Source organism: Cupressus sempervirens, chromosome 4, assembly GCF_028749045.1.
Source record: "Cupressus sempervirens isolate cs-2001-9-10 chromosome 4, ASM2874904v1, whole genome shotgun sequence".
Taxonomy (NCBI): domain Eukaryota; kingdom Viridiplantae; phylum Streptophyta; class Pinopsida; order Cupressales; family Cupressaceae; genus Cupressus; species Cupressus sempervirens.
Window position 1 is genome coordinate 390447218 of NC_143121.1, and position 144179 is coordinate 390591396.

At 36.6% G+C, this 144179-nt stretch overlaps 1 protein-coding gene across 1 annotated transcript; it reads right to left on the reverse strand.

Annotated features, from left to right (window-relative positions):
* Nucleotides 1-7489: 7489 nt before the first annotated feature.
* LOC149561689 (TRAM, LAG1 and CLN8 (TLC) lipid-sensing domain containing protein) lies at nucleotides 7490-62225 on the reverse strand. The gene is made up of 3 exons (XM_089825237.1): nucleotides 61841-62225; nucleotides 36476-36753; nucleotides 7490-8118 (listed from the first exon to the last, which is right to left on the reverse strand). Exons 1-3 carry the CDS (start codon nucleotides 62094-62096, stop codon nucleotides 7825-7827), a joined length of 828 nt encoding a protein of 275 aa, XP_089681363.1. The 5' UTR covers nucleotides 62097-62225; the 3' UTR covers nucleotides 7490-7824.
* Between the last annotated feature and the right edge of the window lie 81954 nt (nucleotides 62226-144179).

A 144179-nucleotide genomic window follows, 5' to 3' on the forward strand; every position in this document is an offset into this window, starting at 1 on the left:
GTATATCTAGCAATAGGAGCAAAGGTTTCTTCATAATCAATCCCTTCTTTCTGAGAAAAACCTCTGGCTACAAATTTGGCTTTATATTTCTCAATACTCCCATCAATAGCATGCTTTATTTTGAATATCCATTTGGAAGAAACAACAAATTTTCCTTTTGGTCTTGGAACTATTTCCCAATCATCATTTTTCATAATTGATTGATATTCTTCTGTCGTAGCTTCTTTCCAGGCAGGATGTTTAATAGCATCAGAATGATTGGTTGGCTCTATTTTGGATAAATCAATCATATTTGTTGTATAACCAGAGAATCTTTTAGGTCTACTTTCTCTGACTGATCCTGAAGGTGCAGCAAAGTCTTGAGTTGTTTCAACTATTTTTATGGCCCAAAGTGGTCTTTTCTTTGAATTTTTCTCAAAGGTTCATATTTTCATTTTTGACCTCTTCTAGGTTCTCCCTTTGGGATTCAAATTCACTAATTCTTTCAGAACTTGATAAAGGAGAAGGTTCATTGGAACTTATGCCTCTTTTGAATGCAAGATCTTCCTCAAAGATTACATCTCTGCTAAGTTCAATAGTTTTTTGTCCAGGTATAAAAATTATATATGCTTTAGAAGTTTCACTATACCCTACAAGGATACCTTTCCCCCCAGATGGTTCTAATTTGGTTCTCCTCTCTTTTGGAACATGAATGTATACAAGACATCCAAAAAAATTGAGATGACTTATATTGGGTTTTACTTCAGTAAATACTTCTTCAAGGGTTTTATCTTTAAGATAGGAGTGAGGGCTTCTGTTTTGAATATATACACTAGTACAAGAGGCTTCTACCCAAAGATAGTATTCTAGATTTTGGTCAAAAATCATAGCCCTAGCAGCTTCTATAATTGTCCTATTCTTTCTTTTAGCTACCCCGTTTTGTTCTGGGTTATAAGGAACAGTGTACTCCCTCTTGATCCCTGATTCTTTACAAAACCTTTTAAACAAGTCTGAGGCATATTCTCCTTCATTATCTGTTCTAAAGGTTCTAATTTTATGTCCTGAAAAATTTTCAATTAATGCTTTGAATTCTTTAAATCTTTGTAGGATTTCTTCTGATTCCTTGCATTTTAAAAAATAAATCCATGTTTTCCTAGAGAAGTCATCTATGAACAAGATATAATACCAGAATCCTCCAAGAGAGGGAACGGACATAGGTCCACATAAATCTGAATGAATTAATTCTAGTACATTATTTGTTTTTCTAATACTATCATGAAAATGACTTCTAGTACTTTTACCTAGAGCACACCCTTTGCAAATACTAGGGTGATATTTATTTAATTTTGGTAATCCGACAACCATCTTTTCCATAGTTGATAAGGTTTTAAAGTTTAGATCCCTAATCTTCTATGCCATATTTCATTTATATCTACAGCTTCATGAACTAGGGCTTGAATAGATTGACTAGATTCTGTATTCAATTCATTAAAATATCCTTCTCTGACCAATTAACTTTGCTTTCTTGATGGAGGAGATCTTTGCCCAAGTTAATACTTTGCCATCCACGAATGCGACATTGTGTCCATCATCTTCAAGTGTTGTAATTGAGATTAAGTTTCTTTTAATCCCTGGTACATAGAGTACACCTTTAAGAAGAAGAGTATTTCCTATTTTTAGTTTCAAAGTGCGGCTTCCAATTCCTTCAACTGAGTGTGCAGAGTTATCACGAATAGTAACTTCACCGTTAACTTTCTCTGATAAGGAATCTAGAGTTTCTTTGTATTTCATTATATGTTTGGAAGATCCACTATCAATTACCCATGCCTTATTTGAGATTTCATTTGATAGAGAGGAATACAAAACGCGGTTCTCAGGATCATAAGTCTCTTCTTCTCTAATGACATTTGTGCAATTTGCTTGTCGTTTGGAATTTTCTGGACAATTAGATCTAGTGTCCAAATTTTTCAAATTTGAAACACTTTATTTTAGATAGATCTTTCTTGGGCTTTCCATTCTTCTGATTTCACCTTTTCTTCTTGAAGTGTTTTTTCTTGCCTTTATAGGAGTTTGCATTAAGGACGTGAAGTTCTTCATCTTCTACTTTTGGTTTTCCTCCTTTAGTTTTCTTGACTCTTCTTGAAGACAATCATTCTTGAGTCTGTTAAAGTCCGAAAGTTGATCTCTAGAACTTATTCCTTGTGTGATTTTTTCTCATGATTTTTGCAATCCATCTATGGCCATGAGCGTTAGTTCGATGTCATTAATGATGGTTCCTATGCTTGATAATTCATCTCTAATGCTGGCAACTCTTAGGAAATAAGAGTTTATCGATTCTCCTTTCTTTATCTGGATGTGATTCAATTGTCTTTTTAGTGCAAGAACCCTAGTTGCATTGTTTACTTCATATGCATTCATCATATCGTACGCAGTTTGGTGTTTCGTAAGCATAGGGACAATATCATTTTTAACTCCATCCAAGATTATTTGAATGGCTTTTCTATTTCCATTTGTCCATATGGATTTGTGAGGTTCAACTGGTGGCTATTTGGATGCTCCATCAACAAATTGTTTAACATTGTTCTCTTCAAAAATCATCAAGATTTTGAATTTCTAGGTTTCAAAGTGTTCCTTCCCATCAAATCTGTCATCAGGTCTGACTATATATGCCATTGAAAATGGGAGAAAACTACTTGAATATATATGAGGTCTATTTACTGAAATTTTGCAGAGCCCTAGATCTGATAACTTGGCTTTGATACCATGTAAAGTTTTGCAAATTCTTTTGTTCTTGAATCGAACTTATAGTTCAGTTTCGAGTTGCTGAGAATGATCTTTTAAACAATATGTATATTTAGATTTTATTGAGGCAGATATCACTAATGTTCACTACAAGTCCAATCCTCTATACTCAATCTTGGATGATTGAGAATATCTCCGTTGTCTATTCGAAGGAAGGAGAATGCTTGGAAGATCAAACTGTTGTGTGTATGTGTGTCCTCCAAACTACATTCACAACCTGTATATATATCCTTCTAGAAGGTACGTCCCTCAAGGGACATGACCCTTAGTTTTGGCATTAAAACATAATTATTCCTAAATCGACGACTCCAAGAATTATGATTAAAATTAACAAAACTAAGTATTAGTTTAGTTAAATACAAAACAAGAACATCTATTTGGAAATCGATGACACCTATACTAGGAGAGGCATAAATATGTATTACTTGCCAATCATTGGATATATTATCCATAAAAGAAGGTACAGTCTATACTATTAGACCTATAGAATTATCTAGGTTACATTCTTAACAGAAAGAAGTAATTGAGGACCTAGGGATCCTCAAGAGGTAATTGATCCAAATATGAATATGTCTTTAAGATTGGGGTTAGGATAGAGAGCAGATTAGTATAGTTGAATTTATTATTGTTTAAATTCTGACTTTGGTTTTGCAAATATTCTTGTTCAAGCTAGTGGGACATTACAGAAGTATCCAATTTGCACCCAAGACCTTGTTGTAGTCTTTCCCTAACCATCAAAAAAAGGAATGGTGACCTTATCAACTCTCCTTTGCAACTCTTGGTTATGAATTCCACTTGCACCTTCCCTATGTGATTTTTTCCTTCCTTTGAAGGTTATATATTCAGGGAATGGCATTTCAACCTAAAAAATATGCCCCAAAGCTTGCCAATCTGTCCAAACTTGTCAATGAAATTCTCGATCAATCTGTTCATTTTCAACTATTGGGTTGTTTGCATTGGCAAATGTAGGCATTAATGGTTTAGAATTCACTGTAAGCCTAGAAACACTGTGTTGCTCATTCTCATTAGTAGTTGATCCATGTCCTTGCATTCCATGATTCCCATTGTCCCCATTGTTAACTTGCCCTTGGTTTCCATTATTTCCCTAGTTGTCATTATGTTGCACCAATTGGGTAATCATTTGAGCTATTTGTTGGTGAGATTGAGTCAACATGTTCATCATCTCCCTCCAACTCCTTGATACCACTATTGTTGTGAGCATCTTTCTCCATTGTTTCTATATGAAAATTAGATCGTTCAACTTTTGTTTGTTGGTCTAAGTTGGAATTGATTTTTTCCTATGGAGGTAGTCATAGTGGGTTGATGGGCGCATAACAACCCCAGTCTACAAGAGCTTCTTAGAGCTTTGATACCACTATAATAAGTTGTCATACTTGCTGAAAAAATACCCACAAGAAATTAAATGCATCTTTCTTACCCAAATTATAGTTTAAAATAATGATATTAATTCCAAACTTATTAAAGGGAAATTTAAGCACAAACATCAATCAATTGCACATATTATTTCACCAAGTTGATAATTTTTAGATAACATTCACCCGCCTATCTCATAAAATTATTACAAACATTTTAATAGTGGTTTCTTTAAAGAAACAATCAACAATTGTCGCTACATCACTGATTCTAATTTTTCAATTAAATTCTAGAACACAAATTTATGATCTTGATCTCTTGTAACAAGTAGCTCGCTCGCTACTTGGAATCATTGGCTATCCACAAGGATCACCAACAGGTTTTCAAAACTCCACACATGCAAGTGTATCATGAGAAAGTTCTTGTACTTCTTGTGGCTTGACAAGTTCTTCCCCATGTTGAGTGCCTCCCTGTAGCAACTAAGATCAATGATGCAACACCAACTTGAAACTCTTGATAGCCATGTTATTCATCTGATAACCGGATTAGATTATTTTTGTAACACTCCTAGTCAAGACCTCCAATAAATACTATGCCACTTCATGATAACTCCCGTGAAATAAGAAACACTACACCCATTCTAAACACAGCCTTAAATCAATAACTTCATGCTTCGTGGTGTTTGCAACAATAACAATATCAATCTTTGAGGCATACTCACCAACCTCCATTTTCCCTTAGTACATTTATGCAATCTATCAACAAATTGTCTAAAGACCCTCTCGTTAAACAAACTCATCTTATGTATCTTCCCCAACCCAATGCTCCTATAGATTATAGTCCATGAATCTACTCCATGTGTCTTGTGTAGTATGTTTTTTTATAGACTCACTCATTTCTTCTGAGTGTGCTCATACTCTACCACCAGGTAGGCACTAACAATTATTTTACATTGCTTAACTGAGCAACGTTCTATTTCCCCCTCAGCATGTGTCTCAATGTTGAAGGCATATACTAAACCTTGGCTAGACTTTGTTGAGCCTGCAGTTCTTCATGCAAAGGTCCAATATCAGTTTTATGTCAATAATATTATCTATTTCCCCTAGTAGTCTACATGATTTCTCCTTATTCATCTCCCAACTATATAATCGTCCAAACACTTGGACTTCCTTCTCATTTCTCCATATACGCAACTTACTCCCAATTCTTGAATTTTGAGATCTAATGTTTTCTCTTCCCACTAAAGACAAAAACATCATTTTGTTTGCAAACAAAATGGCCACCTTATAGCAAGAATGACTCTCCCTTCTTGACTCTCAATGAAAGAGGGTGCATATTGTTTATCAATTTCTTCTGCACATTTTCTTATTATCGTAAATAACCTATTTCATTCCAACCTCTTCTAAAAAGAAAACAACATCAATTTTAAGATAAATATAAATACAACTTCAACCATATACCCTTGTTCACACTTTATGTTCTATCTTATTTTGTAGATAAAGTTGTGAGCAATTCAGAGGGCTCGCATGCAAAATAGCTTTTGTTACCATATATACCTTTGTCACACTTTATGTTCTATCTTATTGTGTAGATGAATTTATGAGCACTTCATAGTGCTCACATGCAAAATAGCTTTTGTTACTTCAAAAGGGCTGTCACAATTTTTCAGAGCCAATGGCATTCCGTGAAAGGAAAAATATAATTAAATTTACATATTTCAGTTTTTTAGACAAGTGAATAAATGAGTATTTTATGTGCTCCAATTGGCATAACTTGTAGGTACATCCTCATCACTCTAATTAGTTCCATCCATCATGCTTTCACAAGGTCAGGCCCATAATATATCTTAAGGGTGCAAACAATTCACCAATATCCAAAAATGCCAAAAAAGGGCTGTCACAAGTTTTCAAAGCCAATGGCATTCCGTGAAAGGAAAAATATAATTAAATTTACATATTTCAGTTTTTAAGATAAGTGAATAAATGAGCATTTTATGTGCTCCAATTGGCATAAGTTGTAGGTACATCCTCATCACTCTAATTAGTTCCATCCATCATGCTTTCACAAGGTCAGGCCCATAATATATCTTAAGGGTGCAAACAATTCACCAATATCCAAAAATGCAAAGGGGTAGTTCTATTCCTAGAGGAAAATTTAAACATCTTTAATAATCTTGTACGCAATGAACCGTTGCACAAAGGCTACTCAATGGAACAACCGTATCAATCATAAATTCCTTGTTTTTTGTCTTCTCAATCTCAGTATACAAATAAGAAATAAATGGATGCAAAATATATTGCATACCAAGGGAGAAGACAACAATAATGTATGCGATCCATAGCCAATGATGTTGACCACACCTGAAAAATGGTTAAGGATTAGATCATTTAAACATTAATCAGGAAATGACCTAAGGATTAAGGTAGAATATATTGCATCTAATTGTAAGGTCTAAACTCAATAAATACCAACTTTACCATCCATGGATGATGATGGCTTTCGTCCAAGGCCAAAAACAACAATAATGTACTTTATTGTCCATGGCCAATGATGTTGGCAATAACTGAACAATGAATTGAGAGCTCGAGGACCAAGATGGGTTTAAAAGTTTTCGATTACATGAAAAACAAGTTTTGAAGGGGAGAATATATATATATATATATATATATATATATATATATATATATATATATATATAGCAATGAAGCCCCCATAGACAAAACTAGAAACGGTAAGACCAACAGGCTGGCCCACAGATACAAAATACCAGCACAGAGACAGCAACCAGAACAGAGACAAGAAGTAGAAACCAAAAGACAGTCAAGCAGAGATATTCTCCAGGTCATTGTCATCCTCCACCTGCACAATCGCTTTCCCTTGGCCAGAACTTTCAAGCTTAGAAACCAAAATCCACAGATGCTCATCCGAGGCCTTTAAAATCTTGTAGCTCTGATGGGTTTAAAAGTATCGAAGGGATGAATGTATGTAAAATTCAAACTGACTGAAAGATTGGAATGTGAATATTTGTAGGCAAAAAGGAACATCTCCTAAAACTGATCATGCCAACACAGTTGCCCTAGCTGAGTTCATCCCACTACTGCAATATATGAGCAACAGGAAATGCAAGGAACCAACAAGTTTCTTGACAGAAGAAATCTTATTAAAGCATTATTAGATTGTATACAAACTTTTATAGAAATGGTGTTGCCTCGAAGATTTTGAGAGTTTTCATGCTAATTAATAATTACTTCATTTTCTTTCGAAACCTAATTTAAAAACTAGTAGCTACTGAGTAACAAACTCCTCCCAACAATAAGATAATTCACACAGCAGATTTACTTCACACATGGCAATATCATTTTCAATAGCTTATTTCTCTGACCTCACAAAATTCATCATATGAGGTTGTCGATACATGGACAATTCCAATCAAATATACATGTTTCCACCCTCTATCTCATTACATTTGTACACACAGTGACGAACAATACAATGCTGGAATTTACTGCTACAACAAAGCTGGAACTGACTTAAAATTAAAACAACATTTAGCTTAAGGATATAAAAAGCATTTGAAGTCAAATTTACAAGAGTGGCAATTTTAAGAGGGAAAAATATATAAAAATTATTTCTCATATACTCCAGCTGGCATAAGTTGTTACAATATCATCATGAAGGTTTAGTGAGTTCCTTCCGGCATGCTTTGACAAGGTCAAGTCCCAGAAAAACGTTGAGTATATTCATTCCAACCATACCCAAAAAAGCAAGGGGCAGTTCTATTCCAGGAGGAAATTTTGAACGATCTTTAACAAGCTTGTAAGTAATAAACCAGTGTAGCAAGGTTCTAGATGCAATAAAAGCTAACCAGTGGAGCCCCCATTCTATTCTTCTTGTTTGGCTATTCTCTTTTCTCAATCCTGCCATACGGAGAACTCTTCGTAGATGCAAAAATATTGAATGAAGCTGCGAGCAAGACATTTGGCAAGCATCAGATTGTAGAACTTCAAACTAGTATCTGATTCTGCATTTATGATTAATGCTCCAAGAAAGCGCTCACCCATATATATACATGAAAAAGAGAATATTAAAATAACATAGTACATGATCAAGATCTCTTGTCAACCTTCAAAATAGCCTAAATTCATTGAGTACAATTACCTTGTCCATTCTGCTTTTTATGCAGAAACTCAGTCACCTCAGGATTAAGATGTTCCTTAAGATCAGACAAACTAATTCCCCTGTTTGAATTGAAGGTGTGTAAACTGCATTCTTATCATTACACCTAAGAACAGAATCTACTCATTTTCTCGAAATATATCGTGTACAAACCTCCCTTTACTAACAGGATGAACATTTGATATCAATTGCAATTTATTCAATATGAATACAATATTTACTTTAGAAAAGAAATAATAATGGGATTTATTTGCATGGTTCCCAAACTGGTAGTGACTTATTCAATATGAATACAATATTTACTTTTAAAAAGAAGAAATAATGAGATTTATTTGCTTGGTTTCCAAACTAGTAGTGACAATTAACATCAAATGTCAATCCTGTTAGTAATGGGAGGTTTGTGCATGACATATAATTAAAAAATCAGTAGATTCTGTTTTTAGGTATAATGATAAGAACACATTTTACACACCTTCAAATCAAACAGCAGAATTAGTTCATATGATCTTAAGGATCGTCTTAATGCTGAGGCAACAGTGAGGTTGCACATAAAAAACAGAATGGAGAAGGTAATCACAATCAGTAGTCAGGCCAACAAAATCACCTCCATTATGTTCATCCAGAGGAATTCAGATTCATAATTATAAGGACATTAAAAGGGAAGTAGTACAGTTTTACAAGGATATTCTCTCCCCTCCACAATGCAAACTGATGTTTCTTCTTTAAATTCATTAGATAACATCCCAACTCTTATTTCTAAGAATCAGAATAAATACCTTGGCACATAATTTTCTTTAGAATAAGTAAAACTATAATCTTTTCAATGTCCCCCAACAAGGCCCCAGGTCCAGATGGGTATATTGCTCAGTTCTTTCAAAGATGTTGAGATTTTGTAGGCAGAGATGTGCATTTGGCTTTAGAAGATGCCAAAAGAAATAAAAGTATCCTTAAAGACTTCATCCATATTGCTGTTACTCCCAAGAAATGATCTCCTGCCTCTTTTACTAATTTCTGTCCTATTGCCTTATTACACCATTTACAAAATTATATCCAAGGCTATCACTCCAATATTGGCAAAATTAATTCCAATAGTGATCTCAGAAGAGCAAGGGGGATTAGTGCCAGGAAGGGAGACTCCAGAGGGTGCAATTTAGGCTCATGAAGTTACCACTCATCAAGAGAGGATCTCCGCAATGATTCTAAAAATAGATATGCACAAGACATGATAAAGTTAATTGGGAATTTTCTAATGAAGGTTTTAAATAAATTTGGCTTCTCGTATAGATGGTTTAAATGGGTCGTCTCTTGCATTTCTAGTGCTATATTTGTCAGTTTTAATAAATGACCCTCCATGCAGATTCTTCTCCTCGACACAAGGGGCTTGGCAAGGTGGCACCCTCTCACCCTTCCTGTTCATTCTTCTGGGAGAAGGCCTGAGAAGATCCATTAATGCAGCAAAGGAATGTACCCTTTGGATTGCATCAGTTCCCTTTTCCTTCACCCATTGTTGTTTTGTTGGTGACGCACTACTTAAGGGCGAGGTGACTTTGGAGGAAGCTATAATTATGAAGGAAGTCCTCTCAGATTATTTAAAAGCATCAGGCCAGTCGATCAACAACATAAAATCAAATTGGTTCCTTTTAAATGTTCCTAATCTGGTTCAAAGGAGGCTAATAAGTTTTTGGAAGTTCCAACATGTGGCTCTCCCTTAAAGTCCTGGGGTATTCCTTTCTTTGGAGGCATGGTTGATGGCAGTTTTTGAAAAAGCATTATTGAATCCATTGCTAATAAAATATCCTCATAGAAGATTACATAGCTATCATTACCAGGAAAAATCACTGTGATATGATCTGTTTTGAATTCAAGTGCCATTCCTATCTATTTAATGTCTGTTCTCAGCATGCCACAATCAAAACAAGACAAAATTTAAAATTCTCTGGAAAGATAATATTTCAGGTAAGAGTAGGATTGCTCTGCTTGCTTGCGATAAAGTTTGTACCCCTAAGGAATGTGGTGGTTCAGGTATTCGCCAATTGAAGTCTCAAAATAAAGCTCTACGAGCCAAAATAGTTTGAACGATTTACTACCATTATAACTCCAAATGGTGTAGACTTTTAAGACACAAATATTTGGACTCATGGAAAGAGAGAATCTTTAAGGGATCTGCATAAAGGTTCTTCATTTTGAAATTCCACATCTTCTTGTGAAAGGGCCATTCTCCTTCACTTATCATGGGCCGTTAATGATGGGGGGAGGCAACTTCTGCTATGACAAATGGAATGGTTTCCTCCACTAAATAGAACCCAGGATTGGAGACTTATAGAGATCATTTTGAAGGTTGAATTGGGAACTAAAGTTAAAGATCACTTCATAACGCATATACATCTTCCTTACCATACAATATTATTTAGAAACCTTTTATTTTCTAGCCTTAGCATACAACAATAAGAGATTCCTTAAAACAATAACTTCACAAGAGATGCAATCTTATTATCATTGGGTGGAACATTTGGCTTAAACTAAACTGTTGTAAATATAAGGAGGTAAAATCTGAGATGAATCAAATCTTAATCAAAATAAAACAGTCTATCTAGGAAATGGCAATGAACTTTCTTTGTATAACCCCACATAGAAACAAATCTTTTTCTCCATGGGATGATTACATTCTTAAGAATGTGGTCTTATTTTAAGCCTTCACCCTCCCGTGGCTCACACCAGCTATTAATGTCAACAGGTCAATTATTAGTTGGTCTCCTCCGCCCTTCATCAAGAGAAAATTCACTTTCAATGGCGCTTCTAAAGGTAATCCACGAGTGTCAGAAGTTGGTGCCGTATCGAGAGTATATGACAGTGGCGTCATCAGATCTGCCTGTAAGTATATACCACATGCTACCGACGATATTGCAGAAGCCTCAGCCCTTATCATGGGACTGTCTCTGGTTATTAAGTGTGGGATCAAGAATATATGCATCAAAGTAGAGTCGATGGTCATTATTAGAGCCCTTAGTCTTACTCTCCCACTTGGCACCTTAGTTACTTTTTACAGCTGGCTACAGAAATCTTAAAGAACTTTGAAGTTTACAAGATAGGACACTATAACAGAGAGGCAAATACTTTGTCAGGTGCACTAGATAACAAAACCATTAAAAGTAACATAAAATATAAAGAATGGGATTATCATCCAATCTGAAATCTTCGAATTGTTTGCTACAAGGTTCTCCTTATGGGAGATGTCCTGTTCAAGCCTGCCAATTCCAGATGACTTTATCAGCTTCAAGCCTCTGGCATCGGAACACAAGTAGGCTTGCAGAAATAGGCATATGGTTGATGCAATTGGAGGAGATCATCGGGAGATTGCGCATAGAATTTCCTAAGATCCCTGGGGATACAATAAGAACATACTCACGCATGATGTCCTGCACCCTCGGGTCAGGCATTTCAAGCAACATTGATGACATGTTTTCTCTTTGTCCTGATTTTGAAGACATGGATGGCAGCCGTTGTTACTCTAGCTGTAATATTGTAGGGTCCTATTTTTCTTCAAGAAGCGGAGTATAATGCAACAACAAAAACAAGATCATTAGCAACACTTTCTAGTTCACTCGGTCAATATTTTTTCCAGTTTCATACAGGTTTTCTGCACTCGGTTCTAAATGAATGTCATAGTACAAGGCTTATAGGGACTTTTAAGACACTTCCACTATTGATATCTGCTACTCCATTTATTCAGCTGCCTGACAATCTTCTTCCTAATATTATAGATTTTGTGGGAAAGAGAGCAAATAAACTCTTTGCATCATCATTGGATCAAAGTAGCATTGCGGCCATTGCAGTCAATTGCTTGGGTGCAACACTGAGTAAAACACCACCATCCCAACAAGTATAAGCATTGTGTGCAGAAAAGTTGACATAAGGGACAACGGACAATCAAATCTTGCTTTCCTAACTCTTTTTATTTTCACAATCAACTGCCTATCCAAGCACCACTTTTAGGCATTCCAGGCCCTTAGAGAAAAAAAACACAATTATCCATCCATTATGCCTGCATGTTGGAAAAGAATTTCGTCAACTGTTTTGGAAATAATTGAATCCCCATAGTTTGTAAATTCTGCTTATACATAATCTATGCTCTGTAAAAGAAGATCTGAACAAAATGCCAGACCAACGGATGACAAACCACTTTTGGTGCCAAAAAGGTATTAGATGAATTGCATAATGTTGTCTCTGGCTTTAGAGTTGTGAAAAACTCATTAGATGATGGATCCTTTAATTCCTCTTTACCATTAGTACTGCCAAGACCGGCTAGTTCATTGGCAACACAATCCACAAGTAGATATAAAGATAATAAACTGTGCCATAATGCTTCTGGCAAAGGATCTGGTAGCAGTGAGTGGAAAGAACTGGAGAGCATCTACGTCCAGGCCTGATAAATGTTACTCCAATGGCTCGAGCAGCTGCTATATCATGTTTTGCTGGCTCAACATCTTCTGCCTTCTTTGCTCTTCCTGATAACAAACTTTCATCATTTCTTCCATTGTAAGTGCACCGTCAAAGGATGAGGTACCTTCTATCAGGTCAACTGCATGCTGGACAGTTGGTGTGAAAAGAAGTTTTCCAGAGATATCTATGAGTAAATCAAGACTGGAAGAGCTTGTGAGTGTCATTGTATCTAATACACATGTTGCTTAAGTATTAGTCAGAATCACAACAGCATGGGCATTGGCAAATATATGTGATTCATGACCACATCACACAGAAAGCATGGATTCAGATACATGTTCAACCACCAATTCATTGCCTATATCCATGTTGACAGAATGTTCATTTCTGACTTTCAAAGGATGGTGATAAGGTCAAGGCGAATGCTGTGCGAGCATTGGTATTCGCTGTGAGAGCATTGGGTAAACATGCAGGATTTGTTAAGTTTCTTGATGGGAGTTCTGTTGATTCTCTTGGCGGTCTATTCAGCCTGTGATCACTACCATCTGAATTTAGGTTGGAGATAAAGAAAGAAATTAAACCATCTATAATTTTACTATTGTCAGAAAGAGTGGTGAAAGCATTTATTTCTTGTGTGACAATTGGAAATGTGAAGGTTCAGTTGAATGTGTGCCACGCTTTGAGGAACCTCTTTTTAAATGAGTCTATTCGCTCGCAGAGAGCAAGAGGTTTCTGTAATGTTCTTGCCCAGCAATGGAGTGACTTGCAGACTTGATTTACCAAAATGGATACGAATAAGCTCTTGCAAGAGGCCCATACGGATGAGGGAAACAATCTGGAGGTGCTGTACCATGGCTGAAGAGAGATGCAGAGGCCGTACGGTGGCAAGATGAGGACTGTAATGTGTTTAGAAGGCCGTACGGGATATGTGGGAGTCAGTACGGTGAAGAAGGCCGTACGTTGACAAGAGTCGTACAGTGGAACCAAGATGTCATACAGTGGAAACAGTATGGCAGAATAAATTAGTAAAGGCCGTACGGATGCAGGTGGAGGGAGGGCCGTACGGACATTATGTGAAGCTGTACGTGTATAGTGGGTGACCATACGTCTGCAAGGGGAATGCCATACAGTAGATGGAGGGAAATTTGGACTGAGTTCTGTACGGGTAGGTTGTGTAACAGTGTGATTTGCAAGTGGAGGATGGAGAGGGTTGTACACCATAAACCTTTAACTGATATTATTAATTAATAGCAAACAACAATGTAGATTTCGAACACCAAACAATGCCCGTACCAGTATGAAAGAACATTCACAGGTTGATAAGTATTTGCAAATAATGAGAGCACTCCAATTTTGCCAAATACAGACCGAGTTGAGCACTGACGGAATAGGGTGAGGATTGAATCCCACCAAAACCGCACGAGCCAAATAGAGATCTTTCACTTCCGAATTAACGAACAATTCTGAACTCCAACAGGAATCTGTAGTACAAAGAAATATAATCCAAAGCACACCTACAGATTCCCTACAAACCGTGCTTAAATACCCATCGGGAGAACCTTTCCGAGGGTGTACAAAGATAGCTGACAGCGACACAAACTACGAAAACAAAAAAAAAATGGGTCCGAGATAAAATAAATCAATCGGCCCATTACAAAGATTAATTTATTATTTGTTTTATAACGAGAACATTACAATCCTCCCATCCCAAAATTTGCTTGTCCTCAAGCAAGTGCAATGCCGGGTGTTGTAGGATGTGCTTGCCTTCCCACGTTACGTTGTCCAGCGGTAGGTGTCACCAGCATACCAAATATTCCTTCACAGTGCGGTTTCGTATGGTCTTTTCACGTACTTCAAGGATCTCAGCAGGTTCCAGAATGAGTTTTCCTTCTTCGTTGAGTGGCAAAAGGTCGGTAGCAACTGTGACGTTTTGCCTTATGGCTTTCTTCAGACACGAAACATGGAGGACTATGAATGCGGCTCCCATCTAGAAGTTCCAGTTCGTACGCTAACTCACCAATGTGGCGGACAACGCGATAGGGACCATAAAATCGTGGCTTCAATTTCTCCTTCTCTGTTCCCTTTAATGAAGGCTGTCGATATGGCTGGAGCCTGAGATAGACCAGATCCCCCACTTCAAAACTCCTCTATATCTGATGTCTGTCGGCGTATATCTTTTGTTGATTTTGTGCCTGCTATAGGTTTTCTTTCAAACTCCTTAGTATGTCCTACCCCTCCTGAAGCTAGTCCCTCACCCTTGGAGCGCGACTGTCACCCAGAACTATGTCGATGAAGGAGAGGGGTTCGTGCCCGTAGAGAGCTTTGAATGGCGCCATCCCAATAGACATGTGATACGTGGTATTGTAGCAATACTCTCCCAAATGGATCCATTTTACCCACGCTCGTTGTTGTGCTGAGACGTAGTTCCGAAGGTACCCTTCAAGCCACTTGTTAACAATCTCAATTTGACCGTCCTTCTGCAGGTGGTAACTCGTGCTTGGTGATAATTTTGTTCCTACCATCCGAAACAATTTTGTCCAAAAGATACTGACGAATCGTCCATCCCGATCACTAACAATGTTTCGGGGTAACCCGTGCAGACAAAAGACTTCTCTGAAAAACAGATCGACAACTTGTGCAGCCTGAAGGTCCGAGGGAATGGCAAAAAAATGTGCATACTTCGTCAATCTGTCAACCACCACGAAGATACAATCTTTTCCGTTCACCTTGGGAAGACCTGTTATGAAGTCCATTGATATACTTTCCCACTTATGTTCGGGAATTGGCAAAGGCTGTAGCACCCCGGCAAGCAGAGTGTGTTCAGACTTGTTCTGTTGGCAGACCGTACATTCTCTTGCATGCTGCAACACGTCCCCTTTTAGTCCCTTCCATGAAAACCTCTCTCGAATACTTCTGTAAGTTTTAAGGAAAGCGAGGTGTCTAGCCAGAGGTGAGTCGTGTACTTCCTTCAAGATCTACTTTAATTTGGATTCTGGCACCAGGTATATTCGGTCTTTATAGTAGATGATATCATCCACCACTCTGTACCGATCATCGTGGGTGTGGCCATCCATTATTTCACAGGCAAATGTATTCTTGGAATATTCCACTAACAATTGTGCCTTCCAATCAGATGAAATTTGCTCTAGTGAGCAAATGGTGGGTTTTCTGGACGAGGCATCTGCAACAACATTGTTCTTCCCTTTTACATATTCAATGTCAAAATCAAAAGACTGAACTTTACTTACCCATTTTTGTTGTCGTTTGTTCAAGTCCCGCTGCTCCAAAAAATATCTCAAACTGTTGTGATCCGTACGGACGACGAACTTGGCACCTACCAGATACTATCGGAACTTAGTTAGTGCATGTACGATGGCCAACATTTCTTTGTTGTAGATGGAAAACAGTCGTTCTGCTAGTATAAGCTTCCTGCTCTCATAGGCGATGGGATGTCTATCCTGCATCAGAACCGCTCCAATGCCTTCCCCGGACGTGTCGCACTCCAAAATGAACGGTCGGGTGAAATCAGGCAGTGCAAGTATGGGACAAGTGCTCATGGGCTTTTTTAGCTTATCAAAAGTGAGTTGTGCCTCTTCGCTCCACTGGAATGACCCTTCCTTCGTCAAATCCGTTAAAGGTGCACTAAGCTGAGAGAATCCTTTAACAAACCTCCTGTAGTAACTGCACAGTCCGAAGAATCCTCGCAAGTTCGTGAGTGATTTTGGGGTACGCTAGTCAAGGATAACCTGAATCTTCTCCTGATGCACTTGAACCCCATATTTACTGACAACATGCCCCCAAGTACAATATCTCTATCATACCAAACTCACATTTGGACTTCTTGGCGAACAAGGATTGTTCCTCCATGATACTCAGAACTTTATTCAAATGCTTTAGATGCTCCTTCCATGTCCTGCTATAAATAAGATCATCAAAGAATACCAATAGATACTTACACAATTGTTTGTTGAAGATGTGGTTCATGCATGATTGAAATTTGGTAGGTGCGTTGGTCAATCTGAACGGCATGACCAGGAACTTATAATGTTCGTAGTGGCAGTGGAAAGCCGTTTTCTCTATATCTTCATTCATTCGGATCTGATGGTATCCAGAACGGAGATCTATTTTTGAAAAATAGACCGCTCCATGCAGTTCATCCAGCAACTCATCTATCCTTGGGATGGGATACCTATTCTTTATTATTTTCTTGTTCAACGTGCGGTAGTCCACACACATGCGCATCGTCCCGTCCTTTTTGACCAACACTACAGATGATGCAAATGGGCTGGAATTGCAACGGATCCATCCTTTCTCTAACAATTCCTAAATCGTCCTTTCGATCTCATCTTTGAATTTCTTGGGCTGATGGTATGGTGTGGTTATGACAGGCTTTGCCCTTGATTCCAACTCGATAGAGTGTTCAAACCCTCGGTACGGTGGTATGCTGGGAGGAATATCCATGAAAACTTTTCATGTCTACTTAAAATATCTTGGAGCTTATCATCCTGTGGAGGTGTTCTTTGCCCTTTTATAGGTTTCGCCGAGATGAAACAATGCATGGCCCACACAATGTTCTCGTGCCAAAAGATTGCCTCCATTCGATGCGCAAAAACTTCCTTCGGACCTTCATTCGCCATTCCTCAGAGGACGACCTTCTTTCCGTCAACCACAAAAGTGAAGTCCATTCGTTTGAAACTCTGGGTGTATTCATCCAAGGTCTCCATCCATTGTATGCGAAGAATAACTTCCATGTCAGCCAGGTCCACTATGAAGAAGTCCTCAGTTACCGTGTGATTTGCCATTGTGATGCTTAGTTGAGGAATAAGGTGTGTGCAAGGCAGGAAAGTCCCTCCGACTACCTTGACCTGAAAGCCTGCGTGTGCTTCCGTAGGGAGATTTCTTTGCTTTACCAAGGATGAGTTTATGAAATTCAAAGTAGCTCCACTATCCAACATCACAGTAACCCTTTGTCCTTGAAGGGTACCCCGTATATGGAAAACTGTGCATCTCGGACTGCCAACCAATGCAATGAATTCTCCGTGTTGTACCAAGGCGGCAATTCTTTACATACAGTTTAAACTAGCCATGTTGGTGTCAATGTTAGGTTGGTTATCTTCGACCGGCATTTCTTCTTGTTCGTATTCATCCTCATCATCGAACACAACCTCGATGTAATGGATCTTCCCCTTCCCGAGGCATCAGTGGCTAGGCTCCCAAGGCCCCTTGCAATTGAAACACAATTTCTTCCTTTGGAGTTCCTATCGGGTGGCTTCATCCAACGACAGCTTCTTGGGCGAAGGTTTGTCCCTTGGAAAAGTTGGCAGTTTCAGATGTGAGTAACTTTGAGAGGATGAGGATGATGTCGACGAGGATGCCATACTTTGTGCCTTACTGATTGCTTCCGACAGTGTAGACGGATTGGATCCCTTCACCCAACCTTTCAACGGTTCTGCCCGTTCGTCCATCAAGAGCACGACCTACCTTCTTTCGAAAATGTCTATGACCAAAACAGAGAGTTTCTGAAACTCCGCAATGAACTGATCTACCGATCCAGTCTGCCTCAATTGCGCCAAATCTTTGAAATTGAGCTCAAGATCTTTCCTATCAAATCGTTCTATCAATCTCTCCGTGAATTCTGCATGTCTTTATTTGATCATGCCCTAATGTGATGGTGTCGTGGTGCCACCATTCATGCGCAACTCCCTCCAAGTGCAACACGACAAATTTGATTGCTTCTTCTGGCATAGGATTCAGTTGGAAGTAGGTATCGACATTCATCACCCACGCTTGCACTAATATAGAACTTGATCCATCAAATGGAGACAAATTCACCTTACTCAACTTTCTTCTGAGATCATCGTTAAAGTATCCTCCTCTGTTTCCGCCTCCCAAATATCTCATTCTCAGATCTACGTAATCTTTGTAGGAAATGTCTTCTTCAAGGTTTGCATTCTTCTAGTCTTCTCTCATCTCTTCGAAAGTTGGTTGTGTCTCCGTGATATGCCTCTGTTCATGGTGGGAAAGTTGGCATGGAAGGTCGAGAGCATGCTGGCTGAAGATGTGATTTACCCGTCACCAAGTCCGCACTGTGACCATTTTGTTCTCCAGATATTTTGTTCTCCGCCAACTTCTTGAGAGTTTCTTCCATGAGTCGCTGCATATCAGTGATCTATGCTTGATTCCTAGCAAATTCCCTCAGAAGAGCCACAAGTTCGACAGCGGTTGGTTCTCGTTCGTCCGCCATTCAACCAACGGAATGTGTCCTTTTTTGGCTATAAACTCTCATTCGCTATCCATAGGCTGGCAAAAAAGAAGCGCTCTGATACCATTGTAATGTTCTTGGCCAGCAATGGAGTGACTTGCAGACTTAATTTACCAAAATGGATACGAATAGGCTCTTGTAGGAGGTCCATACGGATGAGGGAAACAATCTGGAGGTGTCGTACGGTGGCTGAAGAGAGATGCAGAGGCCGTACGGTGGCAAGATGAGGACTGTAATGTGTTTAGAAGGCTGTACGGGCTATGTGGGAGGCAGTACGGTGAAGAAGGCCGTACGTTGGCAAGAACCATATGATGGAACCAAGATGACGTACGGTGGGAAAAGTATGCTAGAATAAATTAGTAAAGGCCGTACAGATGCAAGTGGAGGGAGGGCCATACGGACGTTATGTGAAGCCGTACGTGTATAGTGGGTGACCATACATCTACAAGGGGAATGTCGTACAGTAGATGGAGGGAAATTTGGAATGAGTTCTGTACGGGTAGGTTGTGTAACAGTGTGATTTGCAAGTGGAGGATGGAGAGGGCCGTACACCATAAACCATTAACTGATATTATTAATTAATAGCAAACAACAATGTAGATTTCGAACACCAAACAATGCTCGCACCAATATGAAAGAACATTCACAAGTTGATAAGTATTTGCAAATAATGAGAGCACTCCAATTTTGCCAGATGCAGACCGAGTTGAGCACCGACGAAATAGGGTGAGGGTTGAATCCCACCGAAACCGCATGAGCCAAATAGGAAAGATCTTTCACTTCCGAAATGGTGAACAATTCCGAACTCCAACAGGAATCCGCAATACAGAGAAATATAATCCAAAGCATACCTACAAACTCCCTACAAGTCGTGCTTAAATACCCATCAGGACAACCTTTCCGAGGGCGTACAAAGATAGCCAATGGCGACACAAACTACGAAAACAAAATAAAAATGGGTCCGAGATAAAATAAATCAATTAGCCCATTACAAAGATTAATGTATTAATTACAGTTTCACAGGGCTTCAGGGATGGTGGTGATAACATAAAAATCAGGTCTACCTGAACACTCAAAGCTTGAAAAGTCTTCTGGAAAAAATGGAAATAACATTGTTTAATTTGTTTCCTCATTAGAGTGTAAATTTATAAGCAGAATGAGAAGTAGGTGAGGAGACTGGGCTTTGATCTATATAAGCCAAATTGATCAGCAGCAACCTACAACAGTATATTAAGCAAATATCCCGCAGATTTGTACAGGAAAAATAAAAAGAGATAAATTATATTGATCTAGGGAGGACAGAAAAGTTCTGATAATTCTGTGGAGAATTGGGGGTGACTGAATCTTTTTGTTGGAGCAGAAGACAAACTCTGAATTGAAAACCAAAAGTCCTGGATCGATCATCCAGAACAACAACAAGAACGTGCAACTCTCCTTATTTTGTCCTGCTGATAGCAAACAAGGGAATGTACTATTGATGTTGTTGCTTCATATATATAGTTTCAATGGAACAGCACTAGGTGCAAGTTATCGCACACAGGATTTCGGAACCTTGCAATGTTCAATCCTTGGTTCTATGCTCTGGGATTGTTATATTGTTGCTTTGTATCCTGGTCTGATCAGAATATTGGCCTGTTTCACATGCCTTGCAGTAAATATTTGGATACCTTCACTTTAGAGCTAAGTTGCCAGTCTGGGTTCAGGGACGGATTCGGGTTTGAGTTCGGGTTCATGGGTTTGGGTCCAAAAAAATTCTCATTTGTGTTTGTGGGTGTTTGTGAATATATATATATATATATATATATATATATATAAGAGAAATGTGCATAATTGCATAACTAAGTCATTTCATAGTATGAATATATGTTGCTTGATCACTGATCAATGTGAAATGTCAAAGAGGAACATTAAATATTCGCTCATTAATCTATGTTCATGATTGTAAGAAAATCATACATTGAATTACTAAATTGCAAAATGAAATTTCAAAGCATAGACTAGTCCACCAAATAATAAAGTTTGAAACAAAATGATAAATAAAATTGAAAATAATAATGACAATTGTTTAATAGTTTATCAATAATCATAGTATCAATGCCCTGCAAGGGTCAAAAGGGTCATAAAAAAAAGAGGGATCAATGGCTTAATCGTCAGCTGCAACTATATCTAGATCCTCATCCTTGGAACCCAAATTGGTTCCACTAGCCCCAAATGCTGCTATGTCATCCCCCTCATCAACATGTAACAAGGTAATTCTAGCTAGATCTTGGAGAGTCATATCCAAGTCAGCAAACTTGGGTAATACATCCCACAACTACTCTTGCCCCTTCTTGTATTTTGGATCATCGCGTGACAGGAGGCGCAAGTTGTTGTGAATATATACCAAGTCCTCCTCTTTCTTGGAACCCAATCAGTTATGCTTCATTGAGTGGATAAAAGAGGATGTACTCCAATTCTGCTTAGCAACAGAAGAACTCGCAACCTAGAGAGACAACCAACAAAATTTTAAAGAATTAGAAACTGTAATACAATAGGAATTCAAGAGTGTTCATTCTACAAGTTAATTGCCCTTAAAAAAGGGCAAAAAAATAAAAACTTGTGATAGGATCTTAATGACAAGAGGTTGGAGGTACATATAATCTTGCCCATGTAGGTACCACCATCCAATGGCATCCATTCTACTTTGGTCATTGATTGCATCAGGGTCTGCATTTTTTCTTGAGACAAATTCTGCAAATTCTCTCCTAACATTTGATGTCACCTCAGGATCACAAAAGAGATGACTCAATACCTTCTTATACATACTAGCAACCTCAGGATCTTTGTATGGTGGCATTCTACCAGGAATTAGCAAGTATCTCACCGCTATGATACCTAGGAGAAAGTGCATATGCCAGGAGGTGTGAAGGTATAGTCATCTTGTTCCAACGAGGAAGAAAAATTGACTCCACCTTTTTGTACAAGGTGTCCTTGGGATCCTACGCTCTCCTATGAATGGCCTGGGATGTCAAATGATGCTCATGTAAGTTATCTTGATGTAGTATGAAATAAAATAAAAAATCAAAGTCTCTTAATAAACAAGGATAAAGTATTCTATAAAAATCTATACTTACCATTTTCACTCTCTCTAACATGGAGTTCATGGCGTCATAGATGTCCCCCAAACAAGGCTCATCGATGTCGGAAATCTAAAGCATAAACATGATGGGATTGGTGAATTCTAATACAAAATTTACCCGACTCCACCGATCATCATCTATGATTATTGCCTTTACCTTTTGAGCCCTTCTTGTATTCGATTACTTCCATACACTCCATTGGTTGCAAATAACCATCTGAGACAATGCATCTTTGACCCTCACAAGTCGTCTAAGGATGATGTGTGTGAAGCAAACCAAGTTTCAGCAACCTATTACCATTATAACTGTAAGTTAATAACATATTTCAAATATGTAAACAACACAAAAAGACATTTTATTCAATTATGTAAACTATGACACAAAATGATAAATGAAACTAAATAAAGTTTAAAATTTACCTTCAATAATTCCAAGCAGGAGAAGTTCTGAAAATTGCTTGTGACATATGGTGGTTTGTCATAGACATTTGGATCTCCTCACCCTCCTCATAACTTTTTTCACCCATTCAATTTGGGTGCCAATTGCTATCATTACCAAATTCAAGCAGTGCACAGTGCATGGTGTCCAAAAGATATGATTATATCGTACTTCTATCAAAGCACCTGTAGTCCTACAAACTTTAGCATTGATTGTTACTACTTGAACAACATTATGACTCCCACAAACTCTATGGATTTAATGGGAATACAAGCAATAAAATATGCATCCTTTACCTCCCCTCCACAATCAACCGCCTTCAAATATATTGCCCCCTTGGGGGAGACAACTATCGCATTTATTAATGGGTGGTTTTTGCAATAGTTCCATCCATCAGAGACAATAGTCACCCCCATTTGGATCCAAGGATCTCTTATTGGTTTGAGAAGGGTGTATACATTCTTTCTCTCACTGTGTAATAAGGTGGTTCTCACCTTTTCATATCCAGGACCTTAGTAACGATGAGGTGCTTCATTTATTGCTTCCACCATCTCTCTCCAATAAGGCAATCTCACTATATTGAATGGAAGACCATTCACAAAGAGGCAACGCCCAACCTTTACAACAGCAATTTTGTCACATCCCCTATTTTATTGATTTTGAAAATTCTAGTTAGTTGTTGATATTTCAAGCTAATCCTAAATGGTTGGTTAAATTTGTTACTCGTCCTTGATTTTGTATGAATGGAAATATTGGTTATCCGTTACGTTTCATGTGGAATTGTAGATAATAGTTAGTCGTTATGCTATTTACATGAAATGGAAATGGTTAGTTAATAGGGTTGTTAGTTATGATAGCTGAATTTCATTTGAATGATGTGGAAATATGCTTCCACCATGTTATTTCTTCTTGCAGGTGCGTGACAAGTTGGGGGGGGACATTGGCAAAGGGAATATGGCACGAGTGCACCAACCTACCACCGAGTTAAACAAGTGTGAATCTAAATCACCATGGTGAATGGAAAGCACACTGGGACAAAGTAGACAATACCAAGTGTCCACCATGAGCTAACTACGTCACCAAATGTTCATTCATATTTATATTTCACATAAACAAATAAAAGAGGAACAAAATTATTACCTTTAACATATAACTTGGGAATTTTGTACCATGTGACATGTTATAAATAATACCCATGGTGCCTAGGTATATTTATACATGTTTCATTGTATGTATATATACACACACACACATATACATGTACCTAGAAGTAACACACATGTGCATATGTATACTTTAAATGCGTATGTACATACATGTGTACTTATACTTCAACGTAATGAATATGTATATAAGTGTATAAGCAAACACCTATAAATATACATAGATAATATGAGTATTATCTATAATAGTTGGGAGTAGACCATTTGCAAAGAAATTAAATTATCTCATATTCAAGCGGCCTCTTATCTTCTTTTGATATTTCAGCCACCTTTGCTATTTATATATTATCAAGAAATTCAAGCTCATACTCGCCACCTTGCATATCTTTCATGCACGTAACTCCTTCTTGATCGAATTCAAGACTTGTGTAACCGAACACTATTCTATATAGTGGAAAATTGCAACCACTCGGGGGGCTTTCTCTCCATTCATGTTTGCAATTTTTTCCATTCCATTATAGTTCTTGCTCTCAAATCGCACTTGCAATCTACACTTCCTTTTGCCATAGTTCATATCAGTAAAATTCATCTCACTAGTGGCGCCAACAGCGGCCAGTAAATCTCGACATTGAAGCTCGCAGCTTGAAGCCACAAAATAAACATTGTATTGCATTGCAATTCTATAAAGTTTTATTCTGGAGATGTTCACGTTATTCCTTTTCGAACCTTGAACTTTAACTAGTATGGTTTCCAAGCGTATGAGACTTACGATTGTTGACAAGGTAGATATATATATATTTCTTGAAAATCGTTGCCTAGTCGATAACAAATCATTGTGTTTGAATATTTTATTGTTCTGAGATCCAATCGACCTAATAATTTATATCGGCTTTGAATGAGTGGATGAGAATGATCACACTAGCCTTGCACAGAACCGTGTCTTGCAGTATGTTATAGCTTGACATTTCAAATCAAACGAGGCTCACATACTGAAATAAAGAGGAAAAACTGAGCCAACTGTACACCCTTGTATAGAGGCATTAAAATTCATGTCTCTGAGACAAGGAGACGTACCCCTTGCAATGTAATGCTTGAATTCTCTTGAAAACCATGGTTTACTCTTATACTTCATTTGTGAAATCCTTGTAAGGCAAGGAACTTATTACTTTATATCATCCTACAAGTAGCATGAAGGATGAACAGTTACACCAAGGATCATCAAGGACGATTGAGCATAGCCAAGAATAATGGTGTAGTCTATGAATAATGGACTATGGGAACGACCTTAGAAATTAGAAGATTGTATCAATAATAAATTTAGAAAAGGAAAGGTAAACTAAAAATTTGTAACTATGAACCGAGTCAACTCATGGAGGGAAGTTGAGAAATATCTTGTTTGTCAAGTCGATCGGTGGGTGATTGAGCACACAATGTCCATTCAAATCCCTCGCTAGGGTAGGTTTAGTGGAAAATGATGCTTCTATTATCATTAGAGGTTGGGATAACTCGTAGTCGCACGGATAGGGTGTTAGGAGTGTTCCATGGTCTAGCCGGCTATGTAGTTGACACTCTGACACGAGGATGCTCAGGTGGCAAGACGAGATGGTGTACTCATGTGTAGGGTAGGGTCATTCTCAGTTGAGAATGAGTGGGGATACACTAGGTCCATGGTTGGGAGGTTAAGCCTCTAACAATGCTTCCCCTCTCCACCAATGCCAAGACTTGCACAAGTTAGAACAGGTCTACATTCTTACCCTGATATGATTTGATCTTAGTGGGTATTTGCATTTCTTTTCATGTTTTCATTTCAAGTTCAGCTATATGTATGTCTGTATGTATGTATGCAATGACATTTACTTCTTTCACTTATATGAAGTGCTAGTTAAATGTTTCAGTTAGTTAATGTTCACTCGCACGTGTAAATTATTTTTCTTAATTGTAATTAAATGAAGGAAGTAAATCTTCAATTGCTAGTCAAGGCATTTCATATAAAAATCAATTAATTTGTTATAACAATTAGTCCCATGAATGTGATTATGTAGATTGGTTGTTTTGATTTAAAAAATATAAGGAAATTAAGAGTTAGGAAAATTGGAACTTACAAATTTCTCTCAATTCATTTTGAAATGCACTATCTAATGGGCCTCTCTTACGGGTTTTGGTTTGGGGCGTTTCTAGTTCTTCATCCGTAGAAGGGATGATGTCTAGCGGTTGTTTGAGAGTGTGGAGTTGGTGGTTTGTGCTTTGATTTTTCTTGTTTCCCCCTTGACACTAACCTATCAGCATCTTGTTGTTCCTTTAACACAAAAAGCAGCCGGTAACCCCTTCTTATCTCCTGTTGAGCCCTCACACATGGTGATCCCTTTACACCCAAGGCCTATTAAATGATGTTTAACTCGGTAATAGGAGCTTCTACATTGAGTTTCGCAAAAATTGCATTTCCATATAACCCCCCCCCCGGCGCCTTCAAGCACATTGTTCAATTCTTGTTGTATACTTCGACTGAGGAGAACTTTTATCAATTTAAAATTTTTGGGATCCCTCCCCATCCATTGAGCTATGACTACTAATTCTTGCAACTTATAACAAAAATTAAAACAAAAACATATTTTAAACCTTATACAAAATCTTGATAAAATTTAGAACAATACAAAAACTTATAACAAACTATCAAAGAAGCAAATAGAAGCATCAAATGTATACCTGGAACACTCAACACTAATTATTGGAAGGATTTGAAACTCCACAAACAATCTCTACAACCTTCTCTTCAAACTTGCAAAGTAGACACACCAAAATGAGAGCAAATGAGAGATTAGAGGAGTGAAATGTTTTTTATTATGCTCCTTTTAGGGTTACACAAAAAATATTTTTAAAAACATTATTTTAAGTTGTTTTTTTCCACTTTTTGGACCCTACTATCGTGGGCCCTCCTAGGCTCATCATGGGTCGTCCGGGGTTCGCGACGGGTCCGGGCAGGGTCTTGATTCCGGACTGTGGCTCCGCCCGAGTCCACGCTGTTTGGACCCGCAGCAAACCTGGATGTGAATCCAAACCCGCAACGAACCTGGATGCAAATCCAAACCCGCACAAACCTGGACCGAATTTGGGTGGCAAGGTTTGAAGCCAGTAACCTAACTTTAGAGTCATCTAACTAGTGTGATTGAGTTTAGAAGCAAAATAAAATTGATGGTTTTAGATTTTTGTAGATATGGTTAATGAATAATGAGTCAAATTAAGTCAATTTGTTTCATCTATTCTTTCTATATCACTAAGAAAAGTCTTGTTTTCTAGCAAGAAGTTGTAGTTGAGTGGACTTATATGTGGGGCATTGGCAAATCATGTAATGTAACTAAAGTTGTTTTTATATGTAGTTTCAAAAATGTTCAATTTGATTGAGATAATCAGTGAGGCAAATATTCAAAGGTAGAAAAAGGGTTGGTATCATATTCAATAGTTTGAATGAAACAATTACTAGTTTTGTGTGCCTCCTTGATCTTCACATTCAACCTCCTGAGGAGCAAGATTCAGACTTGGAAGATATGCCTCATACAATAAATGGCGGAGATCCTCCTGTTATCAACTCGAGTTCTTCGTATTTTCGCACCTTCTGATTGCTTCTTGTATGATTTGGTTAGGTCATTTATAGTGTTTTTTGGTCAATAGGACCCGTGTCTGATTATTGGCAGTAGATATATTAGTGAATGACATCCTTTGTATTCATATCAATTTGCTCCATGACAAAATTTTGTATCTAGTCATTAGGCTTTTGGAATCATTGCTCTTCTGGAGATTGTTGCAAGGTTTTTACACCATCATCCCATTGCAAATGGGGACCCCCTCTTTTTGCTTTAGTATTAAGAATAGTTGTCTTAGGTGGTCTTGGTAGCAATTTTCAAGTCTCCAAGTCAAAGTGATGAGTTTGGGCAACTTTGGCTCACTAGATAGTCAAGTCAATCAAGGATGTGAGGGAGAGTTAGGCTAAGCTAGTCAAGGATATGAAGATGAAACCAACAGATTTGTGATGGAATGAATTAGAACCTTTTAAAAATTCCTATTCCAGTTCCAATTTCATCTTAGAAAGTTAAAATAAAGTTGTGGGAGATAACACTAACGGAGGTGTGCTAAAACCTGAAATTTGGTTGTCTGGATTTTTTTTGGAAAACTCCCAAAACCCAAAATCTTTATTTTAGCTTCTATGAAGCTAAAACCTATCTCAAACATCCTAATAGTATTTATACAAGATATAACTTACAGTATAAGAAAGGAAATATACTTAAACATTATATTTCATATAAATCATTTTGCCCTCCAAGCTAAAGAAAACCGAATTGAAGAATTGGAAATTAACTTGCAAAGATTGAAAACCTCAACGCTAGGTTAGAAATCGACCGTGTTTCAGGATTGATGATCTCGACAAACCCCAAAAATTCTGCCCAAGTCTAGATGGTTTCCAAGAGATTAAAAGGTGCTTTTCAAGTGTGAAATGATACAAGAACAAGGGAAGAGCAACAAAATGACGAAAGTCTACTTGCAAAAATAAAATAATCGTGAGAACAGGTTGGATTCCGACTTGATCTCAAGATTCAAAACCTTGACCACCCTTTGATCTCTACTGAAGTAAAAGGAAGAAAATTCTGACTAAGGGATGGATTATAACCACTTGTCAAGATTCATAATCCCAACATACATCAAATTGCCCCCCGCCCCCTACAAAAAGCAAGTTCATGAGAAAAGGGAGGTATAGATCAAATCCATAGCCTAGAATGTGAAATGATGCAATTGAGGATGAGTCTAAACCAACAACAATGAGTTTTACGAACTTCAAATCCATCATAAAATCGGACCAAGAAAAAGTAGAGTAATGGAGCTAGGAGTCTAAATTGAGCCCAAGATACATGTGAATTTTTAAAATAAAGACAATCCAATGGTGGGGAGGAATTTGACCTCCTTGGGATTCATGACATGTCAAATTTCTGCTGAACACTTGATGAAAATCCTGACTCCTATCAAATTTCTGCCCTAAATATAGTGATGTTTGACAGGAAATCCAAGCTCCCAATCACTCAAAATATTTCTGCCCTAAATATAGTGATGTTTGACAGGAAATCCAAGCTCCCAATCACTCAAAATTGGAGAAAATGAAGTCTAAGGCAGAAACGGTGGTGAAGTTTGATCAACAAGAATTAAACCTTGATAAAAATCAGATAAAAATTCAGAATAAAATGGCTTCTAAAATGCCTCAAATGGAGATTATGATCGATGAATTTCAGATAACAAAGAATGAGGTTTGAAGAAACGAAATGAGGGTAACCAACAATTTGAATTCAAGTAAATAGCAATGAGTTTATCCCAACTAAGGGGTCGAATCTGCCCCCCAGTCAGGATTCATAATCCTAAAAACACCTCAAATTCCACCCATGAATAAAACATGATAGCCATTGGGGATAGAAGGATTACATATCGCCTTTACCAAGGGGCATTACATAGAAAAGTTGGATGACTTTAAGCTCCCAACAGCCAAGATTAGAATCTCAACTAAGGGACAGGATCCAACCCCTTATCAAGATTGCTGATCTCGACTTACATGATATTTCTGCCCAATATTATTGGTGCAGGGGCACCTAAATGAAGAACCCTTCTTTGCATTTCACTTTCATATGAAAATAACTCCATCATGCATATTAGGATAGATTATTTCACGTGTTCAAGTCTTTTGATTTCATTTAGTTGTAATAAAGGCCTATTTTGCAAGGCATTGACATGATTTGGTACACCTATAAACCATCATGTTCAAATGGTCAAAGTGACCTATCAGCATGTTGTTAGTTCATTTAGTTCATTATTAGGGCCACTGAAATGTCTTAGAGGGGTCACACAAATAGGAATGCATATTAGTTTAATATTGCTTGCATATTGAAAATGTTGCACTTTTGCAACTATGCATTTTTTGGCAACAATGGAAGACTAAGAGTTTTTTGGCTTTACAAGATCATGAAAAGCCATGAGACACGTGTATTTGCGCCAAATATGGTTGAATGAGATGACAATGGAATTTTTTGGATTGTTTTGAAATTTTTTGGATCAGTGGTGCATGTGAACTATTGAAAAATACTGATTTTTGCACGTTGTTTTTGTTGTTTCCAGCCTTGGTACGGATTTGTACGGACTGGTAAAGGTCTGAAACCACCATGGACGTTTAGAGGATCGAACTAGCTTTCAAATGAACCTGGTTTGAGGTTCTGAAACAACAGGATATGTGAGAAAAGTGAAAATTATTGAACAGTGGTCTGTATTAAAATACTAATTTCTTCATGTTTTGTGCTATCCCCAGCCTTGGTACGGAAATATACATTAATTTAAAAATCTGAAACCACCATGAATGCATAGAGGATTGAGTTAGCTTTTTTTGCGACAGATTTGGTATTCTAAGGTATTAGGAAACATGAGAAAAGCTGAAACATTTGAAAGGAGGTTGGAATTTAATTAGAAATTGAGGGTTTTGAAAAGAAATCCATTTATCTCCACTTGTAACCAGCCAAATACAACGACCTTTTGGATTTTGGTTGCTAAGACGATCCCCTTACAGATTCTACAATCCATTTTTGTGTATTTGTTGGCGTTCAATTTTAACAGCAAGCCCTAGCAGGCTTTTTCTTCCATTTTTTTTTTTGGAGAACAGCACTAGAAGTCACCATATCTCTCATGTATGGTTGAACCAGAGGCTGAAACTCTGGATTTAGGATATTTTTAGGGAATCTGGTCCAATCGTTAATTTGACAAAACCAAACCATTTGTTAGTAGTTCCTTTGTAAAGTGGGCATAATCAAGCCTATTAGACCCACTGAGAAAGTCAAATTTTCCTTCAGAAGCAAATGAATCGATCCAAACCCTTTTGAGAAGTTAAATAACTTCCAACCAAAAGGGTACTCAGAACCCAAATTTGTTTGTAAAGTACTATGGAAATTCTGAGAGTTAAGCCTTGAAAACCTTTTTGGCAGTGCTTCTAGGCTAAACTGGCCTAATTGGGCAAACAGGTGGAATAAGAGTGATTGAATGAAATAAATGATTTTGACAAGTCATATTATGTTCCAATAGAAGGATTCTAGGCAAGAGAAGGGTGTGTAAGTTGTAGAGCAAATTTTGGAGGGTTGGGTAAAATCCAACATTCCTAAAGCTTGAGAAGCAAGGTATTAACATTATCTCTGCAGCAATTATGAGAGTGAAGATCAGATTTGTTTGAGTCAAGGAGAAGGCACATTGCACATGATTTGGTGAATTAAAAACTTGGGGTTCAGCCTTAAACAAGAAGGCCTACGTGGGAGAAAAAAAGATTAAATGGAAATAATTTTATTGGCCTAAATAAGGCAAATTGGCCCAGATTAGGGCCATGCCTCTTCACTTTTAGAATCGCCTATATAAAGGGAGAGAAGACAATTCATTTATCAACACAAGGCAACAAAATTAAGAGGGCAAGAATATATGTTAGTTCCTTGCCTTCGATTACGGTCCCTATACTTACAAGTTCGTCTCTTATACTAGCCACCCTAAGAAAGTAAGAGTTCATAGATTTTCCCTTCTTTATTTGTATATGATTTAGTTGCCTTTTTAGTGCAAGGGTTCTAGTTGTATTGTTAACCTCATATGCATTTAATAATGCATTCATCATATGAAATGTTGTTTGATGTTTCATAAGCATAAGCATTATTTCATTTTTCACTCCATCAAATATGATCTGCATGGTTTTCCTATTTCCTTTACTCTAGATAGTTTTATTAGGTTCAACATCAGGTTGCTTGGATGCTTTATCAACGAACTATTTCACATCATTGTCTTCAAGAATCATCATAATTCTGAATTTCCAAGCAACGAAGTATTCTTTCCCATCAAACCTGTCCTTGGGTCTGATTGTGCTTGCCAGTGAAGATAGAAGGATGTTGCTAGATATTTAAAGTCTGATCGTTTAATTTGCAAAGCCTAGGTTCGACTACCAGAGCTCTAATACCATTTAAAGTTTCTGCAAATTCTGATGCTTCATCAAACTGGTATAAAACCTTTGAAATGCTGGAGATGGTCTTGATCAATTACAGATGGAATATAAGTCCTTGCTGAGATAATAGTTCTGCAATAATATATATATTTTGCTCCTATTCGTATGAGGAAATGTATTCTAAAGGAGCAAACTTAGATTTTGTTGTGTACTTTATTCACAAACATAACCTACATAAATACGGCACCCAAGGGGCATGTCTCTAGAAGGGACATGTCCCTCTCTAGGTCAGCTAGAATTATTCTCTCCAAATCAGCGCCTATTAAAGAATAGGTTTAGTTAGTGATTAAACTAACTAATTTGTTCAAGATTAAACTTAAACAACATTACTCCAAGGGAGATGCCGATCATGATTGAAGACTAAAAAATTATATTTATAGGCCTTCATTACAAAGGCATTATTTATGCATAATCAGATCTGTACAATCTGTTCCATCAGACCAGTATGATTTCGAAGTTACAGAATTAACACATATGATGTCTACATGTAAAATGTGCATCTACAGTCAAAGGGCAGCTTCACAAAGACTTGGCATGCAATCTAATAAACCTATTTTCACAAACACTTGGCAGGTTACTCCAAACTTTAATTGAAAGAGATGCAAGTAATAACAATGTAACTACTTGCATATATAAAGAATTTAAAAACCGGAATGAGTTGTGGGTCTAAAAACTATTATAACAGCAAATTTTGGAACTGCAAACCGGCAATCAAAGTCCCATAAACATTCTCTAACAAATATGTAATCTGCAGTTGACAAGCTTTAACCATTGGTTGATATAAACCCCACTTGCCAAGAGGAAATTACTATAGCAGCTACCGTTCAAAATACTGTAGCATCATTGTTCACAGGTATTGTAGCAGCTACTAAATAGTTAAATCTGATGTAGAATGGCTGCCAAGAATGAATCTCCAGCTCTTCTGTAGATATACCTTCCAATCCTTCAAATCTTAGATGAAATACTTGATTTATATGCACAAATAGAACTTCTGAATGAATCTCATTTGAATGCCAAATTCACTGGATGTTTCACCAACTCAAATAGCTGCAATAACGTGGAAGAATTCTCAATTCTTCAAGCAAATGTTGAAGCCCTTGGAAACTTCAAGTCTTCACAAGAACACAAGCAAAATTCATCAATCATATAATGAAACTATTTCCATGAAGAGGCTTTATATATTTTTTTGCACTTGGTTCTGTTTCCTTCATGTGCACTTTAAAACATTTAAAATGATATAGATTCTTTTTTTCAACCTCATTGAATGCTTTGATAAATGGCCCTCAAAAGTAATGTTTTTAATAATCATTTAAAACATACTTTATTTTCTCTTTTGACTTTATAAAGTGTATCAATAAACGGTCTTCAAATATTAAAATCATTAATTGCACTTTAAGTCACTTAAATGAACAGTCACGGCTCCATTGAATATAAAGTGCACATAGAACTTCTTATTATGCCTTTGAAGATTAATTATTAATGAAATATTACTTTATTAATAATTAGGGTAGCATAACTCCACAAATACTCACTATTTTTCAATTCTGCCTGAACCAAGGAGTTAACCATTGAATCCTCTATTGGTATGACTACCTTACTAAAAATAGAAATGGCCCTTCTTGATCAACCCCATAATTACTATAAATAGTAAGCACATGAAACTGAGCTCAAACAAAGTCCAATCTAAGTCAAACGAAGACCAAACTGGAACATATAGAATTCTGGAGAAGATAAGAACCTCCATTTAAAAACTCTACCTTAGAAGACTCTCTATCCACAATAATTAGCCTATGAGGGACACAATAATAGGTTAATCCCTCAACTCTGATGCTCATGAAAATTGGGACATTACATTCAGTTTGCATATAGCATAGCCCTTGATGAAGGAAATCTCTATTCATTATCCATATTGCTCATACCTGATATTGATAATATCTTTGTTTAGTCAATCCAATGAGGGTATTTTTGAGATCGACTATAGGCTCCCTCCATCAACATGATCATCACTTGTCATTGTGACTATTATAATGCTCATATCCCAGTACTTTCCTGCCAAATTCTCTTAATTGGCTATATCCAATCATTTGATTTGAACATTGAGAGATTGAAGTCATTATCCGTGATTTCGACTAACTACAAAAATACAACTTTATCAGTGTTTCTTTCTGATCGATAGTTCGTCAAACTCGGATGTCATCTAACCTCAATTGAATATATTTATCTCTTGATCAGTTGCCCTCATATTGATATAAAAGGAATTACTCCTTTCTTGCCCACGATTCATTAATCTCCTTACTTTACTGTCTTTCACATGATGATGGATATGTTCAAGATAGTTGTTATACCTTTAATATCATCCTCCCTCAGTTTGGTCAATCCTTACAATGGTGATACCAATGATGATTGTAATATGTGCTTCCTCTTTGCTGATGTATATGTTGTGAGTGTCTCTGCAAATGTTGCCTAGATGACTTACACAATGGTGATCATAAAATTCATGACAATGTCTCGAAGGTAGTCATCTCTTCATATGGCATTCATTGTCTTGTGTTAGAGAACTGGTTGTGTTATCGATGCATATACTCTTCAAACTTAGTATGATGATTAATATTGATTGGGATCACCCTATTCCTCCTATTATAACTAGGAAACCGTCTTATTTATAAGATTTTGTGATTTCCTCATTTCTTATGCCCTTGCTAACATCTAAATATGGTTACTTTTAGCTAGTCCTAATAACCCCAACTTGCTATTGGTGTCCAAGGATTGCCATTTCTTGTCCACAAAAGTATCTTAATGCTGTAATGGGATTGGTTCAAGAATGGGGACATTACAGATTTTTATTATTATTAATTTTGTTTTATATAGATTTTGACTTGCATTCTTCAGGTTTCCTAATTGTTGACAAGTAGACAATTAAAATTTGATTCTGCTTCATAATAGATTTGTGTAGCCTTAATCTTGCTGCCGTTCAATATTTGTTGTTATGAGTGTTAATATATGTTTTATAATGGCACCCTGAACATTTTTAAGATAGCTGTTTATTCTTACCTACAAAAGAGTTCCATTTAAATTTGATGGAAATTCATTTTTAATTATACAAATATATTTTCGTATTTTCAACTTGTATAAATATTAAACTTTATATTTTTTTCTAATTCAACTTTCTGATTATTCTTCCTCTGTATTCCTGGTTTTTCATCCCTCACCTTCACCCTCTATCTAATGAGTTAAATTGGTCTGCAATCTACTATTTGTTTTCTAAATCTTGAAGATGGACATGGCGTATGATCTGACATGTTGATTTAAAACATATTGTAATATTCCATTCTAAAATTCCTTATTTTTGTATTCAATAAATACCCTAATGCACAATACTTCTTGCATAATTAGTTATAAATATTAATTCAACCTTAAAAGATTACAAACTTTTATTATCACATTCTTTGGATCTAAATCTTATAATATAACTCTTAAAATATAAAAACTTATTCTTTAGTCCCCACTGTAATACTTCCAATTCGCAGCTATCTCTCTTTGTACAAATGTCTTTTGAATGTTTCTAATATCAGCCAAAATAAATGGGTTTCCGTCCACTAACTTGGCAAGTGAAAAAATAAGGGATTTTGTCCCTTGATTTCTGATCTTCAGGGATCGTCCTTGGATTTCTGAATCCTTGATTCATATTTCACAAGGGGAATAAACAATATGTCTTCACCAAATATGATCATCCTCCCTCTTGATTTCACCTTCCTTTAAATACCTTTATTTAATCATGTCTTTCAACCCTTTCATTAACTTAAATAATTTTCACTTTTAATGATATTGCTTGTTTCTCCTTGATCACTCCTACTATCATACATAGCTGGCCGTGATTATTAAATTCCATGTTATGAGGACACTGACCTATTCCCTGTAGTTATCCTTGGTGTTTATGTTTTATTAGCAAACTGTCGATGATTTTTTTGACATGTGATGCATTTCTGGTTGGGGGAATCACAAAACTCTCAACCAGTTATATCCAAAAGCATTCCTGATTTTATCAACATATAAGTTGTTAACATTAAATAATTATTCAATAAAATGAGAAAAATGTATCCCTGCCTAACATGACCCGTAACACAGATTAATCCAAAAAAAATGTCATCTAAGTTAATGCCACTATAACTTTTCAACTCTATCATAAGTTAGCTATATGAATCAAATTGAACTCCAATAAATACTATACCGAAGTCCAAAGCTGATCATCCTGTGAAGTTTAGCAGAATCTTCAATATTCTATATGAATCAAAAAATTAAGTATACTCTAAAAAAATTAAATATGACAAACAATGAGATTTCAACCGGCTCAGTACATAGAAGAGGAAACTACTACATTGTCAATAAGCAAAGAGAAGACTACAATCAGTCATGTAATCATCAAACCTTTATCATAATGGCACTACTTGTCATTCTATTGAAAAATGCTAAAATGTGATGTTTCGTGTATTATAAAGACTGAACCTTAATTGATTTTCAAGCCATCAAATCAAAAACTTTATATGCTGGACAAACTACAAAGTAGCCTATACCTAGTTTTAATTTACAATGTTCTAACTCCTGACATGGCACCATTTCAACATTGATATTAAGCATATGAACAAAAGCATAAATAAATAATAGGTCATCTCACCTCACAAACAAGGGTGAGGATCAAGTAATTTATTGTGACATGCCGGTATAGTGCAAGTGTAAAACAGATCAAAAGGAGGATATGATGAACTAATATAGAAGGCGCCCAAGGATTATACAAATGATTCCCCAGCATGTCCCATTGGTCATAAGCAAAATATCCACAAGAGAAGCATAATGACTTGAATCCACCCAACCATACGCCACTAAACAACTCCTCATGATCAAACATCTTTCTTGCACCCTTATTCATCCACGCACATAATAGCACCAATATCACTGCACATACATTGAAAATGATGTAGAATCAAGACTAAAATGAATTTAAAAAAACATTAGAAACAATGGAAAATGATTTTTAATTTCAAATTTAAGTAATAAGTTAATATCTTAGATTACTATACACACCTTGAAACATTAGTCAAGATTCACCAGTTAGCTATATATTGATGATTGAGCGATTAATTATAAGAAAGGAGATCGACTCTTGCATTCCTTCTAGTCTTAAGTTCTTACACTACTCATGGTGTGTCATCAGTGCTGTGCTATTTAATTAACACTCTCAAGAAGCGTCATAATTGTTTCCCGGATAGTTCATTCTTGTTCAAATTTCTGTCTACCAGTGGATCAAATTCATAACACTGACAGAATCCATCATCCAGTTCATGGTGAAAGAAGACTCTATAAAATACAAGATGGGAGATGTCTCAAAAGGAAAAAATGCCTTAGGAAAAAGACCCACCTTTTAAGAACAGACTTTCAAATATGTCGTTTGCAGCCCAGTTTGCCAAAAGAACTCACTCAAAATAATAAAGAAAAAAGTTTAAGAGCTTTCTTCATGGGTTAAAAGACAAATTTTCCTTATAGCGTCCCAAACTCCTTTGAAGAAAACGAAGCACTGTTTTGTCTCTATTAGAGAATGCTAGCATATGTTGAAAGAAATATAAATATATGTATGTACAAAATTCAAAAGCACTACTCAGTGTTCCAAGGGCATCCACAAGGGTCTAGACAATGTTCCTAAAGCCTCAGATATCTGAGGAGATTGATGACTTAGCAGCAATCTCCTCTTTTCTCAGGACTGAAAAGCTTGCTCTATTATATGTATAAGATAAATTGTTTTTCTGAAGTAACTTTTTAAAGGCAAAAAGTGCAAAAAACTTCTAGAAGTAAAAACCAGGGGCAAGAATGTCACTGCAAGTGTGGCATATTTTATTTACTTTAAAAAATTTCTTCTGTTTTTTAATTTGTTTGACTTATTTTAAAAGCTGACTCCCTGCTGTCCCAAAAAATTTGGAATATTTTTGCCATCCCTAAAACCTTGTCCCTACATACCCCCATTTAGAAGGAAAAGAACCAATGAATTTCCTCATATACATAATTTACAGCTTAGTAAGAAAAATGCATATTACATAGCTCTGAATTAACTTGAAATTACTGCCAATTAGACTCTAATCCTAGGAAAAAAAAAAAATCCCCATGCAGAGTTAATGCAGCACCAACCACATAAACCATCTTCCCAAATGCCCAAGGATTTTTACTAAATTAATGGGGCCTCACAAATTCACAATACATAAGATTTGTTACCTCCCTTAATGAACTTTATGAAGTAATTGTTTTAACTTCTTAAGTGGAAATGTATATGTTTATTATGTATATTGATGTATATTGATGCATTTGAATGAATATTGAAGTATATTGATGAATTTTGGTGTATACATGTAATGTCCCCTTTCTACCGCATTTATTCATTATGTGTTGTTAGCCTATTTTGTCTTGGTCTCGTGGCCTGACCAGGACTTCACAGGGATTAGAGACAGAATTGGCCTAGGCAATTCCACTTTCTAGCCAATCAGAGTTTATTTAGCAAGGTTTCCAGACAATTGCTATTTTTAGTAAGTCATCAATGGGCTCAGTGATGTTGGTATTTTAGAGTTGGACTAGGAACATCTTGCTAAGATCTAGCCAACAAACTACCACACACTTAATTATCCAAGTCTAATTGATCAGTAATTCAATGCGTGAAGATTAAATAATTTAATTCTATTCAATTAAAGTGCATATTATAATGTCATTTTATTATTAAAAGATCACTTTATTCCCTCAAGTGGGAATTGATATTTTAAAGGGAAAATCAAGAGACAGAAAAAGGAAAATGAAGTCATCAGATCGTGCTTTAAAATAATAGTGAGAGCCTCATTCTCAACATGCTTGGTATATGATTTTTATTACATTTCTCTCTTGGAGAGTTCTAAACAGTTTAAGCTTTCAGCAGGTTTGAGTACGGAAACCCTTGAGCTTGGAGGCAGTGGATGGAAACCCATTGTTAGTTGGAGACATTGTGCAAGTGTTTCACATAGTATTTCAGATTCATATTTCTGGTATCCAATTTTGCTATAAGTTTTGTAACTAAGATTGGATTCTATGGTATTTCTTACTGAAGATTTAATTGCAGTATTTCAAAACTTTATTTCAGTTGGAAATTTTGTGTTTTTGCTGGATAAATTGAAATCTACTGCGTGCAAAATTATTTGTTGAATTTCTATGTGAAAATATGAAGTACAAACCCTAGTGAGATATTAGAATACTGTTGAAGATTGTTAAATGTAAATGAATATGGATGAATTATGCTAGCAATAAATATTAACATATTGATATCAAAAGGGTAAGAAAGTTATGGCTATCTCATGTGTCAGTGGATGCAAGAAAATGGTTGCCCTCAAAACAAAGGGAGAGAGGATGAAGAAGTGGAGAACGGTGAAAATCGCCATCCAAGTCGGAACCCATTGATAAGTAATCTTGGTCATTTGATCACCAAGTTGCAGGGATAGATATGGTCGTATGTAGCCAATTGTCAAGGATGGGGATTGGAGGTCCTTCCATTGTTCATCTTTAATTATAGTGATTTAATTTTCATCAATAGAATTTTATCAAGTTAATGAAGAAACGAATTAATCATTTGCATAACTCTTGTTAATCTATCAATTTTAAATGGAACAACCTCATGAACACATGCTAAGTACATAATACCATTTGCATATGTATGCAAATGGATAACAAAATATGTACATGCATATTTGTGAAATATTGTGAACAAATATATGTAAGCACTTACAGATAAGTATAGATATTTGTATACATGGGAATAAGGAATTATGCACTGACCTTAGATAACCATAGGTACAGATATTTATATATAAATATAAAGAAGAGTAATGTTCATATCTTATTAATAATTTTAAGTTACAATTTTATCGCATCTCTCATGAGTTGACTTAGAAAAAATATTCTCTTTAGGCGGCTTGGAGTAACTCCGTGCCACTGAGTTGAGGAGATACTACTTCCAATGTGAGGGAGCATGTAAAGAAATCGCAGAGGTTATTTTGTATGCATAGAAATCGCAGAGGTTATTTTCCTCTCTCGCAACAGCATAATTCTTTAAGCTATCCACTATCACTCCATACAGATTCATTCATCTTAGAGGCTTTTCATTCTGTAAGAACTTAGGAGTTATTTTTAAGATTTTCATATTCAATTGGGTCTTTTATGCTACAAGAAGATACAAGTTATTTTTTGCGATACCTCAATGTAATAGCAGTAGGCTTCTATACGAATTATGATCCTGAAGGATCTGCTATATTGATTAAGTTTATTCAATTTTAGCTAAGTTGCTAGTTCAGATTCTGGTACGGATGCAGGTTAGAGATTCGGGTTCGAAATTCATTAAAGTTTTTGGGGGGTTGTGCTCAGATTTGTTTTAGGTTCATCCGTACAAAAACATATGTTTTTTTAAAATATGTATGTGTGTATATATGTGCAATAACAAATAAGTCCATACATCACTATGCTAATAGTAAAGCAACATAGCAAAATACACCACCATTTCTATGTTTCAATTCAATAGGATATTAATTGCATCATTTAGCCATACATACAACATGATACACTTGCTTGGTTGCATGCACAAAACATATTTCCATGTCCAAGGGAATAGTTTAAGAATGAAAGGAATTGTCAAAAGATAAGTGCACTTATGTGAATTTTTATTTTGTATTGGTTAGTGGATTTCTAACCAGGCTAGATCGAAAGTTAAGATTCAAATTTTAAGCCCTGGATTCAAATATATCATATCTTTTTAAAAGAAGTTCCTCTATAATCATCAATTTGGAAATCACTATTGTCAATTTGGATTTCCTCTATAACCAAGTGTTCATTTTCATTCACAAATGCATAAATGACATTATAGGCCATCTTTTTTGGTCTTTTTAGTGGTCACTTTAGGGTTAAGAGGATCAAATAGACCAAATTAGGCACAAAAAACACTTCAAAACAGTCTAAAAAAATGTTTTGATACAAAATTCAGCCCAGGGTTGGCCGCTGGGCAGCAAATTCTTCAAAATTCACTTCAAGTTCTGCCTGGGTTCCTCTGAACTACGAATTTGCCACAAATTCGTAGTTCTGCAAGAGAATTTGAGGAGAATTTGACAAGAACCAGACTTTGTACAGAATCGAACCAGACTTTGAGGGATGCTGGAGAGAATCTGGTAACTTAGAATTACAGACTTAAGGCTTGGGTCGAACCAATGTAAGGATTGATAACAGAAACCGAATCTTATTCATGTGCACCAAGACCTTCATTGTCTGATATAATAGGCAAGCCAATCATTTTTTTCATTGATTCTAAAGAAAAATTATTTGCGTGAATTGAGAAAATGACCTTTAATCATTATGTATCTACTTTATCATTAGCAATCCATGTCTTTGATTATAAGAATGATGAGGAATAGAATCATTATCATGCGTTTTAGTCTATGAATCTGCATTGTAGAATGTAATGTTAGTCAATGATATTCATTAATAATTGCATAGCCATAAACATCCCATCTACTACCATCCATCCCAATCAATACTTGCATAGAAGTATGCAACCTCTATCATGTGATGAATTACCATTTACTTGTTCTACATAATGAAGGTTATGGTACTCATCCATAGTTGTTGTCATTCAATAAACCTGCATATCTGAACATAATATTTTCATTCATATGCTATAACCTAAGTTACTTTGTTCGCCCCCTTACCCTATGGACCAAGCTAGATTCTAACTGGTCCATTGTCCTGTTCCGGTCTGATTGTGGGTCAGAATAGGGTCCAATCAGATGGCTCCTGGTTCAAAGCAGGCCTGCCACCTTTCGGACCTGAGCAGACCCCAGCAAACTTCGTTAGACCTTGATTAAACCAAGGTGGGCTGGCAGTCAAAGTCTATATACAAGGCATTTTTTTGCAAATTTAATACTTTTTTGACATCCACAACCCTAAAAAGTGGGTTCTAAAGGACCTATATTGGCTTCTAACTTTCGTTTGGCGTGCAAATAGGTGGTTGACCAAGAGTTTGGTTGTGGAAAGAGTTGGAAGATTGATTTGTGGATGTTCATCAAGTATTTGTACCTCATTCATCAAATGAGAAGAAAAGGTAAGATTTTTTCATTTAATTTTGTTTTTGTACAACTATTTTTCATTATTCATCAGATCTACCAATCTTCTTTCATTTTTGAGTTTTTCATTCTCTTGTTTATATATTGAATATGTATAATTGTCATAGGAACTACAATGACTTTGTACAAAATACTAAACAAAGAATAGAACCAAATTTTGAATCTCCTTTGTGCATGCATGTTGATATTATATGAGCACCTTTTGTTGGAAATGCCAGGGTTGTGATGTAGAAAGGAATAGTTCATACTATTGGATCATAAGTGATTTCTGTGGATTCCCTGGAAGGAGTCACAAAATGCCCTAGAAAAAACAAATGTGCCTATACCAAATGAAGCGGTATTATATTATATTGTGGTGTGAAGCAACGAAAGAGAGAGAAGCGCGTAGACAAAATAGAACCATTGGCACTAAAAACAATTAAAGGGAATACAACCCCTCTCTACAAATATTGTAATAGAAGACCAACCCTTTTATACTACTGTAGCCAACACTGAAACTGCAACTCAGCACCCATTACACACAAAAGAAAGGGAAAACTAGAAACTGCATTTCAATATGAGAGTCGGGAAATTGTCGACATTGATGTAGTAAGATGCTTATATGAAAATGGGCTTCCTTTCAATTTTGTTCATTCCCCATACTAAGAAGATGTTGAAAAGTGTCAATGAAGCTCCAAGAGCATCTAAGGGGATCATAAGAAAGTATGAACCACCTTGTTGGATAAAGAGGTCAAGGGGGTTAAGGATGTACCGAATCCCATTAAGGGATTCATGGATTGAGACAAAAGTATCAATTATTTCAGATTGGTGGAAATATGCAATATATCACCGCTTGATCAATGTCATAACAGTGTCCCCTAAACGAGCAATGTTTCTGAAATCTGTGGATTGTGAGGAGCAAGTAAAGGATGGACCATTTATCGTTGATATTCTCATCTCTATCATTGAACAAGTGGGACCTAGAAACATTGTTCAAGTCATAACAGACAATGCAAAGACTTGTAGAGTTGTTGGTTTGTTGGTTAAAGAGCAATATCAACATCTTTTGGACACCTTGTGCGGTACAAAAGATTGGGAACAATATTGGATGGATCAAAGAGATGTATGAAGAGGTTAAGAACATCCAGATGTTCATCATAAACCACCACATAACTCAAGGAATTTTAAGATTATTCTCACACTTAGACTATTGAAGATATGTGAACTTTGACTTGAAGTAGTAATTTAGTTTATAAAAAAAATGGTATTTCACATGTTCTGATTTTTATAATCTGATTGTGTAATGTGTATTCTGTTTTGAAGTATGTCTGTAATAGTTGTATTTTTTTGCTCTAATTTCTGTTACAGGTTGTTGAGACCTGTTTTACATCAAACTTAATTGTCTTTAGACAACTTGTGCACGTGAAAGTGGCAAATGCAATATGGTGATCAGGAATAATTGGTCTACATGGAGGCAAAGCAACAATGGGAGGGCAACAAAAAATAAGCAAAGGACATTAGATGAGTCGTAGTGGGAACGTTTTATCTCTTTAAGTTTACCGAGCCCCTTATGAGCACACTTTGCTACACTGACATGGACAGGCCTTACCTTGGAGATGATGGCATAGACTCAATACTTGAGAAGATGAAGCAAGTTGTAAATAAAAAAGAGCAAGATCCCAAGGAGACTTTCTCCAAACAATTGCAAGCAATTGTGGTAGAATGATGGAACAAGATGACAACTCTACATTTGTTTGCCTATGCATTGACACCAAAATATTATAGCACCCAATATATTGATCTACCAGGAAGGGTGCCACCATATAGAGAATTAGAAGTGTCTAATGGGTGCAAGGCAGCATTTGAAAGACTCTTTCCTAATGATGATATAAAAGACTTGATTACAAATGAGTTTATTGACTCTGTGAATGCAAGAGGTCTAATAATGTTCTTTGTCAAAGGTTTAGAAGAATGTTTGTAGTTGGTGGTACCTCTATGGCCAAAGATTCCAAACAATGGAGCCCCATGTAATCAAAATTATATCACAAATTCTCTTTTAAAAATTTTGCCTACTTTGCCTTCATGAGTTGCTAGTAGTTTAATTAAATAAAATTTATAAATTTATCATAATTGTTTACTTTGTCTTGTCTTCATAGGTTGTTGGTTCATCTGCATCAGAAAGAAATTGGAGCACATATTCTTTCATCCGCTTAGTAAAGCGCAATGAGTTGCAATCAAAAAAGAGCACAGAACTTGGTATATGTGCATTGCAACTTGCATCTCATCCTATTGGCCTTAGCACTCTTTGTGAATCAATAAATGTCAATGAAGAAGATGATGATAATGATGATGATGATGATGAAGTTATTAATTCTTTTGTTGAACTCCAAACTTGAAAATGGGTTACAATAAAAAAGAGCACAAAACTTGGTATATGTGCATTGCAACTTGCATCTCATCCTATTGGCCTTAAAGCACTCTTTGTGAATCAACAAATGTCAATGAAGAAGAAGAAAAAGATGATGATGATGAAGTTATTAATCCTTTTGCTGAACTTCAAACTTGAAACAGCGATACTTGAAGTTGACGTTATGAATTATCATTTGACATTTTAATATTTTGATGTTTAACTTGAAATATATGATCATAATGCTAAGATTACAAGTTTATGCTGGTATTGTTGTTTATATGATATTACAAGAATATTACTTGTATGTCTATGAGCACTTTAACTTCAATTGTATTTGAAGGAAGGGTATAGTTTCCTACTCTTTATCTAAAACCGACCAATATTAGACTTATCCAATGTTCTTTCAGAAGACAAGAGTATGATTTCTTTCTTGAGCCTTTTTGATATTGACCACAACATGCCCATATCTCTCTATATGAATCTCAAAGATGCCATTATTAGTTTCCAAAGCCATTTGGGCAATGTATTGTGATAATGATATTGCTGCAATTTGCTCTACTTGGGCACTGGCAACTTGTTCAATCTAGCATTTCATGTGATTTGTGTTCAATAGTTTGACCTTTGTCCGGATGCTTCTAAAGATGCAAGCTTCCATTTAATGTTCCTTCTTGTTGCATCCTCCCCTCACATCCGTAGATTATGCAGCTAACATATGATTTTGTTCTGACTCTCTGCAAATTTGCTTGCCCAACTATTAGACACAATGTCATTTGTCACGACTCACCCTTGATTACACCTATTTTCTAGCATATTTCTATGACTATTTGACTGTTTGACTAGGCTGTTGGACTTTGACCTTAGTTCATGTTATTTTGAATGGGTTATATGTAAGTAGTTTAATGATATTGCGAAGTGCTGTAATTTACCTCTGATGGATGATGATGTTCGATCCAATGCTATGTTCCATACTATTCATGTTGTCGAACATTTTAAATAACATATTCAATGTATGAAATTTAAATTAAATTATGAGTTATGAGTTAATGTTTGATTATGGATTATTGGACACTAACCTACTGATGTGTCTTCAAGTGTGTTTGAGTGGTTGTAGGAAGAAGGCAAGAGTGTGGTCAAGGTAGAGGAGACTAGCTCCTCGGAAGGGTAGGTGTGGTTTGTCTCATAGCTGCACACACCACATAGTCGTTATTGCATATTAGATTAGTTGCTTTTTATTTCTATCCTTACCTCGCACTTTATCTCTACCTTATCAATTAATATAAACTAAATTGATATGCGTTCACAAGTGGTGAAAATGTTAAATTTTCCGTATTAGAAAGTGATGATTATAGAACACACAGCTTATATTGTCTTCATAATTGAAACATTATTTTAGTACGATGATATTTTAAATGAAAGAAATAAAATACGATAATCATAAATTGGGATCAAATATATCATTAATAGATGTATTTTCATTAAAAAGCCTTTTCTTTATATTTAAATATAACTGAAATAGTAAATCTGAATTAATTAATTTTAAAATTCTATTATCTTACCTCATTGTTTTTTTTAAAACTTAAATTGGAAAGAGTCTGATTTTAAACAATAGACTATAAAGGAAACTTACCGATTAAACAATTTTTGGGAAGAAAAAAAAAGGGCATGTTTGAGTAAAGAATGTTCTATATTTTTTTGAGGAAAGTATAATAAGAAGAGAAGCACATAAAACAAAGGGGCATAAAAAAGTCGGAAAGAAGAATAGAGAAAATCAGAGAATGTAGAGCACCAATTCAACCTTGCTTATTCGGAGAGAAATTGGTTGAAGTAGAGGGAGAATTTGAAGAAAGGGAATTGGGGGAATACTCTCAATCACAGAGTTGAAAGGGAGAGGCATCAAACAAATTCAATTTGCTTAAATCAGGCTCTAAATTGTTTTTTTTTTTTTTCAAGAAAACAATTGTGACTGTAGAGGAAAATCGCTATTTATTTCATTTTTGGAACTTATCTGTATTCTCCAAATGTGTTTTACTTCTTTCTCAAGCTGTCATTTCTTGGGTCTTTTATTAACATAAACTCTATTCTTGAGAACTGGAAATGTTGTTTATTTCCATACTTCTTAAATCTCTATGCAACTGATTCTTTGTAGATGTATTTTTCCTCATGCAGCCACTTATCAATGTGCAAATTTGGGAGTGATTTCTCATTAAAATTGGCTCCCCAAACCCTGCTGAAACTTCGCTTGAGTGCTTGGACGCCTAAGTATCAACACTTTCCAATACCAATTTCCTATGCTCCACGGAGTTTCTGGGAAGGGGGCGTTTTAGGGGACGGGGACATGTTTTCGGTATGAGGACGAGGCTTAGCCAAAGTTTTGGGGGCGGGACCTCAAGGGATGGTGATTAAAAATATAGGGGATGTTTTTATATATAGAGAGAAAATCCAAATTTGCATATCATAACATTGATAAACCATTCACCATAGACATTTTAGAAAATCAATCCATGGAAAATTATCAAATGGCAAATACTAGTTACTTCCATTATAACAATATCAAGCTCCAAGTATCAATCATGAAATCAGAATTAAACAGAGAGAAGTCCAGCTAAAATAGCAAGTAGTAAATATTAATGCAATCTTTCCCCGCTGCTGTTGCTGCTCTATGTTTTATTTTTCTTCCTCTTTGCAATTATGTCAAATCTAAAAAGAGTAGGAGAGTTAGTGTTTTAACTTTTAATGGACCAAATATGGTTTGCATTATTTTAGTATGTCTTTAAGACAACTATGGGCCCGCACAAACAACAAAAATTTAAGAAATTAATAAATTTGGGGGTGTTTGGCATTTACCTAACTAACTAGAAAAAAGGGGACAACAAACAGTTTTGGGGACGGCCAGAAGTTTCAGGGACAGCAAAGCCATCTCCAGTATTGTTGGTTGTCCCCAAGTTTCTTGCAAAAAAAAATTGTTGTTTCAGGGACGTTTCCAAATTTGGCAAACAGGGGACAGCTCTAGGGACAGCAAAAATCCGACCCCACATCTCTGTTTCGTCCCCTAGACAAGTACAACCCCAAAATCATAGGGGGCGCATCTATTACTAAGTAATTGGAAAATATTTGCTTGTTATTAACATAGACTGAGAGGTCTATACATACAAAATGATAAAGTGATGTTTCCTTAGGAAACGATCATAAAGAAGAGAAATGTTTTACTCTAGCTAAAAAAATTTGAAGAAAGCTAACACATAACTACAGCTTGTATACACCCTAAAATGGTCGCCTAGACTATGAGCCCTCATTATTCAATTTATCAATTTCCTGAATCAATGGTTTGCAATATTTTATTAAATCAATTCAAATCATTTTCCTTGATCAAATTCGATTATTTATTTTTCTAAGGTTGATCATTTTATCCCAAGTTTTATTTAATTAAAAGAAAATCTCTATTTTAATTAAATAAAATAAGTCCCCATTTAATTAAAAGAAAACCTCTCTTTTAATTAAATTCATCCACCTTTAATTAATTAAGAGAAAACCCCTCTTTTAATTTAATTAAATATTTCCTATTTAATTAAAAGAACTTGCTCCCTTTTAATTAAATAAAATTCCCACTTAAATATCTCTTTGTGATGAAAAAGGAAATTAAATAAATAAAACTTAAACCCACTTGCAAAAGGAAATAAAATTAAATAAATCTTTTTTAAATTTTCTCTACACTTAAATGCACATATCTCTAAGTGGGAGTCCTCTTTTTCCGCTTTCCGCTTTCTTCTCAAACACTCCTCTTTTCTCATTGGTGGAATTTTGTTTCACATGGATCAAACTCTATTATCCTATATTGGTTGTGAGAAGCCTCTCACCTCCATATTTTCCTTTATAAGGGAGAGCCCTCTTCTCATTTTAGACATCCACAACACATCCACAATTATGCTATTGTTATGCTACAGGTTTGGAGAACGATTTTTAAAGGAGGAGTTTGAGTACTAAAGCTTTTTGTGGAGAACTTTTATCTTCTTGTCTTATTCTCTCTTGCATCCATGGCTTCTATCATGAGGTTTCATTCTTGCATTTGCATATTATCTTAGAGTCATATTTATTTTCATAGATTAGTATTGCATTGTTATTACATTTCCTTTCTTGCATTGTTATCATATAGATTAGTTTGCATTTTTATTTACATGCACATTTTGGATCCTTAATCTCTTGTTTCATGGTGTACTTGCATGGGCACAAACTAGGTCAAACTGAAGGCCTCTATTACAAACCCTTGCACTCCATGAATAGAGAGCTATGAGCCGCCATTCAAGACCTCATTCTTGAGCAATCTTGGATATAACGACTCATAGAAGTGTGCCCACATTTTAGGCATACATAGCTAACTAAATATTAAAAACATTCTAATATTTACAAAAGATTACAATAGCTAACCATTAGATACTAAACAGAGATAATAGAAACTATCTATTATCGTAATACCCTCCCTTAATGGTTAATATATCCAAAGTACAAGGTTTTCAAAAAGCATAAAAAGCAAATTTTGTCTGCTCAAGGTGCTCTGCACTATTCGTTGTGGGTTGCTAACCAGATTGCTTGGATAGGGCAGCTACGCACTTCCGACATTCAACCTTCATGTGCCCAAACTTGTGGCAATAGTTGCATTGAATATTTTTCTTCTGGGAGTGTTCTGAATCTGGAGCAGAGGATGTCTGTTGATGGTACTTTGGATAACGCTCCAAAACTTTGCAGATGAGCATAATGCTCCAAAACAAACTGCAAAAAACCATGATTTTTAAGAGAAAATTGAAAGAACCGAATAGGATTTTTGGGGTGAAAAATCAATCAAAACCCAACATGATTTTTGAGGTGAAAAATCAATCAAAACCTAATAATACAAAGCTTCATGCTTTAGGAAAAACGGTAAAACCCAACAAATTATTTTTTAGGAAAAAATTATAAACCCACAAAGGAATCTCACACAACTTTGTCAATTACTGAATCAGAAATTTTTAAGGAAAAATTTATAGAAACCCATTATAAAAAAAATTAGGAAAAAAAAATGAAAACCCATCAGATTTTATTTTATTTTTGAGGAAAAAAATTATGAAAACCCACCCAAATTTTTAAGAAAGGCAAAACACAAGACTTTGCATGGTAAAGCAGCACATGCAAGTACATGCAACCCTCAAAAAGTAACCACCCAGAAAATTCAAAGGGTACCCTCAAAAAGTAGAGACCCAAAAAATTCAAAGGGTGACCCAAACAAGAGCTCGAACAACCAAGAAAGAATATGTTGTCAGATTCTAGATCGGTTGGTTCTAAAATTGAGGCATAAAAATCAAGCACCCAAAAAAATATGACGACAACCTAGTTGAGCTCTTGAAAAACCGACAAAAAATCTGGAATCAAAAAAAAAGTCAAATCCGAAAATTGGAGTTTTGAACAAAAAAGGCCCTGCTACAAAAAAACTACAAAAAAATGGCAAAAATGTGCAGAAAATACAGACGGATCTGGATAGAAATGGGTTGCAGAATCAAACCAGAAGTCAATAGATTCAAATCTCTCAGAATGAAAACCCTAGTCTGTTAGAGAGAGTTGGAAGAAAATATGCATGTAAATAATTTTGAAAATAAAAGGCAGATAATTTGAACCAAGAAATTATAATTATTTTCGAAAAAATTTAGAGTGTTGGCTCTGATACCATATTAATAACGAAGTAATTGGAAAATATTTGCTTGTTATTAACATTGACCGAGAGGTCTATATATACAAAAGAATAAAGCGATGTTTCCTTAGGAAACGATCGTAAAGAATAGAAAATATTCTATTCTAGCTAAAAGAAAGCTAAAGAAAGCTAACAGATAACTATAGGTAACTAAATATTAGAAACATTCTCATATTTACAGAAGATTACAATAGATAACCATTAGATACTAAACAGAGATAATAGAAACTATCTATTATTGTGATAACGTCCCCATGGAACACTGCCAATTTCCCCTTGGTTTTTGTTTTTTTAATTTCTTTTGCTGATAATGCGGTGTTTCCCTTATTTTCCTTTTAAGTCCACTGAACTTGTTGTCTAAGCCAAGTTGAGATTGGCTGCTCCTTCATTTGAATTGTTTCCCATATTTGGGTTGTGCGCCATGAGAGGGGATTGCAACATTTAAACCTTTATAAGCCCAATTTCATCTCTACTTGTAGATGAATGTCTTTCAGCACCAACTTTTTTTTTACCCGCCACCAATCACAGTAATCCATATATCAGCATTCGAATGCAGCCTATGTGTGGAAACACCAATGATTTTTCCCATTTCAATTAGCTGGCTGAAAGCCTTGTTCTTATTTATTTTATTTTAGCTTGCTATCTTTCCACCAAATAAGCACAATGAAAGAAAAAAAGGATTTCTCAATTTTTTTCAGTTTTCATCTATGTATAAGCGACTACTTATTCCTTTTAGTTCTATTTTAATAAAGACAGTGAATATTTAATAGTGGAATTTTATTGAAACAATTAGATTTATTATCAAAAGTAAACTATTATCAATATGAAGTTTTTCATTTTGAAATAGATATATATTTCTTAAGTTGCCTTCTTATTAAAAAGAATATTTTTATGTTTTTCTTTTGAATTGAGATGTATTGGGAATTATGACTATTGATTCTTTTAAAAAGAATTATTAAATAGATAATTCTATGGGAGATGTTATTTTATTTAATCGAAGGATTAAATTAGAGAGAATTCATTCATTAAAATATAAAAATATTGTTCTCTTTTAATCTAAGGATTAAATTGTTGTTCTATTTTAATCTAAATTAGATTAGTTCAACATTATGTAGTGAGCTAAATTCATGATATTTAATTGTTGAAATAAGAGTAATTTCGGCTACATGAACTCGAGATAGGTAAGATAGATGTTAAAACATTTATCTAATGGATAGTAAAATTCGTCTATTTATTTTTCAATTGATCAACTAATTGTTTCTATAGTACAAATGTTTGAATCGTTATAGAAAATTCTTTTCTTGGACACAATGATATGGCAGGGGTGTTGACTGTGGAATAACAGGGAAGGGTAGAATGGGAAATGATGTGCATTTCATTCTACCTGCCAGTTTTTAATTTTGGTTTTAAGTGCTTTGGCCAAAACCACTTTGTGCATTTGTGTTTTGTGCTTGGTTATTGTTTCATCTCCCTGCTACATTCATGTTTATGTTCTACATGTTAGGCATATGTACTATTGTAGTTGGTTACACAGCTGCACCAGATCCATCTGATCCTATCGGTCCAGGTTGCTAGGCTTCTTGGGCAAGGTCGGGGAGTTCTTCGTGTTAGGAAGAACTCCGAGGGAGCTAACTACTCCATGGTTGGGCAGTAAAAGCGTCTGGGCCACACTCCCATCTCAAGATGCAGATGGACTTATGTTCGCAGGCTATTGTAATAACCCCAACTGGTTACAACTTCGTGAAACACCAAATCCTTCTCAAATTCAATTGTTTGACATTTTGTCAAACACTTTGCAAGCAAGCTCTGATACCACTGTAATATCCCTTGTCAATTCGAACCTCAACTTGTTGATTTGTAGGTCAAGGAAAATTGTCAAACACTTCCAATACGATCTCTATGCTTGTTGTTTATGAGTTTCAGACTGATTATGCTTCCTTGAAATGATATCAAAGGGAATCTAAAAGCCTGTAATTGATTACTACTATATCTTAGAAAAGAACTAAATGCATATGCAATTCTCTTTTGGCTTTTCAAATGGATATAGATGAATTCTAAATGAAAAATGTGCACTTACACCCAATTGGTATTTTGTCAAACACTTGGCATGCATACTATTATGTCAATCATGGAAGATATAAATATGCACATTACATCAAATATATAGACCTGCAACTTATCACTCCTTTAGTGAGATATTTTCTAATTCAATGTTTAACATAATATTCCAAGGCTCTTGGCTTTGCAACCCCAAAAAAAACTGAGTAGAAATGACATTAAAAATCTGATATAAAATGTCCATCTACAGCTACTTATGACAGCCACATTTACAATGTCAAATGACTAATTTAAATGATGCAAATTGATTGTAGAACCTGATATACAAATTCCCCAATGAAGGAGATGAAATTGCAATCATAATCAAGCCAAGTACTGTAGCGCGGGTACTATTCATAGCACTGTTCACGACACTATAGCAGCCAACAATAAATGTATTCTCTAGTTTAAGCACAAATAGAACCCCAGAATGAAGCTCTTCTAAATGCCAAATTCAGCAGATATTTCACCACGTCAAATGGTTGCAACATTGAAGAATTGACGCTCTCCAATGGCTAACTGAAATCAAAAACCCTTAGTTTCTTCTCCCAAGTTTATATCAAATGCAATTGACAATAATCGGATGCGTAGCAATGAAACTTTCGCCTCTATTTATTCTTTTCCCTCACCCTTCTAGAAGGAGATAAAATATTATTTAATTGCACTCTCTAGAAGCTTCCCCCTTTCCAAGGCAATAATTAGTTGTACTTCTAGAAAATGTATTCTCTAGAAGCTTACCTCTTTCTAATACAATAATTAGTTGTGCTTCTAAAAAATTAAATTAATTAAATATAAACTCACCTTTTAATTTTAATTTATTTTATGACTTTATAAGAAATTGGTACGCCCTTAATATTGGTGTATATAGGTTTATGAATAATCAACTTGTGGCTATCTTAATCTTTAATTAAGTCAGGTTATCATTATTATATTATTATTTAGGTAGGTAGGTCGGCCTAGGTGTTATGTAGGTTTGTGTTTATTCAACCTAAGCATAATTAGGTATATATAGGAGGTTGTGAGTCTTATTTCAAGATCATATTGTGAAGTGTGTTCTCATTAGAGATATTTGGAGGTTGCCCCCTCGAAGTGGCCTATTACTCGTAGTTATTATCAAGTATTTATATAATATTTCATATTATTTCTTCTATTGTGCAAGTTATTTCATTACAAGTGGTATCGGAGCATGATCTTGGCACCATAGAGAGAAGATTTTTTCTCAACATTGGGGCGATTTTGGGAAGAGCATAACTTTCAGATTTAAGTGAATTTTTCAAAGATTTTTAAAGGGTTTTTGAAGACTATATTAAAGAAGCTATAGTCCAAAATTTAGAGGAATTTGAACAAATTTGAGCAAATTATTGCAGAATTACTATTTTTACACAATTTATTGAGATCTACATATCTCTCACATCCTGCCGAATTAAAGTATAATTTGTATTGGGTTTTTGAATACATAGTAGAGGAGTCTGAATTTCAAAGCTTGGAGAAATTGAAGCAAAAATAAGCAAGTTATTACAAAATTAGGAAAATTCGCTTTCATGGCAGCAAATTTGCCAATTTTTGGATTTTTCCTAAGTAAGGGTATCTTGGCCCTAGTAAATTACAATAAAAAATAAATAAATAAATCAAAGAATTTACATTTCTTTTGTGTGATTTATTTCAAAAATATAGGTTTACATCATGATAGGGCCTCCAACAGAAGGCAAAAAGAATGCTATCACACCAAGGAAATCTTCTAATCAAGATTGGGCAAAATATTCTTACTCAAATAGTACTACCAGAGCTTGATGAAGAAGGAAGAATAATTTTGGAACCAGAGTGCATTCTTTAGACACACACGAAGAAGCTAAGGAATAGAACCCTCACTCAATATCTCATTCAATGGAAGAACTTACTAGTTGAAGAGGCCATATGGAAGGATGAGGAGTTCATTCAAAAGAATCCACACTTGGTTAGCATTGACGACAATGCTTCTTTCAAGAGAGGGGGCATGCTACGCCCTTAATATTGGTGTATATAGGGTTATGAATAGTCAACTTGTGGCTATCTTAATCCTTAATTAAGTCATGTTATCATTATTATATTATTATTTAGGTAGGTAAGTCGGCCTAGGTGTTATGTAGGGTTGTGTCTATTCAACCTAAGCATAGTTAGGTGCATGTAGGAAGTTGTTATTACAATAATAGATAAGTCGTCTATTATTAGTTAATGGTTATCTATTGTAAATATCTAGTTAGCTTTAGTTAGCTTTCACTTTTTTAGCTTTATCTGTTAGAATAGAATATTTCTATTCTTTTTGATAGTTTCCTAAGGAAACATCGCTTTATTCTTTTGTATAAATTGACCTCTTAGTCTCTGTTAATAACAAGCAAGTATTTTACCAATTACTTCTGTAATATGGTATCAGAGCTAATACTTGAAGTTTTTTCGAAAATTCTATAATTTCTTTTTTGAAATTATTTGCTTCAAAATTTTCGGAATTTTTTCTGCGATTTCTCAAAAACTCGTCTAGGGTTTTCCGTTTTTTGAAGAATTCATGTGTTCACTGTCATTTCTCAGCTGCTGAAAATTGCAGATTTGGAGGTTGTTTTTCTGCAACTTGGATCCTCATCATATCTGAAAATCGCGAGCTAGGGTTTCAGTTTTGGCATCTGTTTTTCTGCAATCAAGGAACAGCGTTTTTTGAGGGAAATCACAGTTTTTTATGCTAAAATCTCTTTGCCTATGCTGTCTCAGGCAAAAGCGCCCCTGTTCTGATCAAAATCGTCTTTTTCAGACCTGCAAACACCATTTTTCTGTTGCTTTGACCTTCAAATCAGCCGACTGGTTTTTTGGCTCGAAACCCTAAATTTTGGGGTTAGAATTTTTTTTGTTTGCAAATTCTTGGTGGGTTTTTCAAGAGCTCAACTGGGTTGTCATCCATTTTTTCTGGGTGCCTTGTTTTTCATGCCTCGATTTTCGAGCCAACGGATTTAGAAAACGACAACATATTCCTTTTGAGCTTTTCGAGCTCTCTTCTGGGTCACTCTTTGATTCTTTTGGGTCTTCCATATTTTTGCCTCGAACAACGTGCCTTCACAGATTTTCACAGATTTTCATTGAAAGACGTACCATGGCATCTCTGACAAATATCTGCTCGAGCATAACTCCAAATCCAATGGTCGCAATTATGGAACCTAGAAGCAGCGCATCATCACAATCTTTGAATATCGGAACACCGATCAACTTGTTTTGGGTGTTACGAAGCGTCCGACTTCTCTGGGTCCTGATCAAGAGACATGGGATCTGAATAACCGAGAGGTAGTAATGCTTCTCAAGTTATCTGTGGCTAATGATCAGCTTTCTCAGATTCCATCCAGCAAGCCAGCTGCCGAAATCTGGAGACACCTCAAAGGTCTTCATGAGACTTCTGACAAAAGAAAAGCCTTCTTTCTAAAAAACACTCTATTTTCTATTGTCATGGATGAGCGGACCACGCTCTAGGCACACCTGAATCGGATTCAGGAAATCTGTGATCAGCTACTTGCCATCGGTCGCAAGATGGAGGAAGAGGATATTGTGGTAATCACTCTTCGGAGTTTACCAAAATCGTATGAGCATTTTATCGAGACTCAACATCACATCTACTAGTGTTGATCTAAAGTTCACTGATCTCTGCACCCTGCTGCTTCAGCAAGATCGATGGAAACAATAGTTCGGTAGCAGCTCCAATTCCACCTCCACTGAGCAAGCCTTTGCTGCGAAATCCTTTCAGAAGGATAAGGGCAAGTTTCAGCAACCATCTGCGCAAAAGTCTTATGCTCCAACATCCGATGGTACCAAAAAGAACATTCAATGCAACTACTATTACAAGTTTGGTCACATGAAGGTTGAATGTCGGAAACACTTAGCTGCCCAGTCTAAGCAATCCGGTTCGCAACCCAAAGCGAATAGTGCAAAGCACACTGAGCAAGCAGAATTTTCTTTTTACGCCTTTATGGCTAAGAGACCTGTAGATCATGTGAAGTCGTCTACCTGGTACATTGGTTCAGGTGCCTCTCGACATCTCACTCACCGCAGAGACTGGTTTACTGACTACCAACCTTATTCAGATTCTGTTATTTTTGGTGGCGGAGAAGAGTACACAATTGTCGGTAAAGGCAACATTCAGATTCAGTCTGTTGGGAGGAATCTCATATTCCTTGATGTGTACTACGTTCCAAGGATGGAACTAAATCTACTCTCTGTCAATCAATTGCTGCGACATTCTCCACACTTGGCAGTCACCTTCAATTCACGTCAGTGCACCATCACTGATCAGGCAACTAAGTCTATTTTTGCAGTTGGTCTTGAGGATCATGGTCTTTTCAGACTTACTGATTCTGGTGCTTCTCAGGACTTAGCTATGGCTACTTGGCGATCTTCCATAAGCACACTTTGGCATCAGCGATATGGGCACTTAAATGTGCATTATCTCTCACAACTTGCTCAAGATGAGCTTGTTCTTGGTTTGCTAGAGATTCAAACACAACACCTTGGAGTTTGTGACGCATGTCAGGCTGGGAAGCAACATCACACACCTTTCCCCAGTGGCAATTCTTGGCGAGCTTCTCAGGTACTTCACCTTGTTCATGCTGATATCTGCGACCCTATGGCCACTCCTTCTGTTCTTGGGTATAGGTATTTTTTGTTGTTTGTAGATGATTTCAGTAGAAAAATGTGGGTGTATTTCCTTAAAAAGAAATCCGATGCATTTATTGTATTTCAGAAGTTTAAACCCTTAGTTGAAAAAGAGTCTGGGAAATCTATTATTACTCTTAGATCAGACAATGGAGGAGAATTTTGTTCTAATGTTTTCTCCAGCTTCTTGGATACACATGGCATCCAACACCAGTTCACCACACCCCACACGCCACAACAGAACAATGTAGTTGAACGTCGGAACAGGACAATCACCGTGATGGCTCGTTCCATGCTCGAACACAGACATGTTCGGAAGCAGTTTTGGGCAGAAGCAGTTAACACTGCAGTTTATCTGTTGAACTGGTCACCCACAATGGCGGTCAAAGGTAAAACTCCGGAAGAGGCCTACTTAAGTCGCAAGCCCAGAATCAATCACCTGAAGGTTTTTGGCTCTCTTGCTTTTGTTTGGATCCCTGATGCTTCATGCACCAAGTTGGATGCCAAGAGTCAGAAATTGATGCTTGTTGGATATAGCAATCTTCACAAAGCCTACCACCTGATTGATGTTGAGACATCTCATCTCATATATAGCCGTGATGTAGTCTTTGATGAGTAGCGAGGACCATTCATGCCTGTTTCTCCTGTTCCTGATCCAGCAAACCAGCCTATGCAGTGTCATGATTTGGGAGTTCGGCTTCCATTAGGTCCACTTGATGGGAGGGCTCTAGTAGCTCCTGCAGCTCCAGTTATTCCAGTGATACCTGTACAGACTCCTCTGGCTTCTCCTGTAGGATCACCTCGTTTTGAAAATGCTTCACCTGAGTTTGATCCAGCTTCTTTTGATGCGGATCCTGCTGATCAAGCATCTTCTAGTACTATTGTTGGTCCTTCTCCTATCCGGCCTAAGTGGTGGGCTAAGACACTTGTTGATCTTCATGATGATGAGCTCGTAGATGGGAGAACTGCTCAGAAAAAGAGCAATACTACAGATTCTGTTAACTTTGTTCTTATGGCGAACATTCACAGTGTATTTGAACCTCAAACATATTCTAAGGCTAAAGGAATTCCAGAGTGGGAACAAGCCATGACATCTGAACACCAAAGCCTACTGAAGAACAACACTTGGGTCCTTTCTGATCTTCCACCAGGGAAGAAACCCATTGGCTGCAAATGGGTCTACAAAATCAAATACAAATCAAATGGTACTTTGGATAAGTACAAAGATTGTTTAGTGGCAAAGGGCTTTTCTCAGCGTCAGGGCATTGATTATGTGGAGACCTTTGCTCCTACAGCAAAGATGAGCACCATCAGATTAGTCCTAGCCATGGCAGCACAGTTTGGCTGGAAGGTCCTTCAGATGGACGTAAAGAGTGCTTTCCTGAATGGTGATCTCCATGAAGAGGTCTACATGACGCAACCTCCTGGTTTCAAGGTTGCTGGTAAAGACCATCAGGTTCTCAAATTAGTAAAAACTCTCTATAGTTTGAAGCAGGCCCCTCGGGCATGGTACATCAAGATTGATAAGTACCTCAGTGATCAAGGCTTCAAGAGGAGTTCTTTAGACTCAAATCTATACATCAAGACTATTGACAGTGACATCATCCTTCTGGTTATCTATGTGGATGATTTGATCATCACTGGCAGTTCGGCATCTTTGATTCAAGGAATCAAACAAACCTTATGCCAATCTTTTGATATGACAGACCTTGGGCTCATGCCTTATTGCCTAGGTGTTGAAGTTTGGCAACAATCTTCTGGTATATTCATCTCTCAGTCCAAATATGCCAGGGCCCTATTAGACAAATTCCGAATGTAGGATTGCAAACCTGCATCTACACCTATGGAGAAAGGTCTGAAGTTATCAGCAAACTCTAATTCTCCTTTCATTGATGATACTACATACAGGCAACTAGTAGGTAGCCTCATCTACCTCTCTACTACTAGGCCTAATATTAGCTTCACAGTCAGCTATATTTCACGCTTTATGACAGCTCCTAAGGCTGATCATTGGATGGCAGCAAAGCGTGTGCTTCGTTATGTGAAGGGCACTTCAGATTATGGACTTCTATACTCTCGAAGTTATAATCCTAAACTCAGTGGGTTCACAGATTCAGATTGGGCAAGCTCTGTTGATGATAAAAAGTCAACATCTGGATATGTGTTCAGTTTGGGATCCGGTGCAGTCACATGGACCAACAAGAAGCAACAAGCAGTTTCTCTCTCTTCTACAGAGGCTGAATACAAAGGGACTGTTAAGGCAGGATGTGAAGTTGTTTGGCTTCGTCGGATGCTTGGGGATTTGCAGATGTCACCAGCAGGACCGACTACTCTGTTTGTTGACAACGAAGGTGTTATCAAGTTAGCACGGAATCTAGTCTTCCATGAACGAACCAAGCATGTGGATGTTCATTGTCATTACATACGACAACTGGTTGAAGACGGGACTATTGATCTGCAGTATGTTCCTACCACAGATCAGACTGCAGACATTCTCACCAAGCTTCTTGGTCCTGATAAGTTTGTCAAATTCAGAGGACAGTTTGGTGTTCTAGATAAATTAACCATTAAGGGAGGGTATTACAATAATAGATAAGTCGTCTATTATTAGTTAATGGTTATCTATTGTAAATATTTAGTTAGCTTTAGTTAACTTTCACTTTTTTAGCTTTATCTGTTAGAATAGAATATTTCTATTCTTTTTTATAGTTTCCTAAGGAAACATCGCTTTATTCTTTTGTATAAATTGACCTCTTGGTCTCCGTTAATAACAAGCAAGTATTTTACCAATTACTTCCGTAATAGTTGTGAGTCTTATTTCAAGATCATATTGTGATGTGTTTCTCATTGGAGATATTTGGAGGTTGCCCCCTTGAAGTGGCCTATTACTCTCAGTTATTATCAAGTATTTATATAATATTTCATATTAATTCTTCTATTGTGCAAGTTATTTCATTACAGAAATTAATTTAATCAATTTCTCCTTATTTCTCCACTTAGCCTTCGGAGAATGTAAAGGCTAAGAACTCCACTGAGATGCTAAAAAGATGGGGCCATTACAGCTATGAGACTAGAACTTGCAGATGGACTGTCGTCTGACAGCACTCTTGTATGCATGTATCTTGATGTACTATTCTCCATGATGTATTTCATTTTTATGTATTGATAACTTATTATGATGTTGTATGAGTACCATTTGTTTGACGAGTATGTCGGCATCATTGAACTTGATTATTTATTGAAATGATGTGATATGACATTGCACAAGTACTTCATCAATATGGGTGGATTTCATAAATATTTTAACTCTTATATGGAATTTATATTTTCATTGACTGGCAAAATGTGTGTTTGACCTCGACTCTCTTAGAACTTTCTCAATTTCTAGTTAAATGTCAATGCGGCATGTTTATTAGGATGCTAGTCCTTACATTTTTTACTTTCCTGCCATGCTTACTTAAGATATCATTAATTAGCATAGATCTAGACTTACTGGATGCACATTCACCAGATTCATCTTCAAACAAGACAGAGAATAAATCATCTCTCTTCTCTCCTTTCTGCTTGAAGTCTGATCTTCTTAATCCAGTGTCTTGCATTATAAACGTTTGGAGCTTTAAGACTGTGAATATAAGGATCTAATTCTCTTTTTTTTTATAGTTTACATCAATCTTCCACTCGGCCTCTTGAATTATTATAGAAAACTCTGGAGGTTTGCTTCAAACACCTCTTATACATCCTGTGAAATATAATTGTGACCCATTCAGGGAATTTTCCTCTGTAAGGATAGAGGTCATCTTAAAGCTGTTATGGATACTTTCAATGAAGACAGTGAGGATAAAGTTGAAAATTTTGTGTAAAGAAAAGACAAACTGCTGTTTCCCTTGAGGAAGGATTTAAGCCCACTTTAAGGAGGGATATCAATTAATTTATTATTCACAACTGCATTATGGATTCAATGCAAAGGATATGGGGCTGTATTCTGAAGCCAGACGAATGTTTAATAGTCTAAAGGAGATATAAATTGCAATTCAAAAAACACATTAAGAAGAAGCCTTAAGTTGCCTCCTACTGAAGCCCTATCATTCGATAGGAAAACAACTTTAGCGTCAAAAGTTAATCGATTGTTTTGCTAGGAGATCGTGTCCTAGAAGAAAACTTCAGACTCTTTGCAGACAGGAAGATGCAACGTCTCAAAATGCTTAAGCTCTGGGAACAATCTTGTCCAGCTCCAGTATTCCAATAAAAGTTGAACATGCACAAAATTGCAACCGTGACTTCAGTTATACTGCTACTCGAGAAGACATGGTACTGTGTCTAATAATAATGAATTTGAAGTTGAAACTTTGTAGGCTCTCTTGATATTTTGGCAACTCATTTTACATATGCTCCACGGTTAGAATACCATGTATAGGCTTCATGTAGCCGTAAAAGGCCAAGAGGGGCAGATGGTTTCATAGTTTATATAAATCAAGTATTTATTGTTCAATGTATGGGTCATGTTTCTCTTACATTAAGCCTTTGGCGAGACATAGTCACCAATCGATCTCAAATATCGGGTCAGAGCAGAAAATGGGACTCTATTATGCATTAGAATGCCAAAGTATCTGAATAAGGGTCAGAAAAAAACATCGCAATTAATGTGCTCGTAGAGAAATTGGGGTATAGTAATAACTCCCTAGTGACTACGAAGCGAAAGCAGCATTTCCAGTTGAACTTTGACAGCCAGTTTCAGACGATATATGCTTCCCTAATATCTCATGAAACTAAAGATATATGCAGTGTTTTGCCTCTAACGCAGGTTTGGTTTCCAAAATCTATTCAAAATAAATCGGCACGGCTCTATTACAGAGCTTAACTTTACCAAAAATAAAATTAAAAAAATAACCATATAAATATGACATAAAAGTCACTAAAATATTTATTGAAGGGACAATCTGCACAACACCAGTACTCCAGAAAGGTTAAAATAACAGTAATGAACCTAATGAATACAAATGTTGGTACCTGAAGCAGAAGTAATGCAAGAATGCAAAAGAGAAACTGATGTATTGATGAACAGAGGATCTTTTGAAACACAAACTTTGAGTGTACGGTTAGCTGCCTCGAAAAACAAGCTTCCCGCAATAACTGGCCACAGTTCTCTTCTTCCCTCTCTTGCGATGAATAATATTACGAATATTAGCCATAATAATAGAGTGGATTTGAAGAAAAAGGAGACAAATGAAGGCCATCTGCTCTGATTGTCTGAGCTCCTCTTCATTATCGTTGTGATGTATATACTACAGAACCCAATGAGAAAATTTAAGGTGTTTTCCGACGAATGAATGCTTTTCAGTTCGGTAATCTTGTCATGTAGACTGAAGACTGCAGGAATTCGTGTTTGGTACGGAATTGATATATACATAGATGGTATGGAAATGATCAAACCATGTACGGAAATGGAAAAAACCATATCCGCATACATATACATAAATGGTATGGAAATGATCTAACCATGTATATATATATATATCTCGTTAGAGTTACCACGTTACTCATTTTGATTAAATTAATATGGTAGGGCCATTAGGACTTCGTCATTCTCGAAAGAATGCACTAAAATAAATTTGAATTCTTTCGTAGAAAGAATGTATCATGATTAACTTTGTTAAAGCTTTCAAAAGTAACCTTAGAGCTTAGGGAGCCAATTTTGTGATTAAAGGTTAGGTAGGTAATATATTAAAGGTAGGGTATAAGAATTTGGGTGAAGGTACTAATAGCAAGATTGAAGTCCAAGCGACTCTCTTGGCTATCAAATTGGCAAAAGCAATTTTATATTAAAATATTTGAAAGGTGATTCACTAGTTATTAGCAGTGCAATAGTGCAATAATGAAAGGGAAGTCAAATGTTTGGTATATCATTAAATTTATTTAAAAGACTTTTTTTTAATTGATTCCTTTGATAATTTCAAAGTAACACATGTAATGCATGAAGGAAATGATATAGCAAACCCACTATCAATGGTCATGGTGAGACTTAAAGTGCAAGGGAGAGATGTAATTGAAGATTTTTGGGTTATTAAAGGGGAATGGCTTGACAAGGGTCATTGATGGTGATCTTTTTAAATTTGAATTTGAAAATCTTCATACTTCCCTTATTTCATTAGTCGTTATGGAACTATTATGAAGAGACAAACCATCATACTTGGTTGAGTTTATAAGTGGGAGATTGGAGAAATTTGGAATATAATTTCAACACAGGGGGTGGTAATTAAGTCATACTTGAGTTGGCAATTAAAGTAGCTTTGTAGAGTAATTTGGTACATTATAAAAGAAGGCTCTAAAATTCTAGTTGTAAATTACTGCCAGGTATTATAGGGCTCAATGGGAAGAAAAAATTGCCATAGTGGGGGTGAATTTTACATTAAAGCCTTGAAAGAAACAACAACTGTTCTTGTAGGAACATGCTGGGAAAAGATTGACGGAAATTTTTATGCTTGAAAGTCTACAATTTCAACAAACATTAGATTGCTATTGTGGGAATAATTCATGACCACGAAACATAGATATGTGTCTAATATTGATGTGGTTTTAGTAGTGTTCACTTGGGCATTAGAACCAAGGATGAAAGAGGAGGCATTATGAGTAATGTGCTCCTTTGTAAAGCTAGAGTGGATTAGGGAGGTGGTGTCATTCAAATGCTAGTGGTAGATAAGTAAGGGATTGGTTTTCAAGGTGAAGGAGGTAACTAGAGGTAGGTGGAAGCTACATGACGGAGCTCCAAGCCCTTTCTTGTTTAGAGTGTGTATGTAAGAAAGAAGAGGAACAAAGAGAAAATATGACATGGCTAGGAATTGTTAAAAGAGTATTTTTTTTAGATAAAGGAAGAAAAGAAATAAAAGGAACGAGAGTATCAAGAAGATGGGAAGGTGAGGTTGGATACAAGAAGGGGGATCTTTTTATCCTTGAATGATCTTTGGCATCTGGATCATTGCACAAGGTTGGGAAGGTGAAATCCGATAGCTTTTAAGGTTGGGGTTAGATGTTTTAACTTTTGTCTAACTTGTAAAGGGTGGGAAAATTTTGTTTTGGTATGGGCAGTGTATAGTGTATTTTTAGAAGTTTAATTTTGTTGATATTGATGTTAGTTATTTTTGTTAAATTTCCTATTGTAAGCCCAAATTTTGGAGGAAAGAGGAGGTAAGGGATAAGTGGGAATTGTTAAAAGAGCATCTATTGTAGATGGAGGAAGAAAGGAAACAAAGGGAATGAAAGAGTCGGGAAGATGGGAAGATGAGGTTGGATACAAGAGGGAGGTCTTTTCATCCATTAATGATCTTTGGCATATGGAGCATTGCACAAGGTTGGGAAGGTGAAACCTAATCGCTTTTAAGATTGGGGTTAGATGTTTTTAACTTTATCTGAGTCTTGTTAAAGGGTGGACCAATTTATTTTTGGTATGGGTAGTGTATAATGTATTTTTATAAGTTTAAGTAGAAGTTTAATTTTGTTGATGTTAATGTCAATTACTTTTTTGTTAAATTTCATATTGTAAGCCCAAGTTTTGTAGTAAAAAGGACTATTCGTAATCTTATGGCAGTAAGGGATTTGACTTGTTGTAAGAGTAGGTATAATTAGATAGTAGTTATATAGAAGGATGTTTGGTTCTTCCTTAGTTAACATGCATCAAACTATTTTATTAATAAAATATCATTTTTAATGACCAAAAAGATATTGTTAAATAGATTATATTTGAATATTTAAAAGAGTGATTAACATATTTAGGAAAGAAAAAATACTTAAATGGTAAATATAATGAACTTGTAATTCGACTTTTATAATTAATATATTGTATTAGTAAGAAAAAAATATAAGATTTATGTGATAGTTATTGTACAAGTTCATTTTTCATTATAGTATGAATGGATTTTGTTAAAAAATATTCAAATTTGTAAATAGATGTTCATTTGTTCTAATTTACTGGAATATTTTGTGTGTAACATTCTTTTATATTAGATAATTCTATTTAACTTATTACATTTTGTTGTGGTTTCACAATACACAACCCATTTTCGACTTCAAAAATGGGGAACCCCATATTTTTGCTTGCCACTAAGAGACCCAATCCCCTGACCTTAAGAATAGGGCCTCTCTTGAGGGGTCTCGGTAGTTGGGAAATTGGAAAACTAGAAGTGATATTTAGTTATCATTTTGTGTCAAGTCATATTTTTGCACACCTACACATGTGTGCAGTTCTCGCTTTCAGAGAATTGTGTGCACCTTGTGGAGCTATGTGTTTGCACACCTACACAGGTGCATAGGTTTTTCGACATTTATGGGCTTGCGTACCTATAAATAGAAGTGGAGGGTGAGGAAATAGCTTATTTGTATCTGTAGAGCTCCTAGTTGCACATGTTTGTACCTCCAGATCTCTGTAACATGCACGCTTCCTGTGGTCTGCAAGCTTCTCACCAAGGGTGAGTATATCATCTATGCATGTTGTGCATAATGTGCGCACCCTACACACATCAAATAAACTCAAACTTACACCCCTCATTTATACTATGTCTGCGTAGTTGTGCAGGTTGTGCACCTATGCAACATGCTCATTTCCCACATTCATTTTTCCATTATAATTCTCCATCGCATATTGTGGAGGTGTGCACCTGCATAGGTTTGTACCTACGCAATGTGTGCAGGTCCCTAATTTTGGTTTTCTCACCTATTTTGTCAGTTTGCATCTTATTTTCTCAATTCTAGGGTCTCTCTTATGAGTCATCATTTAGTGTATATCCTTGGTAGGAGTATTGACGACTTGTTTCTATGTAGGTAATCATAGGCTTCACTTTTTCCTCAATGGTTAAGGGAAAAATCTCTCCAAAGTCAGAAACCTTCAAATTAAAAGGAGTACCAAAGAAGTCATGAATCATTGATTTGCATTAAGTAGCCATAAACACAAAATTGAGACACATTGACTAAAATGAGTTTTTGGTAATTTTCAACAAGCCTCATGAGAGGTTAGAGATGGTCTTTGCACTTGTATAGAGTGGATTAGTCAATGTTGCTTCACACCCAGTCTTCATACAATCTTCAAAATTGATCATGGCTATAGCACAACACTATGTTCTGGTCGAAAAGCCTGTAAAGAGTGTCATTGGAGAGATTGTCCTAGAAATCACAATAGACAACATATAGAGGATGTTCCATCTACCTGTCTCTAATGAGTATTATAGGAAGCTAATACCATAGTGCAAGACAAATGTCTGATCTCTAAATTCTTGCATAATAAACTTGACAAAGTCAACATAACTTGGGGGTTATATGATAGTTGATATTTTTTACTACATAATTTTGTTAAGTAGAGTTATGGGGCTTACTACAATAAGCCATCTGGAAACATGGATGGTACATTTTATTAAGATGATGAGGACCAAGGCCAACAAAAATGACCGAGGCACTGTCATTGGTGACTTCTTGGATGATAAGTTGACTTAGCCTAGAATGACCCTTATTTCTTCATGACTTAGTATGTAGTGTACTTAAAGGTGACAAGGGCCACATATCTAGGTTTGACCAACAGAGGGAGTATAGAAGATGCCAATACATGAAAATATATTGTGTACCCTTGGTGCAGAAAGAGCTTTGGGATGATAGCACTAAATACAAAATAGTCAATGAGGCCAACATTTTTGTAGTGATCCAGTTCATAGAAGGGGATTGTGTAAAAAGGCTATCAGTAGAGGTGACAGCAAAGGCCACTCAAGTTGGAGGATATTTTATCTAATTCCACACCCTCACATATATCCAGGTGGTTGGCACATTATTGTGCCCAAAGAAGCTACCACATTATCTGTTAGATAGATTGATCCTACTAGAGATTTATCGGGAGCTAAGTTCAACATATGTCAGAATGCATGACAAGCACAAAAAGACATGGGTATCACCTATCACAATTGGTCCTTATGAGATCAAGGAGAAGAGAAAAAATGCTTCTTATGAGATAGAATGGGTCAATTATCCCATAGAGCACATGGTGGTCTACCCTTATTTTGATAGCATAGGGATGTTCAAGGATGTCACTAGAAAGGAGTTTATTCCTAATTTATCCATTGAAGATCATTGGCTAAATGATATAGATGATTATGAAGTCCAAATTAAGGTCTACTATGGGATTGATTTGGCATTGGCCAAAAAGATTTAAACCTGCATACATCCAATAAAGTGTGGAATAAGGATACTCCCAATATCCTATATCCTACTGATAATAGGGGTAAGACCCTTGGATGCCCAATAATGAATGTCAAGGTAAACAAGGAGGAAAACTATGACATTCAACATTGAGCCCAACATGTCATTAAGATGACCAAAGATTGAGTACGATGACTCTCCCTTTTAACCCCTTGCCTAGTGTACCAACTTTGAAAGTGTCATCCAAGCCAAAGAAGGGCAAAGGAGCCAAGGTTACCATTCTTACATACAAGGATAAATCTCCAATGATGCCTAAGAAAGTGTACAGATAGGATAGAAAGGTGACCTATTTTCATAGAGAGGAGAAGGTAAAGGGTAAGAAGAAGAGAAAGGTTGTGGAAAAAGAGGAATAAACATAGTCAAAGGAGCCTTGAGCTGAAGTGGAGGTCTCCCCATTAGTTCTGAACAAAGGAAGAATGGAGATGGTAGTCACTAGACTAAAGAGGAGATGATTTAAGAAGAAGAAAAATATTCCTTCATCCTCTACCCTCAAGACTATACAAAAGGATCCCGAGGAAGGAGAAGAGAACCAAACAAACTATGTCCACTTGAATAGGAGGAAATGTGTGTTAGGATTAAAGAGATAGAAATAAAAATAACCAATATCAAAAAATAATAAATCACACATAAGAGAACACAAGACACAAAGATTTAATGTGATTTACCTAATCCCTAGGCTACATCCACAAAACAATGAGTCCAGTAATCTTATTATACAATGATTACAACCTAATCACAATCCATAATCCCTTATAGCTCAATACCACCACATGAAGCTACAACCTCATCATACATAATGAAATCCCTAACCCTAAGCCATTTTACACAAGATTTTTTCTGCTTATAAAAATTAGGGCTAGAATAAGTTATCCAATAGAAAAGTAGTAGCCAACGCTTTTTACAATAATAAAGTTAGTCAAGCTTTTTTGGGTGCTACCACTTGACCTTGTCTTAGGGGAGTTATCCCCAACCTTAATAGTAATAATATGGGGGGAAACTACATAGAATAAAGTAAGAAAATATTAACCTCCAAGTCTAATTAGGCTCCACATCAAAACAATCTCCCACTTGGAAATTGATTAGACTCCACAACAATAACCTCCCACTTGGAGATTGATCACAGCACCGCTAAAGCTATAGCTCCCATAGGAATGAAAACCCACCCTAGACTATGTTATTGTTTTATTTTGTTCAGTTTAGAAGACCAACCAAAAGTGAATAGGAATTTAGCTTCTCCCTTGTCATTGATTTTGTAAACATATTTGTTGGATTATCATATGCATAAATCTTTAATTGTCCATCATCCAAAACTGACTAAATAAAATGGTATTGCAACTATATGTGCTTTTTCTTTAAATGTAAAGCATAATTCTTCACAATATAAATGACACTCTGGCTATCCATGAACAAATAATTATCCCTCAGTGGGTGTCCCAATTCTTCCATGAAGAATTGAAGCTATATCATCTCCTTGGCTTCCTCTATAGCAACAACATACAATGCTTCTGTAGTGGATAAAGCATTCATCTTCTATAACCAAGAAATCCAACTCAGTGATGTCCCACCAACAATAAATATATATCTTGTAGTATTATGCCTAGTATCAAGATCCCCTACCAAATTTGAGTCAACATAGCCCTGTAAATTAGCAGTAGATTCTCCAAAATGTAAACATTTACTAGCCTCTCAAATATTTGAGAATCCATTTGACTCCATTCCAATTCTCAATTCCAAGATGACTCATATACCTACCAACAACTTCCATTGCATATTCCATATCTGGCCTAGTACATACCATGTCATACATCAAACTTCCCACAATTGAAGCATAAGGTACCTTGGACATCTTATCATCCTCTTCTTGTGTCTTTGGACACATCTCCTTAGTTTATTTTAAATGACCAGACAGAGGTGTGTTGACACCTTTGTTATTCTCCATAGAGAAATGTTGCAACACCTTCTCAATATAATCAACTTGAGATAATGTTAATTTTTTATTCCTCCTACCTTTGCAAATTTTCATACCAAGGATTTTCATTGTTGCCCCCAAATTCTTCATAAAAATGAATCTGCTAACTATTCTTTTAACCCCTTAATATGATCAATGTTAGACCCAACTACAAACATATCATCAACATATAAACCTAAAATAATATAGTTTTCATCATCCAACCTCTTGAAATAAACACAATGATCTAAATCGCATTGAGTGTAACCATGCTCATGCATAAAATTGTCAAATTTAAGATACCATTACCAAGGTGCTTGCTTCAAGCCATATAAAGTTTTCTTCAATCTGCACACTAAATTCTCCTTATCTTTGACCTCAAATCCTTGTGGTTGTACCATATATATTTCTTCATCCAAATCACCATGAAGAAAGGTTATTTTAATGTCAAGCTGCTCCAAATGCAAATCTTCAGTATCCACAATACTTAAAACAATTCAAATACAAGTCATTTTAATAACTAGAGAAAATATCTCATCAAAATCAATACCCCTTTTTTGTGCAAAATTTTTTACAACTAACCTAATTTTAAATCTTTTCTTACCTCCATCATATTCTTTCAACCTATAAACTTATTTATTTTGCAAAGCCCTTTTACCTGTAGGTAACTTACATAATTCCAAAATCTAATTTTTCATAAAGAAATCCATTTTTTTTGTCATTGCAGACTCCCACTGAATCTTAGTATCCACCTGCACAATTTCATCATACCATTCAAGTTCACCAACATCTGTTAATAAAATATAATGCACAAAGGGAGAAAATCTTTCTGGAGGTCTACTTAGCTTTGTTGATTGTCTAACATTCACTAGGTTGTGTGGCATTTATTATGGAGCATGTGGGACTACTAGAAGATCATCCTTTTAAGTTTCATCGAACACTACATAATCATTTTCTTTCTTCTCATGTTGTTCTAATAAATCTTTGTACAACATTTTCTCATTGAATATGACATCCCTTCTTCCTACAATTTTATGATTTTCAAAATCCCAAATCCTATAACCAAATTCATCAATTTTATATCCAATAAATACATATTTATTTGACTTAGCTTCTAACTTGGTTCCATTTTCAAAACCTATATGTGCAAATGCTTCACAACCAAAGGTTATGGGAAAGGAATAACTCACCTTCTTACCAGTCCATGCTTTCTTTGGAATACCATAACCCAAAGGAGTAAAGGGAATTCTTATGTTAAAATATACAACAATGTTGACAACCTTTGTCCACATGTTTAAGGAAAGCCCAATGTGCAAACTCATACTCCTTGCATGCTCCATTATTGTCCTATTCATGTGTTTAGCCACTCCATTTTCCTATGGAGTCCTCAGAATAATTTTATGTCTATGAATACATTAGTAGAACAATAATATTAAGTTTCTTTTATGAAATACTCACCACCACTATCAGATCTGAGACATTTTAGATTTTTACCAGTCTTATTCTCAACCAAGAATTTTCATTTCTTAAAAGTTTGAAATACATCAAATTTATGCCTAAGGAAATAAACACATACTTTTTTAGTTGCATCATCAATAAATAGAACATAATAATGAGAGCCACCAAAGGAATGTTGGAATTCCTTTTTAGAATAACTGAGAGGGTGGTGAATCAATTATTCAAGGTCCAGATGTATAAATAAAACTTTTCACAGCTTAGTGAACCAATAAAATATTTATCATCATGCATGCATCCATAAGATTATGCAATCACTTGTAGGTTACTGTCAAATCAATTTGCAGAAATGTAAATATGAAATGTAATAGATTTAGCAAAACATTTGACAAAATGATTTACATGGAAACCCAATTTGGGAAAAACCACCAGTAACATGCCACTCTTTTTCACTCTTTTGAAGTGATGCCCTATGAAAGGCCAACCTTGTTAAAGGTTACAACACACACTGTTAAATGTGACCCTATTAAAGGATTTCAATCACCCTATTAGGAGTGAGCCTTGTTAGAGGACTTCAGACCATTCACTTGGAATGTCACCCGGTTAAAGAATTTACAAATGACTGTTAGGTCAACCTTAATCCAAAGGATTTACCCTAGAGTAATACAATTATTAGAGAGTAACAGCAAGGCTCTATCTGATTACAACTTGCAACTTCATTTTCAAATTACACATCTTTGTTTTAGTCCTCCATTTTGCTTGGCTTTTACACATTTCAACTTTGATAGCTTGTTCACCTTTCAAGGATCCATACCCTTAAGCCTTCTTGCTTAACATGCCAATACAAACTCTTCACTAAGGTCACTTGATGAAGCAATATCCTTGACTCCTTGTCTTCCTTATGTTCTTGTACGTGACAACCCTTGCTTCCGACCAAATATCCCTATAAATAAAGAATTAAGATCTTTTGTCATTCATTCTCCATCGTCCAATTTAGGATTAGGATATATTAGGTAGGGTTCAATGAATCTACCCTTCATACCATATCACATCTAGAAACTTCTCCTTCAATCCTCTTTGAATTTTGCCTCAACATAGTTTACCTTGAATTTTGTACCACCAGTTCATCAATCTTATCTTCCATCTAGTTCAAATAATCCAAGAAAATAAACTTGTAGGCTCAAATCTATGGAATTCATGATCTTTCTAATAATGTTGGCACTCGGCATTAACTTGCTTCTAATGCTCGATAAATATTGTGTTGCTCGACATCCTCTGAAAACCACTTGGCATGAACTAGAGTTTACTAGTGCTCGATATCAACCAAACTTTACTCAACATCCAATGTTTTTCTCAGCATACACTAAAATAAACTTTTACTCAGATCCAATTGATTTTCTGCTTGACTTGCACTGAGTTTGCTCAGCACCAACTATCCATTTGGTCAAGCTTGGTAGAAAAACTTTGTTTAACTTGTTCTTTTAAAATTGCTTAGTGCAACCAACCTTTGCAACCTTAAGTAGATGGTCAATGCACTATGATATCACTGTCTTAGCTGATCCTTGTACTCATTTTTATATCATAACTCAACCTTTCCTCTAGGTGCTTTTGTTACATCTTTTTGATCAAATCCTCTTCATCAATCAAGCAAGTGATAGCACTTAAATCATTTAAGCAGTTGTCTTACTAGAAAAATAACAGGTTTGACATTAGTGACAAAATAATGGTTAAAACACATTTATCATACTTGTATCAATCTATTTACAACAATCTCCCTCTTTGGAATTGATGGCAAACCAAATTGACTTGATTAAAATAGTAAGACCAACACAATACTAGAAAAGAAAATAATTCCTTGTATTGAAATCTCCCCCTCTATCATCAACTTTCATCTTCTGAATAGGTTACAAAATTTTGTTCAGTTATGATCAATAATCAATTCATCTATATGACTCCCTCTAAATTACTTCTTATATCTCCTTCTTACTAGGTAGAATTTATCAGTAGATACACTTTCTTTCTCAGTAGTCAACATTTCTCCCTCATACCATTTGTTAGGATTTCTCCCTCTTTGTTCAATCTCTTATATTTCTCCCCCCCTTTTTTGCATGATCATGGATCAATTCTCTTATATTTCTCCCTCTTTGACAACAATGCTAAAGACTTGTCATCTTAATATGTAGATATGAACTTTTTCAATTTCTCCTATGTCACCTTGCTTGTGACTAATTTGTAGTTTTAGCTCTTTGATTACTTTAGGTAGCTCCTAAATTAAGATCCATTGCATCAATGTGTAACATATGGCAATCAGCTTGTTTGATGCAGAGCACTCCTTTTCTTACTTAGATAGCCTTTGATAGGGGTATCACCCCTAGTTTACCTCTTAGATACTCATGAGCATCCTTAGGTAATTATTTTGTGAAGATATCAACAATTTACTCTTTTGTGTTGACATATTCCATCTTCACCTCTTTATCTTGAACTAATTCTCTCAAGTAATGATACTTGATTGCAATGTGCTTGGTCTTTGTGTGCATCACAAGATTCTTTGATATATTTATAGCACTTGTATTATCACAATAAAGTATCATTGGTTTAGTGATCTCTTCCTTCATACCTTTGAGTAGTCGTTTGATCCATACAATGTTTGTACAATTTACAATAGCAACAATATATTCAGCTTCAATAGTAGATTGTGAAGTGTAGTTTTGTTTCTTGCTAGTCCATGTAACTAGCCTCTTGCCTAAGAAAAATTATCCTCCAATGGTGATCTTTTTTTCATCAATGTTTATAGCCCAATCAACATCATTATAGGATCTTAATTCAAATTTCTCATTTTTCTTATAGTATAGACCATATTCCTCTGTTTCTTTTAGATATCCCATTATTCTCTTTACAACCATCAAATGATTCTCCCTAGGATTAGCAGAGAATCTTGCAACTATCCCTACAAATAATGCAATATAAGGTCTGTTGTGTACTACATATTGTAATTTGCCAATTATAGACCTGTACAACATTTGATTCACCTCAGCAGAATGATCATTCTTTACAATTTATGCCCTATCACCATAGGTGTACTTACTGGTTTGGAATCCTCCAATCCAAAAGTTTTAAGTATCTCCTTGACATACTTTGACTGAGTGATGTATATACCATATTTCATCTGATGTACTTGCAAACCCACAAAGAACTTGATCTCTCCAAATATAGACATCTCAAATTCTTGCTTCATTTTATTTGTACAGATTAGTAACCGTATTAAACTCATTTAATGATCTGCAATAGATCCACCTTCTATCATCTTCATGTTAAATAAATTCTTTATGAGAAATACCTTTTTTGAAGCAGAGATTTTTTGGTACAACCTTGCTAGGGTTTTCATAAACTCTTCAGTCATCTTTGCTTTTGTAATATTAAATGTCATCGATTCCACTAGGCATAAATGAATACTTGCAAGTGTCTTTCTATCCAAAATATCCCAATCCTCATCTATCATAGGTGTCAGTTTCTTCTATTTTCCTTCCAAAGGCACCATAAATCCTTCTTATAAAGGTATTCCTCCATTTACATTTTCCATAACTTAAAGTTATGCCCATTAAACTTACCAACCTTTAGCTTAACCTCATTTGTCATTTATCCTACTCAACCATGAGACATTCCTAAAGAGAATAGCTTTAAAAAAACAAAAAAAAAACCTTGCTCTGATACCACTTGTTAGGATTAAAGAGATAGAAATAGAAATTACAAGAAAATATAACCAATATCAAAAAATTAAAAAAATTGCACATAAGAGAAAATAAGACACATATATTTAACGTGGTTCACCCAATTCCTAGGCCACCTCCACCAAATAGTGAGTCCAATATTCAAGTATTATCAATGATTATAGCCTGATTACAATCTATAATCCCTTATATTTCAATACCATTGCATGAAGCTACGATCTCATCATACATAATGAAATCCCTAACCCTAAACCATTTTATTTAACTATTTTTTTGCTTATAAAAATTAAGGTTAGAATAAATCATCCAATAGAAAAATAGCAACCAATTCCTTTTATAATAATAAAGTTAGTCTAGCTTTCAAAAACCTCCATGAGGGCATTGCCCCTCGACCCCACCCTGTACTATGATAGGGATTACACCTAAGGCTTTGCCTTAATACTCTGCAAGGGGAGCTACCCCTTGACCCTATCTTGGGAGCGATGTTCCCAAAGCCCCATAGTAATAATCTAGGGTGAAACTGCACTAAATAAAGTGAGAAAAAACCTCATATTTTAATTAGCCTCCACATCAAAACAACATTTGGTTGGGGAAACTAATAAGCAAGAGAGGAGGAAGAACAAAACCCAGACCCCTCTGACTACCCAATGCCAACTTATCCAAATCAAGGAGTCTACCGATTAGGAGAATATAGATTATACATAGTTGATAGTAGGGGATGGGTTAGATGAGTTTGATTTCTCCATTTTTGAATTCATGCCTATAATTGGGCGAAGTAGAAATAAGAGATAAACCACTGAAGGATCCAAAAGGACATGATTTGAGCATTATTCCTTGATTCCCACAGGCTCACACATAGACACCTCCTCTACCTTTGGGAAGGCTAGAAATGCCATTTTTTCCTCCACTACAACCAACTATAATGTTGCAACCTCCTCCCATGCCATAGGAACAAAAAAAAAATCACTCTAGATGAAGAAATAGGTACATCTCAAATGAAGTATGCTTTCACAAGAAAAAAAAGGTCCTACAATAGGTTAGGTGGCTCAAGATAAACAAGCTACTAATAGGTAGTGGCCATGCAAGTGGTAGAAAAAACAAGGGTGGAGAAGACTTCATATGGGAAAACAAACAAAGGAAATGGACTAGCATCAATGATGACCCTAACATCTAGTCAATTCATGTCTTCACTAGGTACAACCCCAAAATGATTGAAATGGGTAGTAGAGACCCAAAGGAGAACATACATATTGACTTTGGTAGAGAGAATGGTGGTCTAGACAAATGGTTTGCATCCAACTGTGCCCCCTTTTAAGATTCCCTACAGTCGACATTTATAATGAAGGGCATGTGTGATAATCTGGTAGTGCATGTGGCTATTCCTCTACTCCATGTCGATCCTCAAACTAAAGCACCCCAAGATTATTAGATGTAGTAAATTGTATTGGGAAGGCTACCAATGATACGACTAAAGTTTTGACTACCATGGGTGTGAAGTAGGTTTTCTACCAATTGGATCAGGGTAAAGAAGAGATCCAAGTTTTGAAAAAATGGAATAAGATTTTGTGAGAATTTGTGAGAGTGGCAACTTGTCCCATTGAGGATGCTCACCCTAAGATAGTGATGTAGGAGCATCTTGCATGGAAAAAATTTTAAAAAATAAATTGGAAAAAGGAGAAAAGAAAAGAGGAATTTCTATTTTCAAGGTGCAAAGGTGGCCTCAATAGAAAAATAAATAAAAATGGTTGTGATTCAATTTATCGAGTTGTGTAGGTGGAATTCTAGAAGGTTGTGGATATTTTATTAAATCGTGTATTTAATATTTGTTGGGTCGCGTGGTGGTGTTTAGTTGTATTTGGGTGGGAATTATATATTTTGTTGACATTTTATTAAATCATGCATTAAATATTTGTTGGGTGCCTAGTTGTATTTGGGTGGGAATTAAATATTTGTTGTGGATATTTTATTAAATTATGTATTTAATATTTGTTGGGTCACGTGGTGGTGCTTAGTTGTATTTGGGTGGGAATTAAATATTTTGTGGACATTTTATTAAATCATGCATATAATATTTGTTGGGTGCCTAGTTGTATTTGGGTGGGAATTAAATATTTGTTGAAGGTAGTTGTATTTACCTTTTATCCCACATTGGTTGTGTTTGTAACATCTTGGGTGGAAAGTGCCTATTTAAGCAAGGCATATGAGCATTTCTAATGAAGCTTTGGAAGGTCAAGCTTCAAGGTGTGATCTCTTCTCGTAGAAGCTCTTGGTGTGCAAGCTAGTTGGAAGCTCTTGGTTTGAAAGCTCTCTCATATTGTAAGAATTTGGAGTTCTCTCAGTTGGAGAATATTGCAAGGATTTTCAAGTATAACAAAAGTGTGCTTTGTGAAGCATTTTTACTTCTCTTGGTCTCCATATTGTTGTATTCTTGGTTATGAGTTGGTAAGGGTGGTGTGGCCCTTCATCAAGTGGTATCAGAGCATAGTTGTTCCTGAGCATATAGAAAAATCGTTGAAGTTGTGACAGTTTGCACCAAGACTTGGGTTGGAGAAGTAGATCTGAGTTGATCTTGATTTGGTCATGTATTTTTCTTTCTGGAGTCCTAGATCTCTTGGTTGTGAGGTGGTAGATTGTGGTTATAACTTGTAATTGCAAAGGGCTTACAAATGGATGTGAAGATGGAAGACTAATCTTATTGAGGCATGATCATAGAGAGTTTGTGGATTACAGATCCATGTTCCTGGACTTGTGATTTGGTTCCTGATTGTTCATGTGAGGTGGAAGGTTGCGATCTAACTTGCAAACAATTTGAGGTTGTTACAAGGAGCGTGGGAAGGATTTGTTGTAGAGGGTTTACGAAGATCTTGTGAGATGGCCCTGAGAGGATTGGACTCTAAGATGATTGTGAATATCCATGATATAGTGGAGAGGAATTTTTCTAAGATGGCTACTCAGTTTGAAGCTAGCTTGGCTGATCGAGTTAAAGATGAAGTGAGGAAGGAATTTTGTAGCCATTTTTGGAGCTAGAGTCTACCAATCCAGAAGAGAGTTGTTTGGTCAGTTAAAAGACTTGTTCATGAGAGAAGATGGCATAACAAGGTCAAGGTGGAAGAGGTTGGTTTTTTTGATCAGTTTGTGAAGCCTAATGCAGAACCTGTAGAGCAACTAGAGGGTGTTGCTGAAGATATTCCTAACCTTGTTGATGTTAAGATGAAGATTGGTTTTCATGATTAGTTGATTGAGTTTGACATGGAGATTGTAGAGCACTCAGTCGTGGATGATTCAGTTGTTGTTGGTGGTGGCTTGTATGTTGCAGAGCATCTTGTTGTGAGCAATCAGAGTGTTGGTGTTGTGAGTTTGGCATGTGTTGATGGAGATTTACATATTGTTTCTAATATGGAGTTTGTTGTTGTTGGTGTGGATTCACTAGTTGCTGATGTGGATGAGGGTTTGTTGATGAAGTATTATGTTCAATTTGTTCCTGACAGTGAGCATGTTGATTGGATGGTTGAGATTCTAGTGTTTGACATATGGATGCAGATGTGGAAGATTTGCATGTTGGTTTTCTTGTCCATGTTGAGGTGGAAACCTTTGGTGAAGAAGAAGATGGTTGTAGATCTTTTGGTGTCAAAGTGTGGGGCACACTTTTCTGTCTACCTAGGGAGTCTAATGTAGGAGCATCTTGCATGGGAAAATTTTTTTTTAAAAAAGGAGAGAGAAAGTGACAAAAATTAGAGGAATTTTTTTTAGAAAAAAAAGGGGAAAAAGGAGAAAAGAAAAGAGGAATTTCTATTTTCAAGGTGCAAAGGTGGCCTAAATAAAAAATAAAAATAAAAATGGTTGTCATTCCATTTATCGAGGTGTGTAGGTGGAATTCTAGAAGGTTGTGGATATTTTATTAAATTATGTATTTAATATTTGTTGGGTCACGTGGTGGTGCTTAGTTGTATTTGGGTGGAAATTAAATATTTTGTGGACATTTTATTAAATCATGCATATAATATTTGTTGGGTGCCTAGTTGTATTTGGGTGGGAATTAAATATTTGTTGAAGGTAGTTGTATTTACCTTTTATCCCACATTGGTTGTGTTTGTAACATCTTGGGTGGAAAGTGCCTATTTAAGTAAGGCATATGAGAATTTCTAATGAAACTTTGGAAGGTCAAGCTTCAAGGTGTGATGTCTTCTTGTAGAAGCTCTTGGTGTGCAAGCTAGTTGGAAGCTCTTGGTTTGAAAGCTCTCTCATATTGTAAGAATTTGGAGTTCTCTCATTTGGAGAATATTGTAAGGATTTTCAAGTATAATAAAAGTATGCTATGTTAGGAATTTTTACTTATCTTGGTCTCCATATTGTTGTATTCTTGGTTATAAGTTGGTAAGGGTGGTGTGGCCCTTCATCAAGTGGTATCAGAGCACAGTTGTTCTTGAACGTGTAGACAGATCATCGAAGTTGCGACAGTTTGCACCAAGACTTGGGTTGGAGAAGTAGATCTGAGTTGATCTTGATTTGGTCATGTATTGTTCATTCTAGAGTCCTAGATCTCTTGGTTGTGAGGTGGTAGATCGTGGTTATAACTTGTAATTGCAAAGGGCTTGCAGGCGGATGTGAAGATGGAAGACTAATCTTATTGAGACATGATCATAGAGAGTTTGTGGATTGTAGATCCATGTTCCTGGACTTGTGATTTGGTTCTTGATTGTTCATGTGAGGAGGCAGGTTGCGATCTAACTTGCAAACAATTTGAGGTTGTCACAAGGAGCGTGGGAAGGATTTGTTGCAGAGGGTTTACAAAGATCTTATGAGATGGCCTTGAGAGGATTGGACTCTAAGATGATTGTGAATATCCATGATATAGCGGAGAGGAATTTTTCTAAGATGGCTACTCAGTTTGAAGCTAGCTTGGCTGATCGAGTTAAAGATGAGGTGAGGAAGGAATTTCATAGCCATTTTTGGAGCTGGAGTTTATCGATCCAGAAGAGAGTTGTTTGGCTGGTTAAAAAACTTGTTAGTGAGAGAAGATGGCATAACAAGGTTGAGGTGGAAGAGGTTGGTTTTGTTGATCAGTTTATGGAGCCTGATCTAGAACCTACAGAGCAACTAGAGGTTGTTGCTGAAGATATTCCTAACCTTGTTGATGTTAAGATGTAGATTGGTTTTCATGATTAGTTGATTGAGTCTGACATGGAGATTGCAGAGCACTTAGTCATGGATGATCCAGTTGTTGTTGGTGGTGGCTTGTATGTTCTAGAGCATCTTGTTGTGAGCAATGAGAGTGTTGGTGTTGTGAGTTTGGCATGTGTTGATGGAGATTTACATATTGTTTCTAATATGGAGGTTGTTGTTGATGGTGTGGATTCACTAGTTACTGATGTGGATGAGGGTTTGTTGATGAAGTATTATGTTCAGTTTGTTCCTGAGAGTGAGCATGCTGATTGGATGGTTAAGATTCTGGTGTTTGACATATGGATGTAGATGTGGAAGATTTGCATGTTGGTTTTCTTGTCCCTGTTGAGGTGGAAACGTTTGGTGAAGATGAAGATAGTTGTAGATCTTTTGGCATCAAAGTGTGGGGCACACTTTTTTGTCTACCTAGGGAGTTTGATGTAGGAGCATCTTGCACGGGAATTGTTTTTTAAAAAAGGAGAGAGAAAGTGACAAAAATTAGAGGAATTTTTTTTTTTAAAAAGGGGAAAAAGGAGAAAAGAAAAGAGGAATTTCTATTTTCAAGGTGCAAAGGTGGCCTAAATAGAAAAATAAATAAAAACGGTTGTCATTCCATTTATCGAGGTGTGTAGGTGGAATTCTAGAAGGTTGTGAATATTTTATTAAATCATGTATTTAATATTTGTTGGGTCACATGGTGGTGCTTAGTTGTATTTGGGTGGGAATTAAATATTTTGTGGACATTTTATTAAATCATGCATATAATATTTGTTGGGTGCCTAGTTGTAGTTGGGTGGGAATTAAATATTTGTTGAAGGTAGCTGTATTTACCTTTTATCCCATATTGGTTGTGTTTGTAACATCTTGGGTGGAAAGTGCCTATTTAAGCAATGAATATGAGCATTTCTAATGAAGCTTTGGAAGGTCAAGCTTCAAGGTGTGATCTCTTCTTGTAGAAGCTCTTGGTGTGCAAGCTAGTTGGAAGCTCTTGGTGTGCAAGCTAGTTGGAAGCTCTTGGTTTGAAAGCTCTCTCATATTGTAAGAATTTGGAGTTCTCTCATTTGGAGAATATTGTAAGGATTTTCAAGTATAATAAAAATGTGCTTTGTGAGGCATCTTTACTTCTCTTGGTCTCCATATTATTGTATTCTTGGTTAGGAGTTGGTAAGGGTGGTGTGGCTCTTCATTAGATAGCATTAAAGGTTGTCCTTGAGAAATTAGCTCTGACCCCTCCAGTAAGTGATTCATTTTTAGATGCTTGCACAATATGGCATTACATCTTTGAGAAGCATGGAGAAAATATCATAGATCTAAATAGGTAGCTCCTGTACGACATTACAAATTTTGTGAAGAATATGAGAGGCATAGTATAATAGGAGCTTGGTCTAGTGAATGAGATTAAGATGTGGTCTAGTAACTTGGAGGCTTTGAAAAAAATCAGAGGTGAAAAGTACAAAATGCTAGTAGTCATTTTCACAGATTAGGAATTGGACACATTTGATGATTGATTGAGAAGATCTAAGAAGGAAGCAAGACCATGGGGACAATGTTTTAGGATACACAGGAAATACAAGAAAGGACCCAAGCCAATATTTTGGATGCAAAGAGACATTGTAGTGTGGTTAGTCTAGAGATTTTTGATAATAATTCCAAAAATAAATTATGCTCACTAGAGGTAGTAGTACAATAATTTTGGTTGTCTTTTGAGGCAATCTCCTTAGAAGATGACATAAGGAGAATTTTTTCAGAGATGAGGAATCATTAAATGAGTTTTATAATAAAATGGAGAGTTTTGATGAAGTACAGAAAGAGGTGTGTGATGTTCATAGGGGTAGGGGCTAGGTATGAAGTGCTTGATTTTAAATATCCCCAAGGAATCATAATGACAATCAAAAAGTTCAACATAGTTCATCCAAACATTATTTTGGTCAAAGTTCTACAAGACCCAGATGCTAGAAATTGAGATTTTGACTTTGAGAAAATTATGCCAATTTTGACCCATGGACCTCTACATGTGTGCACATTCACAACTCTATAGTTTTGACATTTTGATGAAGGTACAATTTTCACCTCTACATCTATGCAACTCTATAATTCTACAGCTTCACAAGACCAACAATTTTTTATGACTTATAATTGTGCCACTGGTTAACTGCCAGTTTCTAAATTTGGCATTTTCATGCATTGAAACCATATTTTTTGAGCTTGGTAGTGGTTGACTAGTACTTATGCATGGAAGAGGTCAATTTACTATATTTTGAAGGGTCTGAAGCTCTAGCTATCACTTAGAGATGTCTCTCTTCTATCTTCTTCTTCTCTTTATAGCTTCGACTCATGTAAAGGCCCATACACCATTTAATTGATGAAAACAAGTGTGCAAGCATACTCAATGATGAGGCCAATTTAAGGCCTATTTGGTTCATATTTTTATATGTTTTTTATGGCTAAGACTTGGGAACTTTATGAGTTTTTATGGACTTATTTAGACTACTTATAGCTATATTGTTATATATGTGTGCACTTTGACATTTTTTAGATTGGACGAATATGCTATATATATATATATATATATATATATATATATATATATATATATATATATATATATATATATATATATATATATATATATATATATATATATATATATATATAATGTGGTTACTTAGAATGGAATGTTGTATCTTTCAATTTTGCATTGATTAGGTAGTTCTTCATGTAGCCATGTGATAAGAGAAAAGCTAATATGAGAAAACTTATTATGAATTTTATCTTGAATATGTATTGCAATTTTTTCATGTGCACACTAATCTTTTGCAGGGAAATGACGAGTCAGCAATGAAAAAAGAAGTCAACATCAAAAGACAAAGTGTTAATAAGGAAATGGTTGACTATTTTAAGTTCATAATATTCCCATGAATTTTTAGGTATCATTTGTTGTTATGGGCTGAGTCAAAGCCGTTATAAATCATTATGGAATAGATCTAGAAGCCATGAACTCCTGAGTTCATGTGCAAATAAAGCACAACCTATTCCTGTATTAATGATATTGTGTATCTTCAATGTTGTCATATCCTTGAAATTGGAGGATACTATGAGTGAGTTAGTTTTATCTGTGGGAAACTCTCTTGTAATCCAACAGTAGTGATAAATACAATTTAGTTGCTACAATTTGTACTTATGTGTTGCTCATGAATGAAATGATATTTACAATTCTTATTCTTTGAGTTGTCATTTATTCATTCTTTTATGGGGCCCACATGGGAGGTGAACTTAGTTCATACCTAGGTAGGAATGAGTCTTTCATTTTCATAGGGTAGAAGCATTTATAACTTTTTTGCTCATGCAACCACATAGTAGTAGAACTGTTGGTTGTTTCCTACAACATAAGTAAATAGTTTAGTTTCATACTTGTAGCATTATTTCTGGTGCTAGGTTAGATTATTAGTTCATTCCCTAGCTTAGTATTTCTTTCAGCATATCTGTTGCATAGTTAGAATGACAAATCAAATAAATTAGAGCATATACTTTGCATGCATCATTTCAAGTTTACGTCCCTGGTCGATAATTTAATGAGTTCAATGTGTTATTCTAGTATGATATTTGGCATTGTTGAGATGCAGAGTCATTATAAGAAGGATGTTCAATCCTTAGTTACAGAGTCATTATACTGACCAACCAATTTTGGCATCATTGCTAGGGATGGTTCTAATCTAATCCATTCCTAAAGTCATTACCTTAGTTTAGCTTGCTCATTTTTATGCCTAGAAGAAGAGATCATCTTAAGAGATTCCTTCCTCAAAATATTCAATTTGAACTAGAGGATATCTTTAATCCTAAACTTGAGGAACCTCAAGTTGAGAACAAAGAAGAAGAAGAAGAAGAAGAACTATTTGAAAATCCATTTGTTGATGTAGAAGACCAGTTACCTCTAGCATCCGAAAAGTCACTACACCTAAATGATCTTTTTGTTGAACCTAAGTATCAAGATAATCCATTATCCCTTGTTATTTATCAACTCCAACAACTAGTTCCACCCCCAAGGATGGATCAAACTACATTTTTTTCCCATTCCCGATTTGCATGATATCAATAATTTGAGAAACATACTTGCCTCTATGCTTCCCAAGTTTTATTGTTTTATCACAGAAGACCTTGAAACCTTTCCTTTTGAATCAGATATACTCTCTAGGAGATATGATTATACAATGGATGCCCACAAGATAAAGTTGTTTCCATCTACTCTCAAGGAGGCCACTCTAAGATGGTTCATGAGATTAGGTGCTAATGTTGTAAGAGATTCAAATATAAGGAAGAATATATTTCTTTCTAAATGAAAGGAGTATTGTAGGGGTCATGATATGAAGGGGAGATGACATCTTCAAAATGTCACAGAAAGAGGATGAGACCTTGGAGGACTATGTCTCAAGGTTCATGTTTAACTTGCAACACAATACCCAACACTAGTTGAATGAGGAATCACAGAAACATATTTTTCTAAAAGGTGTAAATGATGCAAGTATAGAGGATTTAGACCTTATGGCAGGAGGAGACATTACTCAGATGAACTAGGTTGTTATAAAGAGTATATGCTTGAATTACTCAAGAGCTACTATGAAGAAGGGTAGAGGACTCAGGGCCATGCCTAGTAAGCCTAATGGTTCATGAGTATCTAAGGTGGAGTTGTCCAAATTTTTATTTGGTTTCAAATAGGACATCATTAATGATGTTGCTACTCAGCTAGACAACATAAATGAAAGAAGGAAGAAGGAAGAAGCTGACAATATGTTAGCTGAATATTGCCCACATTACAGAGAAAGGAAGAGGAATTGAAAATACAAGATAATTGCAAGCTTGGAGCCACAATCAATGCCTACTGAATTTAAAGATATTGATGAAAATGGAGAGGTGTTCTATGTGTCTCAATGAAGGCCATGGTCCCAAAGACTAGGTATGCCACAAGACCCTCTTCAAAATTATGGTAACAATAGTCAATGGAAAATTTATCAAAATATAGGTCCTCAAGGATTTAGTGGGAATAATAATTGGTAGCAACCTCAGCTAGGTTGGCAACAACCTCAACAATGGCCTAACCAACCAAATAAATAGACCTTAATTTCATCACCTTAGCAGTAGGCTATAATGCCTCCTCCTATAGTCAATAACAACCCAACTAAAAAAACCCAACTTCCAGCTCAGCCTAGTCCTAGTCCTAATAATAGAAAGCCACCAGGTCAATAACAAAGCTATGTTATCTCTTTGAATGACATCTATTTAAGTTTAGGAGCCATTATTGCTTCATCTCAAGGTCCTATAATCATAGAGGTTGAAGATCATTTTGCTGAAAGTTAGATGTGCCCATACCACAAGCTTCTCCTACAACAAAAGACCCCACATTTCCTCAATGGCTTGTAGACCCAATTGTGCCTATACAAAACCAAGCTGTGATAGATTTACTTAATCAGCTGAAGCATATGACTATGAAGATACCATTACTAGATGCTATAGAAGAAGTTCCTATTTCACTAAGTTCATTAAAGAATCTTCCATAAAACAACCAGGGAGGAAAAAAAAAGATCCTAAAAATATTCATGTCTTAGGATAATTGTATGACCTTATGTTATAAAAGTCGACAATACCTAAGTATTCTAATCCAAGGAGTCCTATAATAATTGTCACTATTCATGGAATTCAAGTAAAAAAATTTCTCCATTGATTTAGGTGCATCTATCAATGTAATGAAAAAGGAAGTCTTGTCTCACTTGCATATTATTGGTCTTAGAATAACACCAACCATTTTGTAGCTCACTGATATTTCTACTATTTCTTTAGATGGAATGGTAGAGGATGTTATAGTTTCACTAAACTCTTGGGAATATCCTATAGAATTTGTTGTCCTTTCTCCAAAAGCCAATATGGGTGGATATCCTCTAATCTTAAGGAGACCATGGTTAGCTACTACAGATGTTATATAGCTTGTAGGTCTAGCAATATGACAATATCCAATGGGATGCATACTAAGAATCTGACCCTATACTCTCCTACTCAGCCTTTGTTACAAGATGACCAAGTAGTATGGCATGATCTAGGAGACAAGGAACGATAACTTAATTCACTCCACTAGCTTACGATGATAACTAAAGATCCATTTGTAACCCCTTAAGAAGATGATGATGTTATCTCAATGATTGTCACAAATGAATTTAGAGTCAATGCTCAGTTGTGTTCACAACAAGATTGTACCTTGGAAACTATTTTGCCACCTCCAAATGCACCTCAATATTTAGCATCCTCCCAATTCCTTCATTGATTACTCCTTCATGAGATGAATTCAAATCCAATTTCTCAAATATATATGATGGAAAAAGTAATTAGGGTTGAAGTGAGTCCAAGAAGAAAATTTAATATTAGTAATGCTTTGTCCACTTCACATCATAAAAGTATACTCAAGTTTTTACAAGAGAATCAACAAGCATTTTTCCTAGGATTATACAAACATGAAGGGCCTAGATCTAAGATTTGTACTCATAGGATTTACATTATCCCAAAATATCAACCTGTGAGACAACCTTAGAGAAGGTTTAATCCTATCTTAAGAGACATATTCAAAACTAAATTGCAGAAATTGTTAAATGTTGGTTTTATCTACCCAATCTCTGATAGTCAGTGAGTTTCCCCTTAGTCATTATGCGAAAGAAAGGAGGAACATGGAGAGTTTTTGTAGATTATAGGGAACTAGATTTAGCCACTAAAAAAGACCATTTTCCATTGCCATTTATTGATCAAGTCCTTGACAATTTAGCTAGCAAAAAATAATTTTCTTTCTTAGACAGTTTTGGTCGCTATAATCAGATCCAAGTAGCTCTAGAGGACCAGGAGAAAACCAATCTCACATGCCCATGGGGAACCTTTCCCTACTCAGTCTTACCTTTTGGCTGATGTAATGCACCAACTACATTCCAAAAAGTTGTTATTAGTATTTTTTTGGACATGTCTTTTGAATGCATGGAAATATACATGGATGATTTTACTGCCCATGGGACCACTTTTGAAGAAGGTGAAATGAATTTGGAGAAGGTCTTTAGATGATGCCAAGAGTACAATTTTTCTCTCAATAGTGAAAAATATTTTATGATGATGGAGGAAGGAGTTGTATTGAATCATTTCATTTCATCACAAGGCATTCAGGTGGATCCAACAAAAATTAAGGTAATCAATACTTTTCCTACTCCTAAGAAGCAAAAGGATGTGAGAAGCTTTCTTGGACACACTGGTTATTATAGAAAATTTATCACTTGGATTTTAGTCAAATTACTACAACTCTCTACTACTTATTGAAAAAGGACTTTGAGTTCTCTTGGGACTTCAATTATGACAAGTCTTTCCTATAGCTTAAAGAGGTTCTTACAACAACAAAAATATTGAGAGGTCCCAATTGGGGATTATCATTTCATATTTATGCTGATGCTTCTAACTATTCCATAGAAGAAATTCTAAGATAAAAAGGAGTGATAGAACATGACATTTATTTCATTAGTAAAAATTTGTAGGGAGCAAAATTTAATTATACAGTGACAGAAAAAGAATTGCTTGTAGTTATATATGCACTAAATAAGTTCATGTATTATATCATTGGTTATGAGATATTTGTCCATACTAACCATTCTACTATTAAATAATTGATGAATAATGTAATGTCCCCTCTTTAGTTCGACATGGCATTGATCATGGATTTGCCTATTCCAGACTCTCGTAGGCAAATGGTGTGGAAAGAGAGTCAATTCTGCGGATCAGATAGCCATATCTTGCTCTTGAAGAAGTGTTAAGAGGTTATATTTTATCATTATGTGATATTGGGGCCCACATGTTATAATTTTAATTTGAGTTGCACTTTTTATTTTATAAAATTACTTTATTATAAAAAGTGCATTATAATGAGAATTTATAAAGGATGTTTCTAGAAGTTCTAGCAACTTCTTAGAAAAGTGAATAAATAGAGGGCTGGGCCTCTCATTTGGACATGCTTGGATTGGAGAACTCTTCTACTTCTTCATTGTGAAGACATTTGTGGACTTTGGATCTGCAAATTATTCGATCTTTGGGAACGAATCACTCCCTTGGATTGGCGACTTTGAGGGTGTGAAATATCACCTGAATTGTTGCATAATTGGAGTTGGTATTCAGCCATCTCATTGGAGCTTATTGAGAATTTGTTGTTAGGGTTTGTTTTTGGTTGGAATAAGGATTTCAGATTTGCCCTATCATTGGAGAAGCATTTGACAAGAGTTTGAAGACATAATAAGTGCATTTTCAGAATTGGCAAAGCAGGGTTCGGAACCACATAATTGCTCATATCTCCTCAACCCCTTGGAGTTATTTTTTATGGTTTTACAGGGTTACTACCTAACCCTAGGCGCCCATTTTCCTTGCATTTGGGGGTCCCAAAACCCTAATATTATTTTATTTCAGCAGCCGTACAGGTACGGCCTAGTACGACCCTGCTAGTTTGGGCAGCAGCAGCAAATTAAGGACAGTTTGGGGGTGCGGTTGGAGGTCTTCATCAACGATCTGCAGCAAAACGTGGTGTTCTTCCATAGTTCTTCAAACCAGGTTCTTGCATTCTGAAATATATGTCAATTTTTGGGTAAATTTGCTGTCATACAGTCATTGTAATAATCAATCCAGAATTGGTAATAAAATAATTTCAGAATTTATTGCATTGTAATTGAAATATAGTTCAATGGCTTTATATATATTGTAATTCTGTGATTATATTCTGAAAGTATCAAATCTGAAATTACCATATTCTGAATATTGTTACTGTTACACGCCAAGTGTTTGACAAAATTCCTAAGTTCAGTTTGAGGGTTTCTGTGGCCTTTATAGAGAGGGTCATTACAAATAAACCTACCATATCAATCAGACTAGCTAGATGGTTGCTACTTATGCGAGAATTTGATATCACCATTGTGGAAAAACTTGGAAAGGGCAATGTAGTAGCTAACTTCCTATATCATTTACATGTCCCTAAGGATTTTACAATCATTGTTGATGGTTTTCTAGATGAGCATCTTTTCCTACTATCAACATAGAATCTATGGTATGATGATATTGCAAATTATCTAACCACGAGGAGGACACCAAATCATTTTTCTCCTAAGCAAAGGAAATTAATAGCAAAGAAAAGTTTTAATTTTTCTTGGGTTGCTAAATTTATGTTCTAAACTAGTCCTGATCGAGTGATGTGTAGATGTGTAAGAGAAGATGAAACATATGATATCCTTTAGGCATGTCCTGATGAACCATGTAGAGGTTATTTTGCTGCCAATAGAACAACCTTCAAAATATTGACTACAGGACACTACTGGCCAACACTTTATAGAGATGCATCTAGGTACACCAAGAAATGTGATAAATACCAATGCATGGGAAGGCATACTAGATCAGATGAGATGCCCTTGTAGCCGCAGGTTGTTGTAACACCCTTTGAAAAATTGTGGATTGACTTTGTTGGACCTATTAACCCTACTTCACAAGATAAATCTTATATTTTGAATTGTACTGATTATGTCACCAAGTGGACAGAAGCCAAGCATATGAAGCACCCTAGGGATAACATTGTTGCTAATGTTTTATATTAATCCATTTTCACTAGATTTGGAGTTCCAAGAGAATTGGTATCTGACCAAGATGCTTAATTCAATTCAAATCTTATCACTGCTTTGATAGAGGAATATAAAATTTGACATGGCAAATCTTCTCTTGACAATCCACAAGCCAATGGCCAAGTGGAGGTCATTAACAAAGAGCTTAAAGAAATCCTTACTAAAATTGTGCATGTTCATAAAAATTATTGGGCTACAAAACTTCCTGAAGCAATATGGCCTTACAAAACTACATGGTAAAAAAACCACCAGAATCACCCCTTTTCAACTTATCTATGGTAAGTCAACTATGATGCCCATGGAATTTGAGCACAATACTTTAAGGACATCATTGGAATTAAGTTTGGATCTTACTATTGCCCATATGGGGTGAATTTTAAAACTAAATGGATTAGATGAATGGAGAAAATCTGCCTTGCATAGTATGGAGATCGTGCAACAAAAAAGGAAATAGTGGCATGATAAATTTATAAGGATAAATAGTTTGCAATTGGTGACTAGGCCCTTGTTTATGATTCTAGATATCAACATACTCCTAGAAAATTTCAAACAAGGTGGTTGGGACCTAATGAGATTGTTTTTGTTTTTTCCAATGGTGTGGTACAATTGTCCACCATTGACCTTGTGCATTTCAAATTGGTCATCAATGGACAAAGGCTTAAGCTCTATCATAAGCCTCAAAGTAAACAAGAATCACTATAGCAGTTTCAATCCAACAATGTTGAAGAACCTTCTGTAGTATCTGGACTCAAGCCTTCTACTCAAGATTGTTCTTCTCTTTAAGAGTTTAAATCATTTCATAATAAATACTTTCTTTCAGAAAGTACCTTATCCATAAATAATTCCACGTTTCCACCTCACACTTTCCTCTCATTTCATCTCACCACCTCATCATCTCTCCACCTCATCATTTTTCCACCAAAGGATGACAACTTTTTGTTGTCATCAACACTTTTCTAGGTTCGTACATACTATCCATAGTACATATTTCATCATTTATTTTACTTTATTAGTAGCGCTCTTGTCACATGTGCAATTGTGGGACTAATTTGTGGGTGGGGTGGGGGGTTGGGGGAAAGATATTATTTTTGTTTTATGTGATTATCATTGTTGTGTATGCTATTTATTTTTCCATATCTCCACAAATCTTGCCACATATTCAGTTTTGTATATGACATGACAACTCTAAAAATAATTATTTATTTCACACATTTGCTAAGGTGGCTGATACCTGAAGTTTGAGGAGATAATTATGAAAAGTCAACTTGATATATGTCAAATATTTACAATTATGTTTCCATAACAACCTAACTTCTGAGTCTTTTTCATTTTCTCCTGCAATTTTGCCCTTTGTCATCTATATGTTTTAAAATTTTCTTTGCTATAATCCCTTGTTGTGACCTTGAATTTCATCTATTGCTACAAAGCTATTTGTCTTGCATGTGTTTGATACTCTAAGAGGATGAGAGGAGGTTTGGTCTATCATGAACCTATAGTTCATAACATCTTATTGGGGAACCACACATGTAGGTCAATTTTTCAAGCTAGGGTTGGCTTGACTACATTCAGAAGCTTATCAGATGGGAGGATGAAGTGGCTACTTAGTTTTTGAGCACATTGAGGAATGATGTAGCTATGGTCAAAGGGTTAAGGGTTCCATTCACAGGGGAAATTATAGAAAAATTCATGAGATTTTCATAGGAAGGGGAGGAGTTTTTAGAAAGTTTTGATCCCACAATAGCTAGAGCTCAGTTTACATTGCATACAGACCCACCATTGGATGTTGACAAGAAACAAGGTACAGATAGATTGTCATTAACAAACCCCTAGAGAAATTTTGCAACATATACCATAATATATTTTACCTGTGAAGGGTGGAAAACATTTCTACATTTTGTCCATTTCAAAATTTTAAGTTGTTTACGCCATGATAACCAGTCGGTGAATGTTCCAAATTTATTATTCCATATCTGAAGGAGAGGGCTTCACTTGTATAGGGAGGTAATATTAACATTGTTTCTCACCATTATCTAATTAAGCTAATAGTGGAAAAGGCATTAAGGTAACAAACATACATGTCATGGGAAGATATTCTTTTAGGAGATTCTGAGAACCAAACCCTAAGTCCTATAGGGCAGAGGGTAGGAAAATGGGTTTGCACTAAACATGGGCTTAAAAAGATAATTGAGGAGATGGAATCAACTTCTTCCTCTAGGAAATATAGAAGTTCTAGGCATAAAAACCCTGATAATTTACCTAAAGCCTCTACGTCTGGGTCAGACTAAGCTAAAGGAAAGAATAAAGTAATTTTTTTTGAAGAAAATACTACACCCTCTTTTGTAAAAATTAGGGCTTCTACGAGGAAGGAATAAAAAGAAAGAGAAGTGCCCTCCAATTCTTGTCAAAAGACAAAGGACGACATTCCTATAGCCTCACCTATTTCCAAAAAGTAGAGAAAGCCTGTAACAAAAAAAGAACCACTATTAAGGAGAAGTCATAGGGAGGAAAAAATTGTTTGCAAATGAACCTCAAAATAGGTCAACAATTAATCTTGAATCTTTTGAGCCTCTTGAGAAAGGGATAAATGAATCTAGTATTCATCAGCAAAATTTTTCCAATTCACCACCTGAGATTGAAATAGAGCAACCTTCTGTAGATGAAAAGGGTGAAGAATAGATAGTGAGTGAAGATGATTCTAGTTCTAATGAACAAAAATTTAGATTCCAGAGGGTGAGTTCATCTTCATAGGATCCCCAGCTACTTAATGACTCTATAAACTTAGAAAATGATGAGGTTTCAGAAGAAGACATCCCAGAGTCACCTCCTATAGCACCAAGAAGAAATTTCTCTAAAGTAGATTTTGGGGTTGATATGATTTTCATGAATGAAGTGGTAGAACAAATGCTTAAACAAGGTTTGTTTGCACTAGCCTCAACTACTCAATAGTTTGAGAAACTTGAGAAGATTAGAGTAGAAAAGACACACCCTTCAGAGGTTAAAATTCAAGTTAATAATGAAATTATTTTTCCAAATACACCATAAAGAGATCTTAGCATGAATGCCAAGCTAGGTGCCTCTCATTTTATGTCATTAATCTTTGTTATTTCTTAGTTGGAAAATCAGCTGAATATGGAATGGGAAAAATGGAATCAACAATAGAAAAGGTTGAATAAAGTTATTGATAGTCATTATTAGGACCTTTTGGAAAAAAAGGAAGAGGTAGAACAACTACAAACCAAGCTTACCAAGATAACGTCTATGATACCAAAACTTATGAGTTGTCATTCTCCATCTCATATTTATGCATTATTCTTGAAAGAAGAGTTCCTAAATTATCAAATGACTTGTGTAATGAGTGAAAAATCTCTATCCTTGGTTAAACCCCTTGATTTTTCACAAAGTTTCCATAGTTCTCCTGCAACAATACAAAATTTTGTGTGTGATCTTTTCCTTCGCAACCTTGCAGTACCTAACAATAGAGAATGGAATCCTTTGTATCTTGGTGATATTTAATTAAGAGCCCTAATGTCATGGATCCAAAATGAAATAAGTAGGGATGTACAAGCTAAGTCTTATAGGGAATTAGAGGAAGAAATTCCCCTATACCTAAGGCTTGAAGATAGAGATCCTAAGACCTTCTATTATGATTGGTTAAAGATTGCCCCATCAAATACAGGAATTCATGCAATTTATCCCCTCAGAAATTCAACATTTCATTGATATGATTAAGTAGTTGAGATAGAGTTGCCCGAGGCTATGTAAGCAATACAGTGGTAATGGGCTAGTATGATAGAGGATCTTAAAAACAAAGAGAAAAATTCACCCCTTAATTTTATTATGGCTAACAAAAGAGCTCCTTGGTACATAATGTTAGGTAGGGTTTGATAGAGTTCCTAGATTCCTCTTACCATTCAACCACCCAAGCTTATTTCTCCTTTGATAGATAATGCTAAAAATTTGAATGATTATGATATGGAAGGAGAAGTAAGGAGATGGGAAAAATACAGTGAAAAAAGGGCTTTTACTAGAGCTTTGTAGAAGGAGGTACATGAAAAAAATTGCTGCAAATTATAAAATGTCAGCTATGGTATGAAACTTTATGTTTGTTGAAGGATCAAAAAAAGAAAAGTTGGGGGTGTAGAACCAGAATCAGTATGCAAAGAACATTAAAAAATAAAGTAAACATTCACAAACCAAAAACTAAATTCACATATATGCTTAGACTAAGAAAGAAAATAAGAAGTGCAAACCTCACGAGAGAAAACACTCCATGCTTCCTTGATTCTGTAGATGTGTCCTTTTGTTGTGGATGTATGCTCAAGATGCTCAAAAGTTGCTTCAATGGAGATGGGTAATGGCAAATTGGTAGCTTTGTGAGCTCTCAATTTGGCATTATAAGGGTATGGTTGATGGCTTTGGTTCTCAAAATAGCATGGTAACTTTAGCTCAAAGATTGTTGATGAAATGGCTTGGGATGGGATTCAATTTATAGGCTAAGGGGTAGAGGGATGGAGGGCTTAGATGCAAGGATGGATGAAGGCTTAAGGAGGGCTAGGATGCACTCAAAGGAGAGCACATGGATTGTGCTTGTTTAGCACCAATGGGAAGGTGACACTTGTCACAAGGAGGATGAGTGTGAGAGGGTAGGGTTAAGGGTTGGTTAAGGGCATGATGAGTGGGGTTGAGTATGTAAGAGGGATGTAAGAGGAATGAGTGTGGAAGAGGGAAGAGTGTGGAAGATGGGTGTAAGAGTCATGAGTGGGCTTGTAAGAGTCTTTATGTTTTGTAAGAGCACTCATGACTTAGTGGTTGGGTTTTTTTGAGGGGAGACTTTGGTTTGGATTAGGAAAATCTTAAACTTGTTTAAGGAATGTGACAACATTAGGGGGTGGATTAGGCTTGGGTTTAGGATTAGATTAGGGATGTTAGAGATGTGCAAGTGGATGGCATTAATGAGGGTGGGTGAGTTAGTGGCTAAGCTTGGTTAGTATGGGTGGATGGGGTGGATTAGGCTAAATGGAGGATTAGAGATAGGTTAGGGTTTTTTTGAATTTGAGGATTTCATTTATCAAATAGATTTATTTAATTAATGGGGATTTTTGGAATTAGATAGGAGAAAAGGATTTAATTGATAAATAATAGATTATTTGATTTATCAATTAGGACTATAGATGATTAATTAAATTAATCAACTAGGGGATGACAAAGGATTAATTAAATAGAAATTTAATTAATAATGCCTTTTTAGATAACTAAAATAGGATTACTAAAATAGTGTAATCAAATTTAGGTGTCTACATTTTGCCCCTCTTTGACATAGTGTTGAGACAACACTATTTCAAAGAAGTTCGAATGAAGACGACACGAAGAAAATGTTTTAGCAACAAGGTTGCCCCAGTCTCGGATAAGAAGAGGAGAGACTAGACTTAGATGATGCCCCCTCAAGAAGGCGGCGAGGAGAGAAATGAGGCTCGATGACTTCTTGAAAAGTACAAGAAATTGAGACGAGCTGAGACGCAGGTTGGCGAAGAGAAGGGGCTGAATTAGCTCAAACTCTCACTATGGGAGAATGATAAAGGGAAATCAGAGGCACAATAGTAAAGCAAGCTTAAGACTTTCCAAGATTGGGGGGGGGGGGGATGGAGGAGCGGAACGCTATAAAAGGAATCCATTGAAGCTTTTTGAGGGGGGGGGATACTTCAAAGAGAAGTACCACCATGTAGTTGAGCACTAGATTTGCTATAGGACTGTTGGTTAATTGCCAAGGTTACCAAGAACATCAAGGCCTTTTCACCAACCGTCCAGAGGACTGACGAACTGACTCAAAACAAACACACAAGGATTGCCCCAGTATCACACATGAATCCTAGAGGAAGCAGCGTGGAAACGACACTAGGTAACCCACAAGCAGAAAAAGAAAACAAGCAAAAGACCTGATCAAGACCTTACGCTCTAATTGCCCCATTTGCAGCATACCATGATATGGAAGATCATGGCAACCTTGAGGAGGGAACAAGGAGATTGCTTGGAAAAGATATTTCAAGACCCAAAAGGGAAGATCCCAAATCAAAAGAAAGTGAAAATCCAAAAGAGAACTATTTGCCAACGAGATGGGTAAGACGAGGTACTAACGGACCAAGATCAGACATGAGGAAAGCTATATCCTGCAAAAATCTATCAGAGAGCACCTAAGCTGATGGATCTGGATGAGTGATGTGTCTAGCAAGCTGAACTAAGAAGGATAACACTTTGGTGATAGGAGATCTAGCTAAAGGATGCATTGGAATATCTAACCAAGGTGTGCAATGTGTGGAAGATGTTGACCAAGGATGAACTAACATGAAAGCCGGATAGATACAATGATACTAAGCTAAAGAGGATGTATAAGCTGACAGACCAAGATATGTTACAAATGTACAAGTTTGTTCATATTTTGGTTTTTTGTGAGATGGAAATTTTTGTGAAGGATGGGATGTCTATAATAGTTGATAGGTGGACAGGTAGATGGTTTGTGAAAAGCTTAAGGAACATGGGATTCTGTGTGTGCATGTGATAGGATACGAGCTAGGGTACAAGATTATTTACAAGCTGGAATATGGTACAAGCTTTGGACAAGATTTGGATATATACAAGGTATGGTACAAGATTTACAAGGTATAATACAAGCTTTGGTACAAGATTTACAAGCTGTACAGGAGGTATTGACAAGCTCCATCAGATTTTGGATATTTGATTGGAACACCAAGGGAACAAGTAGGTGTTTTATGGGATGGTGGGTGGATGGATGAGGGATAGGATAGTGATAGATAATGGATTAGTCTTTAGCACACAAGGCGCCTGAATTACCAAGTTTTTACCAAGGTACCTATCCAAGGCGCTTGAATTGCCAAGTTTTCACCATTGGACGCTTATTTCTCTTTACTATTTTTTTTTTGTATTTTTTCAAAAGCTGGGTATACCAAGGATCTTCAAGCATAGAACTTCTTGAGGTGAATGATGTTAGTGGGATCATTCAAGAGTTCTCCTTCTGGTGTAGATAATTGATAGGCTCCGGAGCCAAAGGAGGCAGTAACCACATAGGGACCAAGCCATGTAGGTTCAAACTTGCCTTTCTTTTCTCGATCTGCTTGGACTTTCATATTTTCTTTGAGGACCATGTCACCTGGCTGAAAGTGTCATGGGAGCACCTTCTTGTTGAAATTCCTTTTGAGACGAGTTTGATAGACTGTGAGATGGTCATAGGCTTGTTGTCTCTTCTCGTCTAAGAGATCTAGCTGGGTGAGTCGAGCTACTCTTTATTCTTCATCTGAGATTTGCCCTCGCAAAGATATGCGTAGTGAGGGAAGTTCAACTTCTATAGGTAATACCACTTTGGCACCATAGACTAGGGAGTATGGAGTTGTGCCTGTGGATGTACGGAAGGAAGTTCGATAGGCCCATAGAGCCGGATTTATTTGAAGGTGCCAATCACGGCCGAAATCATTGACAACTTTCTTTAGGATTTTGAGGAGGGTTTTATTAGTTGCCTCTGCCTGGCCGTTACCTTGTGGGAAATATGGGCTAGAAAAGCGGTGATGGATGCGGAGGGAAGTGCATAATTCTTCCATGTTGAGATTTTCAAAATTACCTCCATGGTCAGTGAAGATGGTGGATGGGATGCCGAAGCGGCAAACAATGTGGTACAAGATGAACTTGGAGACTTGAACTCCTGTAGCTGAGACTAGGGGGACTGCTTCCACCCACTTAGTGAAATAGTCTGTAGCTGTTATTATCCATTTATGTCCATCAGATGAGAGAGGGGTGATAGTTCCAACTAGATCAAGGCCCCAACAAGCGAAAGGCCAAGGTGGTGCAATAGGCTGTAGATCCTGTGCTGGAGCGTGCACAAGATTTGCATGCTGCTGACATGGGAGACACTTTCTGACAAAGTCACAAGATTCTTCTTCAATGGTAGGCCAATAGTAGCCTGCTCTAAGGATTTGTCGTGCTAGGACAATACCACTCGTGTGGGCACCGCAAAGTCCGAAATGTACTTCTTTTAATGCCATCGCGGCCTCATTTCCATCTAAACATCGAGAGAGAGTATCGTGATAACCCCGACGATATAGGGTATTGGCTATGATAACATAGCGGGATGATTTTCGGATGAGGTTCTGGCGTTGGGTACGTGTGAGGTGAGGGGATATGATACCATCGTTAAGGTAAGCGTGAATTTCATGGTACCAAGGGGATTGGGGACCAACCAAGATACAAACACGGTTTGAATCCTCATTCGCATAGGCAAGTGTGAGGAGCTGCTCAACTAAAAACTCATACTGTGTAGCTTCTTGGGGAATTTCCAAGAGCGAGCCGATAGTGGCCATGGCATCTGCTGCCTTGTTCTGCATTCGAGGCACTTGTGTAAACTGAAGCTTTGTAAAATGCTGGGTCAGCTGATCAACTAGCTCTTTGTAGGGTAATAGCTTTTCATCTTTGGTTTGATATTCATTTAAGACTTGTTTGATGATGAGTTGGGAATCACCAAAGACTTGTAACTCGGTGATATTCCATTCTGCAGCTATCTTTAATCCTGCTACAAGAGCTTCATATTCTGCTATATTGTTGGTGCTAGGGAATTGTAGCTTGAAGGCTTTTGGAATGTAATCTCCTTGAGGTGTAACTAATAATATTCCTGCCCCTGATCCATGAGAGGTGTATGAGCCATCAAAATAAAGCTTCCATGGGGGCTGTTCTTCAATTAGGCAAATATGCTCATCTGGAAATTCTGTGAGCAAAGGATATGCATCTACTAGAGGTGCATCAGCTAGGTGATTTGCTATAGCTTGCCCTTTGATTGCCTTTCTGTCCACATACTGGATGTCAAACTCACCTAGTAGCATAACCCATTTGGCCAAACGGCCTGTAAGTGCTGTTCTGGAGAGCATATACTTGAGAGGGTCAATCTTGGAGACTAGTTGGATGGTATGACTTAGCATGTAGTGGCGAAGCTTTTGAGTTGAGAAAACAACTGCCAAACAAACTTTTTCCATAGGAGTGTAATTGATTTCATAACCAACTAGGGTTCTACTGATATAGTAGATGGCTCTCTCTCTGCTATAATCATCATGTTGTGCTAGAAGTGCCCCTAGAGCAGTAGGTGTTGCTGATATATACAAGATCAAGGGACGACCAGGAACTAGTGGAACCAAGATAGGGGGATTGGTGAGATACTGCTTGAGCTGATCGAAGCTGCGCTGACATAAAAGATCCCACTTGAAGTTCTCATTCTTCTTTAGCAAGTGAGAAAACGGTGTACACTTATCTGCAAGTTGGGAGATGAAGCACCAGACAGATTGAAGTTTTCCCTGAAGAGAGCGAAGCTGTCGCAGTGTCTGGGGAGGAGGCATGTTTAAGATAGCCTTGACCTTTTTGGGGTCGATCTCTATACCTTGTTTAGAAACTATGAAGCCTAGAAGCTTGCCAGATGTGACCCCAAAGACACACTTCTTGGGATTTAGCATGAGATGATATTGGGCCAACCTATCAAAGACTTTCTCCAGGTCAGCAAGATGATCCATGAAGGTGTGAGATTTGACTAGGATATCGTCCACATAATCCTCCAAAATGCTATGGATAAGATCATAGAAAATGGCTGTCATAGCTCTTTGATAGGTAGCCCCAGCATTCTTTAGGCCAAAAGGCATCATGGTGTAGCAAAAGGTTCCCCAAGGGGTAGTGAATGCTGTCTTATGCTGGTCCTCTTCTGCAATCTTGATCTGATTATACCCAGAAAATCCATCCATAAGGGACAGGACTTCATGTCCAGCTGTAAGATCTACAATCATATCTATGTTGGGCAAGGGAAAATCATCCTTTGGACAAGCTTTGTTAAGATCTCTAAAATCAGTACAGATTCTGATGTCACCGGAAGGCTTAGTGACAGGGACCATGTTGGAGATCCATTCTGAGTAGTCGATAGGTCGGATAACCTTAGCAGCTAACATTCTTTCTAGTTCAGCTTTGACTAGTAATGCCACCTTGGGGTGCATTTTCCTAAGCTTTTGTCTGACGGGCTTGATCTTTGGATGGACTGCAAGATGATGAACTACAAGCTTTGGATCGAGTCCTGGCATGTCCTGATATGACCATGCAAATCGGCCAATGTTCTCTCGTAAAACCTCAAAGAGGAGGTCAGCTTGGTCTTGTGATAGGGATGCAGCAATGTGAACAATTCTAGGGATCTCTGAAGAACCAATGTTGACTTCTCTAGTATCCTCTATTAGAATAGAAGACACCTTTGGTCGATTATCTTGAGGAGGCAATACTAAATCCTCATGTTCTGCTTGTGGCTCTGGATTTTCTTGCTGAGGGGTTCTCTTCGCTGCCTTAGCTAGTCCCAGATTTACCTTAGTTCCAGTTTTGGGTGTATCAAAACTAGGTTGGGGATTTTCTCCAAAATACCCCTTGGGATCTAGCTTGTAGATGTAGGCAGAATCTGGCTTTGTCTTCTTATGAGGAGTTTCAGCTCCGTTGAATCTTAGAAGCACTTCCTCTGATGCGAACTCATCAATATGTATGACACTTGGTTGGTCCGTGGATGAGCAAGTGGTAGGTCAATGAGATGGATGGATAGTTCTCGGAGAACAGAGTCTCCTAGGAAGATTTGGTCTGGGATATCGTCGTAGGCTCTCTTTTCAACTTCCTCAGAAATGTCTTCGATTTCAACAAGGTCGCGGTGGCTGTTCGAAAAAGCGTGACCATTCTCGTTGGTGCCCCCAGTTGTGGGTATGCCAAAGCCAAGACCTGACTTTATTTCCCAATCATGTGCTTCGATGGGACATTGCATGCCCCTTTCTTCTGGTCCTAGTCCACCTCCTTGATAGTTCCATTTTTCAGTGACGAGCTTATGTTGTTAGGGATACTTTTGGCTGAAGTGATCAAGGCGTGCTTGATTTCTTGGAGGTGCATCCTTATGTAGCCAATTGTTGATATCTGGAGTGAGCTCCTCATGAAGAGGGGTTTTTGAGGACACAAAGGTGGTTGGGCCAAACTGTTTGTATCGAGGAGGTGGAATCTCCTTAGCTTTGTGATATGTTGGCCGTCCATGGGTATGTGGATCAAGTGGGATTGCTCCGACAGCAAATGCATCTGATAGACTATATTCTCCACATCCTTTGTTGTTGATCTTTACAGTAGATAGGGTAGAGGCAAGGATGGTTTCTGCATCATTACAAGTGTGGGATGAGCTGGCGATGGCTGTGCCGATGTCTATTCCAGGGCAATGGTTTGTATATGAAGCTTCAACTGCATTGCAGTAAGCAAAGGGTTCTGGATCGGCATGGATGGTTACCTCAGTGCCTTGATGCGGAAATTTGATGCACTGATGGTAGGTGGATGGAACGGCCTTCATAGCATGAATCCATGGGCGACCGAGGAGGATGTTAAATGGTAGGTTTAGATCAACAACATGGCAAACTGTCTCTTGAATGACTGGCCCAACCTTGATTGGTAGCAAAATAGTCCCTTCTGTGGTCCTTTCCAAGTTGTCATAAGCTTTGATGGTGATAACCTCACTGATCATATCTGCCTCAGTATACCCAGCTTGTTTTATGAATTTTAGGGTGCAAATGTTCAAGGCTGATCCATTATCTATCATTACTCTTTTCACGGCAAAATTGGATACCATGATGGCTATGCGAAGTGGAAGGGTGTGATCTGGCTCAACCGCGGGTATGTCGGTGGGTTTGAAAGATAGGGCACATGAGGATGAAAGGTGTCCAACAAGATTATGAAAATCAGTAGCATTGATATCAGAAGGGACACGGGATTCTATGAGAGCACTGTCAAGGATGTCTTTGTACACAGGACTAGTGCGGAGAAGGTCTAAAATGGATATTTGGGCTGGCATGTTCCCAAGGTGTTCCAAGATATTGTACCGGCTTTTTGATGGAGCTGATGGTGTTGATGAAACTGGTGGGCCTGTGATGTTAAATCGCGCTCTTCGAGTGGTGACCGCACACTCATTGTCTGGTCCTCGGATATTGATAACATTGACTGAAGGCTCTTTCTCAGATATACAACCTATAAGGCTACCATAGTCTATATAGGATGAAGTGTGGTCATTGTTCTTCCCATGTTGTTGGTTTGGCTGGCGGTTGTTGGTGTTGTTTTGGATAGGTGCTTTTCCAAGATTTTGGTTGTTGTGTGGAGGAAAAGCATTTTGATAAATTTGTAAGCCTGCATTGGGAGAGTTTTGGGCACCAACAGTGATTTCCTTCTGATCAATGAGGTCTTGCACATAGTCTTTCAGTTTCATGCATCTGAGGGTGGTGTGACCATTTACCCTATGGAACTTGCAATACTCATTGTCCTTGTACCATGCAACTTTGGATTGGCTTGGATCAATTTGCTGGGTAGGAGGAAATTTGATAAGGTTTTCCTTAGCCAATTTCTCAAAAATAACATCCAATGGCTCACCAAGGGGTGTATAGTTTCTAGGTGCAGGTTGGAATCTGGGCTTTTGCCCTGCAGCTACATTGATGGCATTAGCTTGATTGTTAGACCCTTGAAAGTTGGGTCTTGTATTGTGGTTTTGATAGCTTTGGTTATTTCGTTGTTGGTAATTGGTAGCTTGTTGGTTGTTTGTTTGATATGGTGGGTTAGACTAGTTTCGAGAAGGACCAATGATATTCACATGTCTGGTGTCAGTAACCCCATCTGTTGCAACATGCTTGTTTTTGTTCCAATACCTAGACTTGTCATTGGAATGTGATTGATTTTGGTTGGCCTCTTTGTAAATCTTCACCACACCATCTTTGATGAGTCCTTGCTCAAGGATCATTCCTTTCTCTTTGATATCCTTATAGGTCTGCAAACAGTTCATGGTCATGTGGTGAGCCAAGCTGGGATGTGCATTATCAATAAACATTTTCACCACATGGCGTTCTGGCAAGGTGCAGGATATGCGGGTGGTAAGGGTTTGCCATCTTTGCAGGTATTCGGCAAGGCTTTCTCCACCTTTTTGCTTGGTGTGGACAAGATCAACTATTGATAGCTCTGTTTCAACAAGATGGGCATATTGGGCTACAAATGCCTCAGATAATTCAGCAAAGTTCTTAATTGTGCCATAGGGGATTCTATAAAACCATTCAAGAGCTGGTCCAGCCAAGCTTTTGGGAAAAAGGCGCAAGAGGAAGACATCATTGTATGCCACGTCCTGGCAATGCATGTAAAATTCTTTGATATGTGTGATAGGGTCTCCTTTTCCTCTGAATTTGTCAAATTTAGGTACCTCAAAGTGTTTGGGAAATGGTGTTGTGGTAATGGCTCTGTCAAATGGGTAAGGACACACATTCTCAAACTTGAATGTCTTTGGATCATTCCCTTCTTGGATGGCTTTCAGGGCTGTCTTCATTTGCTCCCACTCTGAATTGATAGGTGATGGTTGGGATGCCCCCAATGTAGAAGTGCCTTGAGGTAGGTATGTGCTGGATGGGGCCATTGAATATGGATGGTTATGAGGGATTTGCTGATAGGGATTGTACATTGTTTGGGCAACTGCATGGTGGATGATGGGTTGTTGAGGGGGAGGTGGCGCATATTGCTGCATGTGCTGCGAGGCTTGCTGTTGATATGGGATTTGAGGTTGGGATTGAGGAACATAAGCTGGCTGTGGGTTAAATGAATTGCTTTGTGGAGGTAAGGTATAAGATGGTTGTGAGGCTTGGGGAAAGGATCGGAGGGCTTGTGGGGTTTGACCAATATATGTGGGTTGTGCCCCCATTTGTGATGGCATCTGCAAATAATTGGTGGTTGGCTGGGGTGGTGGATTACCTCCTAGAAGTGGCATTGAAAAGTAGTTGGTAAGTGGAGGTAATGGATTAGTTGGTGGTGGAGGTGGTGGGAATTGAAAGCTTGGGAATGGAACTGATGGGGTTTGATAGCTTTGTGGCTGGATTTGGAAGCTTGGTAGAGTGGTGGTGGGAGCTAGGGTCACTTGGGAGCTTGGTAGAAGATTGGCAGTAGCTTGTGGGATTTGATAGCTTTGTGGAGTGAAGGTAGTAGCTTGTGGATTTGTGGCTGGTGGTATTGAGCTCCCGAGACTTAATGGAAATGATGGGATTGTGCTTTGGGCTGTGGTGAACAAGCTGGGGGCGATAAAAGGTTGATTACTTGGCCCCATGGGTGGCATCCCTGTTGTATATTGTTGAGGTTGGCCAAAGATGCTAGCACTGATTTGGGAGATGGGTGGATTTGGAAGGCTAGGTGTGGGAGCAGTAGCAATAGTGAAGGGGGTGAACGGTGAGATGTTTTGGGTAAAGGGGGTTTGGAGTGGAGAGGTATGAACCAAGGATGGAGTGGTGGTGGCTGGGTTGGCTTGCGGCATGGAGATTTCAACTTGGGTGGATGATGGTATGTTTGGGTCTGTTGGGTCATATGGATTGGCTGGAGGCTCTTCTTTTGGAATATATTGAGGATAATTTGGATCATAAGAGCCTATGGGTGGTGGTAGCTGCCCAAACAATGGGTGAGATGGATCTGATAATGGAGGGGGTCTTCCAAAGTCAAAGGTTCCTACATTGTCCCTTCGAAAATTAGCCATGATTGTCTCTTTGTTTTTGTCTATAATGGCGTTTACCAATACTGCATTTCCTGGTTGGTTCATGAAAGCTTCAATGTCAGTAGGTGATGGCATAGCTGGCTCTGGGCTGAAGGATGGCTGAGTGCTCAAGGGGGGTGAGGCTGTTCGATCTAAATGATAGGGCTCCATTGTTTCTTTCTTCGTGGCTAAGCGAGTGACGGGTGGCATGAAAAAATGCTCCTAGGGATGAGATGCAATAATGCTGATGGATGCAAAAGGGGGAAGGCTTTTCTATGCAAATGATTTCCTAGGTTGAGACAAAGCTATATGACAAAACTTAAGGAGGATTGGGTTGGGGATTCTAACTTCAAAGATATGTTATCAAAGTACAAAAGGTCTGCTTTCCTATGTGGAAGCTTGGTGGTGATTGTGTCAACTTAAGGATAGACTGATGATCCTTTAGGAAGAACACGAGATTGACCACTTGTGAATCCCAACCTTTAGCTCAAGGTGATGAGGGATAACAAGTGACAAAGCTAGATTACCCTAGACAAAGCTATGTCAAAGGGATAACCTTGGTGAGATTGGTGGATTTGGAAGATTTTAGGAATGGCAAACTTTTAGCAAGGTGACAACAATTTTGAAAGCTTAGATATGCAGAATTTCGATTACTGGCTAGATGGTATGATTCTAAATGAGATGGATGAGCTAATAATGCTTAAGGGGATAACCTAAGATGGCTGGCTTTTCTACAAAGATGACTCTAGAGTGAAGCTTATCCAAGAAGATGTGGAGAAACAAGGGTGTCTAATCATAGAAATCATGCCTAGTTGGTAAGGCATAAGCAGGATTAACTCCTGGATGTTGGCTAAATTTGATGGTGCGCTCTAACCAGGCCTCTTGAAGTGCTTCGTCGGTAGCTTTGTCCTCTGCTTTGTGGAGTTCGGAAATTCGTGGGCTTGGTGTTATTGCTTTTCTCTTGGCTGAAAGTTCTTGGTATGCTAGAGATGGCTTGAGTTTGACCTTGTGAAACTTCTGTTTGGGTTTGGGTTGTTCCGACATAAATTCCTGAATCTGCTTGGCTTTGGGAAAAATCTCAGTTGTTTTACTTCAACTTGTTCAACTTCCAAAATAGGCAGTGATTACGCTAAGTGTGCCCTAAGCTAGGATTGACCAAGTTTGGCAAACATTCATTCAACAAGTAAAATAAAAACAAGCAATAGATAGGAACACCCAGATAGAAGTTTGTGGTTCTCAGAATGTGGTACTTGCGCCAAGGAGTGTGTATGTTCTACAAATGTTTCGATCAGTCACTCCAAACACATTAACATCCTAGATGGTTTTCTGCAAGGCAGACAATTGGTTTAGCTAGGGAGTCCTCGATATACGCAAGGTACGTGAGGCCCAAATCCGTAGATGAGACCAAAAGGATGTCACACAGTCGAGAGGAGCGGTAACCCACTTCTCCTCTTTCACTTCTCAAGGGTATAAAGTTCCTTGAGGCTTAGCCCGAATGACAAAATCTTGATCCCAAGAGAGGTGTCTTTCGATTCACCTCCCGATTCTTATACTCCGCCGGAACGCTGGAGTTGAGGTCGTCCAAGGGGTGATGAAATCCCCAAGCAGGCCTCCTAAAAAAGAAACAAGGTTTTGGATCCTAATCTTATGCACCCAAGATGGCCTCGAAAGACGACAAGGGGAGAGAAGACTCGGATGACCTTGGGCTAAAAAACACGCTTGTTCTTTTACCAACTGACTCTTATGTGTGCTAATCTAGACTTTGCAAGCACTCATGTTTAAGAGACAATGTTCAATTCCAACTTGAAGCGCCAACAAAAGTAAATCGATCGAAGAATGCACACAATAATAAGAGTTAGGGTCAACAAAAGCAAACTCGCGCGCCCGGAGGCCCTCCACGTCAAGTATCGATTAATTTTCTTTAAGGCATTCAAGATTGAGTGTGAGTTTGTTTTAAGCCCAAAACAAAAGTGTGTGAGATTCGATTTCAAGCGCGCGCCCGGAGGCTCTCCACGTCAGTTGTTGTTCAATTTTAGTGCCCAAACTTGAAGTGTGATCGATTTAATCTAGAGTTTTGACCATTTAAGAATTTTGATAAAGTTAAAGCAAACGTTCAAAGACCAAGTGAGTGAGTTAGATTGTGGAACATTTAACACCTTTTTCAAGTAGACCCATCCCCATAAATGGCGCTGAGATTGCAACCAATGGTTAATATTTGATGGGTGATTAGAAAAGAGGTGAGTCCAAGGAACTACTCAAATTGATTTTTGTAAATTTGTATTTTAACTTAACAAAGTTTCTTAAATGTCCAAAAATCCAACTTTACCTAGATTGCATATGAAAAAGAGATTTGTAATGGTTAATTGATCCTTGGCATTCAAGATTGGATTTTTTTGTTTTAAGCATGCATTCCAAAGAAAGTTGATTTTAATCCATGACATTCAAAAGTGTGTTTTTGAGCAACATTCATTCAATGAAAAATGTGTTTAACCATTCAAGTTCATTTTTTTTTTTAGCAACATGCATTCAAAGACAAATGGTTAAACATTCAAGTTCATTTTTTTAGCAACATGAAAACCTGCAAGAAGCATGGTTAGTGGTTCCATATGTGCTCCAACCTGCAATGAGACAAAAAAAAGCAATTTAGTTAGTTAGCCAAAATCTTAAAAAATGAGAGCTTAACTATGGGAAATTTTTTTAAAACTTTTTTTGTTGTTTTTTCTATAAAAATGCTTAAAATGGTCTAAATCCTACGGAACCACTAAAAGTCAAATTTTGATTTATACTCTTTTTTTTTTTTTTTTTTTTTTAAAGCTACAAAGTGCAGAAATAGTAAAGCAGAAATGGAACATAAGCAAGCAGAGAACACAGTCTGCCAAAATACAAAGATGCTGAACTACAGAGGCGCCAAAATATGAAGAGGACAAAATAGATTTGCAGCACAGAACCCAGGTGACAAGCAGAGATGTCGATTTTCGCAGACGCAGATTTTTGCAGACGTCGATTTTCGCAGACGCGGATTTTCGCAGATGTTGATTTGCGCAGACGCGAATTTTCGCAGAAGTCGATTTTTGCAGACAGAACAGGTTGCAGACGCCAAAACCGCGCCAAAAAAAGCTGAAAAATGCAATTTTTTTTTTTTTTTTTTGGTATTTCTTCTTCCTAAGTGCGTTCTTTAACCTACAAAAACAAGCAAAACACCCTCACAACACACTCAAACAACAGCAAACATTAGATGGTTAGAAAAATGACATATAGATGAAAATAGATGATTAAATGACCCATAGTGGGGTCCCACCGGGCGTGCCAAAATGTAGAACCAGAATCAGTATGCAAAGAACATTAACAAATAAAGTAAACATTCACAAACCAAAAACTAAATTCACATATATGCTTAGACTAAGAAAGAAAATAAGAAGTGCAAACCTCACGAGAGAAAACACTCCATGCTTTCTTGATTCTGTAGATGTGTCCTTTTGCTGTGGATGTATGCTCAAGATGCTCAAAAGTTGCTTCAATGGAGATGGGTAATGGCAAATTGGTAGCTTTTTGAGCTCTCAATTTGGCATTATAAGGGTATGGTTGATGGCTTTGGTTCTCAAAATAGCATGGTAACTTTAGCTCAAAGATTGTTGATGAAATGGCTTGGGATGGGATTCAATTTATAGGCTAAGGGGTAGAGGGATGGAGGGCTTAGATGCAAGGATGGATGAAGGCTTAAGGAGGGCTAGGATGCACTCAAAGGAGAGCACATGGATTGTGCTTGTTTAGCACCAATGGGAAGGTGACACTTGTCACAAGGAGGATGAGTGTGAGAGGGTAGGGTTAAGGGTTGGTTAAGGGCATGATGAGTGGGGTTGAGTATGTAAGAGGGATGTAAGAGGAATGAGTGTGGAAGAGGGAAGAGTGTGGAAGATGGGTGTAAGAGTCATGAGTGGGCTTGTAAGAGTCTTTATGTTTTGTAAGAGCACTCATGACTTAGTGGTTGGGTTTTTTTGAGGGGAGACTTTGGTTTGGATTAGGAAAGTCTTAAACTTGTTTAAGGAATGTGACAACATTAGGGGGTGGATTAGGCTTGGGTTTAGGATTAGATTAGGGATGTTAGAGATGTGCAAGTGGATGGCATTAATGAGGGTGGGTGAGTTAGTGGCTAAGCTTGGTTAGTATGGGTGGATGGGGTGGATTAGGCTAAATGGGGGATTAGAGATAGGTTAGGGTTTTTTTGAATTTGAGGATTTCATTTATCAAATAGATTTATTTAATAAATGGGGATTTTTGGAATTAGATAGGAGAAAAGGATTTAATTGATAAATAATAGATTATTTGATTTATCAATTAGGACTATAGATGATTAATTAAATTAATCAACTAGGGGATGACAAAGGATTAATTAAATAGAAATTTAATTAATAATGCCTTTTTAGATAACTAAAATAGGATTACTAAAATAGTGTAATCAAATTTAGGTGTCTACAGGGGGAAGATGATGAGGCTAATTTAATGCCTCTTTGGTTCATATTTTTATATGTTTTTATGGCTAAGACTTGGGAACTTCAGGAGTTTTTATGGACTTATTTAGACTGCTTATAGTTATACTATTATATATGTGTGCACTTTGACATTTGTGAGATTGGATGAATATGCCATATATATTATGTGGTTACATAGAATGGAATGATGTATCTTTCTATTTTTCATTTATTGGGTAGTTCGTCCTATAGCCATTTGATAATAGAAAAGCTAATATGAGAAAAAATATTATGAATTTTATCTTGGATATGTATTGCAATTTTTGCATGTGCACGCTAATCTTTTGCAGGGAAATGGTGAGTCAACAATGGAAAAAGAAGTTAAAATAAGAAGACAAAGTATTGATAAGGGAATGGTTGACTATTTCAAGTTCATAATGATCCCATGACTTTTCAGTTATCAATTGTTGTTACGGGCTAAGTCAAAGTAGTTATAAATCATTATGGAGTAGATCTAGAAGCCATGGCCTCCTGAATTCATGTGCAAACAAAGCACAACCTATTCCTATATTAAATGATGTTGTGTATCTTTAATGTTGTCATATCCTTGACATTGGAGAATCCTAGATTTTAGGATTTTTGTTGATGTTATTAATAAGCTAAAGTATAGATTCCTGAGTTAGTTAGTTTTATGTGTGGGAAACTCTCTTGTAATCCAACAATATTGATAATTACAATTCAACTGCTATAATATGCACTTATGTGTTTCTAATGAATGAAATGATCTTTACAGTTCTTAATATCCGAGTTGTTGATTATTCATTCTTTTGTAGGGGCCCATGCAGGAGGTGAACTTAGTTCATAGCTAGGTAGGAATGAGTCTTTTATTTTCATAGAATAGAAGCATTTAGAAATCTATTGCTTCTAAACCATATAGTAACATAACTATTGTTTTTAACTACAACATAAGTAAATAGTTCAGTTTCATGGTTGTAGCATTATTTTTGATGCTAGGTTAGATTGCTATTTCACTCCCTAGCTTAGTATTTCTTTCAACATTTCTATTGCATAGTTACAATAACAAATTAGATGAATTGGAATATATACTTTGCGGGCATAATTTCATGTTTACATCCCTGGTCGATAATTTAATGAGTTCAGTGTGTTATTCTAGTATGATATTTTGCACCATTGAGATGTAGAGTCATTATAAGAAGGATTTCTAATCCTTAGTCACAAAGTCATTATATAGACCAACCACTTAGCACCATATTAGAGGTGAATTTTTATATGTTTAACTTTATTTTAATAATTTTATCATACTTTTTGCATGGGAAAAACCCTAAATCCAATTATTACATTAAGGAGAGGGTTCATTATTAAATACATGGATGTAACATGTATTCAAGGTCAACATTTTATTTAATAAATTATGTTATTAGTGCTCTCATTCTATGTGTAGTGATTTTTTTGGAATATGTGTTCTCTTTGTGAACTAATAATTCATTAATAATGAAGGATCTAATAATCTTATTGTTTTGGAATGCTTATAAAATTTTAGTTCCTAGGAGTTTGTCATGATTAGCCATATAATACCTCTATAGTGACGAATAAGAGAAGGGGATTTCAATAAGTATATTATTAGAATTTTTTCTCATGTGCATTCACCTATATGGTTACATGACTTGATGAGTTGTGGAAAATATTACTATCTCACAAAATTTTGATGACAATTGTATCAAGGACATTATGGTTGCACTGCTCCAAATTTCATTGGTTTTTTATCACATCTCGTTGAAGATTTAATTCGTAGACGCATTTCCACTGTGGCTTATGTCTATTTAGATTTCATTTTTAGCAATTTTTAAATCTTTCTCAACTTATCTCTTTGCAATTTTCTTTTTACAAAAATTGGTTAAGTTAGAAATTCATATTAGTTTAGACTTGCATGCATCATCAAAATACAAAAATATTGTTTTCTATTAAATATTTTCCAAGTATCATGGAGTTACAGATTGGAATTCACCAACAAAAAAGGTTTCCTCGTTAAACAAAAACATTTATCTTCAATTGAATTATCTAGTTAGTTGAGAAACAACCTCCCGAAACCTTGGAGTTGATATTTTATCAAATTTTCAAGAGAGAGATTCTCATTAATTTGTGTCATTGTCATCATTTGATTACGATGCTCAACATATTTAAATATTTCTTAATAATATTTGTTCATTTTTAATGTCTTGAAAACTCATAAGGAATACCTATCCACTAATAATTTAATGATGAAAATATTATATCCATACCCTATTTTCTTAGGCTTTAGGCTTGTAATTACAAGTGTTAGAGGTTTAGGCGACTCTACAACAACCCTAGGATCAAATGAAAGACCAAGATAACTTCAACAAGATATTGGAAAGAAAATTGCATTAATGTGTAATAATGATATTATTGATAATGGGCATTAATGGATCTATTTGACATGTACATAATAGGCCTTCATATAAAGGAAAGGCAATAAGGGACAATGATAAGAACTAGTAATCTATCACCTACAAAAGGTGGAATCACATGTCCACAAAAGGTGGATCATCCTCCATTATGAAATGAAGTATGGGAAATGATGAGGATGATAATGTGATATGTGCACTAAAGGTGGATTAAATAACAACTATCACCACCTAGAGTGAAATTCTTTAACATCATGTGCATAATTGAGGTGCAAACTCCTAGGTGTCTCAATGAAAAACTACTGTGAAATGTATTATCCTAAGTAATCTTAAGTAGAGTATAATTAGTGGATATTTAATTACACCATTATCTCCCCCTTAACTATAACTTAGAGGGATGCACTTAAACTCACAATGTTAGATGATTTTCAACTACGAGGCCATTTTAAGTACTCATATACAATATGTAATGAAATAAATGAAAAATAATCTCTCATAAATTGGAGAAAGAGGGAAAAACTCATGGGAAAAGTTCTCCCCAAAAGAGATAAAAACACACAAGAAGTATGGATGGATGGAGTACTCAAGATACCCTAACAATAAATAATCCCACCATAGGAAGGAGATTAGGAGATATGATATCCCCCCTCCTCACCCCTTAATGAAGAATCCCCTACAAGAATGGTGAGTGTTTGAAGACACAACATAGTCAACGACCTAAACAATGCTGAGTGAGAATGGAGGGAGTAGAGGGAATGAAGATTTTCAAAATTTGAATCCACGTAAGGGCAGGATTTCTCTAGATCATCAGGATTGGATCTCTGGATTGGAGCACGGGTTGCAGGGGGGGACAGTCAGGTAGCTTTAGGTACTGGGGACTAGTCAGCGATCGTGGATGGGGACTCAGATGTCCCCCCCAAGGAAGTGGTCAAGATTTCTTTGATTCCCAAAGTGGACCAGCAAGGAGCTGCAAAATGGTTCTCTCTTTTCGGGGTCAAACCATTAGGTAAGTCCTCTTTCTTGCCTATCAAAACTCTACCTAAATCTGAGAAAGGCTCTTGTGCCATTGCCATCCCAGACAAGATTATGGATCATAGCATTTGATCCATGGCTTCAACACTGATTGGGAAATTTTAGGGCCTAGACCAAACATTGATGATGTTAGGACTTACATCAAGAAGCATTGGGGCCTCAAAGGCCAAGTCTCAGTCATGGCTATGGTGAAGGGTTTCATGTCATTCAATTTCACATGCATGGAAGATTTGGCCAATATTCTTTATGAAGGACAATGGGCTTTTGGTCGATCCACTCTGGTGCTCTAGAAGTGGTCCTCCAAACTAAATTTGAGCAACTTCTTTTTTGTTCAAGCCCCTATCTAGGTTAGATTACCCGAGCTGCCTTTAGAATTTTGGAATGAGGATGTTTCTGTGGGGCTTGCGAGGACTTTTGGTGAACTCCTCTCTATGGATCTGATCATAGCTTCCAAGCATTGTCTCAACTATGCATGCATCTACATAGGTGTTAGAGAAGGCATAAACATGCTTGAGACTATGGCCTTTCATTCCAAACTTGGAGTGCACATCCAAAAACTAATAATTGAAACTATTCCTTTTCCTTGCTTTCTTTACTTGAAGGCTAGTCACAAGGCTCATCAGTGCCCTAGGGCAGAAAAATAGAAGATTAAGGAGCTAACCACCTCAGACAAAGCTAAGAAGAAATCCATCCCTTCTTTCTCTTCTACCAAAGGAAAGAAGAATATGATTTGGAGGCGCAAACCCTCCAAGCCTTCAGAGTCGTAGGAGAGCAAGGAAGAAAAGTAGAACACATCCAGGCAGATTAATGCTAATGTGGGTGATCTAGCTCAAATGGTGTCAGTTGATGCAACCCCCCCAAGGAAGCCACGACTAAAGGGGGAGGTATATCGCCGAAAGAGCTTGAACAACATGACAAGAGGCAAAATGAAAAGAGGCAGGAACCACCCCTCTCCAATGAGAGAGAAGCTTTGAGGATGGAGACCCCCTACTCTAATGGCAGGCGTGACTCTCCTTAGAAGATTTCCCCCAAGCCTTTGGCTTCCCCATTCCATCCCTTCGAAATGGTTTTTGGGTAGGAGATTCCCCCATCTATTCCTAAGGGATTGGAGGGAAAACTCCTTCAACTCATCAATAATGCATCTCCTGACCAGATCTCTCATTGGGAAGAATGGATTGATAGTTGCTCTCCTGATAGCCTTAATAGCTGGTGCATGACAAAAAAGAAAAAGAAGAACTGACTTCGTGACCACCTTGCTTTGTCCCCTATGACAACTAGAAGAAAGGTTAGGGCTGATGTTGGGACAACCCCCAAGCAACAAGGAAGGAAGAAAAGCAATCAACTATTGCAAGAAGAAACCAAAAGGAACCTGGCAGATAGGAGCCAGAGAACCATCAATGAATTCTCAGGAAGTAAGAAATGAAGGTCATTTCTTGGAACATAAGGGGCCTTAATGGGGCTCATAAATAGGAACTAGTTAGAAATTTGATTAGAGATCGTAGACCCAATTTTTTGTTGATCCAAGAGACCATGATGAAAAGGGAGTTGGTTAAAAAGATTTCTTTCAACAAACTCATGAACTGTGAGGCCATTGACTAGGTCGATGCCTCAGGAGGGGTGGTGATTTTTTTTAACAACAGGGCATTCAGGTTGATCCCCATCTTCAATGATGATAATGCTCTCCTATGCAAGGTGTCTCATATCCATAGTGATGACTCTTGGTTTATCTTGAACCTGTATGCCCCCAACTCTAAAAGGGAAAGGAAAGCCTACTGGGATAAGATCTTTGCTGTCATCACCAACAATGATGTCAACAAAGGGATGATCATGGGGGACTTTAACTCTCCTCTCACTAATGATGACAAATGTGGTGGTCTTGCCCCAGATCAGGATAGAAAGCTTGACCTCTCCAACTTCATCCTCAACCTGGCTTTCATGGACATGGACCTCTAGTGAGGAAGATTCACTTGGTCTAACAAAAGAATTGGCAATGCATGTATCCAAGTTTGTCTTGACAAAACCCTCATCTCTCTCGAGTGGCTACAGACACAATCCTATAGACTTTCCCTTCTTCCTAGAATAGGCTCAGATCATTCTCCTATTTCTCTCTCTATCTCTCCTTTTGCTGTCAAAAGGACGTTCCCTTTCTGTTTCAAGAAAATGTGGATTACCCACTTGGCTCTAGAATCCAAGATCTCTTCATGCTAGAATATTGAGGTCAAAGGCACTGCTATGAATAGAGTTGCCCAAAAATTGAAAAATGTGAAGAGAAACATTAAGATCTAGAATAAGTCAGACTTTGGCCACATTTTCCAGGATAAAGATGAGAAGACCAACCAACTCTGTATCATCCAAGAAGAAATTCAACATTCTAGATATAATGACCAAAATAGGATGGAAGAGAGGGCCATCCTCTTTGATCTCCACAACATTATATCAAAGGAAGAACATTTTTGGAAACAAAGATCTAGAGTTAATTGGTTGAGAGAGGGTGACCAGAACTCAAGATTCTTCCACTTGACCACTCTTAAACATAGGCAAACAATAGTATCTCTAACATTAAGAAGGGCCAGGCTCAATTATTCAAGGATGATGAGATTGCAGATGAAGCTGTTCAGTTCTTCTCTTCCCTCCTCTCTAAGGACCCTTGTCTCTCAGCACCTGATCAAGCAGACATTTTGTCTGCTATTCCTTCCTTGTTGCAAGCACATCAGAATTCAATGCTGAAAGCTATTCCCTCCCCAGTGGAAATCTTCTAGGCTCTCAACTCTTTTTTGGGTAACAAAGCTCTTGGCCCAGATAGTTTCCCGACCTTCTTTTTCCAAGTCTATTGGGAGGTGGTCAATGGGGATGTGATTAAGTCTATTCAAGAATTCTTTGGAGCCAAAAATCTTTTGAAAGAACTCAACGCCATGTTCTTGGTTCTCATTCACAAGATTCTAGGAGCTGACTCTATGGACAAGTTTAGGCCTATTAACCTTTGCAATTCTTTCTACAAAATCATTTCTAAGGCCTTAGTTCTAGGCTCCTTAGCATTCTTCACTTGATCATTTCTCCTTAGCAGACTGGCTTTGTCCTTGGGAGGCAAATTCTTGACTCCATTTTCATGGTCCATGAGGTCATCCACTCTCTTGAGGTTGGTAAGAAGGAAGGTTTTCTGCTCAAACTAGATATGTCTAAAGCCTATGATAGGGTGGACTAGAATTTCCTTATGGTTGTCCTTCAGGCTTGTGGGTTTGATGCTCAAGTTTGTAAGCTCATCTCTCAACTTGTTACTTCTCCTTCTTTATCTATTTTGGTTAATGACTCCCCCTCTCTCTTCTTCTTCCCTTCAAGAGGACTGAGGTAGGGTGATCCCTTATCCCTTGTCATTTTTATCATCCTAGTTGAATGCTTGGGAAGACTTATCTAGAGGAAAATTCAGGACAGGAGTTTACAAGGGCTCAAGCCTTGTTCGAGTTCCTATTCCTTCACTCATTAGCAATTTTTGGATGACACTACCTTGGGAGGAGAAGCCTCTGTTAGAGAGGCCAGAGTTTTTTAAGGATCTCCTTAACATCTATACCAGGGGCTCAGGCCAGGCTATCAATTGGGAGAAGAGCTTGATTTACTTTATCAATACCCCTTTGGAGAGATAGAGGAAAATTGCTTGCATCTTGGGAAGTGACATTGGGTCCTTGCCAGCTAGCTATCTTGGCCTACCTCTGGGCACTAGACCCTTGGATTCACTTTGGAATAACATCATTGATAGATTCAATAGGAAGTTCACTGGCTAGAAAGGGGCCACCCTAAGTCAAGATGGCAAGTGTACTCTAGTTAAATTCATATTCCAGAACCTCCATACTTATGCCTTAAGCCTCTTTAGTATCTTGGCCAAACATGCAGACAGAATGGAGAAGATTCAGAGGGCCTTCCTCTAGTTTGGGTTTGAAGATCACAAGAGATATCACCTTGTTGCTTGGGACCTTGTTTGCCTTCCCAAATGCCACAGGGGGCTAGGTATCAGAAAAATTAGACATCTCAATAATGCCCTTTTAGGTAAATGACTATGGCACATTTTTCAAAGCATAGGTGTTTGGAGGGATATCCTGTTTGATAAATATCTGAGAAGATAATCCCTCATTTTCTCAATTTATGAGACTGAGATTCCCCAAGGGTCCTACATTTGGAATGGGATCTTGAAGGCCAAACCCCTGGCCAAATCCAAGGCCAAATGGAAAGTAGGAAAAGGTGAGAAAATTTTATTTTGGCAGGATAACTCGACATGTCAAGGACCACTAATCAACCACCCCAGCTATGGAAGATGGGCAGAGCAATGCATAGAAAGGTTTGGCATGAAAGTCAATGAGTACAGATCAGAGAACAACTGGCACAACCTGTCGATGATATCCCTGGACTTTAACCCCCTAATGGTTTTACTGAATGTCACATTCATTAACAATGATAGGGATTCCATCATTTGGGGAGACACCTTGAACGAGCTTTATTCTGTTGCTTCTGGCTATTTCTCTATATGGGACAGGATGAAGACACCTATTTGGGCCAAAGCCTAGATTTTTGGTCTCACACCTAAAATCAACATTTTATTCTGGCTCCTCCTGCAAGACAAAATTCTCACCTTGAATAATTTAGCCAAGAGAGACCAAATTATCCCCAATAGATGTTGCCTCTACAAGGATGAATTGGAAATGGTCAATCATTTATTCATCCATTGCCCCTACTCTTCCAAGGTGTGGATCTTCCTGACTAAGGATCTTGGATTAAGTTGGTGCCCCCCAGCCAGTATCTTGGATTTCTTCTACCAGTGGACAAGCCATCACTCTGGTTTGAACTCTCAGTTAATGAGCTCCTGGACTCTCCCACACTTTTGCTGGGGAATTTGGAAAGAGTGCAACAACAGAATATATTCAAAGAAAGAGAGTCTCCAGAGTTCATAATCACTGAGAAAATAGAAGGTCTCATTCTGGAGAACTTTGTAATAACTAAAGGAGGAAATATCAAGGAAGGTGGAATTAGAAAATCTAGTAAGAAAGACAAGGCCATGAGAAGATAGGAAACAAGATGGTCTTTTCCCCTTGAGATGACACAAAGCCAACTGTGACAGGGTCGCAAAGGGGAACCCTGGTCCGGCCAGAAGTAGAGGCATAATTGGAAATAGTTTGGGCAGAGGAACTGTGGCCATTTCATTCCCTCTTGGTCACCAAACAAACCACTTTGTTGAAGCCAGTGCAGCTAGACATATTGTTAAGCTGGTCTTGGCCTCTAGGATCGAGCATCTATGGCTTGAGGGAAACTCCCTAAACATCATCAGTTGCATCAAAGGTATATCTGTGCCTTCCTAGATGATTGCCAACATCATAGAGGATATCAAATTTGACTTGGGAAAGTTCAAAAAGACTCACATCAGCCATGCTTATTGGGAAGCCAACTCGATTGCTAACTGGTTTGCCAATGATGTCATCACCAGAAGCTCGATGATGACATGGACGAATAGAGATGAAATCTCAATTATGACGATTGAGTTGATCCGACAAGATAGAATCCAAGGTACAAATATAATCCCATTTTAATAATGAAAGGATTTGCTAAATCGCACGTTGGAGGGGGAGTTATTAGAAATCATAGGATTTGCTAAATTGCACGTTGGAGGGGGAGTTATTAGAAATCATGCGGAGCCCTTTTCAAGTCATAATTATGCATATGCAAGGCATGCTTCGAGGGCTGGCAAGAATAGAATCACTAAATATCGTAAAAAAAATTTCATTTTAAGCACCCCAAGAAAAATTAAGCACCATAAAATAGCTAGTGGTATAGGGTTTGTAGAGCCAAAGGCAACCATGGTTAGAGAGAGGATCAGCAGAGAGCTGTGGGGCGAGTCGAAGAGCTGGAAGGAGAAGAAGAAGGTGTGGCACAAACTCAGAAAAGGTGGCATCACCAGGTTCATGGAGAAGCTTCATGGCTTTGAAGCTGGGGTTATCAAGATCATGGTGGGAACATGGAGCAATGAGAGAGTCAAAATTGATGGTGTCACCCATCAAATTTTTGAGGGCTTGATCGCGGAGGTGACGAACATTCCCTAGGAAGGCATGCATTTCTATAGGGACAAAAAGATGTCGGCCAATGCAATAAGCTATTTTATCAAGGATGAAATGGAGAAAGATAAACTTGTCAAGATCGACACCTACTATGACATAGAATCCATAAAAAAAATGGAGGTATGTTCATAGGATCCTCATTGAGTATATACTCTCGACCCTAGGTTCGACAAGATAAGGACACACCATTTTGTTTTGTTTAACCACTTTAGGCATGTGTTAAAATTTCTCTTCCCTTTTATCTTTACACTTCCATGTCCAAGAGTATTGAGGATTTCAAGAAAAAACCTGTTACCAACCCTGCCCTCCATGAAGGCCTCCTTCTCCTAGTTTACAAGTTTTTGAAAACTCAAACTAGAGGAAAATCCCTTGGTGACCCGGGTTGTGCATCAGAGAACACTACTAGTTCTAATTCTAGGGATATTCAGGTAGTGAAAACTAAGGATGAGGAAAATTCCACCAAAGCCATCTCTACCCATAATCCCCACATTCCCAGTAAAAAGAGCCCTAGATGCCTCCCTCCCCCTATCCCTAAGCCTAAGCCTCAAGAGGTAGATAGTGAGGAAGAAGAGGAGACTGACACAGACTCTGAGGATGAGGATAAGGAGCTAGGGAAGGATAATTTGATAGAAGAGGAGAAGGGGAGAGAAAGAAACATGGAGGAGGTAGCTCTTGACGCCCCCAGGAAACCCTAGGAAAAGAAAAGCCAACTAGGCCCTACCCCAAGAAGACCTGAAAGCCTAGTGCGTTGACACCCCTAGCCCTATCCCACCCACATCACTGCCTGAGGAGATGATCAAAATTATGGTGGAAAAAAGCAGAGAGGTGATTAGGAAGAACAAAAGGAGGGCTTGGAGGAATTTTAACTTGCACACTGCAAGTTTGGGTATTGTTAGAGAGCCAATGAACATCTAGGTGTTGGAAGACCTTGACAACAAAACCTGCTATGATGAGCTAATTGACCTTGCTCTATTCGTCATTTCTGATAATGTGCAAGAAACTGGCTTCAACCTCTTGAACAATGCAAATAATAGCTTGATTGATAACTTCCATTCCATCAAATGGTTGTTTCAGAAAATTAAGGCTCTAAAGGATAAGAAAAACTAGGACAACAACCAGAACATCCATAGGGACTAGGTGACCATAGGAAGGAAGAGAGATCAAGAAGGCAGTTAGAATATCTACAGTGGCCAGGACACCAGAGATGAATAGGAGGACAGACTCTTCTTGGTTGAATAGAAAGTCCAGAGGTTTGATTCCATCCACCAGATCATGACAAAAGAAATCATGGACACTCTGCACACCTTGAATGAGAACATTGTCAATCTGGGGGATTCTTTGATGAGAGCCGACCTTGGTGGGAACATGATGTAGAAGACCAAGCTAGACTTTGGCCAAGAAGAGGCTGCTTGGAAAGACTCCAGGGACCAGTGAACCAGGTGGAAACCCAGAACAAGAACTAGGAAGGAACAAACAATCAAAAGGATAACAAAGCTGCAGAAACTCTGCAGGATTTGGATAAGGACAACCATTAGTCTGTTTCTCTTTTGTTTTTTCTTATAATTTTTTTGGGTGCTGGCTTTTTCCTCTTGGCCTTGAGCCTTTTGTTGGTTTTGGCTTTTTGTAGTAGTTTCATGTTAGCTAGACTTTTTTAATTTCTATCTTTATGCTGTAAAACTTTTGGGTTTCAGGATCCCTATAAAACCTATTTTACTTAATAAAAAACATAGTCAACTACCTAAAAGTAACATTTCTACCCTTGGGAAGAAGATATACCAAGTACAAATTTAGGAATGCTTCCCATTTTTCATAATAACTTTAGAAAGTTGAATCCAAATGAAGTATGATGATGATTCTACAAAAAAATTCTACATCCTAGTGTTCAAGATACTAGTTTTCAAAAAAATCATAAAGCATGTTCTAGTGTTTTTGCATACCTTATTGTTGTCATTTCTAACATTTTGATATCAGGATTTGGATCATTATCTAGATCAATTGGATATGAAGTAGGATAAGTTATTGGATTAAATAGCTTAACTACTTAATCATACATATGGTAATATAGATAGACCACCCATGACTACAAGAAATGCACCTAGCTACCATAACACAGGAGAAAACACAAACTACATATTTTATTGATTACAAAATAAGCTTTCATCAATGTTGCGTAAGAAAGATAAATAACATGGTGATCTTGTTGGAAAGTTGGTTGAGGTAAGTTGATATATGTTTTCATAAATGGAAACATTATGGTTAGGTAAGGCTACTTAAGATATCCACTAAGTTTGGAATATGATCATGAAGAAACTTATATTAATCAGGAAAATAGTAAACAGATGGATTGTTTGTTTCAGTGAGATTTACTAGAACCATGTACATGGATACCATTTTGAGGAAAGAAATTATGGACATTTTGATTGATATGTCCAAGGAAACTTAGCTTATTTTTGTGATTGATATTAGTTTTGGAAGGAAATAATAGTAACAATTTTCTATCACAGAAATAGAGTACGAAATGTAGAATAAACATTTTAGTAAATGAATTGATTTGAATAGTTGAATAAAGAGCTTAAAAAGGTAGGAATGACATCCTAGATGTTAGTCCTTAGCTAGAAGAAGTAATATTTGGTTCTGGTAATGGGATGGTAAAGTGCAAGGCTGACTAGACAAAGACAAATGTATAAAGGAAAACCTTTTGGTTTAGCTAAGATGCTAATTGTTATGCTTTGCTAACATTGTGTTATGTGCACCTTATTGATTTTATTTAGATGTTAATTTTATGGCCGAATTAGTGTAAAGGTTTATATGTGAGGTATAACAAAGGACTAATTATATATTTTGGATATTAGCACTGTCATTTTCGGTCTTTCTCTATACTACTTATAAAGTTGTATATTGTTGTAAGAACAATGTGCTCACCTTTTGTATCAAAAACCCTAATAGGGTTGAGGCTCTAACAAGGTCTAGCCCTTTAACAAGGAAGAATACACCATATGTATGTAATAGACTCCTAATAGGGTTGAAGCCTTTCTCATGGTACTTTTGATTAGTGGATCATTTTGTGGTACCATCCCTACTAGGTTTTCTCTTGGCCAAGGTTATGAGTTTCTTTGTGCCTTTCTTATTATTACTTTTTAGTTAATTATCTATGCATGTTTAAGGCTAATTTATGGTATCCATATTTGGGAAAAAATTTGTGGACTATTTATTCACCCCCTCCACCCCCAAACTAGTATTCCCTATTTTTAACAGATCTAAACAGATCTACATGGATAAGATCACATAGTTGAGAAATGATTTGAATGATATTGGGATGAAGGGAGTAGACAAGGAGTTGGTTCCCATTGCCTATAGTGAAATCCATGTCCAAATGAAAGGAGGAAGAAGGTCTCCAAGTATGTATCTTTGAAGACTAAATATGTATCTCTAAGCACAAAGATTCTATCAAATCAACAAGTTAACCTACGACATGTTAAAAAACCAAGTGAAGGAGAAGAATCAAGAGTGTTAATATTTAAAGAAGTTGAAGAAGTATCAACTCCAACTATGATGAAATTTTCATCAAAGAGAAGAGAAACCCACTCAAATATGTCTCCCAAGTATGAAATGTGAAACTCTACAAATAATGAAGTAATATATGGAAAATAATAATCCATATTAGGAAGACAACTAGATATATCATGTAATGACTCTTTGAAATCACCAATAACAGATGAATGTGTGACCTTAAGTGGAGAAGTGTAAGCTATAGGAGAAGTCACTAGATCATTCTTATTCTCAATATATGCATTGCACTCAATTTCATCCAATATATCATTATCATAGGGAATATTATTTGTATCATCAAGTGGAATGAGATAATCTATAATAAGATCATCTAGGAATGGAGGAACATATGGATCTCTAAAATTCTTCCAAATAATTATCCAAATTATGCATGGATAATAAATATAATTAATTTTGGAGTAAATTAGATGGTATAAATATGGTAAGAGACTTATACCAATCACTCCTTTAATATGGCCATTTCTATCTTCCCAAACTAGTATCCCACTTTGTTTATGGCTTTGGAATGAGTCATGTTCAGTTGTCATTATGCACGATACTAAATGGTACAAATTCTTTCGAACTCCTCTCTTGAAAATTTGATCTTGTGGATCAACTAGTTTTGAGTGATCTTGCGACCTACTAGAATCCGCTCAGTTGAAGATAAATGTTTTTGTTCACAAGGAGGCCTTTGCTAGTTTGGATGATTTTAGATGAGATGTAGAATTTGTTTGCTACTTCAAAATTCACCACAAAAGAACTATGTTTTTGTATTTTTATTTTTTTGATGAATGCAATCTAACAATGCAACTAGTATGAATTCCTATTCTAAAAAAGGGGTTAGAAAAGAAAATAATGAGAACTTTAAAGAAAATAACATGAAAGTAAAATTCTAATAGACATAAGCTATAGAAACAACACGTCTACGAGTTAAGCTTTTGAAGAAATTGATGGATAGCCAATGAAAGTAGGAGCAATGCTTCCTTAATTCCACTGATGTGATCGTCAATAAGAATTCAAGTACCATAAGATGTTTCACTCTTTATCAAATCACAAGGCCACAGAAAGTGCACTCATGCGAGACAAAAAGTTATGCAAGAACAATATGGTGATTTCTCCTCGAGCTAGATACATCAAAAAATTTTGTAAAATTGTAGCTAAAAGATTGCACAACCAAAAATAATGCAATAAAATTTTGGCTCAATCACAATTCCATGAATATGCATTCATAAAACATTTAGGCAAGAATCACAACACACCAAATGTGAGCACCAAAAGCATAATATTATTACAAAATAACGACGGCCTTGAATACACTTTATAATCTAGTATTTATAAGAAATCATCTCCTCAATTTGTGTTGAGAGTGAGAGATATTGTCATACAATAATATGCTTTTAATTTAATAAAAAAAACTAATTATATACAAAATAACAATCTAACAGGTGCTTAGTAGAATTCCATCCATTTTTATATTCATTAATTGGATGCATGAGCCTTTACATGTCATAAAATAAAGAATTTATGAGAGAAAAGAATAAGAAAGCCTTTAGTCAGAGTAGAAGTGTCTAGAAGAGTCAAAAATGGAAGCTAATCCTTCACTGGGCATCTCTTGGAGTTAAACTGCTATCAAAATGTATTTCTGATGCATGGAAAGTTCTAATTTTGGAACTAGTAGTTAACTACCGATGGACCTCTAGAAAAATGCACTTCGAAAGAAGTGCATCAGTGCACCTGTACACATCTGAATTCTCCAAAAAAATTCCAACACTTGGTTACCAAAAAGTGCACTAGCACAACAATGCACCTCAAAGGTCCAAAATTACAAAATTTCACTGAGTGTCAAAATTGAAATTCCAGCTTCTGGGTTTTGTCCTCCTCTATACCAGAGCTATGTCTAGATGCTTGATATTGAATTTCTCAATAATCTCAATGATCTTTTCTATATCTGGTAAATCCAAGGCATTATATTTATCCTTAACCTTTTTTTGGTAATTATCTACCTCTATACAAGTCTTAGAAAAATCCCCAAGTTTGGTATCCAGCTCTAACAAGGCTTCATCTATTCTAAATGCTTGCAGAATGTCCTCATTAGTAGAAGCTTCTTCAAAAATCTTCCTAAATTTCTCTTATACTACCTCTACTGGCATTAATTTCTCCCATGCATTGTCTTCGAATATGTCTAGACATGCATCACTGTAGTGTTTCTCTGCCTCCAAAATTTGCTCTTGGGCTTGGTCCTTGAACCGGTGGATCTCCGTATGTAATGACTCCATTACTTTATTGCTATCCACTATTTTCTCTATCCAATCATCAATTAAATTGAGCTCTTTTGTAGTATATACATACACGAGAATTCTATATCTTTAGCCCTTTATTGCTTGCAATATCTGCAAATCCTTTACCCATGCATGTATATCATCCATAATACTAAAATCTTGCTTCAAAATTGCTATTAGTTTATCAACATTTTCTTGCATAGCATGAAGTAGCCTTAGATTTCCTTGGATGATCAAAATGCCTTTTTCATCAAATTTTTTTTGCCATTGCTAACAGGTGTTCAAAAATGGATCCAACTGTACTCCCCCATCTCTTCTGTCAAGTGCAGCATTCAGAGTCTCTTCAGGGTGTTCAGGATCCAAGGGAGCAACAACTTCGGCTAAATATCCCTTTAGGATTTCATTTTGGCTATGAAGTATCATAAGTTCTACCCCTTCTTGTTCTAAGCTTCTAAACACCTCCTTCATACCCATTGTGATAATTAGCTTGGCTATATCCAATGTAGGCTTCCCAAGCATCACCTCTTTGATCTGATAGTCTTGCAGATCTAGATCTTCTATGTCTGCATCAGGGGGAGGGATAGCCACTTATGCAAATAAGTCCTAATTTTGATCACTGTTGAGCAATGTTAAGGCTCTTGCTTCCTTTGATGAGGAGTTGGATTTGTTTAGAACCTCGATCAATTCTATTATGTCCTCTTCATCAGCATTGAATTGTTGCTTTTTGTTCCTTATCATCTCTTTCCTAACCACCTTGAAATGCACTCTATTGAAGGCCTACTCTCGATGATGAAGGAGTTTGTTCTATGATTCCTTTCCCCTTATCACTCCTTTCTAGGATTTTCTCCCTCTATGATGACTCATCCTCGGCAATTTCTATTACAGTGGAGCCCATAGTTCTTACCTCTGTGTCTTGGGAAGCTTGTTGAGGATATTCAACTATTTTCCCTTCTCCAGACACTTCATCAGTTGATACTTTCTATGGATCTTGCCCCTATTCATTTTGAACCTATTCTTCCTCTATATTTGGTGGTAGAGGACTAGCAGAGCCTTTGTATACAATGGTTGTGACTTGCAATGGGGATGGAGGAGGAAGCTCAAGAGCTTGTGATTCTGGTGGCATTTGAGTCCAATCCTTTTTTTGGGGTTCATTGGATGGTGTATCCCTAATCTTATCCCCAATTAACTCCATCCCTACAGGCATAAAATCAAAATCTGACATCTTGGATATGTCAGTGCCCTCCACATCCTACTCATCAATGCACTATTGCATTTTATATTCTGATATAGTTATTTGTAGAGGCTCTTCTAGGATTGGAGGTGGAGTAGCAGTAGAAGATCTTCTTCTTTCTTGCTCAGTAGCTCTTGCTAACCAGGTTCTTCTATTCAAGGGCACATTATCCTCATCATCATCCTCTTCTTCTTCTTCTCCTTCCAAAATTGGCTTAGGAATAAATGTGGAAGGCACTACTCTTCTAATCACCCTTTGCCTTTTCTTGACCAGAGTCTTGATCTTTCTTCATTTCTTAGGCACAGAAGGGGGTGCCTATTTTGTTTGCCAAGGTGGAGAGACCTTTTGAACCTCAACTTTTGTCTTTGTTTAGCTAGGTGCGGTGACTAGTGGTAGTTGTGCATCATCTTGAACTTGTGATGCCCTAATGTCCTCCAACACTTGTACATTTACTCTCCTTGTTGTAGAGGTGCTAGGATTTCACCCTCTTCTAATTTTTCTCTTTGAGGGGAATTTATCTTTCTTTTGCCCTTTCCTTTTCTCTCTTGAGGGTGATAGTATCCAATTGGTCTGTCAAGTTGGTATACCATTTTGGGCCTTATTGGTGACTAAGCTACAAAGGTAGGAATGGCGAATTTCTTCCCTCTACCTTTGGCTAGGTGGGCTTGTGCATGGAAAATTACTATCTCAGGTATAGGGTCAAGTTTAAATGGTTTTTTGATCCAATCCTGCATCATTTTAATGACATGCCTTGCCCTATGGTTAATGTCAGAGTTCTCTTCTTTGTCTACCTCAATATTCACTATGAGTTGTTCCCCAATTTTATCTGCGTTAAACAAAAGATCAAGCAACTCTCTTGAGTCTTGTTGAAATATATTCAATAGAATTTTTATTCTTAAGGCCTTTTCTTCCAAGTACAAAGTCATTCTACAATAATCCCTTATTCAAATATCATAGTCATTTGTAGCCTTCATCCAATGATCCTTGATGGCTTCTTCATGTGTGAATGCTTTACTTGTTAGATACTGTACTCTCCTAATATTATCAAAACATGGCCATGGAGAATTGTACTCTTCCAAGGGATACTGATCCCATTCACACTCAAAAGAAGAAATATCTTGCTTCTGTTTCACTTGAAAAGGTCCTATGTTCAAAGGCCATGTCTAACAATGTTTATATTGCCTTTTGACTCTATTGTATGTATACTCAATTTGTCAAGCACTTTCCAAGAGGACAAGTCTATCACAAGGGCACCTTGGAAGCTTTTTTGGGTGGACTGTGGTACCAACTACTCTTAGATATGTAAATGCTTTGAATTGAATGTAATATGCACTAAGTACTATTATCTATGCTATTGCATCATCAGATAATCTCTTTGTGTAATCTCCCTCTATGAATTTGATTATGGAAAATATAAATGCATCATTCACAATTCTATACTCTTTTCTTTGCTCTGAGAGCTTCTTCTTCACTAACTAAGGATAGGCATTGTATGGCCATGCATTTGGATCCTGCATGCTACCTCTTTTGTACAACCTTGGATAATCTATTGCCCTTGTAGCTAACAAGTATACTAGATAATTTCCTTTTATCCATTACTGCCTCCAACCGTTCACACAAATTTTCACTCAAAGTAGAGGCCCAATCAAGTGGTATCTTTGCAGTCTTGATGGTCTTGATAAAATGCACCATGAAGATATTCAAATGTTCGGTTGCTGGAAAACCCATGATCTTGCTTAGAAGTATAATTGAGTATCCAATATCTTCTTTCATATATCCTCTGGTCATGTCAACTTTACCAATCTTCTTTCCCAAAGGAGTCTTCTCCATAAGGTAGGATGATTGAATGATCTCGAAGGCTTCCTAAACATTCTCTTGGTACCACCCTTTTGCTTGTTCATAGGTAAGTTTGATAAATTGATCCACATATGGAGATGGAATACCTTTTTAATGTTGTCAGGTTGGTGATGAAGGACAATCTCCCTAGTTATACTCTTTATAACCCTCTCCTCAAGGACAAAGTGTTTCACAAGTGTTATTATGAGCTCTAAAGACTACACCGATACCAAGTGTGATGCTACATTTACCAGCCCTAATTGGATTAATGCAGAAACCATAACAGACCTCTTGGTGGGTTTGAATTGTTATGAACTCCCTGAAATCAGTGTGCCTCAAGTTTGTATCCTTGATCTCTGAGTGGTCATCCTAGAACATTGATTTTGATGGATTGCCTTGGAATTTGAAGATTACAAGTTTCAATGCCATTTTCTCACTTGATGAAGATGTCATTATATCTGCACAAAAGGGACATACATTAGTTCAGGATATGATAAATTGAAACCCTAAAGTTGAGTCGCACAAAATTTGCCAAGCAACAATATTAGAAAATATAAAGAAACCCAATTTAACCTAAAAAAATAGTGCATTAGGTGCACGAAGGAGGTGTGCCTAATGTGCAAAACCCTTTATTCTGAAACCTAGGTGTGCTAGTGCACCAAGTTAGGTGTGCTAGTGTGCACTTAAATTGCTATTTTTAAAAAAGTTTTCTTTTTGGCTATTCGGGGTCCACACTAGTGCACCACGTTAGGTGTGCTAGTGTGTACCATGTTTGCTTATGCTCTAAGTTCTTTGAGGGGATTTTCGGCATGCACTAGTGCACCATGTTAGGTGTGCTAGTGTGCAACTACATTTTTACTTATGAATTTTAATTGATTTTGAAAAGGTTTCTTTAATTTGTAGAAGGTTGGGTGCACATTGGCACACTCAAGAAGGTGCACCGATGCGCACCCAACCCAAGTTTATTTTTGTAGTTTTAGTGCAGGTGAGAGGGCATAATGTGGAGAAGGGTGCACCTCACTGAGTGCGCAGATGTGGTGAGAGCAGACTTCTGAAGGAGTGGAGCAATGGTCAATAACTTTGAGAATGTGGTGTGGAGACAGAGTTTTCTGAGAATGACAAGTCAAAGAGAGTAGTAGTGAGAATGAGGGGATAGGTTTTTATAGCCTCCCCCATCCTTTAGTCTAAAGCAAAGGCTTGCAGCTTTGCAGTTGCATAGCTAAGGTAGTGCAGTCTTCAAAAAATTTCTTTTGCATATTTTGGTGCATCAGTGCACCTACTTGGGTGCACTAGTGCACCTTTTTCCTACTAAAAAAGGCTTCTAGGGTTAAAATATCCGATTTCTGAGTAGACTAGCTCTTCAATCAAGGCTCAAATGCAAACTAGGGGACTATAAGAGTCCTCCAAATGGCTCAGATCCTAAACTAGGAGTCCAAAAAGCCAAAATTAAAATAGGTGGGTGCCCATTTCCTATCAAAAAATGGGGCGTGTGCTATATAACCATGATAAATAGCCCCAATTTAAAGGAAGAAATGACAAAGGCATTTCTTCACCAGCAAAATTTCTCTAACATGTGCCAAAAACTACTGCATCATAGATATTCTAAGTGTACTTCAAATGACTTCACAGTCAAAATTTGAGGATCTTAAAACCTCCAAGCTCACCGTGTGTTTCGTGTATTCATTTCCTTTGATATTTTAGGATATGGTCAATCAAAAACTTTCGATGTCTCAGAAACAATCTTCCACCCCTCCTAGCTCATTCATTAGGAATCACCATGAAGGTTGTTTGTCAATCCTTTGCCTGACCATATGATATAATTAGTTCGAGGGCTCTTAGCTGGTTGTCACTTTTCTTTTAAATTTTTTGGCAAATCCTTTTGAATCATTTGCTCCATGTAGTTCATAATGTTGCCATTTGATCTTTGGATGAAGCAATGTTTTGGTACCAGATAACTCATTTTGAAAGTATATCTATTTACCTTTTTTAGATCTCTAAGAATCCTTTGGTCTTAACATCATTCTTTCCTTTTTATTTTTCATCTGTATCCTGACTATGCTTAGGTTGTGTGGCCAAGATATCGGTGTCATTTCTTGGATTCAATCTTTTGTCAGCATCCCTTGCATTCCTCTTTCAAAACTTTTTATAAACTCTCACACTATACAATGATCTTAGCAATCCTCCAAAAAGACTCTTCTATTTGAACCAATTGGGGTTTGGACCATCCCTTGTTGTCTTCAATCTTTAAATTTGCAAAGTGTTGAGAACTTCTTGGTCTAGAATCCTAATTCAAGACTAAAAGCCCTTTGATTATTGCAAGTAACATTTGTTCCTAAGTTGGTATAAGACATACAATCATCCAAATGTTTTGGAAAAGAAATACCTCAACCTAAAATTATAACCAAAAGAGTAGTTAGTAAGATATGCCAAGATAAAATCTTAGGTGCACCTACCCCCTGGACTAACATAATTTTGAAAGCAAACACACAAATAAAAGAAAACACACTTGCAAAAAATAAACACACTTGCAGAAATAAAATCTAACTTTTTTTTTTGGGTTCTTCTAGGCTTCAAAATAATGTTTCAAAAATTGCCCATTGACTGGCAATGGAACTAATTCCCCTTGTAAGGAACTGAGCCTAAAAGTATTTTCTCTAAGAATCTCTGTAATTTGATAAGGACCAATCCACAAGCACTGAAACTTAGTGTGGTAGCCAATTTTTCTTTTGCCTTATCCCAAAGTAGAACAAAGTCAAAAATTCTGAAGGATTTTATTGTAGCCCTTTTCTCAAACCACCTCTTCATGATAGCTTGATGTTTAGCCATGTGCTCTGATATAGCTGTCTATTTCTTGTCCATCTCTAAAAGTTTCATCAATCTAATTTGTGCTTTGTCAGCATCTTTAGTAGACCCGCTCATGAATTTTAGAACAAGAATCCTAAGATTAAGCGGGAATACTAGCTCTTGTCTGTAGACCAGCAAGTATGGAGAAGTCCCCAAAGCATTCTTGACCCTTAATCGATATGTCCATAGAGCATATTTGAGTTGCATATGCCAATCTTTAGGATTTTCCTTCAGTAACTATTCTATTATTGTGATCAATTTCTTGTTTGTAGATTCAGCTACTCCATTTCCTTATGGGTAATAATTCGAAGAGAACTTGATGATAACCCAATTGTCAAATGCCCATTGGGTCAAGAACACTGATGCAAAAGCTGACCTGTTATCACACATGAGGGTGAATGGCATTCCAAATTTGGTAACAATATATTCTTCCAGGAAGCCAATTACCACTTTAGCAGTGCAATTTCTAAAGGTTACTGTTTCTGTCCATTGTGTACAAAATTTGTTGTTGTGAGAATAAATATGTGGCCTATTAACAATGGTGGATTGACTGGACCAATAAAATCCAACCCCCACTTTGTAAAGGGGTGTACCTCGTACATTGGTTGTAATGGCATCATTGGGTGTCTTTCTCTATTAGCACTAGTTTGGCAGATATGGAAAAAATGCACGTGCTCAAAAGTATCTTTGAATATTGTGGGCCAAAAATAACCCGATCTTAAAATCATATGAGCAGTTGCTTCTACTAAACCATGTCTTGTACCATACTTATTGTGAAACTTTTCTAGGACTTCCTTTTCTTCCTCATGCCCTAAACACTTTAGATAGATTCCCTCATAGTTCCTTTTGTACAACTTTCTATCATGTAGCATGTAGGACCCACATTTCATTTTGAGTCCCCTATGTTGTGAACTACTCATCCAACTGGGGCACTAGTTTTGCAAAAGGTAGTAAACAATATCCTGGTACCAGACATCTGTTATTATACCCTGATCAATATCAACTTGAGATACTATCATTTTCTTCTGGTCATTCTCATTCGATTCACTGTCAAATTTGAATTTCTTCTCATCTCCAACCTAGTTATCAACTATCATCTTTGATAACCCTTGACTTCTAACTAATCTCATAAGATAGATTTCTAAATCAAATTCTTGAAGTATCACCATCCATTTCCCTCATCTTTCACCAAGTTCATTTTGCATCAATAATGTCTTTATAGCTAGATCAGGTATAATCGCATACACCTTACTTCTTAGTATATAATGACGGAACTTCTTTATTTCCTTGATCAACACAAAAGACTATTTATCAAGGTTGGAATAATTTAACTTGGCATTTTTCAAAGGGAAACTCATAAAAGCAATAGGTCTTTCATCCTCCTTTTCCTTCTTTTGCATCAAGATCTTGGCACACAAATGTTCTAAAGCAAAGGAATATATCTTGAAGGGTTAGTTCATAATCAAGACTTACTAGTACTGGGGCCATGGAAATGGCCACTTTGATATCCTCATATGATTTTTTAGTTTTTAGACCCCATTCTATCTTAGCCCCCTTTTTGAGTAAATCATTAAAGGGATGAATTATTTCTGCAAATCCACTTATAAAATTTCATATGAAATTTATCTTCTTGAAGAAAGACTTGAGCTCCTTTTGACTATGGGGAGGTGATAACTTCAAAATAGCCTCAACTCTATTAGGATTAATGGAGATCCTAGCTTCAAAAATGATGTGACCCAGGAGCTTTCCTTGAGTGACCCCAAATGAACATTTTTTGGGATTGAGAGATATGCCATACTTACAACATCTATTAAATACATGTCTTAGATCAGCAATGTGAGTGCTTCGATCTTTAGAAAAGACCGTCAAGTCATCCATGTAGATAACTATAGATTTATTGATCAATCCCTTAAAAGCTTCATCCATGGCACGTTGAAATGTATCCCCTACATTAATTAGTCCAAAAGGTATCCTTTTGTAGGAAAAAGTTCCCCATTTAGTCATAAAAGCTATCCTTAGTCAATCTTCTTCATCAACCATCACTTGATTATATCTTGAATATCCATCCAAGAATGACATCATCTTTGAACCATTTACAATTTGTAAAACCTCATCTAGTGAAGGTAAAGGATAATCATCCTTTTGAGATACCAAGTTCAAGTTATGAAAATCAACACAAAGACTAATCTCTCTGGTCTTCTTTTGTATAGGAACCAAATTAGCCAGCCATGTGGAATGAAAAATGGGGAAGATGATCTTGGCATCCAATAGCTTCTTAACTTCTTTCATTATCTTCTTAACTTCTTTCATTATCAGCGGCTTGATGATAGGATTAACAGGTCTTTGTCTCTGATAGAAAGGTTTGACATCTATCTTTAATGGGATATTATGGGTAATAATCTCAAGATCATATGTCTTTAGTTATTTGTAGCTACAAGAAATGACATCTTTATATTTGATAAGTAGTTTGAGCATGTATTCCCTTTCTTGTGCATTACATGCTTCTCCTATCTGTACCATCCTTGGATCTTCGTTAGTCCCTAAGTTATACGAGTCACATTCCTTGACCCCCTTTTCTTGGGTCATTCTTCTACTAAGCATAGATTCATCATGATTAAAGATGTGCTCTAACTCAACCATTCCCTTGGGAATAGTGTTTGCTTTTAGATTTAAGCTCCAATCTTCATCTTCAAGTTCATCATTTTCAGGTTTATCTTCTGGAATATCATCTATCTCTTGTCCTTTAAAGTGGTCATTACACATGATAAATTTGAGTATATGCTGATCATTCTGAAAGACTTAAAAGTTTGTGATATTGTCTAGAATAAAGGAGTAACAACCAACTCTACCAAAAATCATTTCAATTTTGTTCTCTCAACTAGTTGTAGTGCACTAGCTGAAATGGTGAGAGCATCTACTACCATGTTTTTCTTCCTTGGAATAGACTTTATGTTCAAAGCTTCAAAGTCATCCATTAAACCCCATAATCTTTTCCTGTAAGCGAGTAACCTCTTATCACTATAGGAGTATATTGATTTCCTACCTTTGTGTTTATTTGTCCTCAGCTTTTCTTTGACTTGGGCATGGAATGACTATTTCTTGGGAATCCATTGCAACTTGTCACAAGGTGGACTTGATGATTCCCCTTTGTGAATTCTTGATAGAGGAAGTGTACATTGTTCTTGCTTGTCCTGAATTTCCCCTATTAGTTCCTTGATTTCCTCAAATTTAGGTTCAAGATGGACAACTAGTGAAGTCTACCCTTGACCTTTTATGTACCATCTTCTTCTCTAAACTTTAATCATTTTTGGGGGAGGAGAAGAAAAACCTCCACCATTTAAGAAGTGTCACTATATGAAAAATTTAGATCTTCAATTTTCTCTTCAATCTTTTCTACATATTCAAAAGAGTTTATAGGACTTTGACTTTGCATGGGTTTATCTTGTAGAATTTTTTTATTCTTGTCTCTCATCATGTGCGTTGATACCTTTGTGACTGCTTTTTGACATAATGAGCATTCAAATTCAAAGTGACTAACTTTATGCAATTGACAAAATCCTGGAAGAAGTAGGATGCTAGGATTAGCTTCCTCTCCTAAACATTGTAAATTAGCCACCATACTATCTATGAATTGTGTCACAATTTCATCCTTTGGGATTGGTATCTTGAGTTCTTTATCTTCACCTTCTAATATTTTGGTTGGAATTGTGTCAATACCATCACCTTGTGTGAGCCTAGATCCAACTGTAAGAATGTTATCTCATTCGAGGCATTATATTCTGCAATCATCATTTTTAGTTTGGGTTTTGCATCTATTTTGACTTGATTGTTCAATCCCTTCCATGGTAACCATAACTGAGTGAAATCTGTGGAAAACCATCCCCTTAGGCATTTTTTCCATTCTCTACTTAGAAGTAGTCCATATGTTTTTGGGATATCAACCACATGCATATCAATGATATCTTAGATCCATGGGTTGACTGTACACTATATCCGAACATCTTTTAATATGCCAATGACTTTCACCTCTATTTTGTCTAACTGTATCACTATTCGATTGGAAGGTTGAGGATTGACTCCTAACTTTGCGCTATTGATAGTGGCATGACATTACAGGAGGCTCCAGAATCAATAAGGCAATTGTGAAGATTCTTTCCAAATATTTTGATGCTTAGCAAAAATGGGGGCACCTCCACCTTGTCTTTAAACATAGTGGGCATTGCCTCTACAATATTAACTTGTTGAGATATAGTTTTTTAAGGGACAATGTTCGTATTATGGTGAGTCTTCGTATGATCTAGAGTCTTCATTAGTGCTTCTTGCTGTTGTGGACAATTTTGCAATGTGTCAAACATAGACATGTTGGCCTTTGTTTGCTTCAAATTTTCTATAGTACTATACTTTTTAGTTGACTAAGCAGGGTTTTTTAATATTGTAGGTATATTTCCTTGGTTTTGATTTTTTTATCCTTGGTATGGTGGTCTAACTGGTATTGAATTGTAACTAACTCTTGGATCAGGAGGAGTTAGTTGTAGTGTTGGGGGAATCCCATCTGTTAGAGGTTCCTTTCTACTTCTGAGATTGTATGTATTTCGATTGTCATTATGAAAGGTGAACATCTCTTCATGCTGAAATTTAGGTTCTTGGCTAAATGGGAATGATAATTCTTCGTTAATTTGCCATTCTACTTGTGTATTTTGTGCAACATCATAGGATTCTAGCAGCATATCATTAAATTGCACAGGAGGAGCATTGTTGTTTACTTGCGAACTCTAAGCCATCTCTTGATTTCCATCATAGTATGAACCATTGTTGTTAGATGCATTCTAACCATTGTCATAATGATTAATATTTGCATACTGATGTTGTTATTGTTATTGTCTGTAGGAATACTTCCATTATTTAGATGAGTGTTCCACTATCAATTTTGTCTTTGGAAGCCATTATTATGGTCAGGAGGATTGAACTTATTCCCTCCATTATTGTTTCCTGTATTATTGTTCCCATTGTTGTTGTTGTTTCCATTGAAGTTCCTATTATAATTTTGGCCATAATTGTCGTTGTAGGGACCAATGTTGTTCATTTGAAACTTGTTATTTTTTTCCTTGTGACAACCTTAAATGTGTCAGCTTGTTGTTTATCTATGACATAGTCTTTTTCATTTGACCAAATTCTAAAATAAAGCTATTGTTTGCTTTTATGGGAATTGTTGCCTTTTTCTCAAAGAAAGCAGCTTTTAGAGGTTTATACCCTAGATATGTTAGAGTGGTGCTTTGTGGAGTAGGTGCCTATTGTAATGGAACTAGATTCATGGGTATGAAATGGCTAGGCATGGTGGATGTTCCGATAGGGTATGTTGGTATTGTCATGATAGCTTGAGCTGGAAGCATCATTCCTCCTCCATTAGGATTGTCTTGCTTAGTAAATATTATCACTTCTGCGAAGACCTTTTCCAATGTATCAATATTTTTTGTAGGAAGTCTTCTTAGAAAGATAGCAGTAAGAGGGTCCATAACATTTAGATAAATCTAAATAGCTGCTTCAACTAGTATTGTGTATGGCATTTCTAATTTGTGATATGCCATGTGAAAGCAATGTTTGAAGCATGAAATCATCTCAATTGGGTCCCTTTTGGTTGATATGAATTGTTGATGTATTATTGCTAGGTTGATAAAAGTTTTGAATTGTTCTAGGAACAATCTTTCGAAAGTATCCTAGTCCCCAATACATCTAGGTGGAAAATCAACATACCAATTAAAGGAAATTTCCTCCAAAGAGTAGGGGAACAGATGAAGAACCACATCCTCATTGGCAATATGTTTTTAGTTGTAAATTTATTTGAATACTTTGATATGATCTTCAACAGTTCATGTTTCTCCATAAATGAGTTCCTTGGGCAAAACTTTTCAAGATTCTTGGGAAGGTCATGGAATGCACCTCTCAAGTTGATTGGTGAGTCTACAACATTTGCAAAAAAGGCCATTGGAGGATTTGGTGGACCCAAGGGTGGTTATTGTGGAGGTGGAATGGTTGGAATATTTGGTGGCCCACCAGGTGGTTGAAGTGGAAGAGGAGTTGAAGAAGATGATGAAATGTTGAATGGAAGTGGTTGGATTCGAGGTATTCCTTTATCACTGTGTGGCTTGAGAAAATGAGTGAGCTCAAGAAACTCATGTGCACTTGGTGAGGATCTTAAAGCTCACTGAAATGGGGATTCTGGATCACAATACTCCAGTTTGTGTTAATTCTATAAAAAACACACCTCTAAAAAAGTACACTTTCTCACAAACAGAGGCACAACTCAGAATTTTGAGTAGCAGTGCACTTGAATTTCTCAAAAAACTCTCAATTTTTTTTGAAATTTGTAAGAAGTGTAGAATTTCAAAAATTTGATAGATTTTTCTTCTATTCCAAAAATCAAGAGGCCCTCCTTCTAGTACCACTTTTGTTGAGCTGTCATTATGCACAATGCTAAACAGTGAGAATTATTTCGAACTCCTCTCTTGAAAAGTCGATCTTGTGGATCAACACCAAGGTTCTGGGCAATCTTGCAACCTATTGGAATCTACTCAATTGAAGATCAATGTTTCTATTCATGAGGATGCCTTTTCTAGTTCAAATAATTTTAGATGAGATGTAGAATTTGTTTGTTGCTTCAAAATTCACCACAAAAGAACTATGTTTTTTTTTTTCTTCTTTTGATGAATGCAATCTAACAATGCAGCTAGTATGAATTCCTGTTCTAACAAAGGGGTCAACAAAGTAGATAATGTGAAAGTAAAATCCTAATAGACATAAGCTATAGAAACAACATGTTTGTAAGTTTAGCTTTCGAAGAAATTTGTGGGTAACTAGTGAAAGTAGGAGAAATGCTTCCTTAAATTCCACTAATGCAATCATCGATGGGAATTCAAGAATCATAAGATGTTTTACTCTTCATCAAATCAAAAGGCCATAGAAAGTGCACTCATGCAAGATGAAAATTTATGCAAGAACCATATGGTGATTTCTCCTCAAGCTAGATATGTGAGCAAAATTTGTAAAACCGTAGCAAACACCAGAATTAAAAGATCACACAACTAGAAATAACACAATAAACTTTTGGCTCAATCACAATTCCATGAATATGTATTCAAAAAAATATGACACATTTAGGAAAGAATCACTACACTCCAAATGCGAGCACCAAAAGCATAATATTATTGCAAAATAACGATGACTCTAAATATATTATACAATCCAACATTTATAACAAATTGTCTCCGCAATTTGTGTTGAGAGTGAGAGATATTATCATGCAATAATATGCTTTTAATTTAATAAAAAAAACTAATTATATAAAAACTAACAATCTAACAGGTGCTTAGTAGGACTCCATCCATTTTTATATTCATTAATTAGATGCACGAGCCTTTACATGTCATAAAACAACAAAGTTATGAGAGAAAAAGAATAAGAAAGCCTTTAGTCTAAGTAGAAGTGTTTAGAAGTGTCAAAAATAGAAGCTAATCTTTCATTGGGCATCTCTCAAAGTTAAACTGCTGTCAAAATGCATTTCTGAGGCATGAAAAGCTCTAATTTTAGAACTAGCAGTTAACTGTCAGTGCACCTTTGGAGAAGTGCACCTCGGAAGAAGTGCATTAGTGGACCTACACACCTCTAACTTCTCCAAAATTCTTCCAACACTTTGTTACCAAAAAGTGCACTAGCTCACCTAGCACAACAACGCACCTTAAAGGTCCAACATTACAAAATTTCACTGAGTGTCAAAATTGAAATTCCAGCTTCTGGGTTTTGTCCTCCTCTATACCAAAGTTATGTCTGGATGCTTTCTCTTGAATTTCTCAATAATCTCAGTGATATTTGTTGTATTTGGTAAATCCAAGGCATTATATTTATCCTTAACCTTTTACTAGTAATTATCTACCACTATACGAGTCTCAACAAAATCCCCAAGTTTGGTATCTAGCTCTAACAAGGCTTTGTTTGTTGTAAACACTTGCCAAACGTCCTCATCAGTAGAAGCTTCTTCAAAAATCTTCCTGAATTTCTCTACTACTACCTAACTGGCATTAATTTCCCCCATGCATCATCTTCGAATATGTCTAGACATGCATCACTATAGTGTTTCTCTACCTCCAAAATTTTCTCTTAGGCTTGGTCATTGAGCCGGTGGATCTCCGCATGTAATGAATCCATTACTTTATCGCTATCCACTATTTTCTCTATCCAATCATCAATTAAATCAAGCTCTTTTGTAGTATATTCATCCATGATCATTTTATATCTTTGGTTCTTTATTGCTTGCAATATCTACAAATCCTTTCCCCATGCTTGTACCTCATCCATAATATTGAAATCTTGCTTCAAAATTGCTACCATTTATCAACATTTTCCTGCATAGCATGAAGTAGCTTTAGATTTCCTTGGATGATCAAAATGCCTTTTTCCTCAAAACTTTTCTACCATTGCTGATAGGAACTCAAAAATGTATCCAACTATACTCCTCCCCCTTCTCTTCTACCAAGTGTAGTGTTTAGAGTCTCTTCAAGGTGTTCAGGATCCAAGGGACCAACAACTTTGGCTAAATATCCCTTTAGGATTTCATTTTGCCTATGAAGTGTTATAAGTTCTACCCCTTCCTGTTCTAAGCTTCTAAACACCTCCTTCATATCCATTGTGATCATTAGCTCGGTTGTGTCCAATGTCGGCTTCCAGTCACCTCTCTGATCTAATGGTCTTGTAGATCTAGATCTTCTATGTCTACATCAGGAGGAGAGATAGCCACTTGAGCAAATAAGTCTTGATTTTGATCATTTTTGAGGAATATTAAGGCTCTTGCTTCCTTTGATGGGGAGTTGGGTTTGTTTAGAACCTTGATCAATTCTATCATGTCCTCTTCATCAGTATTGAATTGTTTCTTTTTGTTCCTCATCATCTCTTTTCGTAACCACCTCAGAATCCGCACCGCTGAAGGCCTACCTCTCAATGATGAAGGAGTTTGTTCTGTAATTCCTTTCCCCTTATTGCTCCTTTTTGGCATTTCTCCCTTTGTAATGGCTTATCCTCGGTAGTTTTTTTTCAGTGAAGCCCACAATTCTTACCTCAGTGTCTTGGGAAAATTGTTGGGGATATTCAACTATTTCCCCTTCTCCAGACACTTCATTAGTTGATACTTGCTGCAGCTCTTCCTCCTATTCCTTGTTAACCTATTATTCCTCTATATTTGGTGGCAGAGGAGTAGCAGAGCCTTTGTCTACAGTGGTTGTGACTTATAATGGGGATGGAGGAGGAAGCTCAGGAGCTTGTGATTTTGGTGGCATTTGAGTCCAATCCTTCTACTGGAATTTGTTTGTTGGTGTATGCCTAATCTTATCCCCAATTAAATCCATCCCTATGAGCATAAAATCAAAATCTAACATCTTGAATATGTCAGTTCTTTCCACATCCTGCTCATCACTCCACTGCTACATTTCATCTTCTGATGTAGTTGTTTGCAGAGGTTCTTTTGGGATTGGAGGTGGATTAGCAGTAGAAGATCTTCTTCTTTCTTGCTTAGTAGCTCTTGCTAGACAAGTTCTTCTATTCAAGGGCATATTATCCTCATCCTCCTCCTCCTCTTCCTCTTCTCCTTCTAGAATTGGCTAAGGAATAAATGGAGAAGGGACTACTCTTCTGATCACCCTTTTCCTTTTCTTGAATGGAGTCTTGATCTTTCTTGATTTCTTAGGTGCAGGAGGGGATGTCTGTTCTATCTTCCAAGGTGTAGATACCTCTTGAACCTCAACTTTTGTCTCCACTTGGCTATGTGTGGCAATTAGTGGTAGTTACAGGTCATCCTAAACTTGTGATGCCCCAGTGTCCTCTGACCCTTGTACATTTACTTCTTCTTGTTGTGGATGTGCCAAGATTTTGCCCTCTTCTAGTTTTTCTCTTTGAGGGGAATTTCTATTTCTTTTTCCCTTTCCTTTTCTCTCCTGAGGGTGATAGTAGTCTATCAAGTTGGTATATCATTTCGGGCCTTATTGGTGACTGAGTTGCAAAGGTAGGAATGGAGACTTTCTTCCCTCTACCTTTGGCTGGGTGGGCTTGTGCATGGAAAATTATTGTCTTAGGTATTTGATCAAGTTTAAATGGTTTCTTGATCCAATCCTATGTCATTTTAATGATGTGCCTCACCCTATGGTTAATGTCAGAGTTCCCTTCTTTGTCCACCTCAACATTCACTGTGGGCCATTCCCCAATTTTATTTGTGTTGAACAAAGGATCAAGAAGCTCTCTTGAGTCTTGCTACAATATCTTCAATGGAATTTTTATTCTTAGGGCCTTTTCCACCAAATACAAAGTCATTCTACAATAATCCCTTATTTAGATATTGTAGTCATTTGTAGCATTCATCCAATGATCCTTGATGGCTTCTTCATGTGTGAATGCTTTACCTGCTAAATACTGTACTCTCCTGATATTATCAAAACATGGCCATGGAGAATTTTACTCTTCCAAGGGATACTAATCCCATTCACACTCAAAAGAAGAAATATCTTGCTTCTGTTTCACTTGAAAAGGTCCTATGATCAAAGGCCATGTCTAACAATGTTTATGTTGTTTTCTGACTCTATTGTGTGCAGACTCAATTTGTCGAGCAATTTCCAAGAGGATGAGTCTATCACAAGGGTACCTCGAAAGCTTCTTTGGGTTGACCATGGTACCAACTACTCTTAGATATGTAAATGTTTTGAATTGAATGTAATATGCACCAAGTATCATTATCTGTACCATTGCATCATCAGATAATCTCTTCACGTAATCTCCCTCTACGAATCTGATTATGGAAAATATAAATGCATCATTCACAATACTGTACTCTTTGCTTTGCCAAGAGAGATTCTTCTTCACCAACTAAGGATAGAAAATGCATGGCCATGCATTTGGATCCTGCATGCTACCTCGTTTGTACAACCCTGGATAATCTGTTGCCATTGCGGCGAAGAAGTACACTAGATAATTTCCTTTTTTCCTTTACTACCTCCAATAGTTCGCACAAATTTTCACTCAAAGTAGAGGCCCAATCAAGTGTTATTTTTGCAGTGTTGATGGTCTCGATAAAATGCACCATAAAGATATTCAAATGTTCAACTACTAGCAAACACATGACCCTGCTTAGAAGTATAATTGATTATCCAATGTATTCTTTCATATATCCTCTGGTCATGTCAACTTTACCAATCTTTTTTCCCAAAGGAGTCTTCTCCATAAGGTAGGATGATTGAATGATCTTAAAGGCTTCCTAAACATTCTCTATGTACCACCTTTCTGCTTGTTTATAGGTAGGTTTATAAATGGATCCACATGTGGAGATGGAATACCTTTTCAATGTTGTTAGGTTAGAGATGAAGGATAATTTCCCCAGTTATACTCTTTACAACCCTCTCCTTAGGGACAAAGTGTTTCACAAGTTTCATTATGAGCTTTGAAGACTGCACCGATACCAGGTGTGATGCTGCATTCACTAGCCCTAATTAGATTAATGTAGAAATCATATCAGACCTCTTGGTGGGTTTGTTGCAAATCTTTAGGAACTCCCTCAAATTAGTGTTGCCCAAGTCTATATCCTTGATCTCTAAGTAGTCATCCTAGAACCTTGATTTTGATGGAATGCCTTGGAATTTGAAGACTACAAGTTTCAATGCCATTTTCTCACTTGATGAAGATGCCATTATATCTACACAAAAGGGACGCACAATAGTTCAGGATATGTTAAATTGAAACCCTAAAGTTGAGTCGCACAAAATTTGCCAAGTGACACTATTAGAAAATATGAAGAAACCCAATTTAATGTTTAAAAAATAACACATTAGGTGCACCATGGACATGTGCTTGATGTGAAAATCCCTTTATTCTGAAACCTAGTTGGGCACTAGTGCACCAAGTTAGGTGTACTAGTGTGCACTTAAATTGCAAAATTTGTTTTTTTTTTTTTTTTTTTTTTAATAATTTTTTTTTGCTATTCGTGGTGCACACTAGCTCACCATGTTAGGCATGCTACTGTGCACCATATTTTCTTATGCTCTAAGTTCTTTGAGGGGACTTTCAATGTGCACTAGTGCACCAAGTTAGGTGTGCTAGTGCACACTAAAATTTTGACTTATGAATTTTAACTGATTTTGAAAAGGTTTCTTTAATTCATAGAAGGTAGGGTGCATGTTGGCACACTCAGGAAGGTGCATCGATGTGCACCCAACCTGGGTTTATTTTTGTAGTTTTAGTGCAAATGAGAGGGCATAAGGCAGAGAAGGGTGCACCTTACTGAGTGTGCAATTCAGTGAGAGCAGACTTTTCAAGGAGTGGAGCTGCGATCAATAATTTCGAGAATGCAGTGTAGAGATGAAGTTTGCTAAGAATGTGAAGACAAAGAGAATAGTGGTGAGAATGATAAGGGGATAGGTTTTTATAGCCTCCCCCATCATCTGGTCTAAAGCAAAGGCTCATAGCTTTGTAGTTGCACAACTGCGATAGTGCAACCTTCAAAAAATTCTTTCACACATTTTGGCACATAAGCACACCTACTTAGGTGAGCTGGTGCACCTTTTTCTTGCTAAAAAAGGCCTCGAGGGTTAAAATATCTAATTTTTGAGCAGACTAGTTCTTTGATCAAGGCTCAAATGCAAAATAGGGGACTATGAGAGTCCTCCAAATGGCTTAGATCCCAGACTAGGAGTACAAAAAGCCAAAATTAAACTAAGGGGGGTCCCCATTTCTTATCAAAAAATGGGGCGTGTGTTGTGTAACCACAACAAGTCCATAAATATATGAGGCAAGAGATCAAGTCATCTACAATGTATGATAATTCCTTTTGGCAATGACCCATAATTATCACTAGTCAAATATATTATAACATAATGTCTTCCATATCTAATGATTATGTTATGATACACTTATCATATTAAAAATTAAGATCAATTATTAAATTAACCCTACAATCAAGTTATGGCATACTTAGATCACTATGCAAATAACCAAACATAGGCACATGCATTACAATTTCAAAAAAAAGCAAGATTTTGAAAGTATAATTTATTATCATAGTTGCTGAGAAATAATACCAGATCTAAAAATAAAATAAAAATACACACTTTCAAAAATAATTGCACATTGAAAGGAGTTCATATGAGCAAAAATGAGGCCTATAAATTTGCTGAAAATGAGACTTTTAATTTGCAAAAAAAAATTAAAGTCACCTACACCATGTGTAGAATAACAAAATTCTACCTGAAAACAAAAATTTCTTGAAAAACAAAGACCATATGAGTGAGATATCATTGTTTGAAAATTGTCTCTAAATTGCTTTTTCTAAATTGTCATTTTTATGCTTCCAAAATTCAAATGGCTCTAAATTTGGCCTAAGATTTTCAAATTGGATGAAAGAAATTTGACATAGGGGTTCACAATATATAAAACCCCAAATTTCGTCCAAATAGATTTGCAATTATAATACCTACATTTTTTTAATTAGACATCTTCAACTAAATCAAACCAATATTGGTATTTCTTGAGAATAGGTCTTCATAGCTTGAGAGCTCTAATACCATGTTAGAGTTTTGGGTGACTCTACAACACCCCCAAGATCAAAGAAAAGACCAAGATAACTTTCAGAAGAGATTGGTAAGGTATTTGTGTTAAAATTCAAAAATGGTATTATTGATAATGGGCATCAATGGATTTATTGTACATGTACATAATAAGTCTTCACATATAGAAAAGGAGATAAGAGACAATAATAAGAACTAGATAAGCTATCACCTACACAAGGTGGAATCATATGCCAACCAAAGTTGGATCATGATCTATTATAATATTAATTATGTGTAATGATAGGAATGATAATGTGATATGAGAAGTAGATATGGATTGAGATAACAAATATCACCTCCTAGAGTGGAATTATCCAATACCATGTGCATAATTGAGGTGGAAACTCCTAGGCATCTCAATGAAAAACTACTATAGAATACATTATCCTAAGTAATCTTAAGTAAAGTGTAAATAGTGAATATTTAATCACACCAAAAACTAGGTTATCTTTAGTTTATCGACTATTACACAAGACTCACCACTTTGCATACAAGTTAGTAAATAAGATCATTTATCCCAATCATCACCCATCTCAAAAAATTCTTCACATTTTCTTAAGATTTAGTTGAACCCTTCACTTTAATAGGTGATGTAGCTTGTTAAATTATTGTAATGTCTTAAGACTACTATAATAGTGATTGAAAAACTTTACATGAATATTTATCTCTTTAGAAATAAATTATGCAATGTAAATTAAAATCAATGAAGAAATTTAAATTCTTATATTAATTAAAAGTTGTCAAAGGAAAAGTTATGCTATAATTTTTTTTAACTAGTTAATATCAAATTCCATAATCCATAGGTTGAAAGATTTTTAATATTTTGGATTATGTTGTGTGATAATTTGTGCATCAACATTTTAGATTACACTCTGTGATCCATCATTAAGATGCTAGAGAGATAAAGGACATGTGTCAAATTAAGAATATAAGAAAGATAAAAGAAAGTAATAGAATATTTAAAAATAAAAAATAAAAAATTTTAAACCAGTAAATCTTAAGCACACAATAAAAAAGAGAAAAAAATAATTAAGACACCTACAAGAACTATTGAGTAACCACATGCACTATGAACTATAGAATAACAACGTACAAGATAACACTTTTTTATTTTTTGTATTGTTCAAAGGCATTGTTCTGAATATGTTGTTAGTGGTGATGTACACTTG

Excerpts from the sequence above, each read along its gene's own strand:
- LOC149561689 (XM_089825237.1), bottom strand. The coding sequence starts at position 62,096 with ATGAAGAGGAGCTCAGACAATCAGAGCAGATGGCCTTCATTTGTCTCC. Across the intron at positions 36,754-61,840 it reads TTGCATTACTTCTGCTTCAG|TGATATTGGTGCTATTATGT; the intron begins GTACCAACATTT and ends ATGTATGTGCAG. Across the intron at positions 8,119-36,475 it reads TCCTCACCCTTGTTTGTGAG|CTTCATTCAATATTTTTGCA; the intron begins GTGAGATGACCT and ends TCTTGCTCGCAG.